Raw genomic sequence first — 144,179 nt, forward strand, 5'->3', positions numbered from 1 at the left:
GTTGTCAGCAAAGCTGTAGTCATAGAAATGTCTTTCACCTCTAGAATAATAATAGAAAAAATCTATTTTCTTTTCATGTCATTACACTTCATTGAATTTTAAGAGCTTTCTGTAAATAATAATGTCAACTCTTTCTCAAGTTTCGTTAGAATGATTAGAAAGCTAACTCACCTCCATGATGTTGTGAACAACAATGTTGCTTAGTTTTTGAAGTACATTTAAATGGACAGGCTTCGAACAGAAGTCGAGTCGTATCGAGGCTTATGAGCAGTTTTGAGTAAAATGATAAAAATGCGATTCAATTTTTTACAACATAGAATCATTGAATGTTAAAACACACAGTTTTTTACGCGTTTTGAATGTCTAAAATTGGTAAAATGATGTGTTTTTGCAAATTTACAAGATCCACAAATTTTACATATTCGTTGCTAGTTTTAAATAATTTAGCACAAGTTTTTGTAAATTTCCATAAGATCTAATTTATTTTACGACTGCAAAAAATTCACAAAATTACCAGATTTTGGTTAATTTTCAAGGTATTACCATTTTTGCCTATTTTTTCAAATTTTCTAAATTTGTACATTTTTTTTTCAATTTATTGAACTTATATTTACAGATAGGGGAGCTCGTAGTACATTAAGGCTAGACAGATTCTGCTTTGACATGCAATTGTTCAAGAGTTCATGAGTAGTAGAATCAGACCGTTCGGTGTTAGAGGAACTTTTACGCATGGGTTTATTTTCAGGCTCCCTCCCACCCCCTACTTGACCATTCCGTCTCACTAAATTCTAGTGCGAATTCCTCTCCAGGCAGTTATAATTGCCGATAATTGCCGATACTTAACAGGTTCGATTAAGGAGAGCTGTTGAGTCTACATATAGGCGTGTTGATGGAAGAGTAAAAGTACGGTAACCCGTCACTTACCACGGTAACATATATGCACAGTCACAGTCGTTGCGCAGTCACTCAAACTCAAGCTTAATTTATCGAACGTATATTTTCAGATCTTTAGAATTTCTACTATTTCTTTTTAACTTTAAAACTTATGAAGTTTTTTTTAACTGACCATTTGTAAAATTTTTAACAAACTATCTACAGGTTAAACTGGCTTATCCGTCTTTTTGAGAAATGTTTTTTACTCCAGATAACTGAATTCTACAGATAAATAAGCTGTTTATAGATTTTATATTTTTTATTACACTAGTCAAGACAGGTTTTGCTGTGGAGCTAAAAATTATAGCTCTCTAACTATTCCTGTGATTTTTGATGATCCTAGCAAAGGTAGAAGTGCGTCAAAGTCCACAAAGTAATTGCTCGCTGGATTCGTCCTTCTACGTTTGATTACGGGAAAACTTCATTTAGGACTCCGATGACTACGCACTTCCGAGCTGGTTAAGCGCAGCATAATTCACAGGAATAGTTTAAAAGCTTTACCCTCTCATTCTTTTCCAGTTTGAACCTGAAGGCATATTTTTGAATTTTTTAATCCTTTACATGCCGACTCCCAGCTGGTCTCGAGGTACGATGCTGGCCTAACAAGATAGTCGTCGTATGTTCGAGTCCCGGCTGTTAGTGTCAGTAGGATCGTAGCGCTAGCCCCGCAATTGTCCTGTACACTTAACAGTCGGCTGCGAACTCTATGTATAGTAAAACCGAAGGTTGAGTTCCGATACGGAATGTAGCCCCAAGGCTTTGCTTTTACATGCCGACCTCGGGTACTCCGGGCTCCGGAGGAATTTTCTCGTTCCCGGAAACCCGTGATTTCGGGTATATCTTCCGAAACTGAGGAATGTTATGAATATTTGAACAGAATCTTACAATTATTTTCAGAACCGGGATGATGACCGGTAAACGACCTCCGACGCCATTTCGGATTTCAAAATGGCGACTTCTGGTATTTGGAAACGAACAAAAATTGGCTGAATACCATCGAGTATGGGTGTTTCCGGAATCGGGATGATGACCAGAGATCGGAAAGCAACTCCAGACACCATTTATAAATTCAAGATGGTGACTTCCGGTGTCCAGGAAACAGCCAAAATTGACCAAACACAGGCAAACTTCGATATAAGGTACCCTCGTTATAAGGTACCTTCGATATAGCGTCACTCTATATATATATATATATATATATATATATATATATATATATATATATATATATATATATATATATATATATATATATATATATATATATATATATATATATATATATATATATATATATATATATATATATATATATATATATATATATATATATATATATATATATATATATATATATATATATATATATATATATATACTTATGTAAGTTATTTCCTTCTAAGGGTTTTAAAAAAACACTTGGATTCTTAACACATTGATTTTTACTAAGTCTTTTAAACTACTTACGTCCTAAGACGAGAACAACCTCTACACACTTCAAACGTTTCACTGGAACTAAAGCTCCTGAAAAGTTAATATAAGTTCCCTACTCATCGATGGATTGGATTACTGCTGCGTAAGGATTGTTGGCTCCGCTCTGCTGCCGTCGCTGCTGTCGTTGTCGTGGTTGCTGCTACCAGCTCGGTTCTGCTGCGTCAGGGGTATCAGGGGTACAACGTCCGTTGGTGGAGTTGTCGATGTCGCCGTGTTGCTATGCTGGAGTCGTTCTGGATCTATATATATATATATATATATATATATATATATATATATATATATATATATATATATATATATATATATATATATATATTATGTTACAAATAACTCCAAAATTTGTATGGAAACTTCTATAAACAACATATTGGTTATCTTGTCAACATCTCTACTTACTATTGATAATTTAGGGAGTGTCCATAAATTTTGTTACACTTAGCGGAAGTTTGAAAGAATGTACAAAAATTTAATTTTGCCGAGAGAACATGGGAGCTGAAAAACAAATTAACTTAAAGTTTGACCCCTGAACAATCTATTTGATGTTCCAAACCAAGTTTTTTTTTCATAAACCGCACTTGAACACCCTCTCAGCTAAAACAAGTTTTGATTTAAAAAGAGCATTCTTATCAAAAACATCATAGAACATAGCAACAAGTTAAAAATATGCTTGAAGTATGTTCGGCAGTATTTCTCAAATATGAAAGAATGAACATAGTAGGCCTCTGAAATCACACCCCAAAAAGTTTATGGGTATTTGTTTTTTAGACATTTTGAGAATGCGCGTGTATAAAACTACCTGTATGTGGTCTTTTTTCATTAGATAGAACCAAATTGCCTTCAGCAAAGTTTTTCTACATAAGATTACCTACAACTTTACTAAAGATTTCACTTTGATTTGGTAAGTAATAAAATTAATAATATTTTCATCTCACTCTTAGGCAGATTAATCGAAAATCAATTTTTGTATCAGAGTTTCTCCTTGAGATATTAAAAAAAATGTCGAATACACTATAGAGCAGAATCGCGCCAAATGATCTGGAAATACGCGAGAATTTATTGCAGTTTTATGACAGTGACTAGATTAGTAGAGTTATGCCAGGGCAAAGGGACTAGGTTTCAGTGAGAAAAGATGGTAAACGACAGCATGTGCAAAAGCACCTCTTAATGTATTTAGTTCGTGAGGCTTACGCTTATTTTAAAGAAACATTTTAACTCTTTTCTTGAGAACCGTTCGCCCAATCGTTTTGGTATCAAAGGACGAATTGTATATTTCATCAAGCATTTCAATGAACGTATGGTTTATGCTGGAGAACCACGGACAAATTATGAAAAACGTGTATTTTCTTAAGTATTATAAATTTTTCGAGCTTAAATTCGAAATCACTCGAAAACCTATGCCTTTAGAATGTTAACTACCAAGAGCTTCTTGATTCAATATGATTCTCTGCATCTTCTAAAATCATCAAAATACAAATAATTTGAAAAATGTTTGAATTTGAATTTTTATAAAAAATTAATCTACCATAAAAAAATTATTTTTCATTTCTCCATCCTGGACCTTTTTTTAAAAAAGTTGCGTATTAACGTCAAGTTTCTTTAAAAAAAAAATTTAAAAGAATCAAATCTTTTTTTTTTTAAATTGAAATTTAATGTTTATTTTTAAGTAGCTAGCTTGTGTATCTACAGGGTGACAAAAAAGTCCGGTCACACAGGAAAATCTCAATATTTCAAAGAATAAGAAGAAAATCTGAATCTGGCTTTCATAGCTTTATTCAGGAACTCATAAGATACTTCACAGACGATATCTCGGAATTACACCACCTTTCTCTGATCGAATCAGCTTCAGACGTCTTGGAAAGTCGTCGCAAGCGGCGCGCACGTTCTCCATCGGCATCTCGTCCCAGATTTTCGTGATAACTCGCTTGAATTGCTCCAAATTTGTTATTTTATAGTCGTTCAGCTTCGACATCATGTATCCCCACACGAAATAATCCAGTGGGTTCAGATCCGGAGACGACGGAGGCCATTCATTCTTCGAAATGAAATCGGTCAAGTTTTCCTCACACCACGCCTGAACAACCTTTGCGGTGTGGGATGGGGCGCAATCTTGCTGGAAGCAGTAGTCGTCTTCAAACAATAGTTCAGCAGCTTGAGGCAGAACATTTTAATTCAAAACCGTGTCCAGGTAGTACGCTGCGTTGATTTTGACCCCTTTACCGATGAAAATAAGAGGCAGTTTACCTCTCTTGCAAATGGCTCCCCAAACCATCACTGACGTCTTATTTTGGAGCCGGGAAACGATCAGCTTGTCCGCAGGCGCTTGCTGGAGGCTAACACTCCAAACTCGATCATTTTGGCGATTGACTGTTTGCTCCAAAACGAACAGCTTCTCGTCCGAAAAAATAATCTCGTCATCTGCGCGCCAACCGAGTAACTGCCGCGACCGTTGGTACCTCTTGTCCTTTGTAGCTTTGGTAACCCCATGAACCACCTTGTTTTTTGTACGGTGTAAGTTTCAAATCCTTGCGCAGAAGCAGGCGGATTGATTCTCGATTCATTTTAAGGTTCCTGGCCAGCTTCCGTGCAGATTGGGCGGGATTCCGGCGAATCCGGTCTCGTATAATCTTTTTCAGCCTAGGAGTTCTCACAGACCTTGGTCGTCCAGATCGTGCCTTGTCCTCGGTGCCTCCGGTCTCTAGGTACCGATTTATGGTCCGGTACACGAATTTCCGGTTGATTCCGAGCGGTTTTAGGTGTTTGAATATGTGTCCGGGTTTGTACCCTTTCACACATTCAGCAATAACAACTGCTCTGCCATGGCTCACAACTCAATGTAAAAAAACTGCACAGAAACGAAACTCTGCCACTTTGGGCAGCAAAGTAAACCCTTTCATTTGACATATAGATGGCACCAGAGAGATGCAACGTGTAGGCTACAGGCGACCCCAAAAAAGTGTGACCGGACTTTTTTGTCACCGTGTAATGTTTTATTGGAGAGTGTGTTTGTTTACATTTACTTTTAAGTGCTGCAACAAAACATAGAAATCGGTTTAATGAAAATAAGTGAAAATGTACGCCAAAGAAGTGTTTACCAGTTTACTGTACGCCCGAAAGACGCCGAAAGAGATTGCCGAGGCCGTTGGATGTCATTTGGCCAGAGTTTATCGCATCAAAAAGTCTCTACAGGATGGCCTTAAGCAGCGGAGGAGGAACAAATCGGTTCGTGCAAAGATTGCTTGCAACCCGGTACGTTTTACAAGGAAACCTGCCAAGTATTCTAACATTTAGGAAAAATCCATGCGAAGATCTTGCATGCACTTTACAGAGCTAGACTGCTAATAATCGAATATCAGTCCCATCTGGAAAACCAACAAGTTGAGAAAACAGCGCTTGAAGATATTTTTTTTCTTGTTTTGGGTATTTCACCTGTTTGGGTGGATTATTCTTATTTTTTCGACATAATGTAATGAATTAGACCTCAATCATAACTTCTTCTTTATTAAATAATTGCCTTTTTCGTGAAAATTACAATGAAAAATAAGGAAGAGACTGATATGCGATTATTTAGGCCATCGAGTAGCAAAATAATCGCACATTAGTCTCACTTTCAACCGCTCGGTTTAAGAGTAGTCATATTTTTCTCAAGTATTTTGAATATGGGTAGATGTTTATGACCGCAGACAGCTTCTAAATATGCTGCATGGAAAATGACGGAGACGTTCACCCATTACTTGCCCCGACTTTAAGGTCGTTGTTGAAAAAGTAAAATATAAGGTTGAAATCTTGGATATGCTACTGAATAATTTCCTTTCTTACGTCTTCAGTGTTTCGCAATACGTGCTGAGTAAAATCATTCCGCATTAGCCCGTGCATTTAGCATATTGGAAAAGTGGTATTGAGAAAGGGAAGTTTCCAATTTCATTGCAACAGTTACTTGACGGAAAACGACGGCGATGAAAAGATGTACAAGCTGTTTTTGGCTAAGCAACTAAAAACGATTTCTTCTGAGTTCTGACAATTTCAGCTTGAATGATCATTTGCAGTGAACAGATCATCTACAGGAAATTAACCCCTTCTAGAAAACAACTTTGTTTAAGGCTATTATCCTTCTGATTGATGAAATCTATAACCACAAACTAACAGACATAACACGTCGAACAAATTTTCAATAAAATCATCGTTTTTTTTTTGTATGGGCTTCCTCACTGCGACCAGAATCGTAGATCTATTGTGAGATATGCCCGGGTGTCTGCTGTATCCCGCACTTCTGTTAATAGCAATACCTCTATTGAGAAGTGGCATGCTTATTATTATTGTTCATCAGTGCTTGTGTGTAACGTGCCACTCTTCCTTACACGCTTACTGTTCTACTATACCGATACTCGTTCCTCTTGCCAAATATCACCAATTATTGTTCCCTGGAGAAGTTTCGTCGTGCGTCCTTCTGGCCAGTTTTATTGATAAGAGGGACTTATTTTTTGTTAAGAGGAAGTCACGCAAAGGTATTTGTAGATTTCAGCGTAAAGGAAGGGTAACTGGTGGGGAGCCTGAGAATAAACCCATGCTTTAGTCCTTTTTGACATCGGATGGCCTGATTCTACTAAGATTCGAACCCATGACCATCCGCTTGACAAAGCGGACTCTGTAACCTTGCGGCTACGCAGCTGCCCAAAAAAAAACATCGTTTGGATGATTCCAGTACTTTACGTTAGTAACACTAGCACCATCTGCTGTTGTGTATGCGCTGCGTCATGTATTCCGACATCAACGCCAGCGTTACTGCATGTGCCAAATGGGGAACTACAAAATATGTATGAGATTGCATGACAGCGCCTCAGACGACGTTTTCACGCGATGACTGTTATACGATTAAAAATTTGAAATGAACGTGGATGGAGCTAGGTTCCAGTGTTACGTCTGTTAGTCTGTGCTATAACCTTCCGGGAACGAACTTTCAGAAAAAGTTGCAGTACCGTAAACTGGGGTGACTTTGATCACCGGGGTGACTTTGATCACTGTACCTCTTTTTTGAAAATGTGGTAAAAAGCGCTCGTAGTGCTTGGGATTTGTCGTAATCCTCACTAATTGCGTGGATATATGTTCGCATTGCTATTCATGCATTTCCTGATATTTAAAGAGTGTTTTTCATGCTAAAATATTAATTGAAAATAAAGTGTATTTTTGGCGATTTTTGTTGCATACAAACAATCGGTTCAAGCAGATTCAAAACAACAAGTTGCAATACGTAAAGTTTTTTTTATTTTATTCCCAGATTAGTTCTTAAGATGAACAAATATTATAACAATACATTTTATTGTTATTTTTGCAAGTTTTTCCTCAAAGGCAATGTTGAGTCCCAATATTCTCCACAGCGTATTACATATTTCTTCTTAACAAAACCTAAGACGTGAAGTAACATGCAAATTTGGCCAATTTCATAAATCATATTCCTCGTGTACTAGTTTTTGATGATTTTAGACCACCTTCTCTCTCAGTGGATAATCATTCATATATATTCTAAAAATTTTGGATGAATTTTGTACATTCGCCATTATAAACTGTTCACGTAGAATGTGAATGGCCCCAAAATTGCTTTTCATATTTTGAAACTCGTTTAAGCCGTTTAAGGCTGTTCAATTTAGTGAAAGTAGCAAAGTGTTACACCAGATTCATCAAAACAATGAAGTGATCAAAGTCACCCCGGAATGATGATTGGTGTAAAATTTTTAGAGCATATTTAAAAACAGCAAAATTGTTGCTAAACTTTTGAAGTAGTGATTGAATCTTTTTCAATGCATGCCAGTACTTATTTTAAAAATATCGTTTAATATTGTTTTCAGTATATTCTGAACATATTTGAGATACAATCAAAAAAGTGATCAAAGTCACCCCAGTTTATGGTACTAATATAATTAATATAACTTTTGTGTGGAATTTAAATGAAACAACCCTGCATTTATTGATTGTTTTAAGATTTTTTAACAGTAAAAAATATGGCAATACTCAGAAAAAATATTTGGTGGGACTGATATGCGATTATTTTTAAGATGGGACAATTTGACCTCACATTTTTCTCTGACTTTTTCGAATAAAAGATACTTTTTTGTTTCCTTAATCGAAAGTAAAGCAAGAAATAGATGGATAGCGATATTTAACTCAATAACGATGAAAATTTATATGGGACTGGTATGCGATTAGCGTGAAACGCTACTTGATCACGGAGCGGATAAAAGAACTACGAGTAACTCGTTCGAAGAAATGGAAACAAAAGATAATCCTGTTTTCCGTCGAAAAGCTGTTGTGTCCAACAGCCGCACAAACAGGTTCATCTCACCGAAGAAAATTCAAAATGTTCCTGAGAAAGTAAAGTTTAAGTTCCAAACCAAACATCCGGCTGGTGTGATGATGTTTCACTTGGTAGCGTCCAACGGTTTGAAAATGCCGCCTGTTTATAATAATACTGGTGTTAAAAAATACCCAAGTATATATCGGTATTTTGAAGGGCCGAGTACTTCCATGGGTAGAGGCCAACTTCTCTGAGGATCAATACGTTGTGCTACAGGAGGATGGAGCGCCATGTGATAAGTCTAATAGGACCCAACAGTGGCTGATGGAGCCCGGACCAGGTTAAGTTGGATTATTTGGTTTGGACGTATGTTGAAGAAAGAACCTGCAAAACATCTCATCTTAGTGTGAACACCGTCTAACATAGTGCACACATGGCGGTCCGGCGTCGTCTCGAGGATGTCATTGCTAAAAAAGTATGACACATCGAGTAAATTTGCTGGATAGGACCTCATACAGATAACTAAATTCGAAAATGTTTTTATTGCCTAAAAGTACTTCAAATAGTATTTGAAAGAAACCCTGTTATTTTTTTATAGGCCGCATTCCAGAACTAGGAACTCGCTATCTTGAATTCGAAAAATCGTCTGAAGAGGATTCTCCACTAACCGGAATTGAAAACGGTGTCTGGTGTATATCCGGTATATCTGGTATTCTTGGTATAGTTTCGGTTTATTATAGCGTAATTGTATGGTAATGGTAGCGAAACCTTGCTTGCGACATATCGAGCAAGGTTTCGCTACCGTTTTTTCTCCAGCCTGTGTCTCTGGAAGGGTACTTACCCCACGGTTCCCCTCGATAAATCCGGAACAACGGAAAATTTCTAAATGTCCCCTACTGTCCCAAAAACTATAATAAATTTGTGATCTTTTGAAAAAGATCCGATCAAAATCGGCTCAGATCTTGCGGAATGCCAGGTAAAAGAATTTTCATTTTTTCGGCTCCGGAGGAGTCGGGTACGCAAGTGTTAAGGGAAGTTACGATAAATAATTCGAGCTTTTAAAATCTGTTGTAAAATGTTGCCTTCCGAGCTTTATTGTCATCCAACTATGATTTATATTCTCGTCAATATTGGGGTTTCACCGTCAATAGGAAAAAGAGAAAGAAAGCTTCCGAGACTTATTTGTTTATATAGGTACTATTATTTTAATGAATTGAAAGTAAAAGCATTTTACTACACCGTTTTCCAAAGTTAAAGTAGTATATATAATTTTCCATTTCTGTAGATGTGTGAAATTCGCGTTCGCCTGTGGAGGACTGGCAACAAGGCCAACTGAGTGCTGTGACCGTTTGCCTCTACGTAAAGTTTTAGTAACAAAGGCTGTTTTCCTCGAAATATTATTGGTGTAATTGGGGACGGGACACGAGGCATATGGACGCTAGGCATACGGATGTTAGGCATAGTATGCTAGGCATACAGACGCGAGGGCTAATGGATGGGAGGCATAATGGATACGAGGCTTACTGCCACAAGGCATAACGGACGGGAGGCCGAATGGACTCGAGGCCGAATGGACGCGAGGCCGAATGAACGCAAGGCCGAATGAACGCAAGGCCGAATGACTGCGAGGTCGAATACGATGTTGTATGATCGCATGAGATCCAATTATCGTTTCTATGTGTTCTGGATTTGCAATATCCATTAGGGATGGGCGAACGGCTCACGAGCCGGTTCTTAGAAAAGAGCGAAAGAACGTACGGCTCACGAAAAAGAGCCACGGTTCTTTGAGCGCACAAGAACTCATGGGTTCGCGCGAACCCGAAGTTTACCAAGAAAACACGAACTATCAACGCTCGTGAATCATTGTGAACCATGAGCCGTTCTTATGAGTCGGTTCGGAACGGTGAGTGAGCGGTTCAGAGCCGCTCTTGCAAAAGAGCCGTTTCGCCCACCTCTAATATCCATATGGCATAAGAATGCCTATTGAAAATTATGTTGCACGTTTGATGATTGACAAAAAGGGGTTTTCAATGAATTGTACACGCAAAAGTTGGACTGTGCGTAACCACATCAATATTGTGTCTTCTAGAGCGTTTTTTGTACTGTTTCGGAACCAGTACAACGAATGTGTGATGTTCATAACGCGTGTGGTGCTCTAGCGAACGTTCAATGTATTGGACGGCTCAAAATCAAAACACTTTTGAAGTATTAACTGATGCTAGTATTGCCATGAAGATTCGTACTGGTATTGGTAATATTTTCCAGAATGCTGCTATCGTTAAAGCAGTGCAAGCAGTAATCAATACTGATGATTTTGGTACTGACTAGGTTACCGCAAATATGAACTGATCGGTTCACTATCATGAATCCAGTCGTTCGAAAACATCATCGAATCAATAACAATTGAAAAGACATTGGATGTGTTTAAAACATTTTGCATTTAACGACGACTATGGTTTTATTCATATGCATTCGGTTCCACGTTACTGGCACCAGTGTCAATACATTTTGTTGCAACAAGGCTCGCTATTAGCTGTTCTGGTTGCTGACGGTGATTAGGGATGCACGAGTTTCTGATACGCAACGAAGTAACGAGCGTTTTTTTGAGTGCCCCTAACCTGATCGTTTGCCCAAAACCGAAGTATAGCGAATCACCACAATTTTGTGTATATTATACATATTCTGATTCCGATATCTGTCAATGTAATCATTACGCAACTGTTACGTTATCCTTTTGACACATTTTTTGTGCATAGCCAGAGCATTTAATGTGCGTTTTCAGAGCACACATCGGATGATGTAAGCTTGAACTTTTGCGTGTATATTAAACTCAGATATTTTTTACCCTACGTATGTAGTTCAAATGTAAATATATTGGCATAATATTTTTTTAAATCATGCTGCGCAGACGCATAATCGAGGGTAAGCAAAAGAGGCGACACTAAGCCGTGATTTCCATAGTCCGGGCCGGCCGTCGACCCGCCGTCGAAAGCGGTGGCTTCTCGCTCACAAACAACTATCTATCGATCTATTGGTTTGCTAGGTCTACTCAAACAGAGCTTCTTTCCTTTAGTTAAGTTCGAACGAGTGGTAGCGAGTAAGGATAGCATTCGCTCGAACAGCGAGTCGGCCGAAGGGCGCGAATGGATTGTTTTCCAATTGACATCTCTGAAGCCACATACATGTTATTGAAAGAGGGCTGTGATGATGATGACGATAGTACCGTATTCCGCCTCACTTTTCCTCGGCCTTGTGTCCATTGAGCCTTGCGTCCATTCGGCCTCGCGTCCATTCGGCCTCGCGTCCATTCGGCCTCGCGTCCATTCGACCTCGTCTCCATTCGACCTCGCGTCCATTCGACCTAGCGTCCATATGACCCCGTGTCCGTATGCCTGCCGTCCATTATGCCTAGCGTACTATGCCACGCGTCCGTATGCCTCGCGTCTGTATGCTTACCGGGGTGTCATCGGTGTAATTGTTATAAACTCAAGAATTTCATCATTCTTCTGCTATGTGGGATAGTAGAGAAGGAAGTCAGCGGACCGTTTCTTGCACTTTCTTGAGTAGATGTTGAACTAACATTCCTACATCCTTTCCCCGGAAGTTGTAGGGACGTAACCAGAAAGATTTATTGAAAGGCTAAGATTGCAGACCACATAATCTGGAAGGACGATACTAGTCCCATGATCCTTTTTTGTGACTGACAACAGATGATGTGTTGTGACCATATTTTCACTATATTTTTTCTAGGCTCATCATTGGATCTACGATATGCCGATAACGATTGTCCGCACCACAACATTCATTAATGCGAAAGAGCAAACTTTAACGGGTGAAATAAATTATATTGACTTGACATAAAAACAAGAGAATTAATCAAAATGTACCCGGTCTTCAATACCTGCGACCCGACGAGGCCGCAGATACCTTATATTATAGTTGTTTCTTACCTTTTTTTAATATTTCTATAACGTAATAAGTTTACTCATCGAGATATCGAGAAGTTGTACCATGAACATTTGTAAGGTTTTTATATTGATCGTTTTTTTGGCATCTTTGAAACTTCAAGAAGTATTTTCGTCGAGTGGAAAAAGCTACAAGCCTTTACTATTTGGATATTGTTCTTAAGGAGACTGAATCATCGTTTCGGCAAACCTCAAATGATTAAATACTTCAGCTTTATTCAAATATGACAGTCCGGAAACCCGACATAAAGATTTATAGCGTGTAAATTAGTTAGGCTAAAGTGATTCACAACATAATTCACAGCGTGAATAAATTTTCATTAAAATGGGATTTAAAAAACTACATAGTTGGTCTTTTGGAACAATTCAAAAATATTTCAAATTATTTTAACTCATTCGAAATTATTAACGAATTTAAAATGCACATGTAAACATTTTTAAAAGTTTACTTTCGATTGCTCATAATATTTAATTTGTTTGTGTAAAAATCAATAAACACTTGCCCGTTGGATAAAAATAACCCACGGACGATAAAGTTTAGCATGTGTAAACAACAGGATATAACATAATGGCCATTTCCTTACTTAATATAAGCGAGAGCATTGGTTTTTTTCTTACTTCTCTCTACGTTGGTACTGGCATGATGAATCATGGCAATCATATGTTCCACGTCCGCCCCGGTTGTCGAAAACATGTGATCGCGAATTTCTTGATTAGAAATGACCACGCATTAAGGGAACATTGACGTTCGCCGGTCGTGATCATGTGTGCGTATGTGCGAATTTGATTGGCCGACAAATAACAGAGTCACACTGCAGCCGCACCATCACCATCAAAACCATTTGGGACAGAGGACAGAATAAAAAAAAAATACTATCGGACACGTACATTTATTAAGCAAACAGCGAATTTTGCCACGATACGCAAACTGCCAGCTGATAATAGCCGAAATTTGCGACTGCCCCGAGTTGCAAAGAAGACTGAAAATAAATAAACTGGTCTATCAGCTTCTTCATCCGAGTGCCATTGTGCTTGCATACAGTCGCGTAAACTTCGTTATTTATTGCTGCTTATTTGAGCTAGAGAAGAAAAAAAAATACAAGACTCAAAGCCAACTTCGTCTACCCGGGACCGAGCGAGATGACAGAAACAGAAACCACAGCATCAGTTTCATCCGCCGCAAGTGTATATAATCAAACACATGCAGAAATGCCAAAATATCGCAATTTGAATTATTCACATAACAGGCGACCACCAGCCAGGGTACGCGAAGACAGCAACGGCGACGGCCGTGGCGGCAAAAGCAACGACGACCTAATTCGTCATCCTCCTCCCGCAGAAAAAAAAAAAAAACAAAAACTTCTGAGAAAAATCTGGCTTGTAGCCGACGACGCCCAAAACTGTGGGTTTCCTCATATGTGTTAAACAATGACCAAATTCACCAACAAAGTTGCATTGCCGACAATTGTTTACCTTTGGCGTTTCGGATTTGGCAGATGACCGGAGCTCAGATGCGGAAAAATCACATGTTCTCTATTATAATTATATAATTAATTGTGCATTCTATTGCAATTTTTCAGATATTTTTCTGCTTCCTAGCTTTTCGATTGATTGATTTTCCAATCGCTTAAACTGTTACCATGTGAATCTAAAGCTGATAATTGTTAAGTAATGCTAGCTCTCACAGTCAGCTTTCGGATGTTATAGTACTCATTTATTTCAGTAGTTACACAAGTTAAAATAACCCTAAACTAACTGATTTATCGCCACTCTGAGTACCGCCGTGTAAGCGTGTATCATAGTGACAGTAGTTGAATGGTCGTTGTTTTACTTGAATAAATTCGAAACAAGTGTTGTGAAGTATTTTACGTTAAAAAGCCCCAATTCTTTGAAAAACTGTGCCACTTCATATTCAGCGAAAGGTATTTCGGTAAAAGGTTCAGTTTTGCTAAGGCGACGGTGTCCATAAAGAAAATTAGTTCCGTTTCGACTACACGAAGTATGAATTAGTGCCCGTACGTGTTCAATATTTAGAGAAACAATGGGTCGGTTTAGAAAGTGCACGCCTTAAAATATATTCCGGAATTTTATAACGGCTATCGTTCTAACAATCAGAAATTGATAAAAAGTATGGAACTTGAAAAGATTAAAAAAGCTTAAATAGTTAAAAAATACTAATATCTGAAAGGGCATTGAAAGTTTAATAAAAGCTGAAGCGAGGTTGGGTATGAGACACAACCGCAAGTAAACGTAGAGCTACGACAGTCTGTCTTATGTGAATGTGTTTCTTTCAATAGGTGTGTGCAGTATGTGAAAAAAGTTGAAAAAAAAAAGTTTAAAAAAGTATTGTTTTTTTTCTGGTGAAAATCAGGTAAATTTAAATAGCATTTCTTCATGATTTATCAATTTATGTTTTTTCCTATCACATTGCCAACAAAAATACGGCATTTATTTCATCGCTTGTGATTTTTTGTGATATATTATATAAAAAATGGTAAAAAATACGCAAAAAAGTGTATCCACCCCCGAACGGATACTACGATTTGAGAGTGTTTTACAGAGTTTTAGTGTGTATTCTGAAACTTTCACAAATGTAAACATTGTGGCGGACACGTTACAAAATTTCCAATCGATTATTGCAAGAATGAAAGAAATCCGTTGAAAGTGATTGAGTCGAAGCATTCAAAATTGGACAATTTTCGATTGATATCCCTGTACCAAATGATAAAGAATGACAGTGAACTCATGTCCCGGGCTCGAACTCATTTGTGCCCACTGTCAGATGTCAAATAAATGTGTATGTAAGGTGGCGGCCCTTGAAACATGGTACGATGCCATAGGGGTGTACACTATTTCCTCGAAATGTTACCATAAGACGTAAGTCTACGTCAAGGACAATTTGTCTTCTTTTTACCATCATGGACTTTCTATAAAATTCTAATTCTCGTTTACAACAAAGTTTCAAGTTTTAACGAAAAACATTTTTTTTAAACTTTTTTATTTAAAAATGTTTTTTTTTTCTCTGTGTATATTTATTTTAGTTCCCTACAGTTCATTCCTAGACAGTTTTTCGACACGAGATAAGGTTTCATGCTATCATTCTTTAAATAACGTAGAGTACACCTTTTTAAAAATTGCTTCTAAGTCAAGAAAATAGCCGATTAAATTTTCGCGTATTTCCGGATCATTTTGGCTGGATGCGCCCAAGGAGAACTCAAAGCCTATTTATTTTTGAACATTTTTGATTATCAATTAAGCTGAAGAAAAGTTATTCAACAATTTCGAACATGATTGACAAATCACATTCCTTAGAGGCAGGGATTCTTGAACAAAAAATTATGAATAAATAATATTTGCTCCACCGTTTTGTTAAAACCCAAAATCGTACTGTATCAGGGAATCAAAAATAACCTGCTTTTTGAAGCAAAGTTTCGCGAGGTCTCTCTCCCGAAGTGCTCTGCTGATGGACTCAATCATCTGGAAAGGAGGATCCGTGCGTTCATACCACCCCAGCCTGCCACTCCACCAGCAGAGGAACGAATCAACAATAATGTACGGCTGTGTGGAGCGATCATATAAGAAAAATATCTACAAAAAGTCTGCTAGTACGACGGCCGGACTCGTTCAAGGTTAAACTTTTTGATGAGTTTTTTTCACTGCACGCCCCGTCTCTTTCCATATCTCTCGCTTTTCTGTTTATGGGGGCCCAAGCTACCGCAACATCTACGCACTGGGGCTGGTAGAATTGATGAGATTGAAAATGTCCCAAAACAGATTAAATGTGCTGACCTACGGCTGTAAGAAAATTTATTCGTGACAAACAATTGCGTGACTTCGTTCTGTTCTAATATTGGCATGCACCGGCTTCGAAGCTACCACGCAATTTTTGACACTCAAGTGTGGCGTGTTCAAGTGAATTGCCCCAATGTCAAAAGTGGTGAATTCGCATCATTACGGTTCTACTGCTTGCTGCTGTGGTCCATCGGACCTGAAACTTGATCGATGTTGTTTGATTTTATCGCGCACATACCCCGTATATTGCCTCCACCACCACCAAGACGGCCAAACTGCGGCGACTCTCCGGTACGAAACCAGGGGTATGATTTGTTTAGGTTTTAGTCGTCAGACGTCCGGATTCTCATTCTTCGGTTTCATTCCTTTGTCCGGGAGGTATAGGAGAGGCGGAACGGTGTGCTGGTTACATACACTGCTAATTTTAAAAATTCGCACATCGTCATCGTTATCATCATATGGTACAGGAAACAACGCGTACGCGCCATATAAAACCTACGGTGAGTATTGTATATCTGCGCGTTTGCGAAATTCGCTTTGATAAACCGTAGCTCCGTTGTTCGTCGAAATCGTGTATTTTTTCACTCTCCATATTCCGCTGTGTGGCTGCTAGCATGCACGATTGTATCGTGTTTGTGTATACGAGCTCTTTAAATTTTAAATATCCCCACATACGGCCGCAACGCAAGCAGGCAACCGGAGTTGAACAGAAAAGGAGCACGAGAAAAAGGGTAAGAAACTTTGCGACATTTTTTTTTATTTTTGTGCGAACAAAAAACAATGTAATCGTTTTAGGCTAGTCATCCACCTACAGTATTTCTTGAGAAAGTGGTGTGTTTGAGCCGTTCGGAATGTGTGGTGAATTTCTTTTGTCGTTATTTTTGATTGGGTTGAAATCACTCCAATTACGTCAGAACAGACACAGGTATATGAAATTGCAAGACTTGTTATGATTATTATTGATATCAATGATACGGTGTCGAAAAAATGGGGACTAACTGCTGTTAACCCCCCAGAACTTCAAACATGCACACACACGCGAGTAACTAATCGGAATCCGCTACTTTTGCTTCTCGAAAACATAGGAACGTCCGCTGGTAATGAATATTTCATGTACGTGTTAGTTTTGGAACTCGTGGCCATAGTGCAGATTTTCTTTTTCACACCTTTGGGCCGTATTTTGACTGACAGTTTTTCAAACGCGCAAACCATTTGATTCATCAGTAACAGCGTACAGCTATTTTAAATTTATATGCAATTTCAGAAGCCGTATTATGCATTTAATTTTATTCTTTGTTGAATGAATAACCAGCATTCTGTTTTTGATTGAAAATGAGTAAGCGAAAAGGTCTATGTTTAGACCAAATATCATAACATGTCAACATAGTTATGAAAGCTACAACCTGTCGTGGTGAGACTGTAACTAAACCCACTGTTGTTACTAAGATTTGAGCGTGTAATCGACTTTTTCACTACGAAAACTGACAATTTGCGGCTCGAACAAGTTGATAACATGTCCCGTGCTAGCTATTGCGTTTTTATGATGCTGTTCTATTGAACTATTTTCTAAAATATTTGATTTCGACTATCAGTGAATTTGAGTACTTTGGGTACTAAAAAGAAATAAAGTTAATCCAACTTGTTCTTCGATTTTCGGTTTTAATCAAAACTTTATTCTTAATGACAAATTGAGCTCAAAGCTTATGCGTCTGCTTTGCTGTTTATTGTTCAATACTGATTAGAAGCCTCAAATACAAGAGATGTTATGACGCATGATGTCATAACAAATTAGTTCAACAGAACAGTTTCAAAACTTCATTGAATTTAAACTGACCTCTTGAAGACAGAGATTAACTTTCATTCGTTAGTTGTTTAATATATTTGTGAAATTGAGGTTATAATGTCGGAAAGAGATACAATAAATGATGAGTAATGTAGGTCTAAATCAAATATTATCGTTTCTTCGGTATCAGACAAAAGTCTGCATGGGATTACATTCCTTGTAGTTTGTATTCAAAAAATGTGTGATATAAACTTTAAAATAGGTATTTTGGAACCGTAAACCAGCAGAATAAAAGAGTCAAAGAGTCATTCAGAAGTTTCATAAAACAAAATTCTCTAATTAAATCATTTTTGGCGTAGCTCTACGTCAAAAATGAATTTTTTGACGTAGAACTACGTCTTTGAGGAAGCTTCCTTCTGAGAGGGTGTAAAACGAAAATCCAAAATCAGAACATGCGATAATGTTTGTCCCATTCCAAGTTCCGGAAAATAACTCCAGAGTTTATTGTTATATTCAAGATGGTGGAATAAATCGTCCCCAGACGACAATTCAATGTGACAACCTCCGATTTAAAAAAATCAATACCAATCGGTGGGGTAGCTAAGGGGAAGGGGGGTTGGTTCAACATCCCCCAAAAGAGCCATGGTCCCAATTTTTTATGTTAGAGCATTGCATGTATGGGAAGAATTTAACCTTCGAATTTCGGTTGGCAGTAGAGTTCAAACGCTTCGTCAGCTCAATTCAGGACTTCGGGCAGTGAAGCCTCAAAACGGTCAAAGTTTAATTTTTTTGACCGATGAAAAATTGCACAAAAATTTTCGAAATCGACTTTTTTCAAAAAACCAAGTATCTTGAAAGTACATGAAACTTCGAGATCTGGTGTTCTCTAGAAAAAAAATTTCTCAGAAAAAAGCTTTCTGGGAAAGTCTTCGAGTTAGAAAACTTTCTGACTCTTAAAAAGTCGATTCTCGAAAGAATTTTTTTAAGAGACAGCACCCGATCTTGACAATTCATGCATTTCTAAGACATTTGGCATAAAAATAAATTCGATATCGGAAATTTCACACTTTTTTACTTACTTTTATGGCGACAGATCATTAAGATCCTAAGCCGAATCCAGAATACGTCTCCACAAAACTCGGTCTTGGGCTGCTACACTCCAGTCTCCCCTTACACCCGCTGCTCTGGTATCCTCGTCGACAGCACACATCCAGCGCGTGCGCGGTCTGCCTCGAAGTCGTCGGCCTCTATCCGGTTCTCTACTCAATATTATCTTTGCCGGTCGCTCATCCGCCAACCGTGCTACATGGCCAGCCCACTGTAACCTGCCGTGTTTCATCAGCTTGACAATATCAGCATGTTTGTATACTTCGTACAGCTCGTGATTCATGCGCCTGCGCCACACTCCGTTCTCTAGTTTGCCTCCGAGTATTGATCGCAAGATTCTACGCTCGAAGACCCCAAGTGCTCGTCGATCGGCCTCCTTCCACGTCCACGATTCATGTCCGTAGAGCGCCACCGGGAGGATTAGAGTCCTGTAGAGCGCAAATTTCGTACGGATCTGTAGGCTACGGGACCTAAGCTGGCTACGCAATCCGTAATAAGCCCTATTCGCCGCCGCAATCCGCCTCTTCACCTCGCGGCTCACCTCGTTATCACATGTCACGAGAGTACCAAGATAAACAAATTCGTCGACCACTTCGAAAGTATCCCCAGCCATCTACACCGCAGCACCAACACCCGTAGAACTACCACGCTCTCTGCCAGCCACCATGTACTTTGTTTTGGCAGTGTTTATGGTGAGTCCAATTCTCGCAGCTTCCCTTTTAAGAGCCGTAAAAGCCTCCTCAACTGCTCTACGGTTATAACACCAATTATATCAATGTCGTCCGCCAAGCCCAGAAGCATGTGAGACTTAGTGAATGAACCACGAACTGCAGGAGCTGCTTGGGGAGCCATCTATCGTTCACACCGCTAAAATAGGAAGGTTGCGGTGGGCTGGGCATGTTGTAAGGATGTCAGACGACAGCCCGGTAAAGATGGTTCCTGAAACCAATCCGTCAGAGACGAGACGGAGAGGTGCACAGCGGGCAAGGTGGATCGATCAGGTGGAAGACGACCTGCGGACCCTACGGAGACTGCAGAGCTGGCGAACTACAGCCATGGAACCGAGTGGAATGGAGACGACTCCTACGTACAGCAAAGGCCACACCACGGCTTGGGACTGTTTGGTATGTGAGACTCAGTGATGATGGTGCCGCTCCTCTGCATACCTGCCATTCGTATTGCACCTTCCAAAGCTATGTTGAACAGCAAGTTCGAGAGCCCGTCACCTTGCTTCAGACCATCCAACGTCTTAAACGCGTCTTCACTTTTTTATTACATATACACTTTTTTTATTGGTTGGAAACGTGAATCTTTGACGGCTTCCGGAAGTCTCTTTTCCAATTTTTCTCCCTGTCATTCTCTAGCTTTTTGATTCTTGGCTTTGTTTCTGTCACCTATAGGTACCAAGAAAGGAAACTTTATATCTGCGCTTTCTTTTGTCTCCTACTTATTTCACTATCATGCGACCGTCGTTGTTTGTTATCACGAGGAATAAGGCGTCTAGTATCAGGAGTTTAGTTCAGCGAAGGAATATCGAGAAAATATACTATTTCAGACTACGCAACAGAAGGCTGCTTCAATTGTCTGTCTGTCTGTGGGAATAGAGTTTGTGACTATACCTGGTTCTGTGAAGGTGGCTGCTGCACAAATGATCTGGAATCTCTATGGGGACTTTTTTTTCGAGAAGACAAAGCTTTAATAACTACCGCTAAACGTAATTCAAAAAGTTGATTTCCATTGGCACATTTTTTGTCATGCGATGAACTACAATGAATATTGTTCTCGAATTGACCATTGACTAAACTACACAACAGTTTATTTAAAAGGCACGTGCGTTGCAAGGTAAGCGGTATCGCAAAAGATAACAAGAAAAAACTTCATCAACGCAACTCGTATTGAGAGTGAGTGATGTGAGCGCGCGAAACCAATGTTTTTCTAATCCCGTTTAGCTTCACGATAGTCATTGATTTAGGTTACTCGCTCTTCAATATTCTCAAAATTGACATTTTTTATTAAATTTTGAAATCCAACATGGCGACTTTCGTTCTCCGGAAATCAACCTAAAAAGACCAACTATCACTAAATATGGGTATTCCAGAGCTGGAATAGTACTCAGATGCTATTTTGAATCTTAAGATGGCTTAATGAGCACTGAAAATAATATGATAAATTATTAAACCTCTCATTCCGAGCAACCTAAGGGCCGAACACATCCCAACAAACAATTTTGTTGGATAACGGCTTATTAAGCTGTAGTTCAGCCGCTGTCCATTCAATAATAGCTTATTAAGCTGTAAAACAACAAAATTGTTTGCTGGGATTTCACGTGAACATGCCCACAGTTATCCGCCGGGGGGGGGGGGGGGGGGGTGGAACAGCGGTATCAAAAATTCACATTTTTCTGTCTCCGTGGAATGTGGACGGCCCCTAACCAAAGATACGTGAAAATCTTTGATCCATCCAATGCCTTCAAAATATTATACAATCTTAGAATTTACTGTTTTATATTTTGCTGAATGATAGCGCAAAAATTTGTATTATTGAGCTCGACAATCATTTTTGAGTTTTTACATCAGAATAGAATACCACCGTCAAACTAAAGAATGCTAGAAATACAACAAGCAGTTCACGTCAACCTTGGCTCTACACACAACACTTCTGACTTTTAGTTTTGAGGATAATCAATGAAAATTATCCCCCGCGCATCCCAGAAAACCGATGCCATGACCCAGCCAACGGACGGAGCTGTTTTCGCTGTTTGCAGAGCAGGTTGTCAACGTTCGGTTCATCATTTTGATGATAGGATTGAGTTCAATTTTTTTGGTTGCAGAGTTACCCCTTCAAATACTAATTTATTAAATATAATTTAAGAATCTGACCTGCGATATTGAGAACCGTACCAGAAAGTAACAAAACATTTGGAACATACCTTATCCTAACTTTTCGATCCAGGACGTGACGAAAAAGGTCAATTATCCGGCCTGCTTTCGCCAGTAGACAATGAAGCTGGCCTGGCATCATGTCTGCAAGGTGAAGAGAGGACCCTACTAGAGATACTCAGAGAAAGAGATAAGAGATGAAAAAAACGGCAATTTGGCAACTGGGTTTTACATGTCAGAAGTGCCAGATATCTCCTCAAAGCGCAATGTTAACTAGCTTTTCGACTCGCATGATCGGTGGTGAAGATAGAAGTCTTGGGGTTAAATAAAGTGCATCGCAAAAACCGTTAGGTTATTAAATTTCATGTTTATGTTTAATTTTATCACCATAATTGATCATCATTTTGTTAACCTTACAAAGGGTTTGTAGTTGGTAAATGGTTGTACACGTGTAACTTGAGACTCTAATGTGGTCACTCACCTCTTTCGAGCAACTCTTATCCCAAACTCCACGAGGTACCGACCGGAATACGAGTAACCTTAGCGGAGATCGGGTAACCAACCAACGGTGGAAACTCTGGTCGCATGCTGACTGGGATGGGGGGTCATACGTCACTGTATCCCCATGTTGGGGTCAGCGGACGGCTAAATCATGAAATGCTGAACCCCGCAAGCTAAACCTAAGATGGTAGCCCCATCAGCAGGATGTAGGTATCGCGACCCTGCTAAGATAACAAGGTAGAAATCGCAGCGATTCAGTAGGTTCGGTGGCCAAATTTCGAAGAAAGAAATTCCGTGCGGTAGCCCCTTTTGCACGCACTTCTTTCAAGAACCACATCTACAACAGTGGCGAAAACAAGAATCATCTGATGGAGGCCCGTAGATGACCGTACATGCGAGTTGAAGATTGAGGGCAACCGACAAACGACAAATCCGATGACGTCAAAGATGAGCTCTATGAAAAGCTGGAGCGGATCTATGACGAGTGCCAAAAACACGACGTGAAAGTCATTATCGGAGAACAGCAGGAGGAACGAGTGGAAGACATAAATTTCCTGTGGAGTAATATTTACAGTGCCATTAAAACGATTGTGAGAGAGGTGGTAGATACGACGCGTAGAAGACAGCGTAACAGCTGGTTTGATGTTGAGTGCCATAAAGCGACGGACGAGAAGAACCGTGCCAGGAGTCGCATGCTCGCTGTGGCCTAACGTCAAAACAGAGAGATACAGGGAGGCGAGAGCTGCCGGCAATGGAGTCCACCGTCGGAAGAAACGCGAGCACGAGGAGCAGGTGCTCGCCAGCGCAGAGGATAACTTTGCTAGAAGCGACGGAGCTTCTATAGAACAGTCAACAGAGCAAAAAGCAGACATTTACCTGTGCCGGTCATGTGCAATGAAAGGAACGGCAACCTGCTTAGATAAACCAACAGTTGAAGCCAGGTGGAAGGAGCACTTTCAGGTGCTATTAAACAGTGAAGAGCGAGAGGAGCAAAACAGGAACAGGATGAGGATTATGAGCGACGAACTAGCGGTGAAGCCACCATACACACAGGAGGAGTTTAAAAAGGCGATCAGTGAGCTGAAAACCAGTAAGGCCGCTGGGAAGGATCCAGGACCAGATCATACTGAGGATCTGGTTGGATGAATAAATGCCGAACGACTAATGGGAAAGCCTCGTGTGCCCAATCTACAAGATGGGCCATCGATTGGATTGTTGCAACTATCAACTATCCTGTTCTTCAGAGACCGTTAACAGAATCCTTCGTCGGCGAATACCAGGCTGGTATTCGGCAGGGGCGTTTCAAGACGGATCGATAAGTTCCGGAAATATTACTTGAAGACTCATCATCTGTTTTTAGATTTTAAGGCGGCATACGACTCTGTGAAAAGAAACGAGCTGTGGGAAATAATGCAGGAACACGGTTTCCCGACGAAACTAATTAAGCTGAGTCGTGTGACGCTGGAGGGATCGAAATGCTGCGTGTGGATTGCTGACGAGACATCGGCCACTTTCGTAACGTAAGATGGACTGCAGCAGGGGGATGAGCTCTCTAACTTACTGTTCAAAATCGCCTTTGAAGGTGCAGTACGAAGAGCAAACGTGCAAAGAAACGGGCCTTTCAAGTGGGAAGCGGTGAGGTAGGGGCTCAACGTTAACTCTGTCAAAACAAAGTACATGGTAGCTACCTGGGAGCGTGAGAGTTCCGGTGGGGTTGGTGCTGAAGTGGAGATTGATAGGGAACAATTTGAAGTGGTTGATGAATTCGTTTATCTTGGTACGCTTTTGACATGTGACAACGATGAGAGCTGCAAAGCGAAACGACGAGTTGCAGCTGCGAACAGAGCCTTCTACGAATTACGTAACCAGCTAAGGTGCCATAGTTTACAAACTCGCATTAAACTAGCGCTGTTTAGAACGCTGATCCTTCTGGTTGTCTCTAACGGACATAAAGCATAGACGAGTGCTCGGAGTACTTGAGCGTAAAGTTCTACGATCGATACTTGGTGGTAAATTGGAAGATGGTTTGTATACAAACATGCTGATATAGTGAAGGTAATACAGCGTGGCAGGCTTCCGTGGGCTGGACATGTGGTCAGGATGCCTGACGAGAGAGCCGCCAAAACTATATTCAGCAGAGAACCAGGAAGAGGCCGTCGACTCCGTTGTAGGCCTCGCACTCGATGGATGTGCGTGGAGGAAGAAGATTCACAGTCTGCTGGTCTACGTGGTGACTGGAGAACGGCAGCAGACAGAGAAAGTTGACCGGTAAACGGACCATCGGCCGTGTTGGCAGTAAAGTAAGTAAGTACAAAGGGTTTGTGAACCTTCGGTTCACTGTGATAATGCAATTCAGCAATAGAACAAGAAAAACGTAAATATAGGGTAAATCAACCTATAGTGGACCTCTTTCTTTTATTAACCTATAGTGGACCACCAGTCAGATTAACTCAATTTTTCTTCACACAAAACGGAGTTTATAAATATTTTTGATGCAGAATGGCGGGACGAGATGTTTCCCAATGAAAGTTTTCTGGAAATCCCCAAGTTTTCAAATAAATTGAATCAATCTGACGGGTACTTCACTAATGGAAGTGGTCCATACAAGTAGTTCTACATGTCCTTTATTGTACCTTATTGCAATACCTCTAAATGTGTTGTTACCTTTCTTGTCCGTTTGGCTCAGGTTTTGATAGTTCGTTTGGCCCACAACATTCTCTCCGCCTATCTCTCCCTCTGCGTATCGCTAGGCCTATCCCAAACAAAAAAAAAACAGAATACGGTGGCCTTACCCGATCAAACGATTTTAAAAAACGGGTAACACAAATATATCTGAAGTTGATAGAAATAACAAAGCCTTTAATATTCTTGATATGCCAGAATGACAAAAAGTACAGAATTATATCAAATTTTGTTATCATACACTTGAATGTTCAAAAAAGTGTTTTAAATTATATTTACAACAAAATTTGTAGTTCATCTAACAATATATTGTACATTCTAACTATTTCTGATCATTTTCTGCCAAATCCTAACAAAACTTGCTATAATTTGTAACAATCATATGGTAATTTTGATAGGAATTTAGATATTTCAACTATTAACAAGACCAAGTTTAGAACACAAGTTGATACAAAAAGTTCGTAACAAAATATTAAGATTTGTGATTGGCAATTTAACGCAAAACTAAGAACGACCGTGTGATTTCCTGGATTTGAAATTTAGAACTAGGGAAATGAAGATAGATTCAAGTTTTAGCCAAGGCTTATATACACAGAAGACTGTTTTTCATGCGATATTTGCGAAAAATGGATGTTCTTGACGTCAAAAAGAATACAGCTGGTTAGAAACTTCCAGCAGCATCTAGTAGACTGCTTACTGTCAAGAAAATACATATGAAATTGCAAATATATAAGATCCGGTTTCGTTTCTAATTTGAGGTTATGGTTTTACAGGAGCTGGTAGGTACACAGCGTGTTGGAATTGCATTTTATTAGTTTAAATCTACCGTTTAGTAAAAAAATCTAAATTTTTTAAAGTTTCCCGCTACGTAAACTCGTGATAACTCACTGCAAATAGAATCTTGATTGGTTAAAATGCTGCCTACAAATTATCATCATCATTTTTACTGCAGCGCTAGCTGTCAGTCGAGCGGTCATTTCAATCGCCCATAATCCTGATATTTTTGACTGATCGGGTATCCCGCGTCAGGAAACTCAAACCGCGGTTCAGCCGAGATGCATCGCCATGACGCGAAAACGGTGAAGGAGTGATACGAAGCCAACGATGTCGTTGGCCGCCAAACTCGACAGAATCTCGTCCAATAGAAAAATTCAGGGCAAGCTCCAGAAAACAGGGAGAGTCGGGATTTTAAGAAAAAGTAGTCAATAAACCAACTTTTCCACAAACGCCTGAGTTTACTTATTCCCTGGGAGTTTCAAAAATATCCAATTAAAAAATTATGATCATTTTTGTCTTGTGCATTTTTAAACGATCTTTAGTGGAGACACATCTCTACAATTATTGGCTGATTGCACAAACGATTTAGATTTTATGCATAGAATTTTTTGAGAAATCTTACAGATAATGTTAGAGGTAAAATGTAAATTAGCAATATCAAAAACCCATCAGTGCTAATAAATCTCAAAATTACTCCACAAAAAGAACCTTCCGTAGAAGTATGAATGACATGACGAAATGTTTGAAAAAAACTTTAATAAGAATAGAATACCGCCTCGAGCATCACATCCACTTGTTGCCGTGTCCGAAATAAAAATGATGATAAATTATTTATACGCTGTATCTTTTATACTAAGCTGTGATTATAAATTTTACGTAAAGTCGGGATTACGCAGATTATAGATGACAAACAGAAGAAATGTTATCAGTATTGTAAAAGACAAGTCGTGGAACAGGGCCCTTTTTGCTAAAATTGCCGTACAATGCAACAAACAGTTGCGGTAAATTAAGTGCAAACTTTTACACAATGACTATTTTGTGAAACAACGCGACCGAATTTTGGTTCATTTTCTAATTTTTGGATCTTAAGAAAGCTTAAGGTTTGTTTGTTTATGTAACGATCTATCTGGAAAATTCCTAACCTTTTTCTACTATTTGTGATTGTCCGTGGTTATTACTTTCTGACATGGTATTTTTAAATGCTGGACTAGCGCTACGATTCTACTGATTTCAATAGTCTCTCTACCGAGATTTGAACATGAGATGACTGACTTGAAATCCGGCGAGGCCAACTAGAGGTTTACTCACGCAGTCACCTCAGCAATAGCTCTGTTAGATTGTCGTAAAAATCACCTATCACCTGGTGGCGTATCTGTCATTTTCTGTCTTATTCCGCGTAAAGCCCACAATTCCCCGAAGTTTTATATCCATTTCAATCACTACTGCCAGCCACGACTACTCTACTGTAGACGTGGGATAGGGTTTTTTCCTCATTACTCGCCATTATTATTATTATCGGCGACTGTAAAATATCAGCGGGTATTCCGCTGTGTGCACTTTTACGATGGAACCATACTCGCGTTCGCTGCGCTCTGGTGGAGTATCAACATCATGAGGGACGTTCCACACTTGCAACCCCGGGTGCCAAGTCCAGCTGCCAAGTCAACTATTGTTATCAGTTGAAATTGTTTTACATTTTCGAAGTTTACATGCAAGTATGTATGTATAGGTCAACACCTTCCGGAGTACTCTTATTTCTGTTGTTGTTGTTTTGTTCGACATGAACCGTGCAACTTCTATCACCGCACAGGAAAGTACCACAGAAAACAGTGCTGATGTCGCAATATCACCAGTAGCGAAATTGTTTGCAGTTCGCGATAAGTAGGTACTGCACTGAAAGTGTTGGAATGCAGTTATCAGTTATGTTCCCACCCAGTTTCGGTGGTTTGCAAGTGTGAGTGCATGTGAGAATCAAATTACATTTCTGCAAAAAGTATGATACGGACAGGTGAACCTCATTCTAAAATAAAGTTTCTACCTATTTGATAAGAATGAGGGCACACAAAAAGGCATTTTATAAACTCAAGATATTCCATAGACTTAGGTACATAGCATCTGAATAAACCATCGAAAGGAAATTCGCTTCCTTCCCTGTGTGTGCCGTACCGTTTCGTTACGAGCTGACCAAGCTGCCAACCGACAAAGGAGAAGAAAACATACCGAATGAAAATACGCTGCTTTACCGCGCACAGAACTGTGCGAATCACTGATTAAGTATTAATTCGATTCAGTCATAAAAGTAATAAATTATCGGACTCTGACTTCTTGGGTTGCCTGCAAGCCAGCCAGCCAGCTAATAAGCCGGTTGTGTGTGCACCCTTTTTCGCACTAGTAAATGTTTACGTGAGATCCAGGCGGCGGTAGTGGGGCACACCTGTGCTAGCTCGAAACAAGTAACATCACATTCTAGCCATCATTATATGGCTACTTGTTTCGCCAGGTAGAGCGAAAATAAAACCATGAACAGTATGGAATTAATTAGAGCGGGTTGATGTTCTTCACCCGGTTAGGTGGTTTTTTAAAGATTAAACCTTCAGTGCTAACAAGGTGTGTTGTCGTTGGCGAATGACATTTTGACTGGTTGTCTTTTACTTTATTGTTTTTTGTTACATCGCTGCACACACTGCAGGACGCGCTTAGCCACGAATGCGGAGCACCGCAGTTTGTGAAGAAGAGCATTTTTTGTTTTTTTTTATTATTATCAATCTCAGATGTTGATTTTCCAATGGATTAGACGAACAGATTTTCGATTCTCTTTTATTACTTTGAAATAAACATTTCGAGTTTGTTTTTTTTTGTTCATCTATAATTTATTTGACACGGCACAAATACAATTTATTGTTTAACGGCGCCAATTATATCTGGTAGCTTACTTTCTAAAGTATCTTAATAACTAAAAGCAAATTTTTTATCCTCGCTGCCGACTACGAGCTGAAACCAAATGTAACTTAAAGCCATGGGCGCAACTAAGGAAAATTTCTAGGGGGGGCTAGTTTTCATGTATGTCATTTTAAAAAAGAGAAAAAAGAGTTTGTATATGCTTATTTAATGACGCTTAAAATAGTATCGTAAAAGCAGAAACAAATCACTAGGGATAGAATCTCCGAAGATGTACTGAATATCTTGAACACACCGTCAACGCCAAGCTCTTTCAGCAACACTGATTCGTTATTGGGGAGAGCCAGATTTGGTAAACGGCTGGGCAGGGTTTTTTCACAGTTCACCCGTACTAGTTAGATTAAAATAGAGCCCAGTGTGGTTCAAGGCATAATGCCCTATTCCTACCTCCACGTGGTACCGACTGGGATACGAGCAACCAAGGAAAAACCGGTGAACCGGTGGGAACTTGGTCGTATGCTGACAGGAAGGGGTAGTTGTTCTCCTTAGAGAGCAGCTTGTCTGCGCGTCTACCCCACAGGCTAGGGGCGGCTCAAACAGCGACTGATCCGGACCGGACGGTTGAACTATGAATTGCGGTATCTCGCCCGCTACATCTATGGCGGCAGCTCCGTCGCGAGACTAGGCATCGCAGCCCTAGTAAGGCAGTATACTAAAATCAACATACTACGGAGAATCAAGAATTCAAAACCCAGCCGACGAAATAAAGCAGGCATTAGACGAAGCAAATATTTGCTATTTTTTAATACAGAATTTATTTTGTGCAAATAAAAATCGTACCAAAAATAGCAAATATTTGCGTCGTCTAATACCTGCTTAAGGACGACGATTAGAAGCTCAGTACATGTAACAGTAGATCGCTTAACGACCCGGATCCCGGATCGTTGCGCTCCAGGAGCTTTGACGGAAAGGAGAGAAGGTACGGTGGATTTGTGGCCGCAAGGCACGATAGCTGCTCGCGTAGAGACATCAAGGTCGTCGTTGGGGACATGAATGAAAGAAAAGACTTATATAAGCCGGTTATCGGCCCGCACAGCCTGCTATGCACCAACTTCGCAGCTTCCCGCGGATTAGCAGTCCAAAGTCCTTTCTTTCCTCGACCAACGTGCAGCAAAACAAATTGACCACGTTCTCAACGACGGCCCGTTCTTCTCAGACATTAAGAACGTACGCACCTATCACGGTGATGATCGGACATGACCACTTCGATACAAAAAACTACAAAACCCTGATATAACCGGTAGTCCTCTACGGAAGTCCTTTTGGTGTTTTCGAACAGAAGGTGCCTATCGGCGAACAGAAGGTGACTATCTACGGTGGAGCACAAGCGGACGACGGATAATGGCGACAGCGCATAAACCATGAGCTACAAGCGCTGCTTGGAGAGAACCCCATTGCACACCTGGCGAAAGACAACAGGTTGCGGTGGGCCGGTCACATCTTAAGAATGCCCGACGACAACCCTGTGAAATCACTTCTCTTCAGCAACCCTACCGGCACAAGAAATTAAAGGGCACAGCGTGCATGATGGCTCGACCAGATCGAAAGAGACTTGCGAGTGATGAGACGTCTGGGGAACGGGTGAAACACAGCCCAAAACCAAGTAAAATGGCGACTTCTTGATACATCACGAGTTATTACAGCTCTCGTCTGACTGAGAAGGTGAGTAAGAGAGCAAGGGTTGAGAATCGATTCTGGGTGCAGAACTAGTTCTTAGCCAATGAATGACGACATCTCAATTTCTGTTGATTTTGATGCTCTGATAAGTAATATGGAATGTAGATATATTGAATACAATCATTCTCTGTGAAATTCTAGGGGGGGCTAAACACTTTCTAGGGGGGGCTTCAGCCCACCCTAGCCCCCCCGTAGTTGCGCCCATGCTTAAAGCTATAATATTTTGCATTAAAAGCACTGGTTTACTGTATGATGGTTTTCATTGCCATAGGTAAGCACATGTTCCGCTGCTGGGCCAAGATATTACGGACTGGCATATTGGGTTGTCTCCCTCGGGCCTTGAGAGTATCGTGCGGGTCTGATTGCTGTTTCCGGATCCGGGGTCTTAACGTGCTCTTGTCGTTAGGCTGGATGCAGGCGGAAGGCGGTAGGACTAAACTGGGGCGTGGATGGATTTCAGGAAAACGTATATAAGGGACATGTAGGATAGGTCACGGCTCGCCAAGACATCACGAACAGGAACAGCCGACTGCCTACCTTCGGCCTGCAGGGAAGCTATTATTTTAGACCTGGCGTCACGGTGTACAGGGCATGACCAAACAACGTGCTCTATGTCGTGATAACCCTCACCACAGGCACAGATACCACTTTCCCCGAGCCCAACACGACGGAGATGCGCGTCAAATCTATAGTGATTGGACATAAGCCGGGACATCACGCAAATGAAATCCCGACCTACATCCAACCCCTTGAACCACGGGTTCGTCGACACCTTGGGGATTATGGAATGTAACCACCTTCCCAGTTCCCCTCTGGTCCAAGCATTTTGCCAACTGATGATCGTATTCTGACGTGCAAATGAGAAAAATTCATTAAAGGCAATTGGTCTTTCATAAATTCCACCGTTTGTTGCGCCCACCTTAGCCAAAGAGTCCGCTTTCTCATTGCCCGGTATCGAGCAGTGAGAAGGGACCCACGCTAAGGTAATCTGATACGATTTTTCGGATAAAGCACTCAGATGTTCCCGTATTTTCCCCAGGAAATACGGAGAGTGCTTAACATCTTTCATCGATCGGAGAGCCTCAATGGAACTGAGACTGTCCGTAAAGATGAAATAATGGTCCGTGGGCATTTTTTCGATAATCCCTAGGGTGTACTGAATTGCAGCTAATTCTGCGACGTAAACAGAAGCAGGATTATCAAGCTTATGGGAGACGGTTAAATTGTTATTGAAAATACCGAAGCCAGTGGACCCATCAAGAAGTGATCCGTCAGTGTAGAACATATTGTCGCAGTTAATGTTTCGATATTTATTGGAAAAAATTTTGGGGATCTGCTGCACGCGTATATGATCCGGGACTCCACGAGTTTCTTCTATCATGGATGTATCGGAAAACACAGTAGAATCAGAAGTATTTGATAAGTCGACACGATTTGGAATATTCGAAGAAGGGTTAATATTATGGGACATGTGATTGAAATACAATGTCATAAAATGGGTTTGAGAATTAAGTTCGATTAACCTTTCAAAATTTTCAATCACAGGACGGTTCAAGACCTCACATTTGATAAGAATGCGAGAAGACAGGCTCCAGAAGCGGTTTTTCAATGGTAGTACTCCAGCTAAGACCTCCAAACTCATCGTATGGGTCGACTGCATGCAACCCAAGGCGATACGCAAACACCGATATTGTATTCGCTCCAGTTTGATCAAATGTGTGTTTGCTGCGGAGCGGAAGCAGAAACACCCGTACTCAATGACAGACAATATCGTTGTTTGGTAAAGCCTTATAAGGTCTCCTGGGTGGGCTCCCCACCATTGTCCGGTTATTGTACGAAGAAAATTCACTCTTTGTTGACATTTTTTCATCAGATACCTAACGTGACAACCCCAGGTGCCTTTAGAGTCGAACCAGACACCAAGATATTTGTGTACCAAAACCTGAGAAATCGTTTTACCCATTAATTGTGTTTGAAGCTGAGCAGGTTCATGCTTCCTAGAAAATACTACTATCTCAGTCTTCTCCGGAGAGAATTCGATACCTAGCTGTAAAGCCCAAGCAGACAAATTGTCCAAGGTCCTTGCAAATCGGCAGCTTTGGCTCCTGTAACAGAGATTACACTGTCGTCTGCAAGTTGTCTTATCGTGCATGAATTTGCCAGACATTCGTCGATGTCATTTACATAAAAGTTGTAAAGAAGGGGGCTTAAACATGAGCCCTGGGGAAGACCCATGTAGCTAATGCGAAAAGTTGCCAAATCGCCGTGCGTAAAATGCATGTGCTTTTCGGACAGCAAATTGTGCAAAAAATTGTTCAAAATTGGAGAAAATCCTTGTCGGTGAAGTTTACCCGAAAGAATGTCAATAGAAACGGAATCAAAAGCCCCCTTAATGTCCAAGAACGCAGACGCCATTTGTTCTTTGCGAGCATACGCCAGCTGAATATCTGTTGAAAGCAACGCAAGACAATCATTCGTCCCTTTGGTACGGCAGAAGCCAAATTGAGTATCTGATAGTAGACCATTTGATTCGACCCAGTGGTCTAAACGACGGAGTATCATTTTTTCCATCAACTTCCGGATACAGAATAGCATTGCAATCGGCCTATAAGAGTTGTGATCAGAAGCTGGTTTCCCTGGTTTTTGGATGGCGATCACCTTCACTTGCCTCCAATCCTGCGGTACAATGTTTTGCTTCAGGAACTTATTGAACAAGTTCAACAAGCGCCTCTTGGCATTGCCGGGTAGATTCTTCAACAAGTTGAATTTGATTCTATCTAACCCAGGTGCGTTATTGTTACAGGACAGAAGGGCAACTGAAAATTCTGCCATCGTAAAAGGTGATTCTATCGCGTCGTGACCCGGAGACGTATCGCGAACAAAGTTTTGCGCAGGAACAGAGTCCGGACATACTTTCCTGGCAAAATCAAATATCCACCGACTTGAAGACTCCTCGCTTTCGTTGACCGTTACGCGATTCCGCATTCTTCGGGCTGTGTTCCACCGACGCCAATATTCGCGTTTCTTTGCTTTAGCCAGGCTTTTAAGCTTGGTATTAAGCTCCGAATACCGTATATAGTCGTCGGGTATACCTCCCTTCTGGAAGGCCAAAAACGCGTCGGATCTATTAAATATAGATAATATAGATAAATATAGAATATAGATAATATTAAAATCATGGAAGTTGAGATCAATATTTGAAGTAAGCCAAGTTTCACAAAGGGAAAATGCATCGTCGCATTTGTTTCTATTTATTAAAACTTTAAATGAATCCATTTTTGGTAAAATACTTCTACAATTCCACTGTAAGACAGAGATAGAATCCTTCGTATACGCAGATGAATTAGGCATCGAAGGATACAATCGCTGCAAGGAGGGGCCATTGGGCAGTCTACTGCTTCAAAAATGATCTAACTGTTGGGAGGAATGCTGTAAGAAAAATTTTCATTGGATCGGGTACATTGAAAGTTTCAAAAATCCAGTCCACAATGTCAGAAAATTTCACTAATCCAGAGTTTGTTTCATCAACTGGGAGTGCAAAAGGAACAACTGGGGTTTTAGATGTTCCTGGCAGTGCTGGGAACTCCTTCTGGTACTTTAAATTTGCAAGCCCAGGAGCAGTTTGCTCCGGTTTTTCCGCAGCACTGTTTGGTTTGTTTGTAACTTTCATTTCACTTTGGGAAATCTTAGGACCTTTTCGGGGAAGTTTAGGAGAGGAAATATTTTTCCTCTTTCTAGACGCCCCAGGATTGGCATAAGTTGTTCCCGCTGGTGAATCGTCAGAATCGGTTTCATCAGAGGACAACAGATCAAAGGGGTTCGATGTTATGGTAGAAGTGGTCACGGTCTTCTTCAGCATCTCAGCGTAAGATCGCTTTGAACGCTCCTTAAGTGACCGCTTGATTTTATCTCTGCGCTGCATGTACACCGGGCATGTGAAGAGCTCATGCTGATTTTCCCCGCAGTGAATACATTTTTCAGCATTTACACTGCATGAATCGTCCGCATGAGTTTCTCCACACTTGCTACATCGTGCCTTATTGCAGCAGTAGGCGGCTGTGTGGCCTAGCTGCTTGCAATTGGTGCAATTCATAACACGGGGTACATACAATCGCACAGGCAGACGAACCCGATCGATCGAGACGTGGCTAGGGAGAGCAGATCCGGCAAACGTAACACGAAACGAGTCTGACGGAGTGTACACTTTTGTGCCGTTGACAAGAGACACAGACCGCAATTGCTTGCAATCTATGATCTTTACTTTTACGTCGTGACACAAAGCATTTTTGAAGCAGCCAAAACCGCTTGCCAAGATACACTCGACCGACAGACTCGAATCGGTTATGACACCGTCGATCTCCACGTCTCGTGCGGGTATATAAACGCGATACTCGCGTGTGAAAAGCTCGGAGCGAGCAATAGCGTTGGCCTCCTTTGTGTTGAGATTCTCGTCCACTGCTGTAGCACAAATCACTTAGCAGCCAAATCGGCTCACGCACCAACAAACAGCCACGATGCGAAACAGTTGCACAAAGGCGGGCGACCTTGAACCTTCACTCGACCAGGCAAACAATGCCAACACTTGCTCGCGCGTCTTTTGTTTTATATTCTATCGGAGCGATCACCAAACACATCCGATACTGATGCGTGTTCGGCACAGAAATGATTTCGAGTTTGTGTTTTTCCTATTATTTTTCTAGCGAATCTCATAGAAGTTTTTACCAGCTGAGCTACGCACAACACAAGATTCAGTAATCAAAACACACAAAATGTGGATTTTCGGCATGGTTTACTCATAACTTAAGTTCGCTCTAGTGAATCGAGAGGGTAAACGACCCAGAGTGAATAACTATTTTAGTTGTTCGGTAAATTATTCAAGTTAAAAAACGCTTATTGGGCTTCTAGCCGGTGGTAGACCGGTAAAGTGTCTGTATGATAGCATCGTGCGATTTTATTTATCGTCAAAATGGCGCAAAGCGGTTGAACCTTTCACAAGAAAGGTCTTGATCAGATATTTAATGGCTAACAAATAATACACCAAAGTATACGTGTTTATCAATTTAATCTTTTTTTTAGTTCGATACACCCAGTCCGCGTTATCACAATCGGTGATGGTATCGTCACCGTCCTTGCGGTAGATTAGCTTCACATATGATGAGCCCCGCTGAAAAGGGTTTTCACAGTACTCCAATTCTTCAGTCCAGGGTTTAAGTCGCATCGACTAAATTGATTGACAGCGTAAAAGATGCCCGGTTCATTGACCGAGGTACATCAGGCTTCCAACAGCTTCCTGGTACGGCACATTGGCCATCTGTTCTGCTTCTTGCTCGTCTTTCGGCGATATGTCCTTGGTAAATCTGTCAGTCATCGGCAGTTTCACTGGTTTGTAGCATGCCAGCATCACTTCGACGTAGACTCCATCGTAGACGTTCATCGACTGTCGTTTGAAAAGATCTTAACATTGTCGACGTAAACTGCCACGAAGATCATGCTGCGGCTTTGATGCGATAATATATGAAGGTGTCATACTTCACTTAAGTCAGCCCGAACCAGGCTTTCTAGAATACCGACCCTTCAATCTTTTTCCTTGATAAAAAAGTGCCAGAGTCATCGAGTTAGCTCGGGTCGTTGCAAATCACGCTTGCATGCTTCTGCTGCTGAGAACCCATACCGCTGAACAGGTTCGACATCTCAAAACCCAGGGATGAACTGCTCGTCTCACCGGTCGTCACCAAGTCGGGATGTATTGAATCGATGTCATCGGATAGGATATAATGACTTTTTTATATCACTTTTTCTCCCGGAAGTTTTTGCCCCGACCAATGCCCCTCAAAATCTGTAACCCAGGTTGATTTGCAGCTTGTCACGGTGTGAGTATAGTCACATTTGTCACAGAATCAGTAGAGAGTTGCTAATGTTGTTTACAACTTATTCAAAATCGTCGTCGTCTCAATCGCTTTCATTGACATCGCTTGTTCTAGCCCGAAAATCCTCAGGAATCAGATTTTTGCCGGTAGCTTTATCGGTAGTCGGAGATAACGATACGGTGTCTTCAACGTCCAACAGGAAACGACATCAGTCTTGTTAATAAGGGTGACATCACAGCTTTTTGAATACCTTCTTTGCCCGCGAATCGTTCCTTGTCGAAACCAACCAGACCTCGTATGCCTTGGGATCCCACTCACGAAGCTTCTGCTTGGGGATGTAGACGTCACTGTCACTCCAAAGATTCTGCTCCAGCACTCTTCGGGTATTATGTCATGACCACGAGTCAGTTAATTAGATAAACGGCTGTCGATGTTGCTTTTGCGAGATACCAAACTATTAAAGTAGCTTTGAAATTTTTTGTTGATGTACTCCAAACCATTGTCGAATCGGATGCCCTTGATTTTTTAAAAACATTTGGCGGGATCTGTTTTCTAACCACATTCTATCGACGGCACCTCTATCGGTCCACAGAAGTCCGAATAAACTACTTCAAGTAGTTCTTTTGCACGGGAGCTTTTCTTATCGCGACATTGCTCGCCTATGGCGCAGACATTGCGATTCTTAATCTGATTAATACTCAAAGTTATTCCACTCACCAGACCGCTTGACAGTTCTCCTTTAAGTGCTGCGAATGAGACATCCCCCCCTCGCCAAGGATTCATTTGGTGATCATACCATTGCTTTGTTTCAGGTTTGTCACGCTGCTGCAGTTTAAAAAGTTAGTCTTCACGACGTCCCATTGCGACCATACCACTGTTCAAGTTAATGACCTGGTATCGTGTACCTCTTATTCACAAAGAAGATTCGTGGACAACTTCGGATGTCTTGGACGTCATTCACCGGAGTTTCAGATTTTTTGTCGCACTTAGGTTGGAGGACAACAGTTCCTGTTGCCTAAAGTGACCAGATAGTTGGAGCTTAAACGCGAGACAACAGTTTAATTTTGTAATGGTCAAAAAATACACCTGCATAGTAGGGCGGTAATGACTTGTATGGGGAAAATTTTATCTTTGAATTTCGTTTAGCAATAAGGTTAAAATCTTTCGTATTCTTGAAAAATTTCCTCATACAGAAGTACATGGATGACCCCGCGTGTCCGAACCTGTGCAGATATTGCCTGAAACAACCATGGCCTGACAGGATTTGTGTCAGGTGGAAGTTCACTTCACCATGTCGTCTCCCGACCCAGCCGGATATCTCCGGTAAGAGTCGGTGCGTCCATCTGCCCTTTGTGGAGTTGGACCATTCCCGCTGCCAGCGGAGCATCGAGAATGACCTTCTGGTACCTCGCATGCCCCTTGTGTCACGTTGGTCGAAACACTCTCTGTCCTCCTTGATGGCGATGCTGATAGGCATCATGCCGGACAAGACACAGATTGCATCGTATGACACCGTACGATACGCACTCGCAACTCTCAGGCACATGAGACTGTAGGTACTTTCCAGTTTACCACGGTAACTGTTAGTACCTAGCGCTCTGGACCACACTGGCCCACCATACCTAAGTGTGGACGAAACCACGCTGGCTTGCTGCCATAAACCGCTGAGCTTTTCGACATTATACGAGATAGTGCTGCAATAGCCGATGAGGCCCTCTTACAGGCATAGTCGACGTGACTCCCGAACGTGAGCTTGTCGTCCACCATAACCCCCAAGAGCTTTAGGGATCGCTTCGAGTGCAGTCTCCGACTCTGACCACCGCCTGTTGCTCCGATTTACGGTTGTTCACAACCGTGACCTCCGTCTTATGATGCGCGAGCTCCAGTTTCCTGGAGCGCATCCAGTCCTCGACCTTGCGTATACAGTGCGCGGCCGTCAACCCGACCTCCTCGTTAGACTCGCCGTAAACCTCCAGCGTTATGTCGTCTGCAAAGCCGACGATCACAACCGCTACAGGGAACTTGAGTTTCAACACTCCGTCATACATGACATTCCACAACACCGGACCCAGGATAGAACCTTGCGGAACTCCTGTGGTAATTGGAATGCAGACCGTATTTTTCCTCCATGTACCTCACCAGTCTGTTGAGGATGATACTCTCAAGCACCTTGCCCGCGGTGTCCAGTAGGCAGATAGGCCTATATGCCGATGGGTCCCCTGGCGGTTCCCCAGCCTCCGGCAATAAGACCAGTCTCTGCCGCGTCCACCTGTCCGGAAAGAGACAGTCATCCAGGCACCTCTGCATGACTGCCCTGAATAGCCCGGGGGCCGTTTTTATTGCCAGCCTGATCGCCAGGTTAGCGATACCATCCGGTCCCGGTGCCTTGCTCACCTTTAGGGATTTGGCGATCACGATGAGTTCCTCATTCGTAACCCTTGCCTCCTCCCCTGCCTCGACACGGCTGTCGTCGCTCATGGATTGGATGCTCGGCAGGTTGGCCGGCCATCCCTGGTCTGTGTCTGAGATACTGGAACGTCGGACGTGAGACTCGACCGCCGGAGGCCAATTACTTGGCTCGTGACGCGGAAAGAGTCCTTCGATGATACGCTCCAGCATCGCTGGTGATCGCTCTGCAGGCGCCAGTGCGCCTTTAGTCTTGGCCATTACGATCCTGTAGGCGTCACCCCACGGATTTGTATTGGCACTCGCACATAGCCTATCGAAGCAGGCACTCTTGCTGGCCTTTATCGCACTCTTTAGCATCGATCTTGCCGAACTGAGTGCTGCGCGGCGCTCTGTCCTCTCTTCTTCGTTTCGCGCACGCTGCATCCTCCGTCTTGCACGGAGGCACGCACTTCGAAGGTCGGCTATCGCGTCTGTCCACCAGTAAACCGGTGGCTTCCCATTCCTAGGTTGGCGAGTCCTAGGCATGGTGGCGTCGCACGCCCGCGATAGCATAGCAACTAATTGGTCAGCAGTCGGGCGGAGCCAACTGCCCCACACGCGCTCCCTTTTCATTGCCTCTTCGAATACCTCGGCATCAAAGTACGATGTCTTCCACCCGCGAACGGTCGGAGTGTTGGCTCTTCCCGTCGCTTGCCGCCTCTCGTTGTTGTCTATGGCCGCCATACTGGACTTATACGCAACCCAGTTACCGTTTCCGGGAGGGATGCGGTAGGGGTCCGATATGATGGCGATGTCCGACAACGACTCAGTGGCTGCTTGGTGTAGCAGCTGCTGAGCCGCGAAGCAATGGTTCAGGTTCAGTTGCGTCACCCTTACACCCGTGGTTTCGCATCTATAATCGTTTGACACTCCTCGTCGAACCGTTAAGCCGTTAAGTCGATTCCTCTCGACGAATATAACAGCGCCTCCGCTGAGTTGTTAATGGCTGCTTTCGCAGTACTCCAGCAGTCCTCCAGAGGGGCTTCGGTAAGCACTTATTCATCTGGCAACGCAGTAGAGACTATGGGGAGCATAATTTACACAAGATCATACCGTGGCGAGCGATGGTCTTTGGTGCATTTTGACCTTCAGGAGATAGTGGTCAGAATTGACGATTGCGCCACGATAGGTTCGAACGTTGATAATATCCGAGAAGTGCCTTCCATCAATCAAAACGTGATCGATTTGTTTGTGCGGGTACTTTCAAAATAATTGAGAGACTTGCAGTTCCATGATCCGAAATCGTTGGTCCGTTTTCGTTGCCTAGGTCTATGCCGATTGTTCCGATCCGTATTAACATTATTTACTTCCTGTACTAATTGTTTTTACGGCTGGCTCGTAAGGCCTGCACCAACTTCCAGTCTCACCGAAGGACCAACGCCGTCGCACCTTCTAACTTCGCTCTTGCAATTTCGTCTTGATTGCCTCACCAATCACCTTGATTTCGGAGCTTTCCAGAGCCATGTTCATTGGGCTGTACTCCACGGAAAGACCACAAAGCAGCAGCGCCTCCATGTACCTCACCAGTCTGTTGAGGATGATACTCTCAAGCACCTTGCCCGCGGTGTCCAGTAGGCAGATAGGCCTATATGCCGATGGGTCCCCTGGCGGTTCCCCAGCCTCCGGCAATAAGACCAGTCTCTGCCGCGTCCACCTGTCCGGAAAGAGACAGTCATCCAGGCACCTCTGCATGACTGCCCTGAATAGCCCGGGGGCCGTTTTTATTGCCAGCCTGATCGCCAGGTTAGCGATACCATCCGGTCCCGGTGCCTTGCTCACCTTTAGGGATTTGGCGATCACGATGAGTTCCTCATTCGTAACCCTTGCCTCCTCCCCTGCCTCGACACGGCTGTCGTCGCTCATGGATTGGATGCTCGGCAGGTTGGCCGGCCATCCCTGGTCTGTGTCTGAGATACTGGAACGTCGGACGTGAGACTCGACCGCCGGAGGCCAATTACTTGGCTCGTGACGCGGAAAGAGTCCTTCGATGATACGCTCCAGCATCGCTGGTGATCGCTCTGCAGGCGCCAGTGCGCCTTTAGTCTTGGCCATTACGATCCTGTAGGCGTCACCCCACGGATTTGTATTGGCACTCGCACATAGCCTATCGAAGCAGGCACTCTTGCTGGCCTTTATCGCACTCTTTAGCATCGATCTTGCCGAACTGAGTGCTGCGCGGCGCTCTGTCCTCTCTTCTTCGTTTCGCGCACGCTGCATCCTCCGTCTTGCACGGAGGCACGCACTTCGAAGGTCGGCTATCGCGTCTGTCCACCCGTAAACCGGTGGCTTCCCATTCCTAGGTTGGCGAGTCCTAGGCATGGTGGCGTCGCACGCCCGCGATAGCATAGCAACTAATTGGTCAGCAGTCGGGCGGAGCCAACTGCCCCACACGCGCTCCCTTTTCATTGCCTCTTCGAATACCTCGGCATCAAAGTACGATGTCTTCCACCCGCGAACGGTCGGAGTGTTGGCTCTTCCCGTCGCTTGCCGCCTCTCGTTGTTGTCTATGGCCGCCATACTGGACTTATACGCAACCCAGTTACCGTTTCCGGGAGGGATGCGGTAGGGGTCCGATATGATGGCGATGTCCGACAACGACTCAGTGGCTGCTTGGTGTAGCAGCTGCTGAGCCGCGAAGCAATGGTTCAGGTTTAGTTGCGTCACCCTTACGCCCGTGGTTTCGCATCTATAATCGTTTGACACTCCTCGTCGAACCGTTAAGCCGTTAAGTCGATTCCTCTCGACGAATATAACAGCGCCTCCGCTGAGTTGTTAATGGCTGCTTTCGCAGTACTCCAGCAGTCCTCCAGAGGGGCTTCGGTAAGCACTTATTCATCTGGCAACGCAGTAGAGACTATGGGGAGCATAATTTACACAAGATCATACCGTGGCGAGCGATGGTCTTTGGTGCATTTTGACCTTCAGGAGATAGTGGTCAGAATTGACGATTGCGCCACGATAGGTTCGAACGTTGATAATATCCGAGAAGTGCCTTCCATCAATCAAAACGTGATCGATTTGTTTGTGCGGGTACTTTCAAAATAATTGAGAGACTTGCAGTTCCATGATCCGAAATCGTTGGTCCGTTTTCGTTGCCTAGGTCTATGCCGATTGTTCCGATCCGTATTAACATTATTTACTTCCTGTACTAATTGTTTTTACGGCTGGCTCGTAAGGCCTGCACCAACTTCCAGTCTCACCGAAGGACCAACGCCGTCGCACCTTCTAACTTCGCTCTTGCAATTTCGTCTTGATTGCCTCACCAATCATCTTGATTTCGGAGCTTTCCAGAGCCATGTTCATTGGGCTGTACTCCACGGAAAGACCACAAAGCAGCAGCGCTTCGAAGGACATCCCGCTCGAATGGAAATCGCTGTCGCACGATCAGCTTAGAGTCCTCTACGAAACCTGGACGATGCCCGTGGAGTACCAGAGGGGCTTTCGAACGAAAGGTGCTACACACCATCTGCAGTGGAATGTAAATGTAAAAGGGATCGTGGCCGAGGTGAATGGCTCACGAGTTGCATCAGCTGCTAGGAGAACCACACATCGTCCAAACGGTGAAAATCTAGAGCCCACAATGAGATGGGCATGTCATAAGAAAATCGGATGACAGCCCTATGGAAATGGACGAACGAGCGGTAGCGAGTAAGGATAGCATTCACCCGAATAGCGAGTCGGCCAAAAGCCGCGAGTGTATTGCTTTCTCTGCCTTGCGTCAATTGGGCTTCCATTCGGGCGTCCATTCGATCCCACGTCCATATACCTTGTGCCCGTATGCCTACCTTCCATAATGCCTAGCGTATTATGCCTTAACGGGCTGGCCGAATTGAATGGAGACGACTTTTTCGAACAGATCGGTTTTAATTAGTTTAGGAGAAGACCGATCCGCTTAAGCAGGCATTAGACGACGCAAATATTTGCTATTTTTGGTACGATTTTTATTTGCGCAAAATAAAATCTGTATTAAAAAATAGCAAATATTTGCTTCGTCTAATACCTGCTTTATCTAGACCAGAATCCTCGAAAACCTTTTCTAAACTAAACATGTAAGACATCTTATGCTATTTTTGCCTCCGTAACATGAACATAGTTAACCGGTTCTAGGCAGTGAATAATTTTCGCAAGCAGCTTCAGGCTCTTTACAGGGCCTAGAGCTTTTCCAATTAGAGATAAGTTCGGACATTAAACTTCTACATTGCCCAGTTTTCTCTTCCCGATAGTCGTTCGATCTCGTCAAGCTTTAAACAGATTGAGCGGAGCTTGATCCTGTTTGATTTCCGGAAGCCATTTCAGTCTTCAGAGATTTAGTTTGAAACGATGTTCGGGCCCATAACCTATTGGATCTTGATGATAAAAAAACATCGGTGAAAGGAATGTACAAAAAAGCCCTCAAGGCTGTCCACGTGGAAAGTGGATGGCCCCTTATTTCATAAAAACTTTGCGCAAAAAATCCGTGCGGCAGATTTTTACAAAAAAAAAATTAGGAAGTATAATGGATGAAACAGTTATAATTTTAAAGCTCTATTCCTTATTTCTCTTTCCAATTGAAGAAAGCAGAAATAGATGGGTTTCTAAATGAACCAAACTATCAACACTTTTTATTTAAATATGAACCCTCGAATTTACTATTTGCACGCAAATTCGTGAAAATAGACAGAACAGCAAAAAGCAAAAGTTCAAAAATAGTTTTACGAGATTTCAACCAAAGTTTAAGCATTTTTATTTGCGCAAAATAAAATCTGTATTAAAAAATAGCAAATGTTTGCTTCGTCCAATACCTGCTTTATCTAGACCAGAATCCTCGAAAACCTTTTCTAAACTAAACATGTAAGACATCTTATGCTATTTTTGCCTCCGTAACATGAACATAGTTAACCGGTTCTAGGCAGTGAATAATTTTCGCAAGCAGCTTCAGGCTCTTTACAGGGCCTAGAGCTTTTCCAATTAGAGATAAGTTCGGACATTAAACTTCTACATTGCCCAGTTTTCTCTTCCCGATAGTCGTTCGATCTCGTCAAGCTTTAAACAGATTGAGCGGAGCTTGATCCTGTTTGATTTCCGGAAGCCATTTCAGTCTTCAGAGATTTAGTTTGAAACGATGTTCGGGCCCATAACCTATTGGATCTTGATGATAAAAAAAACATCGGTGAAAGGAATGTACAAAAAAGCCCTCAAGGCTGTCCACGTGGAATGTGGATGGCCCCTTATTTCATAAAAACTTTGCGCAAAAAATCCGTGCGGCAGATTTTTACAAAAAAAAAATTAGGAAGTATAATGGATGAAACAGTTATAATTTTTAAGCTCTATGCCTTATTTCTCTTTCCAATTAAAGAAAGCAGAAATAGATGGGTTTCTAAATGAACCAAACTATCAACACTGTTTATTTAAATATGAAACCTCGAATTTACTATTCGCACGCAAATTCGTGAAAATAGACAGAACAGCAAAAAGCAAAAGTTCAAAAATAGTTTTACGAGATTTCAACCAAAGTTTAGTATCGAGGTTAACCAATACAACTGCTGAGCCTTACGGAAATTGATGAAATACCCCCAAAAACCAAATTAAAAAAAAACCATGAAAAATAACACAAGATTACCTAAACGAGTTGTCCTTTTTCAGAAAATTATAAATAATATTGTTTTGTATAATCAACTTGACTATTTCAACAATACTTCTATAATGGTAGAAATAACAGTTGTGTAGAAAAATTTAATTGATTTGGGCTAAAAAATACTCGCTCCAATCATTCAATAAATCAAACAGAGCGAACACTTATCTTTGGTGTGACCTTAACCGCACACCGGCTGTGACTAAAATTCCTACGACAATTGCAGCCGGAACACCACCCACCCGCGGAATCAACGATAGAAAACCATCTCTCTCTACGAATACGAAAACTTAGCCCGCTGCGTGCGCAACTTTCAGCGTCGTTCAACGGAGCATGCTAATTTTTCGCACAAATAAATTGATATAAAATAAAAACATCCCAATTCTTAGTCACCTATCAGTGCTAAACTTAGCTGAAGCGCTGAACTGAGTGTTTCACTTCAAAAATTAGTCACTGCTGCGATTGATTAGTTATTCAACTGTCAAATTAATGAGGTGCCTTCCAAACAATTCTACTTGAATGGTAAGCAGTAAATACCCCCAGTAAAAAAGCAACAACAGAAAAGATCACCAACCGCTCGGCTAGTGAATGTCGACAAAAAGCAACCGGTCGCAGTCCACCACAAGCTCAGTGCCTTGCGCATGACGTGCGTAAGTATGCGTTGGCCTTGAAATTCGCAGATTTACGCTTTTTCCGGCTGACAGTAGGATGACCTACAGAGCAAAAAACCGCCGTCCAAACGCCCGCTGGGTGTTAGGTAAACACATGCAAGCGAAGGCGCATAATTTGCAGAGCTGGAGGGGCGCAGGAACAAAAAAAAAAACGACGTCCAGGTCTTTAACCCGCACCGAAAAAGTAAATACGTGCGGCACGGCTGCGTGAGTTGAGTAGCCGATAAATTTTTCACTTTGTCGCGATCGAAGTTTGTTTTGGCAAATTAAGGCATTGATTAGCTGTTTTAGTTCGTAATGCGCAGTAGCAGTTTTTCAACTGTTTGGCTGCACAAACAATGTAGGTACCTACCATCAGATTGATGTACATTCATTTACGATCACTTATAATAATTGATCAGTCAATTTGCGATTTCGAAGTGTTTAGAGTTATATTTTAACGATTACATGTCTGCATTAGAAAAAAAATTGCACAGCAATGAAGGTGACTCAGCTATTTATTTTTATGGTGATCAGAACTGTGATTATGGGAACCGGCGGATTATGTGTCACCATGTAAAGCAATACACCTTTTCCGTTCATTAGTCATTTATTTAGAAATGCCGGAGACGGTCGACAAATATTTATTACCTAAATATGTTATACTCAGCACGTTCCTTATTTATTTGCATCAAAATACTGAAATTCGCAACCAACCTTTGCAATATAATCGTGACTTTAATCGGCGTGTTTGGCGCTTTGTGAAACTAAAAATACGATAGTGACAAACATCGACATCAACAGCTGACTGAGCTGTTGAATCCGGTTGAATTATTGTGGAAAAGACGCAGATACAAGCACAACAATAATGATAAAAAAAAAAAAAATGATCCTGAACATTTACAAATTTGAATGTCAAATACTATGCCCCAAACCACAGCCAGACGTTCATGTAAGAACGATATTGATCGAAAATTTCGTGTAAATGTTCAAACAAAAATATATTAAACATTATTTGTACTCTGGCCCCGCGTGGTATGAATATCATCATAATGCCGATCTTTCGATGTAAATTGTGCGTCGAATTCGACGCGTTTTGTTTTAAAAGAAACAGTCAATATTTTCAGTTCGTTCATGTCAAAGCTGCACTGGATAAATTGATATACAACAATTTATAGCATAAAATACAAAAGTGAAATTGATTTATCCTTCTGAATTCATTTATCTCATTTCTTTTTGGACAGAAAGTTTTCTGATCCTATCAAAAGTCAAGTTCAGTTAAATATGTTTCGTAACGATGATTATTTTCAACACATGGCATTGAATTCAGTTTTTTGGCATTTCATTAGCATCCAATGAGTATGAAATTGCGTACCACGACTAAATTGTTCGGCTAATTTTTCTATGTCGAATTCAAAAACTCAAACCTATCGAACATTTGTTTTCTTAGTCATTTATATCGACATAAAGTGAATAGTATAGGGCTTCAAAATTTATTGTTCAACTCTAAATAGATCATAATTCTTCCGAAGTATCTCCCAGCTTGTCTAGAGGTTCGATGTTGGCCTAACAAGCCAGTCGTCGTATGTTCGAGTCCCAGCTCGGGAGAGACTGTTAGTGTCAGTAGGATCGTAGCGCTAGCCCCGCAATTGTCCTGTACACTTAAAAGTCGGCTGCGAATTCCGATACGGTATGTAGCACAAAGGCTTTGCTTCTTTTATGTGTTCAAAACATAGGACGCGGAATGATTGGTTCTCGCAGAAATTAATCGGAGTGAAATCTGTATCGTTATTCACATTGAAATGGTTGTAATTATGCACGGATTATGAAATGCAAAGAGCTCATTTTTCATTAGATTTTAAATGTTTACTTTTTCAGTATCCAACAAATTGAGGCCCAAATACGAGGATGCTGAATATAAGGCCCTATTACAGAAGCGGATCGACTCGACTCGCCCATGTGTTTTAAATGAGCAACTCGTCGAAGCTTCTGTGATACGACCCATAACTTCGAATTTCTTCACTCGTTTACAATTAGCAAAACCAGGAGAGTATAAGCCTTTACAATGGCAGTTCTTAGACACTTTGTTCATACCTACGCACAGTGGGGAATCGCTGGCCATCAGCCAAAAAATTTTTTTTTGTTAGCTGTTTCATAATATTTTTCCTTTATAGCTATAACATTCAAGTGTTTAAATCCGAAATTTGGGCGCAATATCATGAAATCTGAATTTTTTATGACTTTTCAAAGCTTGGCAAACTGACGTTTTTTGTCTTTTTTTGAAAAAAAAAATACATTACTTTGAAACGCTCTGTAGCATCAATGAAAGCTTGGATTTTTTTGACGTCAAAGAAAAAGTTGTTGTAAATATCGTGCAAAACAAACCCTTTTCATTAGATATTGTAAAATTTGGTCATAATAGGCCTGACACTAGAGAAAAATTTAAAAAACATGATTTTTTGTAGAAAAGTAGCTTGAAAGTTTAGTTGCCGCAGTTTGCCACGGTTGTGACTACATTCAAAATTTAGGTAAAAACGTAAGCTTTCAAATGCATACTGTCCGCTGCTGCGAAAAACTGCGCAAATTGTCACTTTCGTGAAAAAAGCGATAGCAGTTTTTTTTCATTTTTTTTTGAGGTTGCAATTTCAACCAGGATTAATTTTAATCATAACCATGATACCCCATTGATGGAATATCGAACTCAATCGGTAAGAATAAAACAAAAATTTGGGCAAAAATTACAAAATTTATCAATTGAAAGTTATAAAATAAGTGTTAAATAAGAAAATAGTAAGCAAATCTCTATGAAACTTTTAATTATGTCAAACTTTATCACTTTCTGCAAATTTAAAACAATATTAAAAACATTCAGCCCTTTTCAATTTATGATCATGAAATCCGGTAAACTGATGGAAGTGTTAAATACTAGCAGCAAATTCATACCATCAAACTCCGGCTAACAATAGCCCGTTTGAAGATTGCTTTTGCTTCGCACTCGTTTGCATACAAAAGTAAAGCACACATTTTGCTTTATGAGAAAAAAAAACAAAGAACAGTCGTCGTCCTCCGCATCTTTTCATATTCATATAGAACGTTGTGTCATTCCAGTGTCTTGGTTTTCAAATTCATAAATTCGTTGAATTTTATTATGGAGCCTTCAACTTCAGCGGCACCACTAAATTCAATGTCTAGTAAGTTGTCAATTCATGGTGTCATACATGTATTTAAATGTCCCCTTTCAACCATAGAAACCGGATTAGGAAGATAACGTATATATGAAACAATGAAACATCGAAAATTACTAGAAGAAATGAAAATTGCAGCGAAAGACATTTTTCCTGCTGATAAGTATAAGAACTGCAAATTTTCTGGAAAGAATTCAATACGAGATTGAAGCGATCACAGCGGAAGATGATGTTACTGATGATGATTTTTTTCAATTTTTAATAATAATTACGTATTTTTTAATGGGGAGGACGCCCGGTGGCACTACTAGTGGTTAAAGATCATATAATTCTATGAAAAAGGAAAAAAGTGACAAAAAAATATTAAAAATTGGGTTTCGTGCTTTATGGACGGCCCCAAACAAAAAATTGATGCCAAATTCGTGTTCAGCGCCCCAAAATTATGTAAATACCAAGTTTTTGTCGCATTTAACGACACTTTTTTTGCTTGGCCAGCCATTGTATGGAGTCGCCCCACTGTGCTACGCTGAACTGAATACTCCAATGGATACTCGAGAACATTGGCATGGAACTCTCATGATGAAAAAATCAACTAATGCGCCTAAAGAACCGAACTGTTCAAATATTTGGTATATGAGCAGCACTCTTTTTTTATATAGAAATTCTTATTTTTGCTCATTTAACAATTAACAAAATCACTAAAAAGTGACTCGCTACTAGCCCTGTCATTCTAACTTAGGTCCTTTTGAAATGTTACGCGAGAATTGCGAGTAAACAATATTATCACAAATATAATACTTTACACTTCATGTGTCATTCAGTTGCGATTCACTCGAATTTTTTAGCCTTCCTATGCGAAGCATTAGAAATACCAATCTTCGCTTCGAATCAATTGAATATTCGCGAAATGGATGGATCGAAAATAACCAACACGTTGACAAAATCGTTCACACACCGGCTTATTTTTGTGTAGCACTAGAGCACACAGCGCTGTTACATGTGAGAACAGAGCAAAGGTTAAACTTCCTTACCATTTCATCGTATGAAACTTCATCACCTCGCTTCGCGACATATCGAATCGCTAACGAATCGTTTGACTTCGGAACATTATCTGAAGAGTAGTTGTTGAGCGATTTCAAGCGTGTAGACAAACGCGTTTATTCTGTTTTGCTATCTTCTCCTATTGCTTGTCTAACATAAGGCGCAAGTTGCGGCGAGTATCCCCTACAGCGATGTGCAATGTACAAACTAGGAGCCTTGGCCGGCTTCATGTGTTCCCTAGTATAAATAACAGTTATTGAGGGGTAGGAGACATTTTTGTGTATCTTTTACAAAATCACGCATTTTTACCTGGTTTGTGTCGGTGAGTGAATCTCCAGTTGGAACACAATAGAAATTGCCATATTTTTTTGGATTTAGAGTTGAAAAGTCGTCTTGTTATTGAACGTTGAGTTCCGTTCAGATAAATTAATTCGTCGGAACGATGTCGTTTGATTTTTTGACGTATAATTACGTCTCAAGGCAACACATCGAGAGCGTCACGAAACTTGTCCACCTTCAAATGCTTTCAACTCAGTGAACTTTCAACGGATTTCCTTCTTGCTTATACCAATCGATTGGAAAATTAGCTGTACGTTCACCAAAATACGGAAAATTGTGATTTTGTGACGCTAACTATTGTACTCATGTTTGAAAAATGTAGAGCCTTGTTAAACAGTTATTTCGATCAATCAGAGCTGGAAACAAGGACAACTATCAGGTTCTCAGTGCAGTGTCAGTCTTTCCCCAGCACAGCCGACACTGAAACATACCAACGATTTGACTTTCTCAACGAGTTGTTGTTGTTTCGCTCGCTCTCAATAGTTCCACCCGCGCTATTTTACAACTTTAAAATGAAAGAATTCGAGACGCTAAGAAGTACCATTGGTGGCACCCGGCCAATCTGTCAATTTTCTAGTCATTGCGAATTACCATTTTCATATGAAGCGGAATGATCCTCGTTTGCTTGTTATTTCTGGCAGCATTTTTTTAACTTAATTGTTAAACGATTTTTCCTAGTTGTTAGGTTTTATGAAACTGGCGGTTCAATCTTTGTAACATATTACTAAATCAATCAAAATGTCTAATTTACATAATTAAAACTAGCTCGATAATCAGAACATCACCTTCTATTTCGCGGGCCGATTGTAATTTGTACTTAGCAGGAGGAATGAATTTTCGATGCCAGCTTAACGATATGCTTGTTGACGGTTATACAGTTGACGAAAAATTAATGTGCTTCGCAAACAACTTTCGCCTGTATACCTACAAACAGTGTGCAACGCAGTCCGTCTTTTTTTCACATTTCTCCATTCCATCACCTACGCCGCATCGTCTGTTTTTTGCGTTCTTTATTTCATTCAACTGTATGATCTACACGCAATATCTTTCAACAAATTATGAATACTTAGATCTAAAACAAAACAAATATGAAAAGTGGCATATTCTTAATTCTGAACAAGCATGTTAAGTATCGTAGTCAAACTTAAAAAAAAAAATGATTTTAACATTACTGGGAACAGCACTCCGATGAACATCCGGCCCCCACAAAACGAGAAAAAGTTCTTTTCTCTATGAAAAATGAGATTCAATCAAAAGTTCAATTTACAGTAAGAAAATTTGAACAGACCATTTCAATCTGAAACTTTCCTTCAGTGTTATTTTTTCGCGAGCGCCAATATCACAACCACATCCATAAGATTTCACCTTCGATTCTCTTGGAATGACACACATTAACACACCATTTGAAGCGAACCAGCGCGCATGGGAAATCAAGCAGGAAAGAAGATAATCCACAAGTTTTTTTAATACATTGCTGTTGATTCCGAAAATAAGTTTACCTGTCCGAATCAGGGATACTAGATTTGCGTTGCAAAATGCAGATTTTCAGAGTCCGTGTGCAGATTTTATTGACCTGCAGAAGTGTGTAGGGGTAAACAGGGTAAGACCGCCCTGCGGGGTAAGACCGCCCACTGTAGTTTACTACCAAGTTATAAAATAATTGAAAAATTTCTTTAACGTGTCTATCACAGTATAATTACATAACATTTTGCACGTTTTTCTGTTATGATAGTGCGCGAACGGTCGCAGAAATAATCAAAAACAACCTTTCAGCTGGCAACCAGTCAATGCGCTATTGTTTTGCGGCAACGGGACTTAAGGTTTTTCAGTCTAAAAATCTATTGTTTTGTTCGTGAATATACGTTTAATCGCGTGCCTGAATCTATCTTCTTTCGGGAATATCGAAGGCCGTGAGTAATCTTGTAATTTTGACTACTTTTTCGGTCAAATATGAAAATGTTCCACTGGGGGTAAAGTCGCCCACTATACAAGGGGTAAAACCGCCACGTATCCAACTGCTTGTTGTTTTACTTCAAGACCCAAATGCCTCGACACTACAAAGGGAATATTTACAGGATCAGTAAAGCAACTTCAAGCCACATAAGACATCGATGTTAATCGACCATTTTCGATTTGGTTAAAGCTTTTCTAGTAATATATTTTAACAAGACTTATTTTTGAAAAAAGTAAACCTGTGTGAAAATGGTGTTAATGAACCAAAATAATTTTAGAGTCATGACGGTTTGTTTGATTGGTATGACGTCTCCGGCAGAATTGAAAATAGTAGTTTTTTACTTCCGAAAAAATACACACTCTAAAAAAATTTAAAGAAAAGATATAAAAATAGAATTAAAAATATTTTTTTTTTCAAATTTATTTGAAAAAATATGTTTTTGCCTGTAAAATCTACAAAAGGTAAGCTAAAATTTTATGGTTGTTGGATCATGGAGTAATAGAAATATTAATAGCTAAATTTTTGTGAAGAATTTTTTTTTGGACGGTTTGTTTGGTGTATAGAGTCGTTGATAATTTTGTTCTTCAAAAAAAAAAAACATAGAAAATTGAAAATATAAATGAACGAAAGAATAATTATTAGTATTTTTCTATACATAATAAGTCATCAAAAGAATCATACAGACAGGTCTGATGAGTTTGAATTTTTAGCTTAAAGATAGGTATATTATGAATTCAATATCTTGAAAACCCCCAATTCTGAAAAATCTATTTATTTTGAAAACCAAAAAAGTTACCTAAACATTGATCTGAACTTGAATAATCAGAAAATAAAATAAGTTGAAACATAGAAGTTTTTTTTTTCAGATTTTTCACAGTGTATATTTTATTTAAAAAGAAAAAAAAATACCATCCACAACTTTGTCAGAGACACTATACCGATAAAATCAACCGTTTCGGCCCTAAAAATATTGTTTATCCTCAAAAAATGGTGGGCGATCTTACCCCGCTGGTGGGCGGGCTTACCCCGCATGTAAAAGATCTGCACATTTTCAATGAATTTTTAAAAATTGAAAAAAAAACTGGAAAATAAACAAAAATATTTCAGTTCTTATTTTTTAAATGCGGGTATTGGAGAGAAGAACCTCTTAGCGAAGAAAAAATGAAATTGCAGCCGCAACTTTTTTTTCTATAAACAGAATTGCTTAAGGGGGCGGTCTTACCCCGCCTACCCCTAGTTTTTTCCTAGGTTCTGTAGATTATTGCCAGCGTAGCGAATTGCGGTAGGTTTTTATTTTTCAGATATCAAGAAAAAAATTCAGGATTTCGAGCAGTTGCATACATTTATTTATTTGAGCCTAATGATCTCGAACGCAACTGGAGAAAGGTCTTTATCGAAGATGAAACTGATTGAAAATAGGTTGCGTACGACTATGAAGAGTGAAAGGCTGTCAAACTTAGCATTGTTAAGTTGAGAGTACAATATTCTGAAGGAGCTGAATGTTGATTATTCAATCAATAAGTTCTCTGCAAAAAAAACTCGCAAGAAAAAATTCTAGCAAATTTTTGGTAACTTTTCAATGAGAAATAAGTGTTTTTAACTCGTACGATAAAAAAACGGGTTTGTTTTATTCTGGGGCCCCCACTGTAAACTGGGCCCCGGGCCCCCACAATCGTAAATCCGGCTCTGATTGCACTCATCGAGTGTAGCGGTGAGTTTTGGAAATAGTCCGTCCTTACTAGAAATACTTAGAGAGAGAGATAAGCGATGAAAAATTCGGCAACTAGGTTTCACATGTCAGAGGTGCCAGATCTCTCATCTCTCAAAGAAACCTTTCTTGTTCGTTTGGCTCAGATTTTGACATGTTCGTTTGTCTTACAACATTCTCTTCACATATCTTTTCCTCTGAGTATTGCTAGTTCTTACTAATGGGCGACGAAGAAAATCGGCCCTGGATCGCAGACGCCTGGATTGGGCACTGACGTTAAGCTGTTCCAACAACGAACTGCAGTCAGTCTCAGACGAAACCAGTTTGGCAGCAAAAACAGCTTTCGAGATGTTTCGACTTTTCTCCAACGTGGTAATCCCCAGAAATTCACAACGAGCTGCATCCTAGATTTCTGGGGCGTACCAAACGAACTTCCGTTGAATGCTTGCGATTCTTTGGATCCAAGGCATAGCGGGTCATCTAGCTTCTGAGCGATTTGAATAAAAAACCGAACTGTCGACTAGCTTTGTCAATCACAAACAAAGATCTTTTACGGTTTCAACACGCTTCAACGAGTGTTCAGCGATCGTGTAGTTATAGTAGCAGGCTTCGCGGCTCACTTTATGATGAAACGAGATTGTTTTCGACACCGCGTTAGTCCTTTCCGTAGGTACTCAAGACAATCACGGTTTTTTTTATCATGTAGGGAGTAGTTTTGTTCATCGTCACATCGTTATTCCGTCCAATCGAGTTTGCATATTGCTATATCTGGTCTTGGTAAAGGAGGCAAAGTCAAGGGATATATAAAGCCCTGTTCACTCGTGCTGGGGTTTGATTCGTAGTAGGTCGAATTCATCGTCTGTTGCGTAATGAAAATTATGCGCGTTGGTGCTTTAGTATTTATCAATCTGGCGGATGTAAAGGTATTTCTTATTGTAAAAGTGTTGGAATTGGCGGAGAACACGGCTAGATATAATCATAAAACGAGAATAATCAAGCGTCAGCTGCAGCTGGCAATTCGGAATGGTGACGAATTAAACAATCTTTCATCTCATGTCAGTATAGTCCAGGGAGCTTTTCTGTCGAACATCCAACCTATTATATGTCCCTTAAGCTGGAAGTACAAAGTCAGCAGAACAAAGAGTTAATAGCATGAAAATTTAGTGCTCATTCGATGCTCATTTAATGCCATATCGCCGAATTTAATGCTCCATCATTTCTTTGAAAAATGCTCTTGTTTGCTAGCTTAAGAAAATAGCTAGCAGACAATATTCGAAAATAGCATTTTTAGTCACAAAACAGTTCTGTAACGGTTAAAAACATTTAATGCACATTAAATGCTCTTGAAAAAACCTGATTTTCATGATAATTTTATTGATTTTGTATAATTTTTTCAATAATATGATAATAATATGATAATACATAAATAGCTTCAGTTTTTTCAAACATTTTCCTCTGAATACAATCAGAATCCTTTTGATACGATTAGATACCAATTATATGCTCCCATATGCGAGCAGTTCCAATAACTTAGGTGCATTTTTCATTAAATATATTTTTTTCAAAAATATTGTTCTGCTAGCTTAAGAAAAAAGTTAGCAGAACATTGGCCAGAAACAGCATTTTTAAGCAAAAAACTGTTGTAGAATGGTCATAATAATTTAATGCTCATCAAATGCTTTTGAAAAAAATCTGATTCTCATGATAATTTTATTGATTTTGTAAAAAATTTTCAAAAATATGATAATATATGAAAAGCTTTAATTTTTTTGAACATTTCCCTCTGAAAACAAGCAGAATCCTTTTTTTTTGGTGCTTTTTTCATTAAATTATAATTTTATTGATTTTTTCTAAATTTTCGAAATATGATAAAGATATGATTTCCATCCTTTTTTATTGATTTTCAGATAAATTCTTTTGTCCTGATAAAGTCGGAAAGATCGTTTATTTTTTGATTTGTTTATTTTGATCTTTTAAAAAAATATTTTTCAGCGTGCAGAACTTTTTTTATGCAATTTTGAGTGATTGTCAGGTATCGTGTACCATTTCTAATGATGTCTTATCGGCTTTTGAATGGTTGCGTGCGATTATGACATCATCATACCTCCATATAGTCCATTCCTGCCCATAAGGCAACTGGTGATGCACTAGCAGTAATGAAATGATCGGAGTACAACCAGATCGAACCAATCTCCAAAAACATGATTTCCAGTCATCGATGTTCAATGTTCTAGGGATTTTTTGTAATTGGGGCTTATGACAGAAAACGAGGCGAGCGGCGAGTTACTCGCCTGACCAATTTTGATATTGCAGATGGCTGGATTTTGGACAAGTAGCTGATCTGCGAAACTGTTCGACTCAGCTGTCACCAAACATGTTTCACTCGCATTCTCTCAGTCAGTGACTGGAGGTTAGGCGAGCTGCTCGCCTCGTCTTCTGTAATAGGCCATATCATTATGAACTATTTAAATGATTTCTATTCTTCATGAATGATAGATTATTCATTCTCACGTACACTGGTGTTATTACCTAACTCAATTAAAAAAACCTAAATTAATCCACCTAGTGGTGCAGAAACCTTTGTTATACTATCTATTACTATACGCTACGGGTAACCCAAACGTATATCGATTTAAGAATACCGATAGAGAGATTAAAAGATAGTATTCCAGAGGGTGAACAAAATACGATTATAGAATCACTGGAGTATGTATAAGAGTATTATTTTTTCGATCATCTTAAATTTTTTTTCTCAGCTTTGCAATGCTTGTCTTAGATTGAAAATCGGTAGGGGTCAAAATTGTATTTTTCTGATATAATCCAAGATGGCGGCTGATCGCTCCAAATGAAAGCCCTACCATTCCTCTTGGCGACCGAGGGGTCATAAAATTCGATCAAACGAAAATGACATTATCACTTTTTCTCTATTTCTAACAACTATGTGAATTTATACTAAATTCGAAAGACCTTGTGCACCTAGTGGCCTGGTTTCAGCGAGAATCGCTCAATTATATAAACGTTAATTGAATCATGTTTTATTGAAATTTATATAACTACTGATGAAAGTTGTCAATTCAATTTTATTTTAATTGTTTTATCTGATAATGAAGATTTTTGCAACATTTAAAAATTTTGGCTTTCAAGAGAGTAGTCGAGAACATTAATCTTTTTGATGGCCTAAGCAGAATGGTGAAATCCGAAACAAGGACTTCATAAAACTGGCTACGATAACAAGAAGTAAGATAATATGGATGGATACTCTGTTTGCATTGAATCTTAAATAAGAAAGCAATTTTTATATGTTACATAAGCATAGTGTATCATATCATAAATCTTTGGTAAAGCTTTCCGAAATATCTGGATCGCTAATTGTTTTACATTTGCATGCTGCGGAGTTCGATTTTGCTACAATGCTTGATTCCAGAAAGCTGTATATACTTCTTGTTCTTCGCAAATCTAGGTTCTACGTACAATTTTATATATATTTTCAAGGAAGTAAGACCGGAAGCTTCGCATGCGAGAACAGAAGCTAAGTAGGCATTGCAGTTTCCTCAAAAATCTATTTAAAATTGTTCAGAAAAAGCTATTTAAAACAAAAGGTTCATTTATTTACAACAGTTAAGCCGCACTACGCAGGTTTCAAAAATTATGCAAGGTTGTCGACGGTCGTTATTTTTCTTTGAGAAATGAATAGCGATACGAATAAAAAAATAGAGAGAGAGGAAGAGAGAGCAGTTATCCTAAAAGTAAAATATCCCATATCTGAAAGTTCAATATTTTAGTTCAAGCTACCAATATAAAAAATCTTGCTCAGTATGATTTCCAAAGAGCTCTGGGGCTCTCTTATAAGCCTGCTAACATCGAAATCGGAATATGCGTTTTGTAAATAAAGTGTTTTTTTTTGTTTTTTTTTTCGATTCGATTTTGATTCACTACACATATAAACAACATATTTACACATACATACATATAGGCACAGATACACATACATACAGAAATTGTTCAGTTCGTCGATCTAAGTCGATTGGTGTATAACACATGGCTCTCCGTGCCATTCATTTTGCCTTAAAAGTTAAATGTCGCATATAAAAAGTACTCTTTGATCAATATTTTAAAATCTAAGCCGTTAATCAAAAATCCACTCGGTAGCATTCTGGGGGAGCACAGCAGCTTTCGTTTGCGTATAAGATCATCAAAATCAGATATTGCGTTCTGTAAGAAAGGTGCGTTAGTTTTTTGCGGCACATACATACAGACAACATACATACACACACACACACACACACACACACACACACACACACACACACACATACACACGAACAGACATTGCTCAGTTCGTCGAGCTGAGTCGAATGGTATATACGGTTCGGCCCTCCGGACCTTGGATCTATTTTGCGTTTTTCGACCGATTTTATAACCTTTGTTTAGTATAACAAAGGTAAAAATGGCGCTTGGTTCAGTGAATTTCACAGCGCCTCAAAAAAAGTGCTTAGAAAGATCGATTCAACAGAGATAGATCCTGCAGTTCCGATTTTTCAGATGGATCGATCCTGGGACCGCTCAGCTGAATCGATCCTGAAGATTGATCTTTCCCTGTAGATCGCCCGATGCCTTATTCCGTATTCTTTTCAATAACAATAACTTCTCTGGCTATTTTCTAACAACTGCATAGGTGAAGATAAAAAAATTTTTTAACAACTGTTGGTCCCTTTTTTCGATTTGTTGGGTACTATTTGGTCACTTGTTTTATCAACTGCTTATGCTTATTAGCGGCGAATGCTTATTAGCTGAGTCAATTGAAGGCCGTAATCGTCTTGTTCAGTATTAAACTGATAAGATATACAAATTTTTAACCTATGACATCAAGAACGCCAAGCCGGTCGAGGTTGTCTTGAAAGGTCTCACCAACGATCAAACCGTTGATAAGATCATCAACACCGCTCAACCACCGATCATCAAACTTACCCCAACAGAATTAATTGGCATATCTAATGAAACGAAAATCGGGCGAGAAAAGTCAGAGAGCTAGAATTTCCCTTGTTAATTATTTAATTCATTCTAACCGGACTTATCTCCCAGATGGTCTCGTCGTACGATGCTGGCCTAACAAGACAGTCGTCGTAAGTTCGAGTCTCGGTTTGGGAGAGACTGTTAGTGTCTGTAGGATCGTAGCGCTAGCCACGCAACACTAAAACAGTCGGCTGCGAAGTCTTCGTATAGTAAGCAGAATGTCAATTTCCGAATCGGAATGTAGCACCCAGGCTTTACTTTGCTAACCGCACTGAGGTTAACAATTTGAAATTTTTTGACAAACCACATGCTATCCTTAATGTTCAGGTAAAGTGGGAGTTATATAGAAAGTTTGGGGGAGGAGAAAAGCCCAAATGCGAATTTGCCAACGTTATGGCCATGGTTCAAAAATCTGTAACTTGGACCAAAAATGCCTCATTTGGGAAGACTCTTCTCACAAAAAGGCCATATGTCCTGTGAAAGAGAGTAAAAATTTTCGCTGTGCGAAATGTAACGGCAACCATATGTCAAAATTTTATTAATGCCCTGTCCGTCTAGCAATTGTTAAGGCAAGGCAAATTAAACAAAATTCAATTTCCCAATCAAAACAAAATTGTCCAAGCTGTACCGCTGTACCGTCCATTTTTTTTACTCTTTTGCACATATAACAGGTTCGGAATAAAATTCTGAAAATGATTTTGAAGCGTCTTGGTTTGGTACACTCGAATAACATAGACTTACTGGTGTTGAAACATGAAGCTATGTCAAATAAAATTATTAACAATTTTCGACAAAAATCGTTGCAATTCTAAATTGCTACGATGAGCACTCTTTTTAGTCAATAAGTTTAGAATTAAGTTAGTTGTAAGTATATATTCTTTTTTGATAAGTAGGTTTAACTCCCTACGAATGATAAATCCTAATTGAGACAGCAAACAAATCTCAATAAATTAAATTACATTTTTTTAATTTAATTTTAATTTTAATTCAATTAAATTTTTTAAGTTATTAAAACTGCTTGTATATGGAATCATTTAATTGGTATCTAATCGTATCAAAAGGATTCTGATTGTTTTCAGAGGAAAATGTTTGTAAAAATTAATGCTATACAAATAATATCATAATTTTGGAAAATTTATACAAAATCAATGAAATTATCATGAAAATCAGGTTTTTTCAAGAACATTTAATGAGCATTAAATTATTATGACCATTCTACAACAGTTTATTGCTTGAAAATGCTGTTTTTGGCCAATGTTCTGCTAACTTTTTTCTTAAGCTAGCAGAACAATATTTTTGAAAAAAAAAAAATCATTTAATGAAAAATGCACCTAACTTTTTTCTTAAGCTAGCAGAACAATATTTTTGAAAAATATATATTTAATGAAAAATGCACCTAAGTTATTGGAACTGCTCGCAGATGGGAGCATTGATTTGGTATCTAATCGTATCAAAAAGATTCTGATTGTTTTCAGAGGAACATGTTCGAAAAAATTGAAGCTGTTCATATATTATCATATTTTTATAATATTATTGAAAAATTTATACAACATCAATAAAATTATCATGAAAATCAGGTTTTTTCAAGAGCATTTAATGAGCATTAAATGTTTTTGATCGTTATAGAACTGTTTTGTGACTGAAAATGCTAATTTCATATATTGTCTGCTAGCTATTTTCTTAAGCTAGCAAACAAATGCATTTTTCAAAGAAATGATGGAGCATTAAATTCGGCGATATGGCATTAAATGAGCATCGAATGAGCACTAAATTTTCATGCTATTAACTCTTTGTTCTGCTGACTTTGTACTTCCAGCTTAAGGGACATCTATTTTGTTTTGACGGTAGAGTAGTGTTCCAGCACTGCAGCGATACGTCAGAGCGGAGAGTGCAGCTAGAGCCACTGAAAAGAGTCTCCAACGGCGGAAGAAACGTCAACTTTGCGAACTTGTTCTTGCGGAGCTGAAGGGCTGCTTCTCCAGGCACGATGGTGAGAGGTTCTACAAAAATATTACGGAATCAGGAATCGCAACGTGTCTGACACTGTCATGTGCAACGACAGAAAGGGAAGTGTGCTGTTGAACGGCGATCAAGACAGAGGCGTCGAAAGAAGCCGAGTGGATTTTGAGAATGATGGACAAGCTGTGGATCCACCATCCGAGGTAAAAGAAGCAGTAAAAACAGCTGAATGACGCAGCATTCTCGCCGATCTTTTCAAAGTCGAGAGCGAACCGCTGTAAATTGCTATCCTTCGAATCATGTTGAAAGTGTGGTCTGATAAAGAATTGCCCTTGGACTGGTTGGAAGGTCTCATATGTCCGATCCACAAAAAAGGCCACACCCTGGACTGTAGTAGCTATCAGGGCATAACTCTTCTCAATACCGTGAATAAAGTCGCTCCCGCACCCTATTCCACAGACTGAGGCCGTTGCAGGGAATTTTTGTTGGCCAATGGTTATCGCGAGGGACGCTGCACTGCGGACCAAATGTTTTTCTTACGATAAATTTCGAAAATTTCAACTTGCAGACATCAGGGCAGCGTACGACTCAGTTAAGAGAAACGAGTTATGGTATATAATGTTCGAACATGGGTTTCCAACGAAATTAATTAGACTGATTCGTTCCACCCTAGATGGCTCCACATCAAACGTCAGGGTAGCCGGTGAGATATCGGACATTGTCGTGACTTTAGATAGTTTGAAGCAGTGTGACGGGTTATCAAACTTATCGTTCAAAATTGCAATGAAAGATGTGGCGCAATCATGACCAAATCTCACATACTCCTAGCACAGACAAACAGATGTGACACTTCGAAGAAAAATCCTCAAAATCTTCGTCCTTATTCGAAACGTTACACTCACGCGCCACCATGTGAGCTTTTTGCATACTAACTTATTTTCGTAAAACGGTTTTTGTCTTTGCTAATGGGTGTGCACGCTCGCTTATATCAACACTTGCGGCATTACTGACGGTTTTTGTCTTTGATAATGAATGTGTACGTTTGCTTATAGCGACACTAGTTGCAATATTGCCCACTGAGCAAAATTTCAAAATAATTGTTATTTTCAGGTCGATGAGATCGTCATCGAGTGGGAGTCTATGCTCCCAGGTTTTGCGGACGATATCGACATTATTGGTTTTAACCATAGAGCGGTGGAAGAAACCTTTGGACCTTGCAAGAGGGATGCTGCGAGAATAGGGTTTGTCATTAGCTCTGTTAAAACAAAGTACATGGTGGCTCGTGGAGACTGTGGTAGCCCGTCGGATGTAGTTGCTGCGGTGGTGGTGGATGGGGAATCATTCAAAATAGTTGACGAATTGGACCTGGATGCATCAGTTACGTGCGATAATATGGTTTCCTGTGAGATAATGAAATGGATAGTGGCCGCAAATAGGACCTTCTACGGATTGCGTAACCAGCAGAAGTTCCGCAGCCTGCAAACCGTACGGAACTACCATTCTATAAAACACTGATTCTCCTGATAGTCCTCTATGGCCATCAAACATTGACACTGAAAGAGGTAGATAGGCATGCTATTGATGTTTTTGATCATGGAACCTTACGTTTTTTCCTGGATGGCGAACTGGAAAATGGTTTTCGGCGCAAATGCATGAACCATGAAGTGTTCCAGGCATATGAATTGGCAGATACAATCAAGCGGAAAAAACGCAGCTGGCTGCAGTGAGCTGGGCATAATCTATTACATTTAAAATGGTTTCTCGAATCGGAAGCATCCAACTGAGTGACGATTGCTTACATATTGAAACGTTGTCTTTTTAATGGTAAATTCCGCCGAGTAGCTTACGCATTTTTGATTAAAAAAATCATTATACTTGGATTGTACAAAAATGCACGATGTCGTGTTTGCAGATATAAAATATTCTTTTCCAGCTGCAGCGCGAAAATCTGCAATTGAATCAAACATTAAATGAAAAATTATTGGTTAACTTTTGTGCACTTTTGAATTGTTTTTTTCTAATCAAAGTTTACATTTTAAGTGTTTTTTCACCTAGAAAAAATGCAAACACTAATGTGTCTTGTGTGAGGAGTTATTACAGGCTGTGGAGGACTTACAAAACAATTGATTCACTAGGTTCATTATGATAAGTAAAATAGTTTAATATTCATTTCCAATTCGTGATGTGTTGACGACCCCATAAAAAAAAAACTTTCGACTCCCTACATTAGCCCTGCGCCGGTACTGTGGGAATAGATATCTCAATGTGAATTAAGACAATGAGATTTTTTTGTTCTTTTTTTGAAGTGCTCCGGCTTGGTTAAGTATTAAAATTTTCAAGCGCTGCGTGCGTTACTATAAACAGGTGTTATAGCAGGTGTTTTCTGTACACATTTCGATAAAGCGTGTCGATTCTGTGTGCAATGTGGTAACGGAGGGATTTCTGAATTATAATTTGCTACTAAGAACCTTTTTAAGTGCTAGTTGTTCTGAGCGCGTTTCTTTGATTTTTTTTGTATATGTATAATAAAAAACATAGTATATGAAACCATTATATTATTGAATCATCTGGTCGAATAAAATCTGAATGGATATGTCACCTACAGCTCTTTGAAGTTTTCAAAAAAAAAAATCTCTTCCTAGTGAAACTTTCTATCTCATTTGACACTTATAAGGGCATAAAAGGTACTCTGATGATGATGAATTTCAAAACATGGCAATAACGGTAACAATTCTCTGCAGACATTTGACCTTTTTTTTTGCAACATGTGGTTCGACCCAAGTGTCATGTCGACGCTCATGAAGGGGGGGGGGGGGGGGTAATTTTTCTGACAAACATAGTTTAAATCAATAGAATGGGCAATGTTTCCAATTAATTCTACTACAAAAAATCAAGTTGTACTGCTTAAATTGTCCGCAGATATGTATTTCGGTTATTACTTATAACCATCATCAGTGCCTCATCGGACTGCGCAATTCATACCTCTAATTAAAGGATAGCGTTGTACACTAAAGTAAAGAATTTTGAATAAAAATAACATTTTTCAATTGATGTTCAAACAAGAAAGCGGAAAATGCAACGATGTGGCTACAAACTTTTGCAACTGTTATCGCGCCACGTCTGCTTCAATTACGAATAACTGACTTATCTTATCACGAGTGACTGAAAAAAATTTACAATTTGTTGCAAACTTCACAACCCGGTGGGCTACCGATTTTTTGCTGTTCATCTCCGGTTATGATTGGCGAACCTCATGCACTAAAGTTTCATAATCTATTGAATAAACTGAGCGGTATTTTCCCTCAGTTCAACAATGTTTGTATCATATAACTAATTAGGTTGTTTAGCTTCTCCCTGATTTCTGAGTTTTCTTATATCAGGTAAAAGAGTGTATTTTTCTGAGCAAAACGTGATGTTTTAAAATTGTATAGCATTGTCCTTCGATTTTTAAATGAAAAATAAAAATCGTTCTAAATCGCTACAATGACAAATGGTACATAGGCGATCTATCATTGTAGCGATTTCGAGCAGTTTTAATAAATGATTCAAAAATTAACGGACAACGATAAAAAAATCACGCCTAGGAAACGGAGCTCTTTCAGATGATACATATAAAAAACTAATATAGCCAACCAACCCAATTAGTTAAATAATATTTTATAAGAACTAACTTTCTGTCAAATGTCGTGGTCATCTTAACTGCCAGTTCAAGAGCTACCACAATTAGAGCTCACGTTTGACTAGGCTCTCACGTAGGTTGTACTCATTTGTCATCAGTCCTCACTTTTTGTTAGTATCACAAAATCGGGTAGAAACTACTCGGTTGAGTAAGGTTTATCTAACGTGTAGTGAGTGTATAATCATTTTGACAAGCGTGCACAACTTCTTGGATTGTCAAACCTATTATCACTATGCTTTAGTAATAAAGAGTAACCAATTTACGCGGATAACTCTACCTGATCAATATTTATGGAGCCAAAAATACGACTGCCATAATTCGGTAACTTGTATGCGATGATACTCTATAATCATCCATCCACAACCCAAAATCATTTCTCATAAATTATAAACTAACTGTTTCCAGAGCCAATGGTTCGTCCTAAATTAATATGTTGTAGCAAGCATGACCAACTCTGGCAGATACTAGAGAATAAACACTTCGCAGCGAACTAGCAAACAGCGTGCAAAAGTTCGCAAAAAATACTTATAAAATTAGCAAATATTACCTCATTTGCACTCAGTATATGGGTTCCGGTCAGTGGCCGTGCCGTCGTCCATTTACCGCCTCCAGTTTGTCCGACGGTCGCCAGCCACAATACCTAGCGCGCGGTCTGTGGCGAAAAAAAAACCGCCATAAAACACAATCCTCGTCCATCCGGAACAGGCGCTCAAACTGTGCACAAATTTGGACATCCAAGTGAGGTACGGCTGCATCAGCCGGGGTTCACCCGATGCCGGCTCACATCTCCATCCACATGTGTGTGTGGGATGGATGACTTCAGGACAACCAGATCACTGGGCGGAAGCACTAATTAACGGTGACACTTGACTTCCATTTAGAAACTTTTTTTCTTTCACTTAATTTCTCAAGTAATGAGAACTTCCACTTGATTTTCAAAAACGACATGCACTTTTGTTGACACTGACATGAACACCACTGTGCGCCAGCTCAGGGGCGCATTCTTCAGCTATCATCACTCACTCTCGCTCGTATCATCAACTTTAATCGCGCCAAACAAAACAAACCAAAACAAACAACCGAAAATGATGCATTTGTTATCAGCCGCCTCCTTTGCTCGACCAGGGCTCTGAGCCGCCACTGGCATACAAACCTTGCCGCCCGACTTTGATTATCTTCAAACGGGAGCCCCATTTCTCCCCGAAAAAAACAGAAAAAACAACAACAAGAAACACCAACGACGAAGAAAACTAACAAGAAAACTCCACCGGCCGCGAGATATCGCTCTTTCCGCGCACAACCGACTCTCCACTCGTACACGCGCAGTCTCGCACTCTCTGCTCCTGCGAAATTATTCGCGCCCTGCCGGCTAGCGGCACCGATAGCGCACGACGACTATTCGCCAACCAGCCCGAACCGGTGGTCATATTTTGCATCGCGCTCTGGCATGTGGCCGATCGTGTATACTTTTTTCACTTTCGATCGGCTTTTTTCGCTTCGCTCTAGGCGGTGGAATGTGTTGATACTGGCAGGGGTTACCCCGCCGGAACGAAAACACTGCAAAGTCCAGTTGAGCGGGAGAGGGCTCCTCAGGAGAGCAGTGAGATTTAAGCTGGTTTCTCGCCCTTTCGCTCGATTACTCTTCGAAATTTTAACGGGCGGCTGTTTAGAGCTGAAGGAGCCATTTCCCCAGCTATGTTTCACATGCTCAGCAAATGAAGCACAAACGCATGAGCTGTGCGGTGAAAATGTCACGTGGTAAATGTGTACCAACCCCAGACCGGCAGTGTCTTGGCTAGCTGTACGTTTTTCGTGGTGCAGCAAGTCTGGGTGTGGTGAGATTGAACTCAACTGCTCGAAAATTTCCGGCATGTAGTGAGCGTATCGTGACAAAATTTAGTGGATTTCGAAACCAGCTACTGCTACATCGATGTTGCTACTACAGTCATAGAAAAGATTAGTACGGTCGAATCTTATTGCTAACACACTTAATTTATCTCGGCAAACTTTCCAACAGCTGATCGAGCTCGGCGAAGTTTTTAACAAATGTCAGCGATATATTTCGACGAACGTTCAGCAAATATATCGATCTACCGTAAACCAGCATGTATTGATATTTTGTTTGCCGAAGTTTTTGAAAATTCTGCCGAAAACTTGTAGAACATTTCGCTGAATTTATAAGCTGTTGAGTTCTCGGCAATAAAATCTAAGTGTGAATAGTAAAATATTAAGAATTATGTCAAATAACATCAATGCCACTATTATTAAATTAAAAGATAAGAATAAATCTTGAAAATATTGATAAAGCAATAATTCATAATTCATAACATCGCAGTAAAATTTTCCATTGTAAGACTTCAAATGAATGAAATTGCTCAGTAGAAGAATTCTGATGGCCAATCGGACATTTCGCGGAACTTAACTTTAAGTTGATAAACAGTCATTCTAATCCTGTGTGTATAAATCAATACTGTTAGTTTCATCAGTAGCTACGAATTAATGTAACAATTGAACACGTATGAAAGATGAAATTGTTGCCTCGATATTTGCGTTATCGAAATGTGAGATACAACCTAATAGTATACAATAGAGAATACAATAATCTTAGAAAGACTATAGGATAGAGAGAAGACATAAAACTCACCGTTATGGTAACTGTCACACCAAAACGGCGGGTTCCCTCGCCGAAAAAAGCTTTGCGATGTTATTTTGCGTGACTTTTTCAATATTATATGTTTAGGGACCCAAGCATATTTCACGTAACAGAAATGATATGTGTTAGAGTATAAGCAAAGGTTTGCTTCAAAAATATTCAGAATAGATTCTGCATGGGAAATTTCAATCCAACTTTAATAACAGTAATATACAGTTCAGTTTTAATTACTGATAGAATTATTTAGGACAAGATTATTCTTGACAAAAAAAACTTAAAAAGCTGAAATTTGAAACAGATATGATTCATTATTCACATTGTAAGCACTTGTAAAAAGCGCTATTTTTGACTATTAGGAAGCTTTACCTATTCGCTGATATGATTTTTGCCTTTCTCCTAGAAAGGTATAGCAATCACTTGCAAAACCGAAAGTATAAAAGTGCTCCAAAGGGCCGAATGGCATATATCACTCGACTCAGCTCGACGAGCTGAGCATTTTCTGTATGTGTGTGTATGTGTGTGTGTGTATGTGCAGATTTTTCTTCTCACTCACTTTTCTCAGAGATGGCTGGACCGATTTTCATGAAATTAATTGCAAATGAAAGGTCTTGTTGCCCCATAAGACCCTATTGAATTTCATTGTAATCGGATCTTTAGTTTAGAGGTTATGTTTAAAAATGTGAAAATCATGAAACATCAATATCTCAGAAACTGCACAACCGATTTAAACAAAATTGGTCTCAAAAGAACGGGCTACCTAGAAAACTCTCAAGTTTCAAATTTCATAAAGATTGAACTTGTGGTTGAAAAGTTATGAAGAGAAACGTGTTCTGAAAACTGTTTAATCTCACTCATGTTTCTCAGAGATGGCTGAACCGATTTTCATAAAATTAGTGTCAAATGGAAGGTCTTGTTGCCTCATAAGACCCTATTGATTTGTTTTGCAATCGGACTTTTACTTTGCCTGTTATGTTTAAAAATGTGATATCCAGCTATGCAAAGGAACATATTCCGAAGACTACTTGGACTCACTCACTTTTCTCAGAGATGGCCGACCCGATTTCCACAAAATTAGTGTCAAATGAATGGTCTAGCTGCCTCAGAAGACCCTATTGAATTTTACTGTAATCGAACTGTAACTTCATTTGTAACGTGCCGACTTGTGAAAATCACGAAACTTCATTATCTCAGAAACTACACAACCGATTTGATTATTATTATCAGATGAGCGGGCTAGTTAAGGGTTAACTAATGAATTATGATTGAACACGTGGTTTCAAAGTTTGGCAGCCCTACACGTTCCCATTTCATTTGATTATAATCGAACTTAAGCAACCGTTATGTATTAAATTGTTAATAAAACAAGTCTATTATCTCAAAGATTACATGACTTATTTGAACATAACTAGTGTCATACGAACGAGTCATCTCTCAAACTTACAAATAACAAACTTCATAACAATTTGATATGTGGCTCAAAAGTTATGGAAAGAAGAGAAATTCAAAGACTATTTAAAACCATACCTGCTTTGATCGATATATGTGGCCTCAACATAATTTAAATGTGGTGTCGTACTATTTGAACGTTCCAAGTTCATTGATTCCTTGCGGTTTGTTTGAAGTCTGCAAATGCACGACGAATCGGCCATAGGATATGATCAAAGTCAAATAACAAATCGTTTGAAATGATTGGTTTTATCGAAATGACAACATCCTCGTCTTTTGGCTTCTGTACATCGCCTTAATTCTGAATATATTCATATTGGGTGCAGTGATGGAAACGAAACGAATATGATGCAATCATCGTTTAATCTCCACATGTACACATCATGAAGTGTTACAGACCGCGACTAAACTTGAATCCTCTCAACACATAATGAAATGACGATATGGTGCGTAGGTTTCTGGGAGAAAATAAACACATGACTGGACTACATCTGCTCTGAGAAGCGATTCGCTCGTTGCGTTTGTCTCTCCATATGCCGGTCGTTGGGGGAACAAAGAACAGCAGCAGAAGAATATCAAGTCGCCTGAGCAGCAGCAGAGGTGTGGTGCGGTGAGAAGGAAAGTGTGGGGGAAGGGACTACTTCGGCAGCGGTTGACTTGAGCGAGAGTAGGAGAGCATACATTGTCATTTTCTTTCTTTTTCTGACAAAAATCTTATTCATGGGTAATAACATAATAAGATCTGATCGCTCTGTGTAACAGAGACGAATAACTTTATCTACCGAGTTGTGCACATTGAGAACCATATGTTGTGGTGTACGCTAACGACAAGCAATATATCGTAAAAAGGAAAGCAAAGAGAGAGTGAACCATCACCGATACTTTGTTATTCGCATACTGACGACGATGTCAACGCATCTTAGGCTTCCTTTATATGTATTCAAAATCGCTAGAGGTGATTTTTTTCCATCGCATGTATTCTGTCATTATCAGCAGACTTTCTGGCATCAATCTGACACCGGGAATACCCATATTGGGAGGTATTTTTGGTTGTTTTCCAGAAACTAAAAGTGGTCGTCTTCAAATTCAAAATAGTGTCCAGGGTCAATGTTTGGTTTCTATGCTTCATCACGTTTACGGAAATATCCATATTGAATATTTTTCGGTCATTTCCGACTGTTGCCTATAAGTTGCCATTTAGCAATTCAAAATGGTGCCTGAGGTCAATTGTTAGCTCCTTGCATCATTCTGGTTCCAGAGATTTGTTTATTTTAGGCTGTTTTTCACAAACCGGTAGTCGCCATCTTGGATTTCAAAATGGTATTTAGGATACTGGTTAAAGAAAAACTCATATTGGGTGATATTTGGTCACTTTGGACTGTTTTTCAGAAGCCGAAAGTCGTCATTTTGGACTTTAAAATTGCCTGTGAAATCAATTTCTGTCATCTGGGCGTAATTCTGGTTCCGAAAACATTCATATTGAATGGTATTTGGTCATTTCTGGCTGTTTGCCAGACACCGGAAGTCACCATCTTAAAATTCAAGATTGTGTCTGTGATCAATTTTTAGCTCATGTCCATCTTTCTGGTTCCGGAGATACTCATATTTAATGGGAATCGTCCAAAATGTTGCCTGAGGTCGATTATAGAACAAATTTGTTAACATATATTCAATGGGAATCGTCCATTTCAGGTTGTTTTCTAGAAACCGGAAGTTGCCATCTTACAATTCAAAATGTTGTCTGAAGTCGATTCGTGGCTCCAGTGCATCATTACGGTTCCGGAAATACCAATATTGGGTGGTATTTGGTCATTTGCCGCTGTTTTTCCGACACCGGAAGTCGCCATTTTGGATTTCATAATGGCATTTGGAGACTATTTCTGGATTTGAACGGCATACTGGTTAAAGAAAAGCTCATATTGGGTGGTATTTGGTCATTTTCTGCTGTTTTCAGAAACCGGAAGTCGCCATCTTAGAATTTAAAATGCTATCTGTGGTCGATTTTAGCTCCTGTGTATTATTCTAGATCCGGATATTATTATATTGGGTGGAAATTGGCCATTTTCGGCTGTTTTCCAGAAACCGGAAGTTGCCATCTTACAATCCAAAATGTTGTCTGAGGTCGATTATGGAACATATTTTTTACCACTAAAAACATTCACCTGCCAATATGGTTCCATTTAGTTGATTAGTTCACGAGATGTGCAGAAATTTGTGAAGAAACATGTACTTCCAGAAGAGGGAGGGGCATCAAACCATTATGGACATATTTGTTACCGCTGTGCGAAATTTGTGTTTCATTTTCATGGGATCCCTCCCTTATAGAAGAGGGAGTCGGGTTTCAAACCATTATGTACATATTTGTTACCACTAAAAACATTTACCTGCCAAATTTTGTTCCATTTGGTTGATTAGTTCTCGAGATGTGCACAAATTTGTGTTTCATCCAACTATTATGGACATATTAGTAACCCCTAAAACATTCACATGCCAAATTCGGTTTCATTTGCATGGTTTGTTCTTGAGTTGTGCAGAAATTTATGTTGAATTTGTATGGGGAGGGGTCTCAAACTATCATAGGAACCTTTATCGGCACCAAAAATCCCTACATACAAATTTTCACGTCGATCGGTTCGGTAGTTTTCGGGCCTATATGGATCAGACAGACAGACAGACTTGACTGCATTTTTATATGTAAAGATTACAACATCAATATTTTAGAACCTAAAGAGTGAATATACATTTATTGGTTTGAAGCGTTCATGTAAATCTATTTTTACAAAAAAAATATAGAATGAGAAAGGTTGGGTCTGACCGCTAGGTGGATTAATTTAGGTTTTTTTAATTTCAGGATGAGTATACCACGCGTTTGAATTTTTCCAAGGGTTTATCCAGCCGACTAAAATTCCAATATTTTTCAATAAAATTTGTTTTTCAATATTTACTTCACTTGTAGGATAAAACTGCTTAATTTACTGAATTCTCATCCAAACTTATTATTTATTTAAATAGAGAAAAAAATACACCTTGATAATATTTGCTGGATTTATTTATCACTCTAAATAACTCTAAATAATTGTTGGTAGCCAACAGTGAAATTATACCGAATATTTCAAATATAACATTCATTTTTCATTTGAAGAGTCTATAGATTATATTATTATAGATCAATATCACCAGAACGACACATCCGAACCATAGACAGCTGAACTTGCAAATTCGACAACATAGATTCCAACCAGGTTGAGGCCTCTGTACCTTTACGAAAATAAATCATGTTTATTAATGTAGTTCCAGTTAAATCTCTAAAAACCAACCCCGAATGCCTCGAGTTGTAACTTTTCCACGCTCTTCAATAAAATTAAACCACCAGATATCACATATTTCCACTACGACAGCGCACCTCCTTAAATTATCATTCAACTCATTATTGTGCCTTTCTAACTGTTCGAAGGTAATAGATTCCCATTTCACAATTTGAAAAAAAAAGATTTTGCAATCGTGAAACAAGTTTGGACTACTGTAATGAGTCTGAGAAAAAAAATTGTATTTTCCTAACGAATAGAAAATTAACACTTAATTTTAATTTAAACCAAATAAGAGTTGAATTGTTTCAATTTTTTTTCTCTAAAGAAGCTTGAAGTCATAACTAGGCTGACCAAAGTTTTTCGGGATAAAAACGAGACAAATGGGTTCAAAAAACGGGACACATGTTGAAATAATTTTTGGATCTTTTTACCAACCAAAGCATACAAACATACTGATCGCGCACCTGGCTGCTCCTGGAACCTGGCTGCTTGGAAACTTATTTTCCATTTTGGAAGAGTTTCAATGCAAAGCTCTATTTAAGATTTGTTCAAGGAGTATCCGAAAACGGTACAAAATGGCAAAAAGCCGAGACGGTTAAAAATAGTCGGAAAAACGGTACTGTCCCGTTCAAAACGGTACGTCTAGTCAGCCTAGTCATAACGCAACTCTTGATAAACAGGATTAAGGAATAAAAAGCAATTTTTATGAAAGTCTAAGTTTTCTAATAAATTTCTTTTTCCAACAACCCCGTAGAGCTTGACTGTGCAGTGGCTTACCCTTCTGGCACGAAGGAGCGTTACGAACGGTAAGCGTTTTGGGTCGTTTACATACATTAAAATATTTATTTTTGTTTACAGTCTTCTAGAGGAATCATACCGGCAAAACAAGCGACTGCGAGAAACGGTGACAGAGCAACAGGCGCGAATTGAATGCCTTGAGGCTGCTCCGAAACTAGCCGAGAATGCGTTGAAAAGTACATTAAATGAGGATCAGATAGAGCTTCTGCTTGGACGAAAGCTCAGAGTGAACGAGTGGAGCGACGAAACGATTACAGAGGCACTAAAAACGAAATTTAGTTGCGGGAAACGAGGCACGAGTGCCAGAAATACCCGATGCCGTCGGAGCGCACGCTCCAACGTAAGATGGAGCTGCTCCGATTTGTACCGGGTGTGCTGGGGGATATTTTCACTCTTTTGAAAACCAAGCTGGCATGTATGCAGGAATTGGATCAGGAAGCGGGAATTGTCTTCGATGAGATGTCAATTGCGGAGGTCAATTCCTACAACGTCGGTTGTGAAAGTTTTATTGGAACGACCACCCTTCCTCCAGGGCCTAAGCTTGTTTCCCAAGCGATGGTTTTCATGCTAGTTGGTGTTCGCACCAGATGGAAGCAAGTCGTGGCTTACCATTTCACCGGAAAAAGCAATGATGCTCAGAAAATAAAAGAAAATTTGAATGAGCTCATTAGTAAAGCCGAAGATGCTGGAGCTAAAACTCGGTTCATTACGTCTGACTGCTGTGCGCAAAATAAGGCGGTGTGGTCATTGTTGGGAATTGACACCAGCAGATACCTGACGCACGAGGATCAAACAATGGCACATCCGCTGGACAACACCAGACTGATAGAAGTGAAACCGGATGTTGTCCATCTTTTCAAGTCTGTTGTACGGGGATTTTTAACCAATAAGGTTTTCTTATTATTCGATGACGTGGTTAAGAAATATAACCTCAACTCAGCCAAAGTTGACATGACGCATCTAATTGACCTGATACACTTCGAGGAGAAAAATAAGTTGAAGGTCGCTCATAAGCTCGAATTGGAACACCTCTTAAAAATTTCGAGCTTCGACAGTATAAAGGTTGAAAACTCTGTAAGGGTATGCAACTTGACGGTTGCAGCGGCGTTGCGGTATTATGCAGTACACGCTAACCGTCCAGACGTTTTGCCGACCGCACTCTTCATTGAGATAGTTTCCAATTGGTTCAACCTGCTGTCGAACCGGAGTAGACAGATGGCTCTTAGCAAAGGTAAGCACAGTAGATACGTCTACTTATGTTGTGTTTCTTTGTGTACTAATTCTTTCTCTCTTTTCGTTATGTGTAACTTTTTTACAGAAGCATTCAGCATCAGGGTTCAAACGCGCTATTAAAATCGAGTAGTTTTAATCGCGCCGTTACTGTTGAATACATAGTGCCGAAATTTCTATTAAATTAGATTCCATCATATAGATATAAATTATTTCTTCCTTCTCTAGGAGCGAGACATTGTAGATTTATTGGGAAATATTGACAATACAGTTTTTAACGCGCCATTATGGCGGACGCTATTATAATGCAAAGTTCATAATAAATTACCCACTCTTTTGGCAGCTCTGCTTGAAGTTTGAAGCCTTCATATATTTCATCAAAAGAAAAATATAATAAAAGAAAATTTGTGTTGCCAATTTTTCAGAAATCCCAAATCTAACGTAAGCAGAAAGGTTCGCATATTACGAACATGCATTATATCGACCGCCATTATGGTGCGTAAAAAGCTGGATTAAAACTTCTTGACGATTAATTTGAATTTAAGATGACAGATCAACAATAAATATCGAAAAATATCAATCATATCGTTTGATATTATCGACATATGTTTCAGGAAAAAGTCTAGCCCCTTGTTCCTTACTCTCCATTTGTCCATCACTTTTCATTATCGTTTAATGTGTCTTCCTCCTTCACACTTTTTTCTCATCTTCCCACCGTATCTCAATGTGCAATATATGATTCTAAGTACTGATGCTAGGATGATATTATTTTCAGGAAACTTGGTGGCGTATAATAGAAGCATCGGTTTCCTGCGGGACTGCTGCGACTTCTTCTTCGGCTTGGCTGTTGGTGGTAGCTGGGAACCGTGGCAATCCGCAACAATACTAGCCACTAAAGCTATCAGCTATCACGCGGTTTAGCTTTATCCTGACGGGTAGATTCACCCAAGACTGTCTGGAGAAAGTTTTCTCGCAGGTCAGAATAAAGCAGAAAAAACCATCGGCGTTGCAATTTCAAGCCATACTGAAACAAATATGTGTTTCACAATACATGCTTGAAATTGCCAACAGTTCGTACGAGTTCGATGGCGGCGAATTCATTGGTGGCATAAAAGCAATCTACGATGCTCGTGCGGGAGCTGTGCAGCAGGAAATTATACTTAGCCCACCTATAAAGCTGCCCCTAATGGCAGCAACTATTTCGGCCGACGCTGCCGAAGCTGCGCTCCCGCAACCGGAAAAAAATGCGCTGTATTATGTATGCGGTGTAATAGCGCGAAAAATAGCAGCTACAGCAGCAGTTTGCCCTCAATGCTTAGAAACTTTGCTCTCTACTACGGTACCATTTGATAGGTACAGGGCTTTCACAAATTACAAGGATTATACTGGAGAATCGTTGGTTTCTGTTAATGAACCAACATTTTTTTATTTTTTGAGATTGGAACTGGCCTTTCGAGAACTCATGGAAACCCACCAGCATACGGAGAACGTCAACAAGATTGTGGAGGGACGAATGCTTGAAATCCCAGCGCATAATATTTTACCATGTCATAAACTTAGAGAAAGGATTGTGAAGCGGTATCTCATGTTCCGGCTGAAAACATGGGAACCAAAGAGAACCCCAAAAAGGAAATATGACAGCAAGTCGATGGCGCTGTAAAATCAGGTAAGAACAATCAAAGATTTTAACTTTAGTTTTTTTAAATTTTTTTATCTTTTACAGCGTCATAATACGACTGTCTGGGCTGCTCTGAGGCTTCACACAATCTTCTCTAAGTTGACAACATGGCGGAGATGTGATGAACTGGGACTTCGGCTAACCGTATGCGGATAGGTATCCATAGAGTGGGTACAGTTTCATCATGGTCAATTGCTTTGTACCTATCGAATGAAGTCAATGTTTCTAAGCACGGAGTTAAAATTGCTATTGCATCGCTTGTACCGCATACATGATACAGGCATTGTTCCAAACATGCGTCGTGGATATTGCGAATGCCATTAAACTCCGCCACAGGCTGAAGAAGTTTACTCCAGTTTTCTTTGCTTTTACGTTCCTTGCGCTGTGGGCTTCATTCAACTTATTATTCTACTAGAGCCTGTAGATGTCGAACGCATGCGTTATTTTTGGCTTATGTTGAGTTGAAGTTATATTTCCGAAAACCAACAGCCACAACAGATTTAAATCTATGGATGATGTTCGATATTTCCTTCATCACTCAGTGGATACAGTGGATGTGGTTTTTGTTGCAAAATGTAAAGTGGTGTTCAATTCTCAACAATGTTCATGCCCGAATTTTGTTAGCAGGAACTAGACGTCATGTACCGAATTTTACTGTCTGGACCAGTGCTGATAAAAGTCATTTTCACCAGCAAAATTCTTCGAAAATTACAGCCAATCATTTTCAATTTTCACTTCCAATGATCGCAGCACTCTTTCAGATACACTAGATTTTCGTCCTAGTAACGTGCTGTTATACTCAGATGAAATAGATCGCGCTCATCGTTCACGGTTACGGAATAAAATTTGACGACAAATCCAACCAAATGATCTTCACTTCAAAGCGAAAAAGAAAAACAAACAGTCCACTTAACCAAAATGAACCTTACCGAAACACTTTTTCACTGACACTGACCGATGCCTTGACAATCTTCGTTAACTGATAAACTGATTTTGTTGTCTTGCTTTCATCGCATGAAATATAATGAGGTGTTTTGACAGTTCACTTCCATGCAAAAAGCGGGAAGGGAGAACTCTGAAAGGATTGTAAAAAAATAGAGTTTATGGATGCTTTTTTTCACTTTCACTCAAGAGTGTCAACAAATATCAACCCTGGTCTGAACATCAGCTTCCATGGTGAGGTGGTGACTAGTCCACGCTTCCGTCTACTAGTATGAAAAACCTATCTGGAGAGGTTGGAGAAGGGTAATCGGTTCAATAGAATAACCGCAGCCTAACAGTAGGAGTTAATCTCTGCAAAGCCATCCCATCGTTGATGATTGACGATGATCGACCTCTTCCTAGCATGGATGCCTGATTTGGTTTCAAAACGCTCGATGCTCCTCTGGCATGACTCGTAGTCATTTTATCGTTCTACGAATTCCTCTAGTTTAGCCAAGCAACAGTTCTGCGGTTCTCATTGAAGGTACATTTCAAGCTGTTGGCGGTTAGGAGGAGTCTCAGGTTCAATACACGTCACGTTTTGTCAGTGTTTTATTCAAGTCGCTATGTTTTGTTCGGATGGATTCCTGGATAGGCTTACTCTTCGTAAGGTAATTTGTCTACAGGTAGCTGTGGATCTTTTTTATTCATGTATTGCCTTCCCCTACAGCTCCGATACACGCAGTTTAGGTTCAGTTCAGTTTTAATAGTTGCTACGGCACATTTTGTACACTAGTGGCTTATATTTTATAAGGTAAATTCTCTTTGAGTTCTTATGGAATTTTATAAATCAAATACTAATATCTTTCAGTTACATTTATTGAATTAAGACTAAACATTTTCTAATAGTTGCTACGGCACATTTTGTACACTAGTGGCTTATATTTCATAAGGTAAATTCTCTTTGATTTCTTTTGAAATTGTATAATTAATTAAATACTAATTTCTTTCAGTTACATTTTGAATTAAGACTAAACATTTTCTAATAGTTGCTACGGCACATTTTGTACACTAATGGCTTATATTTTATAAGGTAAATTCTCTTCGAGTTATTATGGAATTGTATAATTAATTAAATACTAATTTCTTTCAGTTACATTTATTGAATTAAGACTAAATATTTTCTAATAGTAGCTACGGTACATTTTGTATACTAGTGGCTTATTTTTTATAAGGTAAATTCTCTTTGAGTTCTTATGGAATTGTATAATTAATTAGATACTAATTTCTTTCAGTTACATTTATTGAATTAAGACTAAATATTTTCTAATAGTTGCTACGGCACATTTTGTACGCTAGTGGCTTATGTTTTAGAAGGTAAATTCTCTTTGAGTTCTTATGGAATTGTATAAATAATTAAATACTAATTTCTTTCAGTTACATTTATTGAATTAAGACTAAACATTTTCTAATAGTTGCTACGGCACATTTTGTATACTAGTGGCTTATATTTTATGAGGTAAATTCTCTTTGAGTTCTTATGGAATTGTATAGTTAATTAAATACTAATTTCCATTAGTTACATTTATTGAATTAAGACTAAACATTTTTTAATAGTTGCTACGGCACATTTTGTACACTAGTGGCTTATATTTTATAAGGTAAATTCTCTTTGGGTTCTTATGGAATTGTATAATTAATTAAATACTAATTCCTTTCAGTTACATTTATTGAATTAAGACTAAACATTTTCTAATAGTTACTACGGCACATTTTGTATACTAGTGGCTTATATTTTACAAGGTAAATTCTCTTTGAGTTCTTATGGAATTGTATAATTAATTAAATACAAATTTCTTTCAGTAACATTTATTGAATTAAGACTAAGTATTTTCTAACAGTAGCTACGGCACATTTTGTAAACCTGTGGCTTATATTTTATAAGGTAAATTCTTTTTGAGTTCTTATGGAATTGGAGGTGGGTCCCGCAATTTGAGGTGGGTTGTCCGATTGACCCAAGCGGACTACCAGGAAGGCAGCAGGAAGACTGCTATAGGCGAGTCGGCCGGTTCTGGAGGACCATCAGAAGGAGGCAGCTTTTAGGACTGGACGGCTTGCCATTCCTGACTTCAAGCGGACTGCTTGTGGAGGTTGTGGCTTCGGTGAGAAAGCCGAATATAAGGCGGCCGGCATTCTACAGCTGCCACGCTCGGACGGTGATGGACGATGGCGGAGGGGTGTCGGATGACACTACTACCGTGTCCGCCGCCAGTCACAGTACCCTTCCTCCAATCTGAATTCTACAGTACCTCTGTTGACTCGCCTTCTAACAAAAATCCCTATTAAAATACAACTGGTGTGAGTAACGCATGAAAGTTCTTTCCAGGGAATTGTAATCAGGCGACATTGTTAGGATGGACAGACGGTATAGTAGAGCATTAGGCTTGAAACGGAAAGGTAAACTTACACACAAGCACGGATATGTATGATAAGCGTATCACTTACTCCAATAGGCTACAATCAAAGATGACTAGAACAAGATACCTGACTCTTGCAGAATTCATCGGACATGGTTGTCGCTGCGCGTGATCAAAAGTCGAACTAATTTATACACTGTTAATATGATGTATACTTAACGTCAAAATCAACTGACCCTGGACTAGGTTTAATCTTTTGGCGTTTCCTCTATAATCTAATAAACTTTTTTTTACCGTTTTTGTATTATTATTTAATTGCCTCTGAAATGCATGGCTTTATGCGCAAGATATATAATGATTTTAATGTATCTAAACAATATTTTTCAGATAGTTTTTGATATGATTCTATTCTTTGACACCTCGTTACACCATATCTCTACACATCAAGCCATGGATTTGAAGTAGCCAGAAAGGCTGAGCAATCCGCAGTTTTAGTCTACTATATTGATTCAGTGTAGAACGCATCCACATTCATCCCCCGTGAAAACACCATCGTCAGTGCAAGCACGCGGGCGCATTTCACGAGCAACGCGAACCTCAGGAGTCAAAACAAAACGCACAAAACGTCCCAAACAGCAGGCGTTTTTGCGATGCTCCTCTTTCGTATCGACATTCGCTTGCTTCTTCGCGTTATCGTTTTCCCGTAAGTGGGCAGTGTTTTCTTCGCCGTCGCGGCCCCCCATACAGATGATTGAATTGACATTCAAGTGACATTCCGTGCAGTCGTCGACGTCGTTTTTTTCGTGCAACCATTGGAAGCGACAGAAAATCGTCCGTAGGCTAGGTTTTTACTTTTCATTTTATGAGTGAAAATGTTCTGAAAGCGCACAGAAATAGTTCGGTTGGTTGCTTAAAATTGATCTGCTGCGGAAGCACGTGGGTTTCCTCCAGACGAAACAGGCGTGGCGTTGAAAAAAAGGCTTTCTACTCTAGCTGCTCTACGTTGTGTCGCAAGGCAAGGAAAAGAATCAGACCGAACTAGTTCACGCACACGGTTGAGGTGAGATTTCACATTTCATTGGCTCTGACGACTCTGTTGATATTGGTTTGGTTTTTACTTGCGAAAGTGAAGGAGGGAAATATTTTTGCTTTTGTTTTCACACATAAATTGACAATTGCATATGAGAGTTCGCGTAGGTGCGAACAGCCTTAAAAATCTCTTTTACTTGTGTCAGGGCCAATTTCATTTCGTCAAAAAGGTTAATCATCTCGGTGTTTCACTCGCAGATTTCAGCTGGTAATTGGCTAGGATGAGGAGCCGCAGCAATTCCGGTGTCCGGCTGGACTATTACCAGCGGATTGTGCACCGGTTGATCATGTCCCATCAGCAACCTGTAACCGGATTGTTTCCCGCTAGTTCAGAAAATTCACATGCCTGGGTAGGTAACCAAGTTAGTTAGAGAGTTTTTCCCGCTTGTGGCGAATGCTTGCTTATTATGGGTATTCATGTCGAGCTCGTAAACAAATACCCAGCCGTAAAAATTCTCACCTCCATTGACGAGTAATGGAAGATACACAGTTTACGGCTGGGTATTCGTATACGAGCTCGATGTGAAGACCCCTATTATGTTTTCTGACGTAATTGGGTCTTAAAGTTACATGAGTTACACTTATTATCCGTGCAGCGCTGCCAATTTGGCAAAGGATTGGCGGGACAAACCGTAAGAACTGTTCAAATATAATCTTAAGTTCGATGGGAATTGGCACTTGCTTTCGCTTGTTTTGATTATTGCCACAGTCGTATATTTTGTTCGCGCATTAATTAGCACAAGTTATAACGCAAGGTTGAGCTAGTCTTTTATACCTTGAACGCTACGGGGAATAAGTGGAAACGCCATTTTTGCGCACTTGGCAGCACTGCTTTTTCGCCACAGCTTATAAAACAATTAAGGTCAACTCAATTAATTATTTCATTTCTGTAGGTTCGCGATAATGTTTATTGTATTTTGGCCGTTTGGGGTTTGTCGATGGCGTACAAGAAAATTGCCGACCAGGATGAGGATCGGGCCAAAGCGTACGAGCTGGAACAGTGCTGCGTGAAGTTGATGCGCGGCTTACTGATGGCCATGATGAATCAGAAGGACAAAGTGGAGCGGTTCAAGATTTCGCAGAACCCGCTCGACTCGCTGCATGCGAAATATTCGAGCAAAAACGGTCAACCCGTGGTTGGCGATGGCGAATGGGGCCACTTGCAGATTGACGCGATCTCACTGTACTTGTTGATTTTGGCTCAGATGACCGCATCTGGGTTACAGATTGTATTCTCCCTAGACGAGGTGTCTTTTATACAGAATTTAGTTTTCTACATCGAGTCCGCTTACTGCATTCCGGACTACGGTATATGGGAGAGGGGAGACAAATCGAATCACGGTCAGACCGAGTTAAATGCCAGCTCGATTGGAATGGCGAAAGCCGCACTGGAGGCTATGAACGAGCTGGACTTGTTTGGAGCTCGCGGAGGTTCGGGCAGTGTGATTCACGTGTTGGCAGATGAGGCTCACAAGTGCCAAGCTGTGTTGCAGTCAATGCTGCCAAGAGAGTCCAACAGCAAAGAACTGGATGCCGGATTGCTGTCGGTAATTGGTTTCCCTGCTTTTGCGTGTGATGACCCGCAGCTGATTGAAGCTACCCAAGATGCTATTGTTAATCGCCTGCAAGGACGCTATGGGTGTAAGAGATTTCTTCGTGACGGTTATAAAACCCCTAATGAGGACGTTACGAGACTGTACTATGAACCGTGGGAGCTACGTATGTTCGAAAATATTGAGAGCGAGTGGCCTTTGTTCTTTTGCTACCTAATTCTGAACAAAGCGTTTCAGAACGACAAGGAATCTGTCAATGAGTACTCAAACAAGTTGGAGGAAATTTTGGTTAAGACCGAAGAGGGAATGCGACTGGTTCCGGAGTTGTATGCCGTCCCGGCCAATGTTGTAAGTTCGGAGTATCAATTGCCGGGTTCACAGCAGCGAGACGTCGTTGGGCGTTGTCCATTTTTGTGGGGTCAATCATTGTATATTTTGGGAAAGCTGCTACAGGAGGTCATTAGTGTGGTTTACTTTTCGACATTTCGTTGAGGTTATGTTTGCTTGTAGGGCTTCCTAGCTGTTGGTGAATTGGATCCGCTTAATCGTCGTTTGGGAGCCCAGAAGAAACCCGATGTGGTTGTGCAGGTAGTGATTCTGGCTGAAGACAACGACATTCGTGACAAACTCGCAGAACACGGCATTCATGTTCAGACCATCGCAGATGTGGCTCCAATAGAGGTACAACCGGCTCGTGTTCTAAGCCATCTGTACACTTATCTTGGTCGAAACAAGAAGCTTGGCCTCAGCGGTCGTAAATCCCGTGACGTCGGTATTCTCAGTACCAGCAAGCTGTACTCTCTGAAAGATCGCATCTTCGCCTTCACACCTCAGGTAAGGGCTGATTCTTGCCTTGGCCCACTGCAGCGGGTTAAGCGCAATGTATTTTTTGCCATTTCGCGAACACTTCCATTCCTAGCAGCATCCAAGAGGAGCGAATCGGTTTTTGTTTTCTTTTTATGTTTCCAAATAACTTATTTCACCGCCAAACAACACCTCTAGTTTTCCGACGTAAACCGGTTCTACATCGCCTCGGACAACGAACTGATGATCGATCTGCTGAAGGGAGAGATTAACTTTCTCAAATCGGCCTGGCAGAATCTGCTCGGACGGCCGCTGCTGACACTGGTGCTGAAAACCGTTCATCTAGGTCGGTGGAATTTGCCCTGCTTTGTGCTTCCTATTCCTAAATCTCCCTGTTGTCCCTTCTCTAGCTGTAGTGGATTGTGTAATTGTAAAAGTTCATTCCCCAGTCATCACTTCCTTCTTTCAAATACTCTCTCTATCTTCTCTCTGTGCTACCGTGAGATGACGAAGTGACGTAAGTGTCATTTTTTCGAATATAGGGGTTTCATGCCAATTTGTTCATTATTCGCAGACCTATCTTTTGGTATCTTCCTTTTCGTTGTTACTTATTCGTACGTTGCATAAAATCAAAAAATGAAAGTGACGTAGGCACCCATTTCAATATAAAAGTGCCAAGAAATTCATTCGTTTTTGGGCCGTACTGAAAAACTGATCACTTGGATCTACGTCACAATGTTATCTCACGGCAGTGTAGCACAACGATTTCCCTAAGCTTGTTAAAAGAAGGCAAGCGTATCAGTTTACATTTATCTAAACTGCCGTTCTACGCATGGTTGTTCTAGTGAAGTTCGCTTGCCTTTCTTTGATGTGCTCACACTTCAATTTAGGTTCTTTTTAGTTCAGTATCCAATTAGTAAATGTTTAACTTAAACATACGACTGTACATATGCTTCATGAGTAAAGATCTACGGTTACTAGAATTTCTGCTCCATCTTACACTTGCGACAACTGTCCCGCTCTTTCTGATTTTCTTTCCTGCACCTGCAAACACTGCTCTCCATACACGGAAGATAAAAGATAAGACTGCTTCCCTGAACCATTGCACGTAACTTTCCGTAGCATCCCCCTCTTAATAGGAATCCGGGTCTTTCAACAATCGGCGCTTCGTTAACACACTGAACAGCCGCCAACGGTCGTCTAGTTGATCCTGCAGGACATTCATCAGCCGTCGCCTCAAACATTGTTGCACAACGGATGTGAACCGACAATCGCCTCTAGCTCTCTGAAATATGGTTGCATTGTGTGCCGGTGGAATCGCTTTAATTGGCAAAACTTTTTCTCTTTCTTCTTTTTTTCGTTCTAATTTCTTTGACCAAAATTGGCGTGGGTTCGAAACAAAAAAAAAAAACGTCATGGAACCGCCTCATCTGTGCTTGTTTTGTGATAAATACACACCCACACATTCACCCCTGCACTCCCCGCTGACACACAACAACGCATCATTTGGTGGTGACGGTGGTTGTGTGCGCGCTTGTTCTCCGATCTGCGTGCGTTGCTAGATCTTTGACTATGACGAATACTACACGTCCCGCGATCCGGCCTTGCTGGTCAGCAATTTCATGGACGTTCTTGCGTTCCTCAGCATTAGCTGGCACCATCTGTTGGGTCGGCCAACGATCACACTGACCGCCAATCATTGGCTCATAGGTAATTACTGTTGTTTTCTTAAGTTTCTTTTCTTGTCATCCGATCATTGATCGTGTCCATTCAACAAAAACAATTGCATACACACATACACACGCAGATCATCTGTCATCATTGCAACTCATTGCCTTACCAGAGGATCGAAGGAAATTATCATCTTACATCTATCACCTTACCCAATTTTATGCTCGTTATTGTGCTGTTCACGGCTGGTTCGGCTCCAGAATCAGTCTTCTGTTTGCGTCTTTGTTTGCGATGGCTTTGTGTTTGATGTTTGTTTCATAGTTTTGTTATTGTGCTTTGCTGCTGTTGACTGAAAGTGCGGAGATTCGGAATGATCATGGCTCATGTTCATCATATTACTTACTACCAATCTCGAATCTTTACATGGTTCAGTAGAATATTAGGCCAGGATATTACATTTGTGCTCGCTGTGGGAAAGTTGGGACCGATTGCTCAAGAGTATAAGGGTCTCATAGGTTTTTAATTTTTCAACACTTCTCGGAAAACGTTTTGTAGGATTCACAAGTTGACACAGGTCGATTAAAGAACGACAAAAAGCGGTTGGTCTAGCTGTTTATTTTAAAATTAAAAAAAAACGTATGTAACTAATCGTAGCAGTCTGTTCCTTGTAATGTAACCTAATAGTTTTAACAAACAAAAATTTATTATATAGGTGACTAATTCGTTCAAAGAATAAAAGTTTTATTTTCATCGGACTTTTTTGCCCGGAGGTGATAATAAAACCTAACCATAGAAAATGTTACTAAATTTAAGCGAAAATTCGAACTAATAGCAGTAAGGTTACTTTCCTAGTAGTTTTCAGTTTAGCCATTATGCTTTTAAGTAGCTTCTTTATGTTAAGTAAACGTCTTTAAATGTATAATTTCCTGTTGTGCGTTATTCCCCCCTATATTCATCCCTGTAAAAACTTGTTCAGAAGTCAATACTAACGGATAATATTTTACGCAGACAACAACAAAGTGCCTCTGGCAATGATGCAAACGATGAAGAAGCTTAAGTCCGGCTACATCAACGGCACCCGAGTGATCCTGGGCAATTTGGGTGATTTCATCAATACCTCGGCCATCACTGACCTGAGTTTCCTTGGTAGCCAGGAGGATGGTTATCCAGATAGTAAGTTATTGTCACAAAAGCCGAAACTTAACTGCTAAATCGAGTCGTTTTATTTCAGAGTTGAACCCCTCGGTACAATCCTATCTGGAGGAACATTTATTGCGGTCATTCAGCCACCGCACTTCTACCACCTCCATACGGTCGTCTGGATTGCGCCCGAGAAACTTGCGCCGTCGGATGTCGGTCAAGGGCGCCATCAAGAAGACACGCTCCATTAATGTGGATTGTAAGAGCCCCATTCTTGTAACGCGTAGTAGGAAGTGAACTCAATCTGACTTTATCTTCCCAGCGGAAACCCTTGGCATGGAGGGCAGCGTAACCGAGCGCCGTTTGTCTCACTCGATTACTCCCCAGTGGTTGGAGCCTAATCAGGATGGAACCGTGCAAACTTCGCGGGATACTTCACCGAATCAAGTTGGTCGCTACGGAGAGCAACGGGTTTCGATTGACGAGAACAAGAAGTTGCACATTCAAACTTCGGCTACCTCTGCCAGTAGGTCACATCTCGGGTTTTCCCCAATTAAGCACTAACCTTTGATTTCTTTTAGCGCCGAAGATTCAGGTTCAACCTCTGCCCAGACATCGAACGGCAACAGAGACCAACTTCGAAAACACCGAGGTAGAAGAGCTTATCGCAATGCTGCGCGAAACGGAAAGTCTGGAAGAGCAGGGCGATATTTTGCAACATTTGGTGGATACTCAAGGATTGGACTTCAACACCGGTAAGTTTTTTAGTGTTAACATCTTCCATTTATTTTGTCTGACATGTGTGGCAAAATCGTTCGCGGAATTCCTAGAGCAGAGGATAGATACACGAGAGTGCAGATTATTCAACGAAACTAACTAAAAAAAATCCGTTGCAATAATATCACAAATCTCATTCGTCAGCTCGAACGATTTTGCCACCACCTATCAGCGTAGAAAAACATTTCGGCTTGCATTGTGTTTTGTGATTCGTTCGAAACAGATTTTTTGGCCTAACATTTGGACCTCTAATCTCGGAAGATTTCGTTTGTGTTTGTCTATTAATTGTCTATCCAAAAAGTACCAAATTTTCAAATTAAAAATCACAGCACACACATGGATGTTAGATCAAAAAATTGACGATTTATCTGATGAAAACCAATAGTTTAATGCATTTTTGTTCACAACTTTTTTTTGTTTTGTTTTCAAAACGCGTGTATGAAAACAACCATACTTTCACACGAACCATCAACACGCACGCTGCTCTTGTGAATGTTTTGACTTTGTGTTCCGCATCCGTTTCAACCTCTCGACAATCATACATACGCACACACACACACATACACACCCATACAAACATACTACCTCGACATACGCTTTTGTGCTGCGCTGTACGTCGTGTGGCCAACATGCTTGCTCTGTCGGCTCTGTGGGCTGTGGTGGCCTCGCATGGATTGTTGCCCTCCGGTTTGTGCACGTAGAAGTCGTTGGCGGAGGTGCTAATGATGATTCCCAATCCCAAGGAATGCTGGAGGAAGGTCGCGTCGTTACCGTCCGTGGGCTTCTCAAGGGTCTGTACGAGAAGGCTTGCCAGCAGAAGATGTGGGGTCTGGTCCGTCACACTGCTGGAATGCTGGGCAAGCGAGTTGAAGATCTGGCCAAAGCTGTCACCGATTTACTCGTCCGTCAGAAACAGGTAAGTACTTCAACATCATTTCCATAACCACTTTTCTGACATTACCGCAACTTTTAGGTCACCGTCGGAATGCCCCCGAATAGCGAATACACCATCACGGCTCCTCTGCCGGAGGCAGAGCTGCGTACTTTGATTCACGAAGCATACGGCGACGATGAAAGTACGGCTATGTTGACCCAGGAACTGCTCGTCTATTTGGCTATGTTTATCCGCACGGAACCACAACTTTTCCACGAGATGCTTCGGCTTCGCGTCGGTCTCATCATCCAGGTCATGGCGAAAGAACTATCGCGCACTCTGAACTGCGACGGTGAACAAGCATCGGAACATTTGCTAAATTTGTCTCCGTTCGAGATGAAAAATCTACTCCATCACATTCTCAGCGGAAAGGAATTCGCAGTCAACAGTGTCGCTAGAGGAAATATTTCTATCGTGAGTTGCAAATCTAGCCGCGTCAGTAAGAAGAGTCAAATCGGACTCGGCAAGGAAAGTGAGGAAGCGGAAGCCACGGTGATTGATGATCGGCAGGGTCAGTGGTTGAGACGTCGCCGGCTGGACGGTGCTTTGAACCGTGTGCCTAGGGACTTTTATCCTAGAGTGTGGACCGTGCTGGAACGTTGCCAGGGACTTGCCATTGAAGGGCGTGTTCTGCCGCAAAGTTTAACACAAGAAATGACTCCAAACGAGCTTAAATTTGCACTGGAAGTGGAAACCGCTCTCAATACTATTCCCCAGCCGGAATATCGCCAGCTTGTGGTGGAAGCCTTGATGGTGCTAACGCTGGTTACCGAGCACAACATCATTGCATCACTGGGCGACATCATCTACGTGGAGCATTTGGTCCACAAGGCGAACCAATTATTCTTGGAGGATCAACGCAAAATCCAAGGCGATGCGATGCTATGCTGTGCAAAAAATAAGGACATCCGTGAGACGACAACAACTGGATCGTTGCTCTGCGGAGGGGCAGCCTACATCTGTCAGCATCTGTACGACAGTGCACCCAGTGGAAGTTTCGGAACCATGACCTACATTGCACGGGCCGTCGCTTCGGTGCTGGAAGATCTGCCGAAACATGGCGATATGGATTGTACGATCTGCTAAAGTGCACTGCTACTCTACGATTTATGGGGCTCAGCTCTTCTATTTAGTGTCCGAAATTGTGCTTAAAATTAACCGAAAGGAACGATAGAATTTGTTGTAGTTTTACATTAGAAAAAGAAAAAATAATCAATTGATATATAGAGGAATAGAGTGCAACCCGCCAGATATATAACAATTTGCATGACAGAATTGGGTTTGTCGTTCTTTTGTCGAGGAATAAATGTAGGTAGTTTCGTACAGCAAGATTTTCGTGTTCGTGCGATTGTGAATCCTTTTTTTTTGAGTTGCTCTTACAATATTTTTATACCTGCTAATGAAATATTATAAACAATCACATCTCCTCTTCTACGCGTGTTAGCTACTGTTACAGATCAACTGCTACTACACTATTATTGTATTGGTATACAAGCAATTCTACCAACATATGAAACAGATTATAAAGACAGAAACAATTCTCAAGAGAATAGCATGAACAATATTTAAAAACTGCGGGGAACTTTGAATCTGAACATTGTGAAATTCCTATTAGGAACTTGAAAAGTTTGGAAGTGAAGTCACTCTCAAGAGTTTTGGTTTTTTAGTGGAGGAAATGAAGAAAAGAGTACATAAATTATGTGATTTTTCTTAAACTTGAAATGTAAAAAATATGAACTCACTCATTCGTCAGCGTAGAGAAGTGCTTCAAACAAAAAAATAGAAACGAACCTTGGGCAAGACCAGATGCCCTAATTTTTCGTTTGCGTGATATTGCAGATGAAACCTCTGTGATATGGTAAGTATAAAACTGTAAACCCCGTAATATTTATCATTTTTTTGGCATTCCTTCATAATGACATGGTCTGAATCACAAAGTTTCTCTAATTCACACGGTAATTCGCTGACGTTCTTCAAGCCCTGAGACACCGTGTACCCATCTTGCTTTCTGCGCCCCCGGTTGTCTTCTTTCTACCGGATTCGAGGAAAACACCATCTGCGCAGGGTAGTTGTCCGGCATTATTGCATCATACCCATGCCCAGCTTTAGCCACCTTTTGAATACTGGGTTCGAGCTCATGGTTCATTTCCACCTCTGTATTCCGTTCTTCTGCAGTATTCGCCATTCACAAACTCTGAGCATTCACAGGTCCTTCTCGAGTATTGTCCACGTTTCATGTCCGTAGAGAATATTCGATCTTTTGAGCGTTTTGTACAGAGGGCTTGGTCTGTTCGACCTCAATTGCTTGTGGAGCCGTAGGCACGACTTCCGCTGATAATACACCTCGGGATCTCAGGGCTTGGACCATTGTCTTCTATTACCAGTAAGCCAAGATAGACAAACTCGTCGACTATCGCGTCTCGGTTAGAATTTTTTCCTTGACAGTTCTTCAGTTTTTTTCTGATATTCCCTGATTTTCCTGATCTAAAAATGAATTCCCTGATTTTACAGGTTTTCGCCACCCTGCTCGTTATGCGTCGTACACGAATCACGTAACGCATCAAGGCAAGGGGGGAGGGGGGTTGAGTCTGCGTTACTTATTGTTACATAGGGGGGAGGGGAGTAGTAAAGACAGTTACGTAACTACGATGTTGGCTCGAAATTGAAAATTTTGAGGGGGGTCAGGTTCAGCGTTACGTAATTGGACGGGAGGGGGGAGGAGTCATATCGAACGTTACTTATCGTTACATAGGGGAGGGAGGGGGTCTGAAATCTAGATTTTTTGCGTTACGTAATTTGTGTACGACACCTTACTATTCACGACATTTCTGGAAGATCTGTCGTATGGTGAAGATTTGGTCCTTCGCCGTCCTTCCACAAAGCCGGCCTGTTAACTTCCCACAAATCTGTCGCTTTCCTCATAGATAGCGCAGATAACCCCATCATTCCACTCCTCCGGTAGCTTTTCTGTATACCAAGCTCTTGTAATCAGCCGGTGCTCCACTTCGAAGCCATTCTTCCCAGCCGATTTATTGTTTTTCAGCTGCCTGATGACATCCTTAACTTCGCCTATCGTTGGAGCTGGTACGTCTTTTACGTTTGTCGCACCGACGGGATCGTTTTCTTCGCCGCCATGGTCCTCTGTCTGAGCGCCATTCAGATGTTCGTCGAAGTGCTGCCTCCACCTTTTCGGTCACCCCACATCATCCGTCAGAATACTGCCATCTTTATCCCGACACATTACGGCTCGCGGTACAAAACCTCTTCGGGATGGGTTGAGTTTCTGGTAGAACTTTCTCGTTTTCTGAGAAAATGCAGCTGTTTCAGCTCTGCATACTCCTCCTCCAGGTGACGCCTTTTTCCCGGAAGATTTGGGTTCGTTGCATCTTTTTCTGTCTGTGACTCTCCACGTTTTGACGAGTGGCTTTGCGCAGCGTTCTCCTCATCCATCACCCTCCTACATTCGTCGTCGAACCACTCCTTCCGTTGGGTTCGTCCCACATGCCCGATGACGTTCTCCGCTACGCTGTTGATGGCTGTTTTAATTGTGTTCCAACAGTTCTCGAAAGGACTTAGTTTCCGGCGACGTTAGATTGCTTCAGTCGCGCGAGATCTAACCAGAGCGTGTGTCGGTACCGAGTGTTGTTAACAACGGAGAGTTTTGGGCGCTTCTTAACCATCAGTTAACCATTGGTCCGAGTCAACGTTAGCGCTCCTATAGGATTTGACGTCGATGATGTCTGAGAAGTGCTGACAATCAGGAGGTCGATTTGTGTTTCCGTCTGATTTGGTGACATCCAGGTGTACTTGTGTAGGAGGTTATGCTGGGAGCAGGTATTACGCACGGCCATGTTCTTGGAGGCGGCAAAGTCCATAAGTCTTAGGCCCATTCCGTTGGTCAGCTGGTGTGCGCTGAATCTTCAAATTACCGGTTTGTATTCCTCCTCCTGGCAGACATGAACGTTGAAATTCCCCATGACGATTTTGATGTCATGTTTCGGGTGTTTATTACGGGAGTCACTCCACGGTGAAATCAGAGTGAAGTGAATAAAGTCCTATTACGGGACTCACGTAAGTGAGCAGAGTCTATAAAAATAAGGTAAAAGTATATAAATCCGTCACTGACCAGGGTGATGAAAAGTACCTTCTTTGAAATAATCCAGCGGATGGACTTGCGGATCGACTTAGAAGAACTAGGACACGATGTTCTTGTCATTGTTAAGTGAATAGTGCTTTCCGCTAAGTCGGCATATCTAGGGACTAACCCCCTGGTCTATACACCTATTGTGATCCTTCCCGTTGCACGTGTCGGCATGTGTGATACTCTAGACTCACATGGGTGGTCGTATCCGGGTCCTCCCCTGCACAGTGGTACGAGAGCTCAAAAACGTGAACTTAATTCATTTGCTCTTCAAATAATGGTTTTATTGACATACTATCTTCCGAAGATATCTAGTATATAAAAAGGCTCAAATCATGACAAAAAGTTTTAGTTCGAAACTCAACCGCTAGTGGCGCTGCAAAATCTAACTTTTTAGCCTTACGTTTTAGAGAAATGGTGTCTTCAGCAAAGTTATAGATAAAGTTATTACAAAAAAACTTTGTCGAAGACACTTTTCTTCTAACTCTTCTTGTTTTGTATATATAACGTCTCTTATTAGACTCGTTTTAAGTTTTTCTCAAATATACAAAAAACTGTAACATTTAGAAGGTAATAATGTTCAACATATATTTGTATATTATTGAAACACAAAACTTTGTAGAAGACACGAAATAGATAGCTTCCACACTAGGCTGACCAGATTTTATCGAGGGGAAAACGGGACAAATGAGTTCAAAAACGGGACACATGGGAAGATTAATATTTAAAATTGATTATTAACCAAAGCATACAAACTATTAATCTTTGCTTTCGATAAACCTGCCTTATTCTGTGCAACATTCAATACATTTTACGTAGTATAGTGTGATTTTTGGCTATAAAGTCGTGAAATATATGACTTTGCAGACCATATACCGTTCGCGATTAAAAAGGTTCTTTCCTGTGTCGCGAAACTGCCAGGAAGGCACAGAATTCATTAAGAAATATTGACAGATTGCTGGCAGCATAGGAACTTATTTTCCAATTTAACAAATTTTAATGCAAAGCTTCATTGCAAGCATTTTTGAAGCAATATCCAGAAACGGTACAAAATGTTAAAAAACGGGACGGTTAAAAATGGACGAAAAAACGGTACTGTCCCGTTCAAAACGGTACGTCTGGTCAGCCTATTCCACACAAATCGAGTTATTGCCAAAAAATGTTAAAAAAGCATCATTTTTTGTACACACCAAGAGCACAAAATAGCAAAAACTAGCAGACGAAACCTGCATAGAATGAAATTTTATCATAATCACTCTACGAAATCACTTTGATCGTTTGTCCCTTTCAGTATCTTCATTGCCTAAGTTTTGTTTTAAAAACAGCCTTACTCAACGTTTTCGATGACAATACACGTCAAACGTTGGCCAGGTTACTGATCACTGCATACTTTTTCCAAATTAAAAATGTTGTATCATCTATTGCATTGTTCTAATAATTAAATTATATTTTTATGTTTTAATTTTGCTAAAATAAATGTATAAAAAATACAAAGTTGAAAAATCATCTTCAGAATTAGCATTATCCTCTTAATAAACATCTAGCCTGTATTTTGCATCACCGCAAAGCTCATTAGGTGGCTTATCTCGCAAACTGCTAATAACTGGATCTGTTGATTCCAGAAAACGGTGTAGTAAATCAACATTTAAAGCTGTTCTAGGAAACTTTTTGGTGTGGTCTAATCTGTATCTATGAAGGTAATAATTATTTTTCGTTTTCAAATATTTCGACAAGTTCACCATACCTCTTGATGACTTTGTTCCGGCTTTCTTGTGCCTTCTCGGATAGCCAATAGGCCAATAGGACTAGGAAATGCCTACTAGATTTACAGTACTAAAAAAGATCGATACAGTGAGATTGATTCTTTGCGTGAAATTGTCCAATGCTATTACTAGTTCAAGTTTATGACATATTCGCCCTGCAATTGCACTATGAACTGTCTTTTTGAATTTCATATCAGGCAATGAAGATACTAAAAGGGACAAACGATCAAAGTGATTCCGTAGAGTGATTATGATAATGTTTCATTCTATGCAGGTTTCGTCTGCTAGTTTTTGCTATTTTGTGTTCTTGGTGTGTACAAAAAATGATGCTTTTTTAACATTTTTTGGCAATAACTTGGTTTGTGTGGAAGCTATCTATTTTGTGTCTTCTACAAAAATGTTTCAATGATATACAAATATATGCCGAACATTGTTACCTCCTAAATGTTACAGTTTTTTGTATATTCGAGAAAAACTAATTTCAAAAACAAGTCTAATAAGAAACGTTATATTTTTTTTTTTATTCTTGCTTATTTTCCGTCGGTCTATTTCCGCCACTGTTGTGGCCAATTACCGACGCCCAGGGAGACGACTCTACACCTAGGACCCTAACTCACGACCCGTTTATTAACGGACCGGCGCCAACGGCTTTACTTCCTCATGCGATGGAAGGCGTGATCCCAGAGATTTTTCGCCTCAGAAAATCTCCCGGTGTCGGCTAGGATTGAATCTAGACCAGTTGGGTTGGTTGTGAGTGGATCACGCCACCTCACAACTATCGACACCTATGTCAGCGGTGGGATTCGAACCCAGGCGTCGAGCGTGATTGGCGGAGACGTTACCAACCACACTAGGCCCCCGCTATAAGAAACGTTATATATCCAAAACAAGAAGAGTTAGAAGAAAAGTGTCTTCGACAAAGTTTTTTTAATAACTTTATCTATAACTTTTCTGAAGACACCGTTTCTCTAAAACGTAAGGCTAAAAAGTTAGATATTGCAGCGCCACTAGCGGTTGAGTTTCGAACTAAAACTTTTTGTCATAATTTGAGCCTTTTCATATACTAAATATCTTCGGAAGATAGTATGTCAATGAAACCATTATTTGGAGAGCAAATGAATTAAGTTCACGTTTCTGAGCTCTCGTACCACTGTGCCCTGGGTAGGCGCAATGTCCGGCCAGGTTCTGGTACATTAACTTACTAACCCGATTCCCATTTTGTTTCATTCAAAGATGTTAAAGAAAAAAAAGCTATTTGCAACAATATAATATAATGATAAAATAGTAATGTTCAAAATATGATTGATCGTTACGAGTTTATGGTAACGATCAATAATACTTACGATAATGATAATTATAATTATGGATTTCAAAGGAATATAAATAATAAATAATAATTGGCTTATCTGTTTGCGAATCCGATGCTAGATTCCTGAGTCTCTATCTCTCTTTTTATTCTAACGTGTATTGGTGGGGATCGTGGAAATGCTCGTGAATGCTGTTCTTTGTTGTCATGTGCTTGTGCTCGGGTGTGTTTCAAACTATGATGGTTGCGGAAACGAGAGGAAGGAGAGGAATTGAAGTGGTAGTAACGGGTAAAAAAAAATTAAAAAAAAAAATAAAAAATATAATAAAAAAAAAATTTAAAAAAAATAAAAATAAAAATAAAATAAAAATGAAAATGAAAATAAAAATGAAAATAAAAAAAAATGAAAAAAAAAATTAAAAATTAAATTAATTAGAAGAAAAAATAGAATAAAATAAATTAGACAAAAATAAATAAATAAACAAATAAAAAAAATAGAAAGAAAAACAAAAAAAAAGTTGGTTAATTTGATGATCGATTTGTAAAGAAGCAGCAGAGTATCCCCAATCCAACGGAAGAGTCCGATGAGGCTCCCCTGGCACACCTTTCCGTTGTCATACGTTCGTCCATTCTCGCTCTCATTGTTTAGCGCCACCCAGGGGGGACTTGGCCCTGAACCCAATGCACTCAATATCTCTCCATCGCCCATCTATTCGCAATTGCTTGTTTGCAGACGTTTTCCAGTTAGGAAGATCGACAGGTACTTGGTGGGTGTTCACCTGACTCTCCGTAGTATGTGCTACGGAGAGGGCCGGAAGTTTTGATGAGCTTTCCCCCCCAAGAACTAGGACACGATGTTCTTAGAGAGAAAACAAATCACGTGTTTATTCATTAAAGGTTTATTTGGAAAGAAAGAGGAAATAGCCAAACGGAAACTGCCTAATGACAGTTGCATGAGCGGTACGTTAGATGGAGGCAAAACAGTGATGTAGATAAAGCAGAGTTTGCGTCAAGGTTAATATACTTATCACGCCCGCTCAAACGCTGCAATCTGCTAGACCAAGTTACTGCTGGAAGGCTCTTGGTGAGAAAGTCTGGCTGTTGCATCGAAGTTGGGACATAGCCGACCCGAATCAGATTAGCCTCCAAAAGCTCCCGAACAAAGAAGTGCTTAACATCCAGATGCTTCAGACGTCCGGAATCCTTCGGTTTCGATGCGAACTTAATTGTTGACTGGCTGTCCTCTTGGTAGGTGATCGGACCTACTGGCTTGAATCCGAGATCTTGAAGCATTCTGACCATCCACTGGCCGTGACAAGTTGCTGCACAAAGCGTGATTAGCTCGGCCTCTGTGGACAAGAGAGACACTGTAGCTTGTTTCTTCGCACTCCAGCTGACCGTTGCTCAGAAGACCTTGAACACAGCACCAGACACAGACCGACGATCGACGATGTCATTCGCCCAGTCGGCATCCGTAAACGCCTCCAACAGCGGTTCTGCTCCGCTGACCTGGTAGACCAGTCCCAGGTCAAGAGTCCCTATGATGAAGCGGAGCACTCGTTGAAGTTGTACCAAATGTTCCTCGTTAGAGCACGCCTGAAACTGGCTAAATGAGTTCGCTGCAATCGCCAGTCAATGCGACATACATGACGCATCCAACCAGCTCGCGGTACGGTTTCTCGGTTCTCTTCGACTCTACTCCCTTTGGTAGCTTTAGCCGGTATTCCATCGGTTCTAATCGGATTTGCGATTGGCCGACAGCCCTGCATCTGGAACCGATCGAGCAGGTTCTCCAATTAGCGGCGCTGACTAATACGTGTCACCTTCTGTTGCCGATCCCGATCGATCCGCATACCGAGGAAATTCTTAACTTCGCCAACGTCTGTCATTTCGAACTCGGCTGAAAAACAGCCCTTCACTGTACCGACCAACTCTTCCGACGCACTAGCAATGAGTACGTCATCGACATAAATGACTAGGACGACTTGCTTCCGTCCGGATCCACGGTGGTACAAACAGAAGTCATTCCGACACCTCGCGAAGCCCAACCGTACGACGAACTTGTGGAAACGGTCATTCCATGACCTTGCCGCCTGCTTCAACCCGTAAAGGGACTTATTCAACCGGCATACGAGGCCATTCGCCTCGCTGAACTCCTCCGGCTGACGCATATAAATTTCCTCGCAAAGATTGCCATTGAGGAAGGCCGTCTTGACGTCCATTTGATGGACGGCCCATCCTTCATAGTTCGCCAGGACCGTACGCAACGTGTCCATTCGAGAAACGGGAGAGTACGTTTCGCTATAGTCGAACCCGTGCTTTTGGCTAAAACCCCTGGCGACTAATCTCGCCTTGTACCTCGGTGTTTTGTTCTCATCAGTTTGCTTTATTTTAAAAACCCATTTACACGAAACAGCACTTCGGTAGCTTCACTAGGGTCCATGTTCCATTTTTCGCAAACGAGTTCATCTCTTCTTGCATGGCCTGCTTCCACAGCGGCCAGTCTTCTCTCTTCCGCAGCCCCGCCACAGTTTGCGGTAGATTCTCAACGTATGATACTGCGTTCAACGCGAAACCGACGTAGTCCACTGCATAATCTCTATGCCACGATGGCGCACTACGATTTCGGCTCGGCCGGCCCTCGGGTTGCCCATCCGGGTCACTGTCATTTTCATTGCCCAGAAAATTATCTGGTTCCTCAGGACAACTCGAAAACTGTTCATCTTCGCCTTCATCGCCCGATTCACCAACCGATTCGATTGAGGACTCACCCACGATCACATCTTGATCTTCACTATTGACAATTTCTAGTCCACTGATGCGAATCACTGAAGCATTCTTCATTCATTGTTCGATTTCTTCACATTCAGTTCGGCGAATGTTTGCTGTTCCAGGAAATCAATATCGCGAGCCCCCACGATCAATTCTTCTTTGGGATTCCACACTAAATACCCGTTGGCTGCGTAACCGACGAAAAGGCCATTCCATGCCTTCGCGTCTAACTTCTTACGGCGTTCCTGCGGAACGTGCACATCCAAATCTCCGAACCCTAGATACGTTCGGTCGCTTACCTTCCCAGAGCTCCGAAGGCGTCTTACCCGAATCAACCGCACTGGTAGGTAACCGATTTACCAGATATGCAGTGGTCTGAACCGCCTGAACCCAAAAGGACTTGCCAAGCTTAGCATCTGCGAGCATCGCACGAGCTCTCTCGATGACAGTACGGTTCATCCGTTCGCTGGTTTCATTGAGTTCCGGAATATACGGAACCGTCCATTGCATTTGAATCCCTTTCTTCCGACAAAACGATTGGAAAGCCTTGTTTTTGTATTCCACCCCGTTGTCACACACGAACCGGGAGGTCCGCGAACCAAATTTGGCCGTGACCAGCGCTTCATAGTGCACAAAACGATCGAATCTTCGGGGGAAAAAATTGAGCGTAGCGGTAGGTAGACAGTGTGTAAGAGATATGGATCACAAAATGCCACTATCCACTTCACAATTTACTACCGATGAACTGTTCACAACACGCACAGAAAAAATATCCGCAGTAACCGAATGTACCGAACAAAGTCACAATCCTAACGCAAGGTGTTGAACGTGAAACGGAATCGAAATTACACGAAAAATCGACAACTTTAGAAGCACCGAAACAGCAACAACCAAAACACAAGCAGTGATGCCAGTATACACAGCTCTGGCAAGTCAACAGCCTCCTATTCCACGCACTCGAGGAGGTCGTACTCTTCCAACAATACGCGCATGTGAAACTTCCATGCTGTAAAGTTTTTTCCCATCGAAAAGCGCGAACCCTCGCGATCAACGTTACTGGGCACCGTAACCTGAAATAATCCAGCGGATGGACTTGCGGATCGACTTAGAAGAACTAGGACACGATGTTCTTAGAGAGAAAACAAATCACGTGTTTATTCATTAAAGGTTTATTTGGAAAGAAAGAGGAAATAGCCAAACGGAAACTGCCTAATGACAGTTGCATGAGCGGTACGTTAGATGGGGGCAAAACAGTGATGTAGATGAAGCAGAGTTTGCGTCAAGGTTAATAAACTTATCATTCTTTTCCCGTTACAGTCGTTAGAGATGTAAACTTGGTCTCTGGCACCACTGTTGTAAAACTTTCTTCTTTCCTTCCCTAACGACTGTTAGGAGGACGTGGCCGGTTCCCAATCGAGGGACCCTATTCACATCATCCCGAACCTATTCTCAGCAGTTTGCGTAGGATTTTCTCCAGCACCCGAAGTGGCGCCTGAATGGCTGCAAATTAGATATTTTTTTTTTTTTCAATTGATGTTTATTGAAAGATTTTTCTGTGTTGAACGGTATTTTATATATTCGTAAGACAGGTAGTAAATCAGAATTTTCGTTCTCGTCATTAAAATTGTCGACATTGATCAAAATTCAGGGGTTCGAGGCCCGTCTCCTCCAACTGATTAAAACAGGCGCCACTGCTTAAGCTGTTCCTTTACACCCTACCTTTCCCCCTTTGATAATCTTGTGAATTTTTATGGATTTCTCACTTTTCCCCTGGAAAGACCATTGCTGTCAGACAAACAAGTCCCGATGTCTGTTTTGCTTTCATCAATTTATTTATATTTGTTTTCTTTCTTCAATTAACAGTGTCTTCCATTGTTGGTTGGAATTTTAGCTACTTGACGTCAAATAATTGTATTATTTTCTTCTGCTTTGTTTCCCGGCATTGACCAAACGCTTTATACTAGACGATGGTTTTTGGGTGGGGTGCAACTGGTCTTCAACAAACAGGCTTGCATCCCAAAAACCTCTTCGCTTGCCACTAATTTTGAGACGTGCCGGGTGTTTTCGTTTTGTGTAAATCAAACGCAGCACAAATGCTGCTACACTAGTTTTTTTTGTATGTTTGTTTTTCTTCTTTTTGTATGCAGAAAAATAGCATGTTTCATTGTTTACCTTTCTGATATCGTCTCCTTCCGTTTCCTCCAACCACAGCTCAGAAAATTCACTCAACTCAGTTTAGTTTCTTAGTAAAAATTCGCCTCCTAGAGTTTCTTTTATTTTATATCCTTCTTACGTCATTACATTTAATATATAGGTATTTCTTGTGTATAAGTAAAAATGGTTTTCTCTTAAACTAGTTTTCCTCTTTTTTTTATCTTCTAAATGTACACTTTTGCCTTCAGCAGCATTCTCTCTATCAGTAGGGGTTTCTTACTGTTTCATCTAAGTGTGCAAACCTCCTGCGTCTTGCTAATTTTCCCACCAGTATTTTCGTTTCTCTTCGCTAAAGTTACTTTACAGTGTCACAAAATGTGCTTTTCGCGCGCCTCCTATAAGTAATTATTTTCAAAAAAACAGAAAACAGACAAAGCTTTTTTAATTCTGTCCCTAGCGCTGATTGTTAAACAGACACAACAATCGTCGAGTAGTTCGTTGACCTCTTTGAGGAAAGGAAAAAGGATTGATCACACTGAAAAAATGTTTACGATCTTCGCGCCTCGAGCTCTTCTAGGCGGCGACATAACTATCCCTCTCCACATCGATTGATTTAGTAATCCAAAAAAGATCGAAGTGGCGCTAGCAAAGAGTCTCACAATGAAGCGCCGCTTCTCTGTACAACTATAAAGAAATACAACAAACATTGTTTTTTTTTCGTGTAATTTTTTTGTTTTATCCACTGTACAAGAATAAGTTGTTTTTCCTAATGCTACTAACAGAAAAAAGAATAGAAACATGGACACTCTCGTTACCCCTCTGGTGACCAAAAAAACCTCTATTGTTTACCTTTACTTTCCTCTATGTTTAGCCTACTTTATCAGTAGACCAAAAGCATGTTTCTCTGTTTCTTATTCTTTCGTATGGCATTCGAACCAGAAGGGTGCTCTAAAGGTTTATTTTGTTTGTTTGTTTTTTTTTTTACTCTCCTGTTTACTTGTGTAAATGTTTCTTGGATGGATCTTAAAATGTGTGTTTGTCCTGCCCTCTATTGGACACTAGGGCGGGAGAAAACTTCCCCCCTCGCGAACCTTGGCAGGTTTGTTTCGTTTTTTGTTTTTGTTTTACTTCTCCTATTACTCCTTCGCTCTTTCTGAATTTCTGTGTGTACCACGACAATTGCATGGTACAAAATAATAAACCTATTCGATGGTAGTGTCTACCTCGAGACGGAACTGCTGAGGTCTCTTCGCCGGCCGGCAGAAGCAACAACAGTAACAACGGTAGCAGTTTCGTCCGGTCCTTCTCAGTCGTTCTTCTGCTGGCAGTAGAGCTCCTTCAGGGATTTGAGTTCCTCGATCAGGGCCTTGTTCTGGTTCTCCAGCACGGCCACTCGGTTCTCCAGGCACTTGATGTATTCCTTCTTCTTGCGTCGGCATTCCCGTGCCGCTTCCCGGTTCTTCTGTAGGCGCATTTCCCGCTTGCGTGACTGGTCCTCCAGCTGCACGTTTCCGCCCATGACTGCATTGGGAAAGAGATCTTTTGTTGCGGTTGTCGGACAATCCGGGTTTTGTTTGTTTGGATGTGTGCGTGTTTGATGTATTGTTTATTTTTTTGTTTGTTTTGTTTTATTGTGCACGTGCATTCAAACACCATGGCGAAACAGGAGGCAGAAACAAATCGAACGTGCAAATAACAAACGCCACACATTTTTTTGTTTGTTGATTGTTTGTTTATATCGTAAACGAAGAAAAAGAAATTTCAAAAGAGAAAGAACGAAAAGAAAGAAAAGAATACTAATCAAAATCTACCATTTCACAAATATATGAGATAGAGAAAATAAAAAATCACTCGAGAGCCTACTACGAACTGGAGAAACTACTTATTCTAGAACAAGCGCAAAGAACGTACAAAAACCGAAAAAAGAAAAACAACAGTATGGCAAAGGAAAAAGCATTACGCCTTTGACTTTTGTTTACTTCTTTTCTTGCTGTTTTGAGAGATTGTGGTTCGTAACCATGAGTAATGGGGAAGGGGGTGTCGAGGGGGCTGAGTTACGGGGTTCGATTCGCCACAAGTGTGGCAATACTTACGAGGTACGTAAATTTGACCATCCTGGGCCTGGGTATATTGCACTACGCTACCGCCGGTTGCTGCTATCGCATGCAGTCCTGGGCCGTCCGGACTTTGGGCATTTGCTGTATGAGGGGTGGTATCGGATTTTCGTTTGTTGGTAAGGGGTTGATTTTATTTTGTTTTTATATGTGAATATGTCAAATTTTTGGTTGGGAGCGGGGTTGGAAGGACGAGGGATGAGGCATGAATTTTGATTTGTTTGTTTCTCTGATGGGTGGATTGATTTTGCGCAGCAATTCGTGATGGCGATGAAGTTAGAACTGAATGATGCACAGTGGTGCGCTTGATACGGTGGTTTCGTTTGCTTGTGAATGGTCAAATTTTCGACTTGGGTTAGATGAGGGTGATCAGAAAGACTCAAAATCAACCTGCGAAAACATTTTTTTAATGTCAGGTTTTGCACAGCAACAAGCGTGTATGACCAAACTAATGGTTTATGGACAAAGCAAAAAATAAACTGATATAAGTTTGATGTGCCGTTCGGATGACACGATAACATAAAGCACACTGTTTTCCAGAGCCAGCTTCCCGAGAAATAGTTATTTGGATATGTCACTTTCTCAAAAACCTAATACCTGTTGTTAAGAAATTAACTTCAAATGGTGAGTCGACAACTTGGAAGGAGCGTCAAACTTAGCTCCGGTCCTCACGCCTCTACGAGTCATATGATACAATAGACTACCAGTTAAAAAATGGACACAACTGGTTGGCGTTGCCTGGGCAATGTTGTCATCCGACAATAGCTAAGTGAGAAGGTGCGACGCGATCGTTAGCGCGGTAACCATATCTCGGCGGTAGAGGAAATGCTTCGCCAACCCGAACGTCTGTCCACCAAGATGGTGCGGCTCAAAACAGCGTCTGATCTCCATGTTAGGAGCGGCTGATCAACGTCCTGGTGTCAGCGTGGGACTCTAATCAGAGCTGACACGATGGCCCTCCGGCGAGACAGGGGGTTGGGGAAGGCCCAACAAGCCGCCCCGAAAAACACCAAATGTTGCAAATATTGAAGAAGTTAATACGGATCGAAACAATCGACACAGACCTAGGCGACGAAATAAGGACTACGATTGGAAACTCGGTACATGGAACTGCAGATCGTTAGGCTTTCACGGCTGCGACAGGATCATATATGATGAACTAAATCCACGCAACTTCGAAATCGTAGCACTGCAGGAACTTTGCTGGTCGGGACAGAAGGTATGGAAAAGCGGACATCGAGAGGCTACCTTCTATCAGAGCTGTGGCACTACCAACGAGCTTGGGACGGGCTTTATAGTGCTGAGTAGGATGCGCCAACGCGTGATCGGGTGGCAGCCGATCAGTGCGAGGATGTGTAGGTTGAGAATTAAGGGCCGGTTCTTCAACTACAGCATCATCAACGTGCACTGCCCACACGAAGAAAGAGCCGACGATGAGAAAGAAACGTTCTTTGCGCAGCTGGAGCAGGTGTATGATAGCTGTCCGCAACGGGACGTTAAGATCGTCATCGGTGATATGAACGCTCAGATAGGACGGGAGGCAATGTACAGATCGGTGATAGGGCCGAATAGCGTGCACGCCGCATCAAATGATGCAGCCTCCCGCGGTATGGTAGTCAGAGGTACCTTCTTCCCCGCAAAGACATCCACAAAGCCACCTGGAGATCACCTGACTTACAAGTGGAGAACCAAATCGACCACGTTCTAATCGATGGTAAATTCTTCTCTGACGTCATCAACGTTTGCACCTACCCCAGTGCGAATATTGATTCGGACCATTACCTTGTTGCAGTATGCATGCGCTAAAAACTTTCGACGGTGCGAATCACGCGTCAAAGTCGCCCACCGCGACTAAACACCGGGCAACTACGGGACGCCGAGGTTGCACGGGAGTACGCGCAGCAGCTGGAAGCAGCATTACCAACGGAAGAGCAGCTTGGCGCAGCTACTCTTGAAGATGGCTGGAGGGACATTCGATCAGCCATAGGTAGTACTGCTGTAGCGGCGCTTGGTACTATGGCTCCGAACAGGAGAAACGACTGGTTTGACGACGAGTGCAAACAGTGGAAGAGAAGAATGCACCACGAGCGAGAAAGCTGCAACACCAAACGAGGGCGAACGTGGAGCGCTACCGACGCGCACGGAACAGGCAAAACTCGGTCTTACGGAAGAAGAAGCGCCAGAAGGAAGATCGAGATCGCGAGGCGATGGAGGAACTGTACCGTGCGAAACACACGAAAGTTCTACGAGAAGCTGAACTGTTCCCGCAAAGGCTATGTGCCACAAGCCGACATGTGCAGGGACCTGGGCGGCAACCTTCTCACGAACAAGTGTGAGGTGATTGACAGGTGGAAGCAGTACTACGATGAGCACCTTAATGGCGATGTAGCAGAGGACGACGACGGAGTGGTAGTAGATCTCGGTGTACGCGCAGATGACAACAAAATCCCAGCCCCTGACCTCCAGGAGGTTAGAGAGGAGATCGGACGGCTGAAAAACAATAAAGCCGCTGGAGCTGACCAACTCCCCAGCGAGCTGTTAAAATACGGTGGTGAATCACTGGCTAAGGCGCTACACTTGGTTATTGCCAAGATTTGGGAACAGGAGGTAGTACCGGAGGAGTGAATGGAGGGTACAGTGTGCCCCATCTACAAAAAAGGCGACAAGTTAGATTGCTGCAACTACCGCGCAATCACGTTGCTGAACGCCGCCTACAAGGTACTCTCTCAAATTCTGTGCCGTCGACTATCACCGTTCCCAAGGGAATTCGTGGGGCAATACCAAGCGGGATTTATGGGTGCCCGCGCCACCACGGACCAAATATTCGCGGTACGGCAGGTCCTACAGAAGTGCCGTGAGTATAACGTGCCCACACATCACTTGTTCATCGATTTTGAATCGGCATACGACACAATCGTTCGAGACCAGCTATGGCAGGTTATGCACGGTTACGGCTTTCCGGATAAACTGACATGGTTGGTCAAGTCGACGATGGATCGGGTGATGTGCGTAGTTAGAGTTTCGGGGACACTCTCGAGTACCTTCGAACCTTGAAGAGGGTTACGGCAAGGTGATGGATTATCGTGCTTGCTATTCAACATCGCTTTGGAAGGTGTGATACGTAGGGCTGGTATCGACACGAGTGGCACGATGTTTAGAAGGTCTGTTCAGCTCTTTGGCTTCGCCGATGACGTTGATATTGTAGCACGAACCCTTAAAAAGATGACGGAGACATACATCAAACTGAAGGCTGAAGCCAGACGAATTGGACTGGCCATAAACGCATCGAAGGCCAAGTACATTAGAGGAAGAGGCTCCAGAGAAGACAGTGTCAACCTCCCGCCACGAATTCATATTAGCGGTGATGAAATCGAGGTGGTATACGAGTTCGTCTACCTGGGCTCACTGGTGACTGCTGACAACGACACCAGCAGAGAAATTCGTCGATGCATTATGGCAGGAAATCGTGCCTACTTTGGACTCCGGAGGACGCTCCGCTCGAATAAAGTCCGCCGCCGCACGAAGTTAACCATCTACAAAACACCGATCAGACCGGTAGTCCTCTACGGCCACGAAACCTGGACTATGCTCGTGGAGGAAACGAAAGGTGTTGCGTACCATCTGTGGTGGAGTGCAGATGGAAGATGGATCATGGCGGAGGCGGATGAACCACGAGTTGCATCAGCTGCTGGGAGAACCACTCATGGTTCAAACGGCGAAAATCAGGAGACTACGGTGGGTTGGGCATGTCGTTAGGATGTCGGACGACAACCCGGTGAAAATGGTTGTTGATAACAACCCGACTGGAACAAGGCGACGGGGCGCGCAGCGAGCAAGGTGGCTCGATCAAGTGGAAGACGACCTGCGGGGCCTCCGCAGACGACATGGCTGGCGAGCTGCAGTCATGTACCGAGTTGAATGGAGACGACTTCTTCGAACAGCAAGGGACCCTTAGGTTTTGGTTCTATTATGCACATTTTATGAGCACGTTGTACAGGATTTGTATAACAAGATGTGCCTGCTCATAACTGTTGATCTTTTGTGAGTTTTGAAACGGGGTTTCGTGGGATGAAAATTTACAGTATTTGGCATAAAAAATGCAAAATATTGAGATGCAAGTTGCACGAAACCGACGATATATATTATCCCTGAGTAAAATTTTGCCCAAGCAGGCCGCACTTTTTTCATTCCCGGTTACAGGGAATTTCCGGGAAATGAGATTTTTTATTCCCGTTTCCCGGGAAATCAATGCTCGGGAATATTGCAAACCCTAAGTCTTTTCGAAACCTTGTTTCTCCTGCCAACACCGCGTTACAATCATAATTCCCAGAAGAGGTTCTTCTTCTACTGCTTAACCTCTGATCAGCTTTATTATAACAAGAATTTATATTTTGTCAAGAGGAAGAAGTCTATCGAAACGTCGTTCCTCCATCCAATTTCGCGCCATGATTACAATTGTCTGAAGAGAACTATTATTCTTATAAGAGGGACTTAATTTTGTTAGAATGCAGCTTAAGGGAAGGGTATGTAATGGAGATTCTGAGAATAAACCCAAACTAAAGTCCCTTGACAACCAAATGGCCTGATTCTACTAAAATTCGAACCTACGACCACCCACTTGTCGAAGCGGACTGTGCAACCTTGCGGCTACGAGCTCCCTTTTCCGAGTAGTCATGCAGAAGTGCCTGGATGACTGCCTTTTCCCAGAAGATGGAAGCGACAGAAACTGGTTCCATTGCTGAAGGCTAGTGAACCCCCAGAAACCCATCGGCATATAGACCTATTCGCCAGCTGGACACTACCGACAAGGTGCTTGAGAAGAATCTTTTCAATACGGTCTGGCAAGTAACCAGTTCAACTTACCGAAAAGTATAGCCACATTGGATGCTATTCCCCTTATCACCAAGACGGCCGAAGTAGCACTTCATCGCAAGAGAAGGGGCATTCACTATTCAGGTGGAACTCCATAGCACTCGCACTTAGGAGCATCCACGTACCGGTGTCGCTGTACAAGATTTTGGAAAATTACTTCCAGAATCGAGTACTAGTTTACAATACAGCGGAAGGTCAGAAGTACGTCCCAATACGCTGGAGTAATAAAGTTTCATAGTTTTTTCAGTTTGACCCGATGTTGAGGAATGTTTGCATGACGAAGTATTGAAGCTAAAGTTCCCTGTTGGGGTTGTGACCGTCGGGTCTACGGCGAGTCGATCGAAAAGATCGAGTTGACGGCTGTGCACTGCATACGCAAACAAAGTCGAAGACTGGATGCACATTAGGAAACTGAAGTTGACGCGTCATAAGACGGAGGTTACGGTCGTGAATAACCATAAGTCAGAGCAACAGGTGGTGGTCAGAGTCGAAGACTGCACCATTACCTCAAAGTGATCTTTGGCGCTCTTGGGAGTTATGGGTGACGACAAGTTCAAGTTTAACACTTGCGAAACCTGATCTCTCCAGAGTCGAAAAAATGAAAGTTCTTTTACCTGCCATTTTGCAAAATGTAGATCGATTATGATCCAAACTTTTTTAAAAGATCACAAATTTATCAAAGTTGCAAGAACACTACGGGACTTCTCGATATTTTCCGTTGTTCCGCATTCATTAGAAGAGCCGTGGGATAAGTACACTTTCTGGGACACATGCTAGATTGAAAACGTTACTGGAACCTTGCTTGCGACTTATTAAACTTTAAATTTTTTCAAAACAACACTGTTGGCGACCGTCAACTATGCGTGTAAGAAGGCCTTAACGGCACTATCTTGAATAGCTCAGCGTACGTATTCCTTTGGGTTGCGAGTGCATATCGTACAGTATCATCGTACAGATTGCTTCGACCAACGTACACAGCGCACGGGCATCCTCGATGATCAGATGGCAGCGGAAATGGGCCTAATTCCGCTAAGAGTAGATGACCACTCCGACCTACTCCGGTGGTATCCGACTGGGTCGGGAGGCGCGCTATGGAGAATTGAACTTCTACCTGGCTATGGTTGCTTCAGGCAATATCTACACAGGTTTGGACACACGGGATCCCCTGAGCATGTCTTCTTTGTATGCCCTAGGTTTGTACGTGCGAGCGAGCCAGACACTACAAAGTGGTAGTTAACTGCCAGTCTCCAGATAGTTAGCTAAAAGGTTCAAGAGTAAAGACTGTGCATCAGGGCTGGTCGAATAGGTGCTTTGGGATATTTCTCTTCCCAGGTGTCAGTGACCAGATTTTCCCACCACCTCGAGAATATGAAAAAAGAAGAACCTTGAAAAGAAGTTTGTATTTCAGCAGGACAACGATCAGCAGCATACTGTCAAGGAGACTTAAGACTTATTCTTCCGGCTTTGTCCGATCAAACGGCTGGAATGGCCTTAACAAGGCCCGGATGATAACCTCATCGAGAATGTGTGGGTGATTGTAGATGCAAGGATTGGCAAAACTGGTGTTAGCAATTAAAGTAACTATTTTGAAACGTCGAGGCGCACCCTATAAAAGCTAGATCTAAAGCAAAGCCTTGGCGCTACATTCCACAATCAGAACTTGACCTTCGGTTTATTATACACAGCCGATTGTTAGTGTATAGGACAATTGCGGGGAAGGCGCTACGATCCAACTAACAGGGTGGGACAAAAAAAAATGTTAGGTCCCATGCACTTTTCGTGGTCCTTCTGTGTAACTTTTCAGATCGATCGGTAGAACTATATTTTTGCACCCGATTTTTAAAGTTTCCATACGATTTTATATGGGAAAATCCACTTTTTCAAAACTTGTTCTCTAAAGATGTCCGGTTGTCTCCTAAAAATATATCGATACATGATATTTATAGGAACTTTTCCCGGGAAAAACTCTTCTGAAGACCGTAAGGCGCTACGAAACTTGTAGAAAAAGTTATTTCCCTCAAACTGATCGAATACAAACGCAATACAAACGAATTAAATTGGACGTTCCATTTAAAAACTATACCGTGTGTGACATACGAATAAAAAATAAAACAAATGGCAAAAATAGGATTTATTTTTTACATAGTAAAAACTTATATTGGCATGGTCTATAGCAAAATATATTCTTCTTAGTTAACATTAGAATACAGTAACTGTTCGCTAACTGGGCGACGAGCACTTCCCAGTTATTGAAATCAGCTCGCTAACTGGAATATCATCTCAACGTCGAGGGGGATTTCGATGGATAACGCTGCTTCGCGACAATTTCATAAAAGATTTTCGTTAATAAGTTGATCACCAAATAGGGAAGCCAAATCACCAAATAGGGAAGCCACAAATTTATCTCTCAAATAGAGAGATCAAACTTCACTTCTATATAGCGATAAATGTATCAGCAATATTATTGTTTTTGTATTTTAAATATGCTCGATTAAAAAAACTTTATTTTTTAATTTTCGTTCCCAATCCACATGCCCCCCGTTCGTTTTGATATCTGACGTTTGCGGTCTTTTTAACTGGGAATTCTCCCAGTTAGCGAGCGCCCAGTTAAAAAGAAGCCCAGTTAAAGCGTGCCCAGTTTGCGAATAGTTACTGTATTATTCAATTGAGAAAAAATATTCTGTTCAGTTAGCACTGGCAAAACATAACACAGTAAGACAAGACAGTTCTCGACTACTTTGTGATAAGGTCGTATGTCTAAACGTAAACAAAACGAGTGAGAGCTATATCCCTTGTACTTCACAAGCACAAATCATCTCTCACTCGTTTTGTTTACGTTTAGACATACGACCTTATCACAAAGTACACCAGATTTGTTCTTTTGGAGGAAAAATAATATTATTTCAATTCGTTGAACCCAGGATCGAATCGGCTGCAGCAAAATAACAAGTCGACACTGCTGCCGGTGGAAATGGAAACACCGAACCCATCGCAAAGAAAGAGCGAGTATGCCTAGACAAGTTCGGTGTAGGGGGTAGAAGTGTTGCTATCGCGGTTAGGTACAGCGTCAAGCACCTGCTGCCGAGTTTCCAGCTTAAGACTATAGAGTCCATCGAGCTTGAAGTCGGAACCTCGCTCGGCCCAATCTGCGCAGCGTACTGTCCCAAGTAAATCACCAAACTATCTGGCCAAGCCGACTCAATGGCGTACATCATTGCGAGGAACCTGAACGCTCGGTACGAGGCGTGGGACCTTGTAATCGCTCACTACAACATCTTGACACCCTTCAGCGTGCGATTGCTGTCGCCCGTGCCGTGACACTGTGGTCCCCGTACAGCAAACTCAGGTTAGTACCGCCCTCCATATTGATCACTAAGAACGTCATTACGTTGCGAAACATCTATTGGTGCAAGTACCAACGAATTGGTGACCAACCCAAAAAGAACATGATCAACCGACTTTATGTCCAAGTGCGAATTCAAGATCTGCGTAACTACGAGTTTGACTCCGCCAGATCCCTCCAAACTCATGACTCTTCTGGTTTCTGGCACATTGGACATTGAAAAGGCATAGCACGATGGCCTGGTGTACATACAAGCTACATCGACTAAATATTCTAATATATCTAACAAAAATCATCAGAAACTATCTCTCAAACAGAGCTTCTAGGGTTTCCTTGCACAATGTGTGCTCAGAGCAACTCAACATCGACGCAGGAGTGCCTCAAAGAAGCAACCATTCCTGTAAAACATTTACACCTCGGACACCTCACCTGTTCCAACTCGCGGATGACACCGCGATCATGTATAAGAGTCGCGTCATCCAAGCTCTCATACGCAAACTGCAGGGCTGCTCTGAATGAGTATCATACCAGCAGGAAAATTGTGATCAATGCGGCTAAAATTCAAGTGTTTCTGTTCCCACATTTGAGATCGCCCAGACTTGTTCCTACTGGAGATTGCTACCATAGACAGTGGTCTAACGTAATCTTAGAGTTATCCTAGATAGCCATCTGATTCCGCGAACCTGAAAACCTTGAAAGTCAAATTCGACCGCTACTGCAATTAACATGGTGGATGGTGCTCCCTTTCTGAGCACGCAATTATTCGCAAGGCAGTTTAAGAAAATCAACTAATTAAGTGACAACATCAAAAACATAAGGACCAACCAAAAATGAAATACTCCAGCAAACCACTTGTATTGTAAAATATAATAAGAATTGAAAACACAAATGAAATAAATAACAATTTCGTCGCCAAATATTCTGGACGCCTTCCTTGTGACGAAGTTACACTCAGATTTCAATGCTCAAACACGTCAAATGCCAAAACACGTCAAAATATCGTGGATTCCATTAAAATTCGATATGGGTCGACATGTTAAACATGTGATTCGCAATCACGAGAAAGGTGGTTCCTATCGAAAAATTGCCAGTAGGTACACCAACAGATATGGGAGTAGTGCAGCATAACTGAGAAAAGAACAAGACAAGAGGAGTCGTGGTGAATTTACCGGTTAAGGGCGAAAGCGATGTAACAACGTGATAATGCACCTAAAATTCGACTAGCTAAACAAAACCCGATTTTTTCTTGTCTGGACTTCGTAGAATCATTGGAATTAAGTGTCAGTACACGTACTGTCCACCATAGGCTGAATGAAACTTCGATTAAAGAGTTAATTGACGAGAGTAAGTGTGAACTTTTTGTGAAGAAACCACACTCCAGAGTATGAAGGAAATACACTGGAGGAACAATACAGAAAATTTCACCGTGTGGGGACTGTCCGCGCAACATTGACAGCTGACCTATATATTGATGTGCTATGCAAAATCTTGAATTATAATGCTGGTATTGCCTCTGCAGTCCCCGGACTTGAACCTTATTGAAAATTTGTGGGAATATATTTCTAGAATGTATGCCTTGATCACTGGCCAGTACTGCCAGTACTAATATCCTATGTTATATATTTTTTTAATTGTTTCAATTTCTTTCTAACAATAACTAATAATAACACAATCCGCTTATATGGACTGTATTTGAAACTTACGCGAAACAATAAAATAAATTTAATGCAGTTTGCACATCCTCTGCAAAGACAATAGTCCATATCAAATGACTATTTGAAATTTATACAGAAAGACAAGAAGTTCGTACTAATTCGGCAAGGTGAATGTTTTTTTTTATCAAAATGCTCATTATTTTCTTCAAACTTAAAAAAAACTCGAAAAATTCGTTAGCTCAAAAAGTCGCGTAGTCGACTAGGAAAAAAGTTAGGCTAAATTATGGGATAAGTGAACACGAAAATATGGCTTAAATCGCCAAACATAATGTGCGTGTCTAGACTCCATTAAGCTTTACTATCAACACTGATTCATCTTTAAAATCAAATGCATATGTTTAACTTGTTCTGGTCACAGTATCCAAGAATCAAGATTTTTTCATGCGAATGTAACTTCAAGAGTTAATAACGTCCATCATAAATTTGCAAAAAGAACGAGGTAAATAAACATTCTTGGAGATGAAAAACATAACCTTTAGCAAAGATGACTAGGACTCGGGTATCTTATACTAGTCATCTTTGCCTTTAGCCAACACTTACGGCTGCTCAACTCGGGAATATGAAACAACATCTATCGGACCTCGAGTGGGTTCTTTTTTGGATCAGAATTAAAATTTCAATGTTATTTAAACAATTTCTCAATGATAGCTACAAACATTGAGACTGTAAAGAAAAATTATAAAAACGATTTTGAAACTACACTTGTAAGGCCAATCGCCACTTGATAGTTAACAGCAAGCCAGACCAAAAGATCGACATGGTTCTTTCGCGCATTTGTTCAGCATTAGAAAACAAGACGAAATGCTAGAGGGGCACGTGACTGTGTGGCATTATTAATAAAAAGAACGAAATGAACAGTAACGTCAAACTAAATGGACAAATAGGACATGTTCCTTTCCAACCGGTTTCCTCCTTCTCCTTCCTCTCTTCGCCGGAAACAAACAGTCATAGCATATATGCTAAATAGTGCTAATAAGCTCTAGAGTGTTAGGCTAATTCATGCAAAACTCAAATCTACGTGCACTGCGCGACTGTATCTTGGCGGCGGCTTTCCGCAGCAGAGCGAACTCTCTCCCGGTTGGATTCTGACATCGATTCGAAAGCCCTCGCCAAGATACGCGATTACTAAGGTGAGTAAGTTAAGGCATTCTGCATATGAATAATATAAATTGAATCGTATTATATGAATGATAATAAAAAATTGGGACCCCGGCAGATTCCGTGAGAACGGTACGGTTTTCCTGTTTTGTACGAACAAAAAAAGAGATAAGAGGGGAGGGAAACTGGGGACAAAATTGGGAAGAAGAAGAAGTCTACGACCCAGAAGCCATAACCATTAGAGGCGAGAACTGCAATAAACACTAGAGCATAGCAGCGGAGCATGCACCAAGTCACAGAAGAAATAATAGAATAAATGAAGATGGAAACTGAAATCGGGATTGAACTAAAAATAAAACAGGATGTTTTGGGGATGGTACTGATGAGCGGCGTCGAAATGATGTGTGGGTGGAATTTGTGATTCGATGATTGAATTGATTGGATGAGGAGAAGGGACTGTGGATCAGGTGTGAAGAGGTGATTGGCGTGGACCGGACTGTGGTAGAGGCCAGGAAGGAAACGGAACAACCAAAACATACCAATTTCCGCTCCGCCGAGGTCGCTCAGAATCTTACGATAGGATGGTCGTCGAGTTAGTAAATCCCTTCGCTTCTTGGGCGTCTCATCGTCCGACAGCGTGTCGTCACTGTTGGTGTCTGTCATTATACTGCCGCCGCTGCCAACGTTCGGCTCTGGTTTAATCTACAAAAGTTTAGGGGTGGTTAAGCGGGGAAGCACTCGCAGGATAAGGTTGTTTTCACTCACCTGTATAGCCTGCAAACTACCTTGCGTGGTGTGAATTACTGAGCTGGGTTTGTTACACACTAATAATACGCCTCTGGGTAACGTTGGTATCTGACCGGCCGCCGTCTGTATCACCGACTGCTGGTTCTGTTGTATCACTGAATGTGCCTAAAAGCGAGAGTACTGCGTTAGATCGATTATGGTAATGATAATCTAGCGTTAGCATTTGTGATTTGAGCCGTTCTCCTCTAGTGGAGTGTTTTCTATTTAGGAAACAAATTCTGATGTATTCACATACGGGAGCCTACAACTATGCCGTCTTGCTGCAGTCAATCAATCCGGTTCAGCTTCCCCCCCGCGATGACGACACAAATGACGCAATGAGATAAATTATATCCAACACGCGGTGTATAAAAAGCAAAACACCGTAACTGATGGATCAAGCTGTTAGAGCCAGCGAAATTGGGTTGACGTTGTAAAGACGTTGTACTTTCGTAGTTCTAGGTATTCAGTGTATGTATTCGGAATTAAATAAAAAATGATTTCAATCGTAAAGGATATTGTTCTGCAGTACCTGGAACACCCCACGAGAGACAAAAATATTGCATATATATTAAAATATTACAAAAAAAAATAACTAAAAAATGTGTTTTCATTTTTTATGTTAATTTACGAGGAATGTAACAAATTTCACTCACTTTTCCCGAATTATGTTAGAAATAAATAACTTAAGAATCTAATCTACCGAGAAGAATCTAAGATTAGTTGCGTCACCATTCCATACCTTCCTTGAATGACAGTACAAAGAAGTTTCATTATTTTTTAATTAGGGTAGGGAACGGCTTGAGCAGTAGCGCCTATTCTAATCAGTCGAAGAAAGCAGGCCTTAAACTACTGGATTTTGATAAATATCGACAATTTTAATGATTGAAACGAAAACTTTGTTTGTCTAGCTGGCTTACGAATATTAGAAATACCGTTAATCGCAAAGAAATCACACAAAAATCACCATTCGAAACAAATCGACCTATATTGCAGCCATTCAGGAGCCACTTCGGGTGCTAAAAAACGCCTGAAAAAAAATGGAAACTGCTTAAAATAGGTTCGGGGTGATTGGAATAGTGTTCCTCGATTGGTAACTTTAATTGATTATTGTTAAACTTTGCTAACTTAGTTTTTCAATCTGAAAACAAGTTCTGATAGAGAAAAAGATAGAGAACAGATTGATATACTTCTGTTTGAATTTCACCCAACACATTTCGAGTATTTCGTCTCAACACACAGGCGGTTCCTAAAGCAGCTTAGAATATGTTCCCTACCCTACTTTTTATAAGAGTTGATAAATATATGATCAAACAGAAGCTCCACAAACTTTCTTTCTAATTTACTTGGAAAACCATGAACTCAAAAAACAGAAATAGTCCGGCCAATAACAGGAGTAAAGTATCAACTCTTTCATACAAATTTGAAAGCTCGTTTCTACTTTTTGTAGCTTTCCCTTATGATAATAAACAGAATTTCAGTGACCAAATGTTGTTAATATACAGTGGCTATCTAGACGACGTCTTGGTGGGTAACCGAACTGAAGAAAAGCAAAATCGAAATCTTTAACTGGTCCTTAATCGTACCCAGGACTATGGATTCACCGTACTAATCACTGCTCCAACATGTGTCAAGCCAACTTTTTGGACAGATCCTGGAGATCAATGGTATCGGACTAAATCTAGACAAACTCGCCGCTATTACCTATCATCTACTGTCACTTAGATAGAATTTAGGACTCGTGAACTACTATGGCAGGTAGATATATGCGGATGTTGCGGTATCCCATGGCTTCTGAAAGCCGAAAACAAGTAGGAATTGAACAAGCCGTGTCATCACTCTTTCGATCGTTTCCAGGAATTGCTTTGAATTGAGAGCGGTCGGACGAAGCATACACTGGCCAGAGATCGATGAACGCACTGCCAAATTGTTTCGTTCCTGTACCGAGGGGTTATTGAAGTTATCGCAAACACAAGCTAAAATATGCTATACTTTGTGAAGAAAAGTCCTGGAGATGTAAAGTCTTCGACAAAAACGTGTGTTTTGTATGCCCAAATGCTTCTTTAGAACAACGTTTTCTTGTAAAATGTAACTAACAAAAGTTACGCACAAAAAAGCTAAATCTTAAGCAATTTTTATATAAAATACTTTGTAGCTCTGTACCCAATGAAGATAAGCATTTTGTTTGTATATTTTGTTGTTGTATTTCTATAATCTAAGTATGATAGCCTATCATTTTGTGCCAGTTGATTATTTCATTAATGAGTTTATACATTTTTTTGATGTTACTGGCTATATGAAATGAAACACGGCTTTCGTGAAAAATTCAAAGCTTCCTTTAGCGTTTCACAATACTTTTTGGAATTCATTCTGGTTCTTTTGAAGCATAAAGATTGTATACTCGAAAAAAATGCGACACTTTGTTTTGGGTGTAACTTTTAATCACGTGAGTAAAAATTAATGAAATTTTGGGTAATACTAGTTTAGAGTGTTTTATTAATGAATGCAAAATTTTATTGCGATCTGTCAAGTAGTTTTCGAGATGCATTCAAAACAAAAGAGCTAAGCCAGCAAATTTTAGGTGCGGTGAACGAAAATCCTGTCAGTCGCACAGATGGATCGGCAAAAGGCTTGTAATCTACTATTCCACCGTGTCCCGCGTTGTGAAATATTCCGGGAGACGAAGATTATCGAGAGGCGCGCCGAAAGCGGCCGAAAACTGCAAATGGAATACCCAGAGAAGGCGCGGAATATGAGGCAGAACTTTAAGAAGAATCCAAACCTTTCCACCCGATACGTGGCCAAAAAGGTCAATTCGTCGAAGTGGTTTGTCCAGCATACATTGAAGCGGGCTGGGTTACATGTTTTAGGGTCAGGAAGGCGCCACACCGGACCTGCAAGTAAAACACGGTGGCCAAATGGCGTGCGCGGATGCTGTACCGTGCGTGGCTGGTCAAGCCAGGCTGTCACGTCATGGACGACGGGACATACATCAAGGCGGACAACAAACAAATTCCCGGCCTTGAGTTTTTTGTCGGTACGTCCCGCGAAGAAGTACCTGTTGTGGCAGGCGATCTGCGAGTGCGGACGGTACAGCAAGCCGTTCGTTGTAACCGGCACCATAAACGGCCAGATTTATCGAGAGGAATGCTTGCGGAAGTGCTTGCTGTCCTTCTTCCGTTCTTCCGTCGCACCGTGGTCCAACGCTGTTCTGGATTGGTACGAAGTGAAGGGCAGGCGTGACAGCAAATTTTGAACGAATCCGGCTCTCATTGTATTGCACAGCTCGCTTTGTTCCCTATACGTTCGGTACACAGTCCAACAGTTACTGACGACAGCACAAACATGCAATGACGACCGGGTTATTATTTTTCGTCTCCTTATTAATGTTGGTTCTTCCAAGCTGTTGCTTATGACAGCCTTTTCAGCGTGAAATCATCGCGAAATCCGGGCTGTCAGGTAATTATGATTCACGAGAGTAAGGCTAATACTATTATGCAAACGAGGCAGTGCGGAACTCGTTTTCTCTCGTGTGGGGAATAATATCAACAATAGGGTAATATTTAAAACGATTTGCTTCGTGTTCATCATGGCAGGCTGTCAATAGCGCAGGCCAAACCAACAGGACATACTCAAAATGAATAAAACTAGGCTGTCATGTCATGTGCAACACAAGACAGCTGCGTTGCCTGTGTTAGCTTTTGCTGTATGTGAGCTCTCATGAATAGCTTATTCATGAGGCTGAAAGAGTTAAAAGAGAGAGCAGTTGTCAGTATAGTGTCACGCCGCAGTCTTTTTCCAAAGCCTGGCGAGGGGCGTTAATATAGTCCCGAAGGAGGCGAACACGCCAAATTCACCAGAACTTCGGCCGATCGAATAGTTTTGGGCAAAAATGAAGAAGAAGCTGAAGAAAAGCGGAAAAACATTCAAAAACGATGAAGCTTTGAAGAAAAACTGGGAGATATTGTGTGAGGAAGATGGGGAAGCCTCGCGCAAGATCTCATGAGCAGTGTCAAGAGAAATGTAAGAGCATTCAGCTTTGGGAAGGAAATTCAATAGGGGAGAAGTACCAGTTATAGCAGTATCTAAAAATGTGTCAGTTATGGCCTATGGGTTTTAATGAAAAAATAAACGTTCCGGGTTCGGGTCGAATTCGGTTTTCAACCGAAAAAAATTAGGGTTCGGGTCGAGTTCGGGTTTAAAAGCAACCTTACCATCTCTAGTAAGCGGTGTGAAACTAAAAAAGCTGCAGAGATGCAGCCTACGTATACCTCACACAACATTCTACCTAAGTCATGAGGCTTGAACCGAAGTTCAGCAAACGAAATCGATTTCCAAGCCTACGGGCCATAAGCCAACGCAACCAGATGGACCATTCTCGAACTCTAATCGGAGACAGAGACAGTACCGACATTGCTCAATGCTACATGTCCGTTTTATTATATCTCGTTGCAATGATTCACAATGCATTGTGAATTGTTGAATCTCCCAAATGTTCTCGAGGTACGAAGCTGGTCCAACAAGCCAGTCGTCGTAAGTTCGAGTCTCGGCTCGGGAGAGACTGTTAGTGTCAGTAGGATCGTAGCGCTAGCCTCGCAATTGTCCTGTAAACTAAACAGTTGGCTGTGAAGTCTGTGTATAAATAAACAGAAGGTCAAGTTCCGAATCGGAATGTAGTACCAAGGCTTTGCTTTGTGAATTGTTGAAATGGTCCTATTACAGGAGACAAGGCGAGTCGCAAGTTACTTGCCTGACTGATTTCGGTTAGCTACGAAGGCAGTACACAACTGTACGAGTTTGCTAGAAGATGTCAAATGACAATATTCGCACAGCGAAAGTACATTCGTATCATTTTCTTTCCTAAACAACTCCAACAGAATCCCATGCTGGTTTGTTGCCTACTAAATGGGCATTCTGGTTTTTCGCTACACCACTGGTATTCTTGAAACCTTTTTAAAATAAATATAATAGTAATACCCCTGGTATTTTTGTTAAAAAGTAATTCTTAGAATTGATTCGTTTTCATTTCTTGTTGTCTGCGTTGTAAATAATCCAATTGTAATGAAAATAACACTTCTCCTCAACTTTCATCACTAAATGGGAAAAAGGAGGTAGAACTCATCATATCATTAGGTTTTGTACATTTTAGTTATCCAACGACACGTTCGTTATTACATTCTGTACATTTGGATGAAAGCTATCAGCATTGAAAACTCACCCTCTCGACGTTACATGCTCACTCCATTTGTCCTAGAATTTAACGTTACTGTGCCTAACTCTGCGCAGTTCCTAATTCTGCGCAGTTTTTGTTATACTTATATTTTATTGTATTTTTTGTAACTATGAACATAATATTTTATTTTTCTTAAATAGAATTATTGATTCTGTGTCAGTGGTCACAATAATATCAAGAATACATGCGAATAAAAGAAAAAAAATCTGAATTGTCCATACGATCAACGATGCAAATACCTTTGTTCGTAGTAACGAAAAGACAACGGCAGGAAATAGTTTCATTCATTTCCTCTTAAAACGAGTGCAACGATTTAAACAAACATCGTAGTTGGTAATAAAAGTTAGTATTAGTCATGATTTAGGTAAAATGAAATATTAGCTTACGCTAAGTAGCGCATAGTACTGAAAAAGTGCAAAAAAATAATGCGCAGATTTACGCACCAAATTTGTTTTTTGTGTTCCTAACTATGCGCAGTTTTACAGAGATGAATTCTGGCAAAATTAGGCGGAAGGACATGCAATATGATAAGAACAAAATGCTTGCGAATATGGACAAGGTAAGAAAAGGCTTTTCCATACTCCGAGCCGCAGAATATGGGATTCTCGAAAGCACACTTCGTGCAAAGTTTCAGCTGGTGTTTAGTTCGCGTTCACAACGCAAGAGGAAGGCCGGATTGTCGATTGGATTATTCAGTCAGCGAGAGTTGGATTTCGGGTGGATTCTCAGAGGTTGAAGACATCTGTGGCACGTTACCTTAAATCGATTGGGTGACCTAGTTTCGTTGGAACCCGTCTGCCGGCAGAAATCGTCAATAGTACTCCGGATGGTTGGTCTATTGAGAAAAATGTATCGGTGGCATGAGATTTTTTATGAATATTTAAAAAATGTTCTCCAACCATGACCACTGCGATACAAGGTAGCTCTTCCCATTTTACTTTTCATAGATGGCCATAAATCGCACGTTTCTCTTTAGACCACTGAGTTTTTCAAGGTGAAAAGTAGCCCGTGAAAAGAAAAAGCAGTTAGTACAAGAGAAGCGCCAAAAACAAACATTAACGAAGGCTTCAAATGATGGAAAAACTTCTACAGAAATTGTTTAAATTACTTTCCTTTTAAATAAACAATTTTGTTAAAACAATCAATGTTATTTTTTGACTGCGCAGAATTAGGAACAAAACTGCGCAGAATTAGAAACATGCTCAAGCAAGTGCGCAGAATTGGGCACCAAACATAAATGCAAAATTTTCTTCTCATACTGTTGTTTTTGGCTCACATGTACAGCCAAAAACAACAGTATGAGAAGAAAATTTTGCATTTATGTTTGGTGCCTAATTCTGCGCACTTGCTTGAGCATGTTTCTAATTCTGCGCAGTTTTGTTCCTAATTCTGCGCAGCCAAAAAATAACATTGATTGTTTTAACAAAATTGTCTAACTTTTTTTCTGTATTTTCGAAAGTCATACAACATGAGGGACCTATTATTTGTTTGAATGCATGTAAAAAATCTGCGAACTAGGGTTGAACTTTTGAAATTGTCTTAACTGCGCAGAATATGGCACCTTCACGGTACCCCAGTATCGTAAAAAAAACGTAGTCGTACGTCAGAAAGACTAATTTCAGTAAAAACACTTAACATCAGTCCATAGTTCCAGTTGTGTCTTTTACCGTCCCAAAAATAAAATCAACAGTCGAAAATCGCTTTCTGAGTGAAAATTGTTTATCATGTGCACCTGATTTCGGATGCAAAATTAACAGGCTATGTTTAGCCGCAAGTTGACTACGAAACCGAAGCTAACTGACGTTGCTATATTTACGTGCTTAATTTGCGCGGTTTACGTCATTCGGGCAGAAGCGCTCACAATATGACAGTTTCTTCACTGGCCCACCCCACAAGAGCATCACTAGACGAAGTTTTGCGTCTTGAGCACGTGACATATGATATCTGAATAGCGAAAAACTAACAAAAAAACACCCTTCACTATCCACCAATCGCAGACCCCGAACTGGTCAATCAGAGAGACGGAAAATCCCGCAAACTAATTTTGATAATCGTGAAACGAGCTGGCGAACTGGCGAGTGAAGAGGCGATTGGAAAAACCACGATCAGTAATTACAATTTAGCTTTTGTGCAGCCGGGTGCTCGAAAACTTCACAACCCAACGGGCAATAAACAATAATCCACGCTTCAGGAGCAATAAACTCAACAAGCAACACATCACCTCGTGTGCTCGGCGTTTACAATTCTCTCATTTCTCTAAACCGAACGCAGCGCACATACCGGCAACTGCTCGAAAGATTAGAATCAATTAGACACCAAACGCTAATGTATTCCCCAATCCGAAGATAGTCTAATTATTATTGCAGTGGGCGCAGAACTGCGAAGCAGTTGAAGATATAAACTTTCCTCGGCCAAACCACCCGCATCTACGTACGCGAGAACAGAAGAAATCACCAACCAACAACAATAAATAATAAAATATGCAAAACGATTCCCCTTCGGTAGTGGTCCATCGCCTGCCCGCCTGTCTAATCGGAATCGCGGAATGACGTCATTTTATGACAGCGTTTGTCACCGCCAATGCGTCGCGGCAACTATTTAATTGTCTCCCCGTCCCACTCAGCTCAGAGCCCCACGAAGTGCCCACTTGAATAATGCTCCGCCGCCGTCGTCGTTCAATTCCATATGCGCTCGTAATGATGCAAGGAACAAAGTATAGTGTCCCCAAGAGATGACGACATCCCGTGGCCGATGGTATCAGATGTCGTCGCACAGCACCGAAGGAAAGCAAATATAATGATTGAAGTTTATCAGAAGGCAAAAATGTGTTTTTTTTTTCGTTCGTACAAAGCCAAGTCAAGCCCTCCTAGTATCGTTTGTGGTTAGAGCTGTTGCTGCTGCTTTTTTTGCGAGTGGTGCTGGAAATAACCACCATCGGTTGAGTCATGGCCCAGCACACTCGAGGCTTTCCCTCGCAGTGCGTTTCGTAGTTCAGAGACGGAATTATTCTATTTCGAAAACGCGACATTTCTGTTCCAAAACTTCGATAGAGCTTACCCTCGAATTAAATCTTTTATGAAAGTAGTTGATTACTGGACACTAACTAAATTAGATTTTCCTTAAATTAATACCCGTATCGATTAGGTTCCCACTTGAACCTAATCGGACAGTAAGAGGAAAGAATGACAAAAAAACGTCACTCACCTGTACACCGCCACCGGTGCTCTGCGCTGTCGGTATGATTTGTACGACGTTTGGTGACGAGTTTAGGTTTTCGGAGTTGTTGGAACTGTTGTTGTTGTTGCTAGCCGGTCCGGCACCGCCCACAGAACTGGAACTGCTGTTGTTGTGTGGCTCCGAGTTGGCCAGCGGATCTAGCGAGGACGATCCATTTTCCTCGACCATATTCTCCATCGCTTCCTGCTTCAGCTGCCACAACCCTCGTGAGTTCCCGGCCAGTTTGAAATTTTGTGGTGGCAGTTTTCTGCCTTCTTCTTCTTTCAATCAGGTAAGGGTTGCGTGGATAACGTGGATTACTTCTGGATGGATCTCGTAGGAAAACGGGAAGATTCACCCCGGCTGGTGCACCCCTCAGTCCAACTGATGAGTGACCTCCAAATCAGCTAACGGGTCCTCCAGTAATTGTCTCGGTTTCTTCTGCGATGTCAACATGGGCGAGAGAAAAACAGGGAGGAAATGAAAATAATTGTTTTTTTTTTGGAATTCTACTTCATTTCATCTTTGCAAAGTCATGCCGGAGATGCCTCCGATGTAAATAATGTTATCTTGGTGAGTTTTTTTTTTCTGCATATGGCCCTGATAAGACGGCTTTTTTGTTGATAAGACTGAAGCCCCTCGAAATTACCTGCGGACTGTAACGTACTGCAACCGATTTAAATGGTACAAAAAGTGCTCCAATTGGATGCTCTTCAGAAATAATGCACTATCGTATGCTTGAGAATTAGCAACTACTTGATGAGACTGATGACGAGATAGCTAAATTCGTAACCATTGATTCAATTCATTTATTCAGACGATATGAGTAAAGGAGAAGACACCCCGGAAGGAAGGAGAGTTTAATCAACAATTAACCAGTGATGCAGATCTTTGACGTGGTGGATTCTGATTGATTTTATGGTTGATAAAGCATGAGCATAATGACTGAGCAGCGATCAGTTATGCTCTACTGCCATCTATAACAACTCGGGTCGCAGGAATTAATTAACCTGGTAGCATCTTAGCCCAAATGCGACACGTTTTTCGTCGCTCGTGTCAACAGGTCGTTGGTGCAAAGGCAGGGTTGTTACAAAAAACTTTAATTTTGAATCCGCAAAATCCGCGCCACGGGTTTTGAAGATCCGCGCCGTGAAAACTAAATCCGCGCCGAAAAAAAAAACTAATAAAAACTTAGGATCCAACATGATAAAATTAATACCATCTTTAAAATTTCATGCTGAAATTTATAACTTGTTCGTATTTAGCTTTAAACGCAGGATAGACGACTTACTGCGACCATGTCTAGGAATGATGCTGACCAAAAATGTTGTTTGGAAATTCCTATATACACATGTAAAATGCCCGTAGCACTGTTTTTTTGTCGTTGAAAAGAGTATGATTATGACGGGTAAAATTCCTGTGAGACATAAGTTAGACATAAAATGTGAGAATTGAATGACGAGATTTGAGAAATGTGGGTTGAGAGGTTCGATAAATATTAAAGATATGAAAAGTGATAGATAACCATTTAATCCCTAATATACGGGATTAAATGGTTATCTATCGGAAACATTCAGCAACTAATTAAAAATCTTCGTTAGTTGCAAACCATAGGAAGTTTTACTAAAATTTGCTAAAAATCTTGTTGAAAATAATTTAAAAGGACGAGATAAGTTTTAGCTAGAAAATAAAAAACCGTTTATTAATAGGATTAAGTATATGTAACTCACGAATAGCGCCAAACTCGAAAAAGTAGAAGCAATCGGAAAAGTAGAAGAATCCCTCAACTCGAATTCAGATCTAACATTCAACTTATGTTTATCTGTAGAAACATGGAATAGACTTAAGTAAGAATTTTTTAATGCAGGGTGACCATTCAAAATAAATTTTCGATTTTCCGTTTTTTTCTCGGTTGATAGATTTAAATTTTCTCGGTGCTTTATTTTTAAAAAAATTGTAAAAAACATCAATTTTACATGTTTATTTATATTCTTGCGAGAATCCGCATGATAAACCACGGAAATTCCGAAGTCTGCTTAAAAAAAAGGCGTGAAAAACCAAACCAAAAACTGCGTAGAAAGCAATTTTAAACATTTCTAAACGAAAGCATGACAGTTTTTCAGGAATTCGATAAACTTGAGCATCCTAACGAAATCGTCTTGAAAATTCTAAGATATATCAAAAAATTGTTTTGCCAAAAAAGTTTTTTAATGACATCGATTTTAGATCGTTATAATTTGCAAAAAACAGAACAATTATTCAAAAATAAATAATTTTCTTTTTTAATCCAATTTATATATTTTCCAAATCTAGGAATTAATTTGCTACAACTCGTTCATTGGAAACATTAGTAGAAGACATGCAGGAGGATGATTTTCCTGATGTGAAGCCTGATTTCCCGGTTTTCTCGTCTTTTTTTCCGGTGATTTGAAATTTCTGTCTTTTTTCCGTCTTTTTCCCGCTTCTCCTGATAGAGTAGCCACCATGATTAATAATGTACGTAGACATTTTTGTAAACAATGCAACTACTAAGTGGGCGTGGGTTGCAAGGCAATCGCTTCTAATAGACCATCGCACTGAATCTTTCAATCTCACTTTTTTAAAGATAGATAGTGGTAGCTTGTCTCCTCAGTTGGTCTCGAGGTACGATGCTGGCCTAACAAGCCAGTTGTCGTAGGCTCGAGTCTCGGCACGGGATAGACTGTTAGTGTCAGTAGGATCGTAACGCTAGCCCCGCAATTGTCCTGTACGCTCAACCGTCGGCTGCGAAGTCTGTATATAACAAACAGAAGGTCAAGTTCCGAACCGGATTGTAGCACCAAGGCTTTGCTTTGCTTTGGTAGCTTTGTTGACTTTTGTACCTGAGCAAACAGTTTGAAATTAATGAAAATAAAACATCAACAATATTGGATATTTTCGCAGAATTAGCTGCAATTCAGTACACCCTAGGGATTATCGAAAAAATGCCCACGGACCATTATTTCATCTTTACGGACAGTCTCAGTTCCATTGAGGCTCTCCGATCGATGAAAGATGTTAAGCACTCTCCGTATTTCCTGGGGAAAATACGGGAACATCTGAGTGCTTTATCCGAAAAATCTACTCAGATTACCTTAGCGTGGGTCCCTTCTCACTGCTCGATACCGGGTAATGAGAAAGCGGACTCTTTGGCTAAGGTGGGCGCAACAAACGGTGATATTTATGTAAGGCCAATTGCCTTTAATGAATTTTTCGCATTTGTACGTCAGAATACGATCATCAGTTGGCAAAATTCTTGGACCAAGGGGGAACTGGGAAGGTGGTTACATTCCATAATCCCCAAGGTATCGACGAACCCGTGGTTCAAGGGGTTGGATGTAGGTCGGGATTTCATTTGCGTGATGTCCCGGCTTATGTCCAATCACTATAGATTTGACGCGCATCTCCGTCGTGTTGGGCTCGGGGAGAGTGGTATCTGTGCCTGTGGTGAAGGTTATCACGACATAGAGCACGTTGTTTGGTCATGCCCTGTACACCGTGACGCCAGGTCTAGATTAATAGCTTCCCTGCAGGCCGAAGGTAGGCAGCCGGCTGTTCCTGTTCGTGATGTCTTGGCGAGCCGTGACCTATCCTACATGTCCCTTATATACGTTTTCCTGAAATCCATCCACGCCCCAGTTTAGTCCTATCCCCTTCCGCCTACATCCAACCAAACGACAAGAACACGTTAAGACCCCGGATCCGGAAACAGCAATCAGACCCGCACGATACTCTCAAGGCCCGATGGAAACAACCCAATATGCCAGTCCGTAATATCTTGGCCCAGCAGCGGAACGAATTTAATATGCTGCTTACCTATGGCAATGAAAACCATCAAACAGCAAACCTGTGCTTTTAATGCAAAATATTCTAGCTTTAAGTTAGATTTAGTTACAGCTCGTAGTCGGCAGCGAGGATAAAAAATTTGCTTTTAGTTATTAAGATACTTTAGAAAGTAAGCTACCAGATATAATTGGCGCCGTTAAACATTGAATTGTATTTGTGCCGTGTCAAATAAACTATAGATGAAGAAAAAAAAAATATTGGATATTTGCATTTTGAACAAATTTGAAATTTTCAAATAGAGAAGTTTTTGTTAGAACAACATTTTTTTCTTAAGAGTGACCATGCTGAAATGTTCAGCTGAGTTTCAATGAATGATCAATAAATTTCAGACGGTTTTCTATACACCATCCCTTGACAACTTTTCTCTAATTCTTGTCATAACGGACGTCGATAAGACGCATGTGAGTTCAGATGCGAAACTCAGTCTAGTAAAGTCTACACACTAGGGTGCCAACCAAAATGATAATTTTTAGAAACCATATACAAAATTTGCACCTGCCCGAAAAAACACCTAGTGAAAAATCGTAGAAGCGATTGAAGTTTGGCCTTTGATTTTTCGGATTTCTCATGGTCTAACTTCGTTTTGCGCCACCCCATTTGGAATCCAACTGACCTGAAATTTTGCACAGGGTGTTTTTCGGGAAGGTAAACATTTTGTATAGGGTTTTTTTCCTAAATTTTTTGATTCCTTTTTTCTCATACAGGTGATTGGCATCCTACAACACACCCACCATGTTTCATTGAAATCTGCTGCCAGCCCCTTAATCGATATCCTGATTTTTAGACAATTGAAAGCAAGGTTGCAAGTCTTTCCGCAAAATCCGCGCCATGGAGTAGTAAAACCGCGCCAAATCCGCAAAAAAACGCAAAATCCGCAAAAAACGCGAAATCCGCGCCGACTGTAACAACCCTGCAAAGGTAGTTAAGGAATAATTTTTGATTGTACAGCATACGGAAAATATCCCTCACTCGACCTCTTAATATGTTGTGCGTAAGTTTGTCCCACTTCAAACGTTTATGTTACTATTAATAAAGCTCAAAAGTGCATAATCGCATCTATACATTCGAGCACGGTCAGCCAGGAGAAAAAATTCTGCGTGGTCAAGTACTAAAATCGTGAAATTGCTGAAAATGGCTAACTCGACCGAATATGATGTAATGAAACGTTTCCGTGAACATTCAACTGTTGTTCAAATGGAACAGAAACCGCGTCATAGCGGAACTCTAGGACTACGACTTCACCTAAAAACACAACCCTAACCAAAGTATTATCCGGAGAATCTGTATAGGAGAAGCTTATCGTAGCTTGTTTAGGGCTCACAAAGGTTTAATGGATATATAGCCAAAGTTGGCGAGCTGCCACTACATTCTAGAGATGCGTTACATAGAAAAAGACCTTTATTCTCCCAAAGTACCTCAATACCGTCCAATACTCCAGGGAACTCGTCATTACTTCAGGTGTGCCGCAAAGAAGCGTGCTCGGTCCACTTATCTTCAACATGTTGGTAAATGATGTTTGTTCCCAACTAAGGTCTCCGAATAAATCGGGCATTAAAGCCGAAGCATTTGCAATGCAGGAATTCTTACGAAGGCAAACATCTGACTTCACTGATAACTATACTCTAAAAACACTTTTCTGTATCTTGGTTCGCAGCATCCTAGAGCATCCAACGAACTCCAGCGGATGTTCATACTCGACATAATCGAAAGGAACATCAACTGTCCGGAACTGTTGTAGCCAATCTACTTTAGCATCCCTCTACGTAACCTTCGGAGCTATTCAACCATCAATCTTCTCTTCCATTGAACTAATTGAGGTCGAAAACGTCTTTTAAAACTTGAATAAGACACATTGTTCAAGATTTATTCTGTATGATTCTATACGAAGAAGAAACAATATACAATAAGTGTAAGAACAATTTATTATCTGCATTTTGTTATAAAAAGATGTGTTGTACCTTTATTCAATCCCGAGATACAACTGGTTTTGTGATTCCTGATCCTAGTTGAATCAAGCTTTGAAACAAGCTCAGTTCGAAGTTTTCCTTTAGTTTAATTTAATGGAATGACACACATAAATATACCATTTGAATTGAAGCAGTGCACGTGTGAGGAAAAGTAGTTTTGTAGTCAAACACACCGTTCGCTTAACCGTTGTGTGTTCGACAAAAAAAAGTGTACCCATAAATGCAAATAGCACCCAATATGAATATTTTCGGAATCGGGATGATGCCCAGAGTCAACTCCTGTCACCATTTTGAAATTTAATATAGTGACTTCCGGTTTCCGGAAAACAGTATTAAAACAGGTATTTTTGAAATCGAAATGATGTCCAGAGACCTGAAAATGACCCCGAGAGGCATTTCAAAATGGCGACTTCCGGTTTCTGCAAGAGAACAAAATATGGTTGAATACTACCGAATATGGATGTTTCCGGAATCAGGATGATGTCTAGAAACCGGAAGTGAAATTCAATGACTTTTGGTTTTAAAATATTATCAAAATATCAAGGAGATATAATTGAAAATTTTTTTCAAAAATTTTCTTACGTGAATTTCGAAATTTGCCAGCCGCACATCTCCCGTGTAAAACCGACTAGCGTGTTTACAATTTCAATTTTATTGTTACGAAATTAGTGATCATATCTCGTTAGAGTGTCGGGAAAAACGGTTATCAAGCGAAAAACTCAATTAAGGTTGTAGCTTGTCGATGACTGGTAGCCCGGTAGGGCATTCTTCCCCGGCAAAGGCATCTACAAAACTACTTGGAGATCATCTAACCAACGTACAACAAACCAAGTTGACTTATCGACGGCCAGTTTTTCTGACTTCACCAACGTACGCACCAATCGCGATGCGGATATTGACTTGGATTACTACCTAGTTGAGATATGCTTGCGTTTGAAACTATCGACATCAAGCAGCTCAGAAACTTCCAGGCTGCAGAAGAATAAGTGCAACAGCTCGGAGCAGTGCTACACACGGCGGAGAAGCTTAGCGCATCACCTCTTGAGGACGGCTGGTGCAGGATTGAAAACGGCGATACTAGGAGTGAAGGCACCAATCGACAGAAACAACTGGCATGGCGGAGAATGCGAGGCAGTAATGGATGAGAAGAATCGGACCAAGGCAAGTCGACGAGAACAAGGCTAAGTACGAACGGGCATGAAACGACATGACTACTTTTCTTAGACGGAAGAAGTGGTAGCAAATAGATCGCGAACATCAGAAGCCCCATGCCAGCGATACGGATCTATGAGCATGTTAACCATTCTCGCAGAGGCTATGTGTCGCAAGCCGGAATGTGCAACGATGCGGATAGGAACCTTCTCATGGATGCCAGCAAGATAGTCGATAGGTGGAAGGTAAATGGTGATACAGTAAGCAACAGTGGAACACGAATTGACCTAGGAGCATCAGCAGCAGATGCCCGAGTACCAGCCCCCGATGGTTCAAAGTTCGTTGTGAGATCGGGAAGCTGAAAAACAGCAAAGCCACCGGCAAAGACATACTGCCGAGCTAGCGCACTGCACTGAGAAATTTACAAGATTTGGGAGGAGGAAAAGCTGCCAAATAAGTGAATGAAGTCGTCTGCCACATCTGCAAAAAGAGTGGCAAGCTGGGATGCCGCAACTACCACGGCATCTCGCTTATAAATGTCGCAAATCATATTCCGTCATCCATCACTTTTAACCAGGAGGCTCGTGGGCCAGTACCACGTCACCACGGACCAGATCTTTTCAATCCGACTTATCTTACAGAAACGTCGCGAATACGAGGTGCTCACACATCACATTTTTATTGATTTTACGGCGACCTACGATACAGTTGATCTAGAACAGCTACGGCAGATCATACACGACAAGGTCACCATGGCGCAAGTGATGTGCTACGTGCATGTGAGGGTGTGATTCGGAGTCGTTTTAGCTTCATAGGCGGATGACTTTGGCATGGTAGCACGTAATGGCGGAGGAAAGCTGGTAGCACGTAATGGCGGACGAAAACTACAAGGTGTTCAACAGACTTGATTACAACATTTAATCGCTGTGTAGGTGTGTCCCATGTGCATTATGTGTATTGGTATTGGTGTCAGGTTTAGTATCATGTATAGGCTAACCAACGCGTTTGCGAGAGGTGGGCGACTCGCGTCATATTCCAGCGGTTGAAAACCAATGGAGTGAAGCGGAATTTAATCTATACCACCATCCTCCGGTACCGGGAGACGGGATCTACCAAGGACCATGCGGGATTCGGGCTGCCGCGTTCATTGAGGACGCCAACAGCCATAAAATCGGTGAGGGAGCGGGTTCATCGGAAAATGAACCGCTCGATCCGGAAACCCGCTGCTGACCTGGGTGTGTCGATTGGGACTGCTCACCACCCAAGTAACAATATCAGTTTTACGATGTACTTGAAGAAGCTTTGATTGCTTGTTCTTTAAAACAGGGCATAAATCTTATTATTCCCACAAACTGCTACAAATCAGCCGTAAAATCCCCATAAGATCAAGGAGGCCCATGATAGAGAAGGTACTCAAGAATAGTTCCTAAAGTTTGCTTAAAACTCTATATTTTTATCGATATGTACTCATGATGACATTCAGGAGTTGCTCACAACCATGAAAAAACTGTTACGAATTTCGAGAGTTTTATAAATCAGGTTCGCAACTCTTCTCAATAGCTTATTTGCTATGAGCAGAATTTATTTTTTATTTACATAGATCAATTTATGAAACAAACCCCATCGATCTACTCTTTCTCCAAAATGAATGTCATCGCAGTCGTTGAATAAAATAGGTAGATAAATCTACATGTATTTTCAAGTTCATATTTGTTAATTTTTAATTGCCACGTTAAGTTTATACGTTATATGGAAAAAAAGTTTGTAATTTTCAACGCGCCATGATATTACTGGCAAATCAGTAATTTACACTGGAGTCGCTTTTTACGCGGTTGGATTTACCGCATTTAAAAGATTAGATTAGATATACTTATACTAAACTTATTTGATAACGCGTACGAATCATCTTCCGAATCGAGTAGAAATAATCCGCGTTATTGTTAAAATATCCTGTTTAAAAAAACGCATAAAAACGACCCGCGTAAAAAGCGACCCCAGTGTATTTAGAAAATAAAAAATATATCTGAATTTTCGTTAAGTTCAGGTTTGCTGGACCATGAAACATTTTACTAAACTTTGTGCTCAGCATGGTCAACATTAACTACTGAGCTGCCAGAATTATTAGTAGCATTGAGAATCTCGGCCTTTTATTACCGTTTAATTACAAATGGCTATTATTTTGACGTAGTTAATCACAGTCTGTTCGCCATATTTGTCGTTGGTTTTATTTTAAACCCTTCATAAGATGGCTTCTAACTAAAACTTCTTGTGCAAGACTAATAAGATATTTTTAGTATCTCGACAAGTTGGCATTTACTTGTTGCATTCACGGAGAACAATACTTGCGCTTGAATAAAACTTGCTTGAACTTTTCAAGACAAACAAATTTTATCTGAGAAAACCCCCTCTTCCGTTTGACAACTGTTTGTTTACAGTCAAGCACCATTTTTTGTGATCATTGCTGTTGAAAAGTCTTACTTGTAGCGATTTTAAAACAAGAAACAATAAATGGTTTCGAATAAACATCCGGTGTAATTTATAATTAGGGCCTTAAAAAATGAGCAAAATGAAGAAATGCAACATATTGCATGGAACAGGGGAATGAATACCGTTTCTCTGTCATTCTCAGCTACAAGTCGGACTCGATTATCCGGAGTAAAAAATGTTTTGGTGTTCCGGATAATCGAGTCCGACCTGCATTGGAATTTCTACCATCTTATATTTCATGTCCGTTAGTGAGTATTGAGTTTTTGCTGTTTTTAACACCAAAAGTAATATACCCTTAAATGACTTGATTTAGTATGATTTAGGTTGGCTTGATTTAGTATGAGTTAGTTGCTTGAATGAGCTGAAAAATGTTTGTTCATTTTAAATCCTTTTCTTTCACGAATGTTTTCTCTTTCATGAGACAAAATGGGTTTAAGAAAATTTTATAGGCACATTCTCAAGATAGATTCATCTTAAAGATAAGTACCATAAAACTATCGTAAAACTCTCATGAAGTTATATGGAAGCTTCTCATAGGTGTTTTGAAAGGGATATTGAGTGCGTTTAAAACCGCTCCTCAGGCTAATTACACTTATTTATGAAGGAATTTTATGGAGGACTCTTTAAGTGTTCTTTAATTACTCTTGGAAACTCTTGATAAATAAAAACCACAAGTACTTAAAAAAAAATATGATAAAACTTGATAGATTTAGTAATGTTTTGATAAAACTACTATAAAATATAAATAAAACTAAATCGTCTTTGGATTGTTACTTGGGCAGTGTTGTTAGTCTCCCTCATAAACAGCATGCAACACCTGAAAAGAAGGTTCTCGTTGCTACCGATATCATTTCTCGTTCTTTTTTACATTCTTTCATACTCGCATTCGCTCCTGAAATCATATGCACACACTCGTGTCTACTCTCCTACTCGCGTTTATTCCCCTACTCACGAGCGCGACCAGCCGAAGACAATTGTTTCAAGATGCATTGCGATGATTGCGGATGAACAAAAAAAATATTTCGAATATCGTACTACTTCGGCAGCGATTTACTTCGATTTGTTTTACTTTAGACTGCTGTAAAAAACTTACAGAATACTTTACTGGTTCTTCGCCCAACTGTGCACGAAGCAAAACCGGATAGGTGAAGGAAACATTTTCGTTTTCGAGCACATTTTTCCAAGCACTGCTCACTCCTAGTCGAGCAATTGTAGTAGAGTATTCCAACTCGCAAGCAGGAACTCGGGTTTTTTTACAGTCGCTGAGTAGTAAGACAAGAGAGTTTTTGCGTGCCGGTGCTCGTTAGCTGCTGCTCCAGCGAGTGCATGAAGAATAGAGAGTATCTCTAAAGCGTGTGTGCAAAGACTTGAGAAACGTAGCATATGTCTCGTTCTCAAGCAAAAAGGAGGAGAAAGGTTTTGCTTCTCGCTCGCTTTGCAACGCTGCTGCTCAGTGCTCACTTGATGAAGGACCTGGGATATAAGCTTTACAAGAAACGCAAGGTTCACGGGGTAACGGAGTCTACAACGAAAGATAAACTGGACTGAGCCGAACTGACACTTTCGCGGCACGCAAGTCAGGAGTTCGTGTTTCCTTTAAGAAACTGGTGAACATTCACTCTCCTCTTCCCACATATTAAGGAGAGTGATAATTTCAAGAAAAAATCAGATGGAGCAATGCAATGTGTAATTTGATGATTGAAAAATCAATAAAAATATAAGGCAAGAAACAAATTAGACCACTCACTACCAAATACTTACTAATTAGCTCAGTGTTAGCAAATCATCAGAAGAGATTGTCTCTGATTTTAGTGAAAAAATGCTGAAATGCTGACTATCACGCAAGATTGCATTTCGATAGAAGTCAAATAACCCCTTAGGGAAAAACATACAGCAAGATTCGTAACCCCAACTGATACTGATTGTTGTCAATGCCAATCGAATTGATTTAATGATAAATTCAACTAAAATGATGGAAGCATAAATAAACAGAATTATTTACCTGTTAGCAAACAATAGAATTGTTTTCGATAATTTTCGATGCTTTATATTTTCCATCTTCTATTGTATTTTTATATTTTTGGTTATTAAATATTGAGGTGTTTTTTTAAATACCTTCGACTTTGCAATTTTTCGGTTCGTAATTTTATTCCCTCTTTGGTTTATCTTTTTAAATTTCTGCTTTTTATTTGTTGGCTGATATCAATTTTAAAAATCTTATTGTTAGGTACATCTATTTAATACTAGTAAATTTCGCAATGGTGGTTTATCTTTTTAATTCCGCAAAGCTGCCATATTTCAACGATTTCTGGCTGATAAATGCTCAAAATTTCCATTAAATACTAATTTTGATCATTTTCCTATATTTTTTTATTTTTAATCGCTATCATCGCAAAGAATTTGGAGGATATTTTCCTACTTTCATCATCCCAATCTTTGAGCATATGACTGCTAGTAGCCTGATGTCTCTAAGATGTAGGTTGCAAAGTTTTCAATATTTCTCGTCAAATGTGAATTTTTTTTTTTTTTTTGGTTTCAAGTGCAAGCTCTGTATTATTCGTTTCTCCGTTTCTCGGAACGTAATTCCTGATAAACTATATATTTTTGTAACTGTTGCTGCTATTTTAATTATATGTCACCGTTGGTTTTTTCTTCATTTTACTTTAGCGCTGTAGAATTTCTTTCAAACTGATAGGACTGATAGGAACATTTTATGACATCATCGGCTCCATAAATTTTAAATAGCTTTTATTATAGCCATTATCATTCAAAACGGTTATTCATTTCACTTTTTTATTAGGTTGCATTTCTAAAACCGCTTCCGTGCACGAGCGGACTTGGTGTAACCTGTCAGTGTTGTACAAAGTTTACACGTAGACAACATTTTCTATCAAGAATGGGCTTTTTTCCAATAAAAACAATTAAATTGCCATACTATATCATACAATAGGTTAAGTACAAGAGGATTAGATTGTGTTTAAAAAAAATGTCGAAGCTATGTGACATTTCCCTTTTTTAAATTTTATACAGACACAACTCTTTTCGAGTATTGCTGACGACGTATGGCAAAACACCTAATTGTTTATTGCTGTTTCATATCTGCGGTTCTTCGAGTATCACTAGAATAGCTCAGCGTCTGCCCTAACTAAACAGCTTTCATAATCTGAGTTGCGAGAAAAAACACCATTCATTGGCAAACAATTTACACTTCAAATTCAGCACTTTCCACTTTAAATCACATCGTCTCTACAGGGTGCTGTTAAAATAAAAAAAAAATGAAACAAATTTTCCGAAATCTGTTATCCTGATGTGCTATTCAACGTAAACCACACCAAAAGGATAGGCACCGTTGGGAGGTGGTAATCAAAGTAAAGCACTCTCCGGAACGTCGACCTTGGATGGGGTGGACAATGGCCCTCCTAACGGCGGGGGGATATGGGGTGAACTTACTTGCATCATCACCGTCGCATCATCGGCGTCGACGTCGTCGCAGCGCGTTTTTTGGGGGGTGTGACAGTGGTGCGAGAAAATCAAAACATTACACTCGTACACGCGCGTGCATCCAGCCTTGCCATCACGTCGCCACGCCACCCACCCGAGAGAAGGACGGAGGAAGGAGGATGAAAACCAAGCAAGAAAGCACATAAGGACTCTCGTTTTCCTTGTAATTTTCCACTGGCTCCTGAAAATGGCTAGCGGGAGAAAGAGAGTGTGGGAGAGAAAATGAGAATGAGGCGCGCGCGTTTGCTCGTTCGAGCCGGGGAGACTGGGGCGGGATGGCCAAATAACCTTGAAATAATCCAGGAATTAAGGTGTTGGCAACGCTTCGTTGCGCTGTAACCGGGGAGCGAATGCACACACTGACGACCGACCGACCGAAGGAAGCAAGCAAAAGGCTTGCGTTCGCGCTTTGCACACCACCGACCGACCCATCGACATTAGGCCCGAGAGCTTGTTTTCATGCCATCATCATAAGCACCAACAAACGATATAACAGTATGATTCATCCAAAACAACGACCAGTTCTGCGGTTTTGTGGCTGACACGGTCGCATCGATTGCGCTGTGCGGATATTCCTGTAGAGATCTTCCTTCTGTGTGTGAAGGATGCAAAACAATTTAGATAAATGCTAAACGAATCTTCTCAGACACCGCTAGCGAGACTGTCACGCGTGTATCTGCCAGGCGCTCGTGATAGCGCCATATTTATCTTTTCTATTAGATCAGCACGGTACCATTAATTCCCTATCAAAATGTTTCCTAGCTGCAAGACTCACAACAGTACCAACCAGACTTATTACGTAGTAAGCGTTCAATAGCTCTCTGCAGAGTAGGCTTTAGATACACAGCTAGCGGCCAGCCCGCATCTAGGTGTGATATTTGGATTGTTGACATCTACATTTGACATTCAAATACCCAGAGAAACATTTTTGCTCCTATCAGTTGACATCGCGACGAGGTGCAATCATAACATTTCCATCCAATATTTCATTCCAAGTTAGTAAATATGGGAGCAAAGTACAAGCTGCTGATCAATATGATTCGAAACTCTGACTACCTTTTGCCTACTATATTCCCACTCTCCGGCAGCACCTAGCGGGCTGCATATTAGCTACTTGGAGTGTAACTCTTTACGGGACACTGTCTTCAAATTTTCACCACCTACCAACCAAAGATTAAACGGTAACCACTATCGCTGCATTCCTGGTGACACAATCCTGTTGGACACTTTTTCATTGCCACACACAGAAACAATTCACCGCGATAATAATGAATTAGATTTTGAACTAAAAGAAAAGTTTTCGAGCGAAAAAGTTTACAAAAATTACATACCTCTTACGTATACTGCTCCGTCACTACGAACAGAGCGATCTACAGGAAAAAATAGCACTATAAACGCTGCACAATGTGGGTAAGTACACACGTCAACAATTTTCACCACCACACACTCGTGTGAGAACTAATACATCCTAAAGGGCAGGTTTGCTGCTCCCTTTTTGTTGCACATTCACCACCGCTAGCTCGAAAGAGACAGTTGATAGCCCCTCGTCACACAGTAGTGTTGGTGCCTTGACCATCACCGAGGGGTCTACGTAATCAGATTCGTCTCGTTTTCCCTCTCGTTCGCACTCGGTTCGCCAACGATTGTGCACAAGACCGCGTGTGGATATTCTTCCCTTGTCGCACTATCTGTCACACTACACACACACATACACACGTTTCAAGCTTTGGAAAGCAACTGAACGATCCAAGCGGCACCAATAATAATAGCAGCAATATCAGCAGCAACAGAAGAAACAACAGACCTGCGAGAATCAACAGCCAAGTTCGTCATATTCGTAGCGAGCACCGAAACGAAACTAGCGAGAGCTTGTTTTTGACAGTACAGGCGAACGTCATCGCAGCGTGAATACGCGACCGACGGACGATTACTTGGCGAGAGAGGGAGAGAATGCTCTCGCGTATAATAATCGCGAGACTATGTACATAAATACATTCAAATCTGGAACAGCCTGCGCTCGGAAAATGTTTCTTCCATGGCGGGGGGTGGTACTCAACTATTGAAAATTGTAAACCTACAAGGAAAATTTAACTCGTTCAGTGTTGGACTTGGTTGTTCGTCGTATCGTATTAATAAAATATAAGGGGTCTTCACATCGAGCTCGTACACGAATACCCAGCCGTAAACTGTGTATCTTCCATTACTCGTCGATGGAGGTGAGTATTTTTACGGCTGGGTATTTGTTTACGAGCTCGACATTAATACCCATACAGTTTATTTGTCAATAATGACATTTTACGACCCCTTGGCAGCATTAGTTTCAACCTAGGACTCCAACGTGTTGTACCAAACAATGTGTAGCGGTATGCTTACGTATCACTATTCGCTGAAGAGCAATTTCACGCAAACTCGTCTGTGGAGTTGATAACACCTTAAATAGTGAAATTTTCAGAGTTTGGTTAGTTAGACAGAGGAAAGAAAAGTTGATTGTTGACGTTTTATGCCGAGCAAATTGCCAAAATAAAATTTATAAATATTCACTGGTTTTTCCTGAACTTTTTTCTCTTTTTAATCTTGATTTGTGAGTGAAATTAACTCTGCTTTTAAAAACTTTTTACAAGTGAAATTGCCAACGACTGGCTGGTTTGGCTTGAAATTCCTCTCTATGCCTGTTACAAAGCATATGCCCACTTGACGAGCGAGCAGCATTGAAAGAACCGACTGGAATGCTTCGGATTCGAGTTTCAGCCTGCTTGCTATGCGACGCGAGCATGACGATGGTGACGGGCCGCGTTTGTAAATGTATGCTTCTGCTATATAACAAAACTGACAATGTATGTGCCACGGAGCATACGTAACCAGGCGTGACGTCACCACCGTGCTGCTATGCCTGTCATAAGAGCAAACCTTTCTATTTACAACAAAAGAAAAAAAATCAAAACGGTTGGCTGTAGGAAACTTTTGCCAACAGCTTTCGCCCACCACCCACTCTAATCTCGCTTGGTTTTGGGCGCTGAGATGAGTCGTCGGTGTCCGTACCGGAAGAAAAGCACACCTCGCCACGATTCGATGGCGCGCATGAAAGCGCAGCATCGGCCGCCCCCTACCCCGACCTAAAGGGCATCAATTGACATTGAAAAGTGTGTATTTTTAAGACGACGGGCGACCGAATGGGAGGGCCTTACGTCATCAAAATTAAGTGCGCGCGTGCGGGATTGTGTGAATTTGATCTTGAAAAGCAGCATTTCATGACCTGGCTGATGATCGTGTTTACGTCAACCGTAACCGAGAATGGCTCATCGCTGAGATTGAATTATGAGGTGGTGGTGGGTGGAAAGAGGAATCCTATAAAATAACAATTCTGGTTTTAGCGCTTTACGATACAAACTGCTTATCGATTTTCAATATATCGATCTTGAAGAGACGAATAGATCAGAGTCAGAACCGCTTTTTATAACACTCTATAATACATGTATACAGCACTCTTGTTTTGCAAAACAGGGAATCCTTAGCAAGTCAATATTAGCTGAATGATAACGTGTCTTTTCTGTCAGAATAGTAGGTACTCCGTCGATAGGAGCAAAAATCGTATATCGTCAAACCGCAATGCCTGCTGTATGATGATATTTACGTATGCATAGGGAACACTTTGCGCTTACTCACCAATACCTCCGAAGCCATACTTTAATCGCAGCAGTGAACAATCATAACAAACTCAAACTCGTCGCTTCCATCGTCGTCGTCGTCGAGGAGAGCGCCAATTTTACACGTTGTACATATTAAATTCTGAGTGGCTATAGCAACACACGAACGAGCGGATGACGTAATGTTTATGTTATTTTTAAATTTTTCACTCTACGTTCGGTTAGATCTAGCGAGCTCAGCCGTTTCTGTCTGGTTGCTATAAAAAATGAATAGTGAACCCCTCCTCACTTCCTAATTATTCCTGTCCCTTGCGTCAGTTTAGTACACTAAATTTCAATCGCAATGAAACCCACATAATGAAACTCTCACGATGGTGGTAAACAAGATAAAATAACTGCAACAGCTGAACGAACCATCATCGCTTGTTCCGTGCCGCATCGCATGCCATAAAATGGTTTCGTCTGATGTCATCAGAGTTATTGCGTTTTACTTTTCAACGCACACCAGTTTGAGAGGAGTGTATGTATTCCCGTACACAGGCACGTAGCATTTTCGACACGTAGCTCCATCAAGCAGAGTGAATGCGACAGGTTTGATCTTCTGTGTGTTATACGAAAAAAAACAAAGCTGAGAAGTTGAAGGAGTAAAGAGCTTTTCCGCTTACTGTATAAGCTTTTGAAAAGATATATCTAGAGCAGTTGGTGTCTTACCCCTCACGAACCATTTCAAGACTGGGGTGCCCCGAATAGTTGGAAAAATTCGACAGTCACTATAATTTAGCCCCTTAACGAACGAAATTCAGACGGTAGAAACGTGCTGTGAATGCACTCTTTGTTGAAAATGAGTGAATATTAGTAATGGAGCTTCCAGTGGAGAAGTAGTCTCGATATCCTTTTAAAAGCAAATAATGTGACATATTCGGTCCGCAAGCGCTCGTACCTACTGCATTAAGCTGGCAGTGACGTGTAAAACATTTTTTCAATCTGCGAGGAGAGAAGGGAGAGAATGAGGTAGAAATTCCACAGGTTCCTAACATCTACAAGTAGTCAGTCAAGCTGTTCGACGACTTGTTCTTGCCGCTCAAATGTCTGCCGAGAGAACGTCAAATTTTCCGAAACCTCGAGCAGGGCACGGAGGAACAAGGTATCCTCTCTAAGTACAGTGCGTGGAGGCAAATATTAAGGACCAAATTTCGAAAAAGGTTGCTGAGACAAACTGCGAGCGAAGATTCTAACCAAGGGTCATGTGAGCAGACCGCCCACTGGAAACAACAGTAAAGCATCGCAGGAACTGGCAGCGGACAGAGGTGATCAACCGGACTGTGGAATCAAAGGGTGTGGAGATTCGAAGAAGCGCCACAAAAAAAAAAAACTACGGCAAGTTGTGACTAATGACGAATCAGAAACTGAAGGACGACGAGGATGATAAGGCGGACGATGAAAGTGTTAGCTAAGTATTTGCGATGGATCTGGTGCTAACGTAATTAGTGCTGGTGTCTGAAAGGAGAGCAGGTTGCCAAGAAGTCGTTTATTAACGGCGGCAACGAAAAAGTTTTCGATCAATGACAAGAAGTACGTGAATGAGCAGGTGCCAACCTTCTTGGGAGGAGAGCAGCTACTAAACTAGGAATACTGAAGATTGATCCGTCGATCTGTGGTGTGAAGTCTCATGCGGAGCAGATCACTAAAGTGAAAGGAATGGTTGTCAATGTCGAAACACACTCAGAGTCGTGTCCCTATTCCGTTGCAATCCAAAGTCGTGAGAGAGCTAGCTACACTCAATTATAAACCAACTTCTCGTGATTCCTCTTGGACATCACGCTTGGCAGTTTGACCAGAGTCTGGGATGCCATAATACCATGTGGATGCCAGGTGAATAGTAGAAGAGCTGAGGAGTTTCCTGAGGCTCATAATTTTATACCAAACCTTTACAGGCGAAGAGGGGGAAGTGGGCTATGTGCTACGCAAGGGCTTATCACTAGCTGAACGAGCATATACGGAAATAAAAGGGTAACTGATACTCGTTTGAGATACGGAGCGATTAGAAAGCTATTTGCGTGGTATGGAGTCCAAGTTTGACGAATTGGACAGGCCATAAACGCATCGAAGACCAAGTACATGAGAGGAAGAGGTTCCAGAGCAGACAGCGTAAACCTCTCTCCACGAATTCATTTTAGCTGTGATGAAATCGAGGTGGTAGACGAGCTCGTGTACCTGGGCTCACTGGTGACTGCTGACAACGACACCAGCAGAAAAATTCGTCGGCGTCTCATGGCAGGAAATCGTGCCTACTTTGGGCCCTGGAGGACGCTCCGCTCGAATAAAATCCGCTGTCGCACGAAATTAACCATCTACAAAACACTGGTCAGACCGGTAGTCCTCTACAGCCACGAAACCTGGACCATGCTCGTGGAGGACCAAATTGGGGTTTTCGAACAGAAGGTGTCGCGTACCATTTGTGGTGGAGTGCAGATGGAAGATGGATCATGACGGAGGCGGGTGTTGATAAAAGTCATTTTCCCCAGCAAAACTCTTCGAAAATTACAGCCAATCACTTTCAATTTTCACTTTCAATGATCGCAGCACTCTTTCAGATACACTAGATTTTCGTCCTAGTAACGTGCTGTTATCCTCAGATGAAATAGATCGCGCGCATCGTTCACGGCTACGGAATAAAATTTGACGACAAATCCAACCAAATGATCTTCACTTCAAAGCGAAAAAGAAAAACAAACAGTCCACTCAACCAAAATGAACCTAACCGAAACACATTTTCACTGACACTGACCGATGCATTGACAATCTTCGTTAACTGATAAACTGATTTTGTTTTCTTGCTTTCATCGCATGAAATATAATGAGGTGTTTTGACAGTTCACTTCCATGCAAAAAGCGGGAAGGGAGAACTCTGAAAGGATTGTAAAAAAATAACGTTTATGGATGCTTTTTTTCACTTTCACTCAAGAGTGTCAACAAATATCAACCCTTACCACGAGTTGCATCAGCTGCTGGGAGAACCACTCATCGTCGGACGACAACCCGGTGAAAATGATTCTTAATAACCGACCGGACCAAATTGAATGGAGACGACTTCTTCGAACAGCAAGGAACACTTCGGCCAGGAGCTGACTGGTAAGGTTGGTAAGGAGTTCAAGTTGGTGACCGACCATGAAACGCTCAAGGAATTGTTTAATTCTTAACGAAAGCAGTATTCGAGAATTGAACGTTTCAATCATTCAGATATGAATTTGTCCACATATCTGGGAAAGCAAACATAGTCGATCCTTTGTCAAGATTGCCGATATTCGAAGAGTGTTCCACATACCATCAAATTGGAGAGTTGATGTTGCTCGCGGTTCTGGAATCTGCTAAACCCACAGCTTTGTCAGCTGTTAAAGATGGCGAGGTTGCTGCAGTCAAGGAAGCATTAAATACTGGCGTTGAATACATACCGATGATGACTCACATTGGGCATCCTGGGATTGAGCGTATAGAGTAAAGAGTTCACAGCAAGGTTTGGTTTCCGTCCGTTAGTTGGAAGAAGCGCCAAAGTCGTGTCTGGAGTGCCAGCTAGTAAGCGACTCGACGTCCCCAGTGCCAATGTCTGTGTGAGGGAGCTTCCTCGAGAATCGTGGTACGTGCTGGTTTGGGAATCTGGAAAAAGGAAGATGAAAAAACCTGAAAAATTAACATAGTAAAACAAATGGTAACACGTGATTTTTTTTTCGAAAAGAATATCAATTTAGTTCATCGTTTCTCGTTACAACATGTAGGAAAAAATTATGCGGAATCAACTTCTGATTGCCAGAAATGTTTGAAATTATTTATACTCGGAAAAGGTAGCCATGTTTAATACCTCACTCTGTATCTACAAAGATAGAACCGACTGACATTTACAGCATCATGCGGATTGTATTTGAAATCAAATAGGAATTTGTTCCTTTCATCTCAGCCCATATACTCATCTCATGGAACGCTCGATTATAAACAAGGAAAAATACGCATATGTTCTAACTAAATCAGTTTACCAATCCATGAAATGGACTCCTCTTCGTCTAGTTAAGGTTTCTCATAGAGTAAAAAACATTAAAAATTACCTTGAAAGCTCTAATTCTTATATATCGTCCGCGCCCTAGAATTGAAGCGTCAACGGTAATATAGAAACTAGTATTCACTGCAACATACAATAAAGCACCTTCTCAGTTTCGAAAGCCGTTTTGGCATGGGTTTCTCTTCCTTTCGCTGTAACTTTCGGGCGCTTGCCGTTCACAAGCAAGTAATTTTACCGGCCATAGAGTACGCTTCGCCTGTCTGAGAGATTGTTCGGAATAAAATTGCGGTTGATTCTAAACACCCCTCCGAGAACACGAAACTCTGAGATCCATCGCCTGGCTGGTCTTCAGGTGCTGGAGGAACGGAGAACAATATCCTTGGCTAGGTTCAGAGAGTCCTGCTCCAGGTCACCTCACCAGATCATCCATGAGCTGGTACCTTAGTTTAAAGTTAGTTATTCGTAGTTAGGTAGGTTATCAAATTTATTTTCCAATGGAAAGCAAGTCCTTCATAGGGATGAACTGTAAAATTCCACACAAATAATGTAAATCTGCAGAAATGAAAAGTTGAAGAGGTTGTTTATAAGACACGACCGCAGAGTTAACGTAGAATACGACAGCCTGTCTTAAGTCAATGTATTTCTTGCAATAGGTTTGGAAATACACTATATGGGGTTAATAAATTTAATGTTCTCTCTGCTCCACAATGAACAACAGTAGAAGTTATGTGCAGCTATGCAGTTTCACTTGCTGCCGTATCCAAAACAAGAATGAAATTGAATTGTTTTGAGGCTGTCTTTTGTATCAAGTTGCACTCAGATAGCTCAATTTTGGCAGTAGCTACGAAGAGGTTATAGACGAGGGCCAATAGTGCATTCCCGGTTAACTAGGTTTAATACGAACAATTTTCTGCAGTTTGCATAGACAATTTTACAACTGACTTGAGCGAAAAGTTATGTGATTTAGGCTCACTGGCTCAAACGTTCTTCAAATAAATGTTAAAACACGCTATAGACATGCTATAGCTAGCCACACACGCTATAGACATGCACACACACGCTATAGCATGCACACGCTATATAGCTAGCCACATACGCTATATTGCAAGCCACTCACGCTATACAGCGAGCCACACACGCTACATAACAAGCACCGCACGCTATAGACATGTACAGACACGCTATAACCATGCACACGCAAGCCACACACGCTATATAGCCGGCCACGCACGCTAGCGACACACGCTATAGATATTCACACACGTGATATATGTGCACACACCTTATGATGGTGGCTTCTCAAACCATCATGCGAGTCTCGTTCAGTTTCTGGCTGTATTCACCCAACGATATCTGAATTAGATTACCGCTGGTGGGTCTAACTCGGATCGAAGCGGAGCCGAACTGAAAAAGGTAGGAACTGCAGCAAACCACTACCACCGCCGCTGTTGCTCGTTGCTGCTCCGCGCCGCCTTTGCCCACTGCCATCGCTGCTACTGTCCGCCGCTGCTAGTAAACTGAGCTTGCTTAAGGAGAAGCAGTCTCTTATATAGCCCAACGAGTGCATTCCCGGCTAACTAGGTACTCCATTATGTCGTCCTTTTTAGGGAAAGGCAGCAAGCGACCAATCAAAGGTCGACATTTACGTTTCGACAAGGTTCAACAATTTTTAATAGTACAATAGTTCGAACAATCAGAAAACAATTTTATGCTTAGATGATTTTTCAATCAATTGCTCCAAAAATGATGGAAATCGGTTGGAAACTGACTGAGTTTAAAACTTTTAAAATTGGACAATTTTCGTGACGCTCACGAAGTTTTCGGTTTTCGGAATTGGATCCCTGTTTTGAAGTCTAACCCCTGTACATGTTGCCTAAGACGTATTGGAGCATCTACTCAGCACATTTAACCATTTATAAGGCCGTGGCAACTATATTGGCACCAACAAAAAAAAAATAGCTGCACGAAGAATATTGCTTATCCCTTTCCGACCGGGCCCATATAATTGCGTAGGTAGAAGGTGACTTAAACAAAACCTTCTCTCTCGCTTTTTGATCGTCCTATTCATTGTTTTATTGCCCACAACGCTAGTGTCAACATCGCAGCTGCTACGAAAAATAAAAAACCGGAGCAAGCAAGTGTTTTTATATGGGAGTTGTTCCGATTTTGGTTCTGTTATCCGTCATTTTTTACCTACACAATTGTATGGACTCGGTTATAAATAAGGTTATAAATTTTGCTTGACCAAGAACTTCTAAGGGTATTTTACAACACTCCAGGTTTCCTGAAA

The 144,179-nt window shown here is 40.9% G+C and overlaps 3 protein-coding genes across 18 annotated transcripts; 2 read left to right on the forward strand and 1 right to left on the reverse strand.

The window, feature by feature from the left end:
* Nucleotides 1–17,169: 17,169 nt before the first annotated feature.
* On the forward strand, nucleotides 17,170–75,560 carry LOC129716770 (uncharacterized). The gene is made up of 6 exons (XM_055666609.1): nucleotides 17,170–17,204; nucleotides 72,453–72,504; nucleotides 72,557–73,727; nucleotides 74,502–74,641; nucleotides 74,703–74,984; nucleotides 75,450–75,560. Exons 3-6 carry the CDS (start codon nucleotides 72,812–72,814, stop codon nucleotides 75,558–75,560), a joined length of 1,449 nt encoding a protein of 482 aa, XP_055522584.1. The 5' UTR covers nucleotides 17,170–17,204; nucleotides 72,453–72,504; nucleotides 72,557–72,811.
* A 3,851-nt stretch (nucleotides 75,561–79,411) lies between these two features.
* LOC129717134 (probable phosphorylase b kinase regulatory subunit alpha) lies at nucleotides 79,412–88,282 on the forward strand. 4 transcript variants are annotated; one of them, XM_055666992.1, is made up of 11 exons: nucleotides 79,412–79,802; nucleotides 80,030–80,181; nucleotides 80,725–81,840; nucleotides 81,895–82,218; nucleotides 83,751–83,898; nucleotides 84,868–85,032; nucleotides 85,091–85,258; nucleotides 85,322–85,525; nucleotides 85,581–85,754; nucleotides 86,520–86,692; nucleotides 86,750–88,282. In XM_055666992.1, exons 2-11 carry the CDS (start codon nucleotides 80,053–80,055, stop codon nucleotides 87,794–87,796), a joined length of 3,648 nt encoding a protein of 1,215 aa, XP_055522967.1. In that variant the 5' UTR covers nucleotides 79,412–79,802; nucleotides 80,030–80,052; the 3' UTR covers nucleotides 87,797–88,282. The 4 variants fall into 4 exon arrangements, with proteins under 4 accessions (XP_055522967.1, XP_055522965.1, XP_055522959.1 ...); XM_055666990.1 differs by lacking the exon at nucleotides 83,751–83,898 and adding an exon at nucleotides 82,387–82,534 and having other exon boundaries at nucleotides 79,414–79,802; XM_055666984.1 differs by having other exon boundaries at nucleotides 79,415–79,802; nucleotides 86,478–86,692.
* Nucleotides 88,283–98,501: 10,219 nt separating this feature from the next.
* Nucleotides 98,502–138,232, reverse strand: LOC129717157 (cyclic AMP response element-binding protein B). 13 transcript variants are annotated; one of them, XM_055667025.1, is made up of 7 exons: nucleotides 134,483–135,232; nucleotides 134,144–134,385; nucleotides 121,212–121,664; nucleotides 112,754–112,900; nucleotides 112,528–112,690; nucleotides 100,940–101,044; nucleotides 98,502–100,385 (listed from the first exon to the last, which is right to left on the reverse strand). In XM_055667025.1, exons 3-7 carry the CDS (start codon nucleotides 121,419–121,421, stop codon nucleotides 100,153–100,155), a joined length of 858 nt encoding a protein of 285 aa, XP_055523000.1. In that variant the 5' UTR covers nucleotides 121,422–121,664; nucleotides 134,144–134,385; nucleotides 134,483–135,232; the 3' UTR covers nucleotides 98,502–100,152. The 13 variants fall into 13 exon arrangements, with proteins under 13 accessions (XP_055523000.1, XP_055522979.1, XP_055523015.1 ...); XM_055667004.1 differs by lacking the exons at nucleotides 134,144–134,385; nucleotides 134,483–135,232 and adding an exon at nucleotides 137,858–138,232; XM_055667040.1 differs by lacking the exons at nucleotides 134,144–134,385; nucleotides 134,483–135,232 and adding an exon at nucleotides 135,526–136,090 and having other exon boundaries at nucleotides 98,502–100,367; nucleotides 112,564–112,690.
* Nucleotides 138,233–144,179: the final 5,947 nt, after the last annotated feature.

This window comes from Wyeomyia smithii, chromosome 1 (genome assembly GCF_029784165.1).
Source record: "Wyeomyia smithii strain HCP4-BCI-WySm-NY-G18 chromosome 1, ASM2978416v1, whole genome shotgun sequence".
Classification (NCBI taxonomy): domain Eukaryota; kingdom Metazoa; phylum Arthropoda; class Insecta; order Diptera; family Culicidae; genus Wyeomyia; species Wyeomyia smithii.

What these genes read in the sequence shown, in the direction of transcription:
- LOC129716770 (XM_055666609.1), top strand. Translation starts at nt 72,812, where the DNA reads ATGCCGTCGGAGCGCACGCTCCAACGTAAGATGGAGCTGCTCCGATTT. An exon ending in AAGCTATCAGCTATCACGCG is followed by an intron (nt 74,642 to 74,702) that starts GTTTAGCTTTAT and finishes GTTTTCTCGCAG; the next exon opens with GTCAGAATAAAGCAGAAAAA. An exon ending in AAAAAAATGCGCTGTATTAT is followed by an intron (nt 74,985 to 75,449) that starts GTATGCGGTGTA and finishes TATCTTTTACAG; the next exon opens with CGTCATAATACGACTGTCTG.
- LOC129717134 (XM_055666984.1), top strand. Translation starts at nt 80,053, where the DNA reads ATGAGGAGCCGCAGCAATTCCGGTGTCCGGCTGGACTATTACCAGCGG. An exon ending in CGCCAATCATTGGCTCATAG is followed by an intron (nt 83,899 to 84,867) that starts GTAATTACTGTT and finishes TATTTTACGCAG; the next exon opens with ACAACAACAAAGTGCCTCTG. An exon ending in ACGCTCCATTAATGTGGATT is followed by an intron (nt 85,259 to 85,321) that starts GTAAGAGCCCCA and finishes TTATCTTCCCAG; the next exon opens with CGGAAACCCTTGGCATGGAG.
- LOC129717157 (XM_055667004.1), bottom strand. Translation starts at nt 121,421, where the DNA reads ATGGAGAATATGGTCGAGGAAAATGGATCGTCCTCGCTAGATCCGCTG. An exon ending in GCACCGGTGGCGGTGTACAG is followed by an intron (nt 112,901 to 121,211) that starts GTGAGTGACGTT and finishes TCTCGCTTTTAG; the next exon opens with GCACATTCAGTGATACAACA. An exon ending in TGGTCAAATTTACGTACCTC is followed by an intron (nt 100,386 to 100,939) that starts GTAAGTATTGCC and finishes CCGCAACAAAAG; the next exon opens with ATCTCTTTCCCAATGCAGTC.